General features: G+C 41.0%; 2 protein-coding genes across 2 annotated transcripts; both read right to left on the reverse strand.

Moving 5' to 3' along the window:
• Positions 1–5,468: 5,468 nt before the first annotated feature.
• On the reverse strand, positions 5,469–59,658 carry DRGX (dorsal root ganglia homeobox). The gene is made up of 6 exons (XM_030204930.1): positions 59,625–59,658; positions 58,025–58,122; positions 57,488–57,589; positions 50,999–51,171; positions 50,785–50,897; positions 5,469–5,731 (listed from the first exon to the last, which is right to left on the reverse strand). The coding sequence occupies exons 1-6, from the start codon at positions 59,656–59,658 to the stop codon at positions 5,469–5,471; spliced, it is 783 nt and encodes a 260-aa protein (XP_030060790.1).
• Positions 59,659–109,315: 49,657 nt separating this feature from the next.
• On the reverse strand, positions 109,316–136,192 carry LOC115471272 (bone morphogenetic protein 2-like). The gene is made up of 5 exons (XM_030204974.1): positions 135,949–136,192; positions 133,795–133,934; positions 133,565–133,681; positions 113,311–113,512; positions 109,316–109,806 (listed from the first exon to the last, which is right to left on the reverse strand). The coding sequence occupies exons 1-5, from the start codon at positions 136,190–136,192 to the stop codon at positions 109,358–109,360; spliced, it is 1,152 nt and encodes a 383-aa protein (XP_030060834.1). The 3' UTR covers positions 109,316–109,357.
• Positions 136,193–140,705: the final 4,513 nt, after the last annotated feature.

The raw sequence follows: 140,705 nt of genomic DNA on the forward strand, positions 1-140,705 counted from the left end.
ATCAAACCTATGTCCATTTTGAGCAATAGCATGATCTCCAATATCATTAACACATCTTTATCTTAGACATCAAATATTAAAAACAGAAACAAAGAAGACGATGGCAGATAAGGACCATATGAACTATCAAATCTGCCCATCCATGATAAATAATATGTTTGAGTTTATTATTTTCTCAGTTACCAATTTATGTAATTGCTAACATCTCAAATGTATTTTCTGAAGTTTTTGCTATTACAGCTAACAAATCATGGAGTCAGTTTTATAACAAATCTGCATATTCTAGAATTCTTAATCAGTTTATCACAAAATTAGCCAGTGATCTACACTCTCAATCTTGAAGAATCAACAGGTCAGGTTTTGAGGATATTCCTAATGAATATGCATGAGAGAGATCTGCATACAAAGAGAGTAGTAGACATGCAAATCTCTCATGCATATTTATTAGGAATATCCTGAAAAGTGAAGACTTTGGCAGTAAGCAATTCAGTATAAAATAATCACCATTATAACTGGGATTATTGGAGTTTTCCTGTCTCAACACACACTTCCTAAAAGTATTCCTACTACATCAGTTTGATACTTAATGAAATTGCAGTTATTTTAATCAACACTTCCGAAATTCCTGGGATCTTAGTCACCCCCCCCCCCCCCCCCAATTATTCTGGTACTCACTGTTTTCTGGAATTACTTTCTCTCTGAAATGGCATTTTCTGGAAATGAAATTGTTACCACTTCAAACTGCCTATCTAAACATTCCTATCAGCAATTGCTACCACTGTAGTCCATACTTTTCCAGAATTACTTTCAACTTGAATGGGATTATTACTTCAGTTTATATTAACTGGAATTATTAACCCATCAACCCATATTTCTAGAAAAATGAAAGCCTCACTTCTGTGGTTCTTCAATTAGAATCACTTCCGTTTGTGTTCTATCACGTCTTACCAGGACCACAGGAAAAATTACATGACCTAGTACTTTCTAGAACTGTGTCGCTTAGATGAATTATTTCTCAGATCACTACCGCCCTAATCAGTATTCTTGGAATTTATCTCAATCCTCTCTGTACTTCTTAAATTACTGTGGAATCCTGTTGTAAAGACCAACATGGGCAATATTGACTTTAAGGTCCTGTGTACTCAATCTCCCATTTCCCCTGGATTCAATATATAGCGCCAAGCATTAAGTGCCAGAATATGTGCATGAATCCAAGATCTGCTAGCAACTTAATTGGCCACTGAATTGGTGCCTAATTGAAGTTGCATACAGATCTCCCCTGCATGCCATTCTATTAACTTGGTGCTAACTTTTCTCACGCACAATCCAAAAGGGGATGGGGCCATGGGAGGGGGGGGGGCATGGGTAGGCAATGTGTGGTCCCAAAAATTAGGCACCCAGTTATAGAATTTGATCAATCCCCATCTAACTGTGGGTGCCAGACTTACACCTGTTTCTATCAGGCATAAGTCCAGTGCCCAAAGTTAGGTGTGATATTTGGGCTATTCTGGTATTCTATAAAAGGTTGGGCACACTTTATAGAATACTGGCTTAGCGCCAATCTTTTCAGCACCTAAATTTTGGCACTATTTATAGAATTTTCCACTTAGTGTCTATAGGAAAAAGTGCTTATTAAATAGGACCGTTAATCATAAAAAAAAAAACCAAATAATCATATTACAGGGCTTTATGGGGGTCTTTTACTGAGCCTCAGTAGCATTTTTAGCTCATGGTAGAAATCAGCTGGCGATAAATGCCAAGACACCCATTATATTCCTATGGGCATTTCGGTGTTTACCACCAACTGATTTCTACAGTGAGCTAAAAACACTACTGTGGCTTAGTAAGATACTCCCTATATGTTCTTTTGTGCTAACCTAGAGAGAAAAGCAGACATAATCCATGTACTATATGTTTAGTCACAAAGTTAAAATGGTCCTAAACAAATTTGCACAACAAACAATGGGAAGGTGGAGATGGCTTGAGAAGAACCAGGTACGCAAGAGAATCATAAATAATTAAAACACTTTATTACTGATACTTGCAATAACATGCGACACCCGACATGGCAATGAGTGCCCGCCTCAGGGGTCAAGAGATATTAATGCATTTGAGACAAGGTTTGATTATAGCAATAGGAAAACGTTTCAATTATGCGTTGCTTGATTGAACAAGTGATCGGTCTTTAAAAAAGACCTTTGCAGTTGTGATGCACCAGTGGCAAACTACATTTCCGACAGTATATATCTTGACCCCTGAGACAGGCACTCAGTGCCAAAACATGGTGCCATGTCAGGTGTTGCATGTTATTGCAAGTATAAGCAATAAACTGTTTAAATTATTTCTGATTATCCTGCATACCTGGTTCTTCTCAAGCCATCTCCACCTTCCCACTGTCGTTTGTTGTGCAACATTCTACGTGGGATTCTTTTCAGTTTTCTTCTCTCCTAGTCAAATTTACCAATTTGCTTACAGTAATAACTTTAGGGACCATTACGTTGTTTACTGTATCTGAAATACTATAAAATCCTTTGTCTCCTGATAGATACCTGTCTTTCTGTGCAAAAGTAGTGCCAGCCTAGCATTTATGGTGTGCTGTACTCCTCTTAGTTTTTTTTTTTTTTTTTATTACATCTGTAAGTTACATCTAGGGCCAGATTCTATATATGGCACAAAAAAAATCATTGTTGAAAAAAAAATATGCCAAGAACTATTCTATAAACCTTGCCTAAAGTTAGGCATGGTTCATAGAATACGTGTAATGGCTGTCCCATGACTAACATTTAGACACAGTTTTTTGTGCCAACTAAAACCTGATATAAATGCCACATATTTAGCACAGATTGGGCATATTCTGTAACAGTGCATGTAATTTTCAGGAATGCTCACAACCCCCCTACATGCCCCTCCCATGGCCATGCCCCCTTCTGTGATCTGCGCATTAGAATTTATGCACGGCACTTTACAGGATATGCTTAGAAAGTTGGGCACATAAATCCGAATTAGTGTCAATTAATGCTGATAATTGCTTGTTAGCGGCCAATTCTCAGCACTGATTAACTTGTTAAACAGTTAAGCTGTACGCGCAAATCAGTTACGCGTGCAAATTTGCATGAACAACTCTAGTCACTGCTTATAGAATCTTGGGGTTAGCACAAAATTTGCAATGATCAAAACATTTAAATATCTGTGAATGTATATCAGAGGCAAGATAATGTGTCTTCTGTGTATACTGCTAATAATTGCATTGTGCTCTTGTGTAAATTCTGAGCGTTTGAAATACTTTTCAAAGCAGAATCCAATCAATCATGATCAATGGACATCAAGTCTGTGAAAGAGAAAAAAAAAACATCCTTACCAATCACTGATTAATATGAACAGTGATCTCTAACTCGGAATTCCACTAATAGCACCCGACTTTCCAAATTAATGGTGCTTCTATTGGAGATAATTCGGTGATTAGGCAAAATTAAGGCACTCTCTAAAGATGAGATCTTAATGATACCAAATGCTATTGTTTGTTAGTCTTATATTCTCTACCCAACTATTTAGTTTTCTGTTAATTAACTATGCCTGACAGTGCCTAGCATCTGTTCCAAAATCTGGTAGCTCTGGATAAAGTAAGCGTTTGGGGAATCTTAATGTAGGAATTCTGTATATAGCACCGAATAGGCACTACTTTCATGCTGTATTTTCGGCATGGAAAAGCATTCTAATGGATGTAAGGCACCAAAATACGGTAGAAACTGCAGATTCACATGAAACACAGTTACACTTCCATTTATAGAATAGCAGCTGTGTTTCCAAGTGGATCTGAAAAGGGGCGTAGGAAGGGGGGGCGGGAGGGGCAGTCAGCCCCGGGTGCACACCACTGGTTCCCTGCTCCCTCTGCCCCGGAACAGGTTACTTCCTGTTCCGGGGCAGAGAGAGCAGGGAGCCAGTGGAGCCGACGCAGCTCCTAGCGACGTGCACTCGGGGCAGACCGGCCCTCCCTCCCGTCCTCTTTTCTATGTCACTGGTAAGAATGCACGTCGGGGGGGGGGTGTGCACCGAGGGGGGATGTGCGCCGTGCTGCACCCGGGGGGTGCGCAGTGGTGAACCACCCCGGGTGGCAGCCGCCCTCGCTACAGCACTGGACATGGCCATGAGAGTGGCATGGGCAGATCATGGGTGTTCCCATAAAATGCATGCAGGGTTATAGAATAGTGTGGATGTGCACCCAACTTTTTACACCAGGATTTACACCTGGTTTTAGCTCATGTAACTCCGTGTGCCCAAAGTTGAGCATGGATCCTCTGACACCCATTATAGAATACCATTCAGTGCCAAATTTTGAGCACCATTTAATAAATCCTGCCTAATTAGTCAGAGTAGTCTAATATGCTCAATGTATTCTATGGTTACCTTGATATCTTTGTTTTTTTAGTAACACTAACACGCAGTACTAAGTAGTACTTTCCCCTTGTCTTGTTTCATTTCATATGCAGCAAGTTAATAATCCACACAATAGGATAAGTCTAAGGCTTCTTCAGATGTGGTAGTAACTGCAGTATAGAAGGGAAAAAAATTCTGCATGATTTTGAAATACGACTGTCCTAAGATAATGATACTTGGATAAAGCAGTAAGATATGGATCTTCTGAAATATCTGTTTTCTGTGTCTAATTCTAAGAAGTGGTGGCATTAATCCCAGGCTTTGTGTGTTGTGGCTATGAATGGACCGGTGGCACGTTTCTCAAAACTAGAGGCACTAACCAATGTACCACAGCCTAGAGGAGTGGCCTAGTGGTTAGAGCACTAGACTTGACATCCAGAGGTGGCAAGATTCAAATCCCACTGTTGTTCCTTGTGATCTTGGGCAAGTCACTTAACCCTCCATTGCCTCAGGTACAAAATTAGATTGTGAGCCCTCCAGGGACAGAGAAATACCCAGTGTACCTGAATGTAACTCACCTTGAGCTACTACTGAAAAGGTGTGAGCAAAATCTAAATAAATAATAATAATAATTCCTCTCACCCTTCATTCATGTGCAGTGGGTTAGAATATGAAGAACAGCAACAAATGACAGTCCAAAGTTCCATTTCTGAAGTGCTCTTGGATCCTCATTGGATGAGCAGTACTATCATCAATTCAAATAATTATAAATTGAAGGTCCAGCCTTAGAAAGGCAGTCTTACCATAGTATTTTGGCATTGAAAGGAACGTAATGGCTAAACAATGCACTCACTATTAAATAAATAAATAATTAATAAATATATGAATATTAAATCAAAATAAAATGTCCAGTGCTACCAAGTGTAAACCAAGGACAAAAAAAGTCTTATTTATGTCTGATCTTTGCCCTCTGAAGAGACTTCAGGATGTTTCGCTGGATATATGTAAGTCACAGACGTGGTGGTTTGATATGTGGTGTAGCATTTTCCTCTGTTGGCTGCAGGTTCATTTGAAAGTTTTGCAGATAGCCATTCTCATACACTATTTTCTACTTCAATCTGTTCCTTGCCCTGAGAGGGCTTGTCCTGACCATTCTCCTGAGAAGGTTTTGCCAATGGAGGTGGACTGCTACTAGTAGAAGGGAGAAGGTTAGCAGACTGAAGTACGGCCTCAGAATGTTCCCGTGCTTTCATACGTAGTGCAGCTACACTGGCTGTGCGATTACTTTGACAGCCATATGTGGGTAAAAAAGAGAGCCCCATTGGGTCTGGAACACAGCAGGAACAGAGTGGGCTTCCTAAAAAGGAAAGAAGAGACAAGGTTGCATTAGGAAAAGTAAAGAAAACAAAAAGGTCTAAAGCAGGGTTAGTCATCTCCAGTCCTTGAGAGTCGCAAACAAGCCAGATTGTCAATATAACCAATAGAAGCAAATTTGCTATCCACTTTCAGGTTGTGTCCAGAAAAGTAACAAGTGTAGGACCTAAGGTTAAGCTGAATGTTTCCGATTTTTAAAACAAAACTGTTTAGAATATTTTCAGTGAAATTAATAAATCAAGATTGATGGATAGTTACAACAGTTATAATTAGTTTATTTTTTGAGCATGTCAAGTCAACAATTTTTATCAAAGACACAAAATAGAAGAAAAGCTTTATTTGATCAGGAATTTGTTTATAAGATTTTGTTTTTTGACTCAAAAAGAATTTGTAATTGAAAGTATATTGTTTGCTAAATCTGATAAGCCATCTGCATTAATACTCCCATTTCCTTACTTGTTGTTACTCTGCTCTTGTGGGGTTTTAAAAAAGAAATATTCTAATTTTGTCACTTGGGGACCTATTTATTGAGCTGCATTAAGAGGCCTGTTTATTAAAGTGCAGTGGGATTTTGTACCTACTGCACATTAGGTATAAAAATGAATGCACAATAATTACAAAGGCTGTGCATAACTATTGAGGACATTGCCCCTACATTTCCCCTAGATTCTATATAGCGTAACCTATATTGCTTGTATAAATCCAGTCAGATTCTGGATTTGCACATGCTAACAAGCCAATCAGCACCAATAACTGACAATTAACAAGCAATTATTGACACTAATTGGCATTAACTAGAATTTATACGCACAGCTGTCTAAGCGTATTCTATAACGTGATGTGCATAAATTCTAAGTCACATAGCTGAAAAGGAGGTGGGGCCATGGAATGGACGACTCATGGGCATTTCTAAAATCTATGCGCGCTGTTATAGAATACACCTGGTCCGCGCGTAATTGAGACATCGGCCTTTACACCAAGTTTTTCTTGGCCTAACTGTCTGTGACTAAATTTAGTCATGCAACTGGACAGTTGGCATATTCTATAAACTAACAGAAATTTAGGCTTATTTGATAAAATACACCTAAATTTAGGCATATAGAATATGCCTAAATGTATTTAATTTTGGCGCCAATTTTTTAGACATATATATATATATATATATATATATGTCTAAAAAATTGGCGCCAAAATTAAATACATATACATATACATATATATATATATATATATATATACACACACACACACACAATCTAGTCCTTATTGCATAGACAAGTTTTGCTGTTTATTAATGTCTACAGTGGTTAGCACAGATGTACCTAATGCCATCTTTTGAGATAACATTAAGGGCATCCATGCCAACTGCACATTTCACTGTAAGCCTACGCTAATTACCATGCACTGCAAAATCTCCACCCATGCCCTACCCAGTCACCACCATATCCCATACTAACTGCTTAGAGCACTGGCTGTTTTACCACACAGTAGCCATTTGAACAGGCATGTAATAATGGCTAAAAAAAAAAAACTATGCTATCTTGTTAGTGCTCTTTAAAAAAACATGCCCCTAGGTGGTTCACGTGGCTATCATTTCATTTTATGTCATGAATTTATAGTTTATCTTTGGTACACTGTCAGGATGGTTCCAACAATACATTCATAACATATACAAACATATGACAAATTCAAACAAAACTGATACATTAAAATTAATTACATTCTAAATGAAACAAGTTTGCATCAATTTTTATGAAAAGTTTTAAATTCTTAAATGCTTGTTCAGTGGTGCTGCAAAAACTGTTAGTGCATGCTAACTGACACATTAGACTCCTAACAGAGAATTTCCTATTAAGAGGTATGGTATTGGCTTGGACTGCGTCTTACAGTTGGCACGGATACTACCACATGTTAACTGCATGCTGAATTATTGACTAGTATTGGTCATATATGGTAACAATCATTGTTCTGTGTTAACTGCATAGCTGCCTCCTACAAAGTACTGTATATACTCCCAATAGTTAAAGAATGGGTTCTGTACTTAATGCACCTTAGTTTTGGTATTACAGGATCTGGATGAAAGGGGAAAGGGAAATGGGACTTTATATACCGCCTTTCTGAGGTTTTTGCAACTACATTCAAAGCAGTATATATATATATATATATATATATATATATATATATATATATATATATATATATATATATATATATATATATATATATATATATATATATATATATATATATTCAGGTACTTATTTTGTACCAGGGGCAATGGAGGGTTAAGTGACTTGCCCAGAGTCACAAGGAGCTGCAGTGGGAATTGAAATCAGTTCCCCAGGATCAAAGTCCACTGCACTAACCACAAGGCTACTCCTCCGTCAAGGACCATCAAGGAGGTACTGTGATACCAGAGTACAAATTATATGGAAAGTGCTGAGGATAGCATAGTATCGTAAAGGCTCTAAGTTATTATTATTAGCATTTGTATAGCGCTACCAGATGCATGCAGCGCTGAACACCTGATACAAAGAGACAGTCTCTGCTCAAAAGAGCTTCTGCATGAAACAAAATGCAAAGCAAAATCTTTAAGGATAGAAATTCCATGTGTGATAGGGAGGATCAGAGTGGTGAGGGTATACTATCATCCACCTAGAGAGGATGAAGAGAGTGGAATCAAACATATAAATTGCAAGTGACCGACTCACCTGCAAATGCGCAGTAGAGACTTCCCTCTCTGTCCCACCCTTGCGTCAAGATGTGATGACATCAGAGGGCGGAACAGAGAGGGAAACTGAGTCGGACTGTCAGACGCTGCCGCTGGAGCCGAACATGGCACGCACCAACCTCCACCCTCCCCCGCCCCCCTCCTTATCAGGCCCTCTGCACTGACCTGACAGCGCCTCTCACTCTGAGAGGCACTGTCAGGTCAGTGCAGGGGGCCCGGCACGGAGGGGGGAGGGAGCGGCGGCAAGGAGGGTAGCTGGACATGGGGGGAGGGAAGGGCTGCTGGATATGGGGGGTGGGGATCGGTGGACGGGGTGAGGCCAGGGGAGAGAGGAGGTTTGCTGCACATGGATGGATGGAGGTGAGAATTATTACATTTTGCAAAACACAAATCTCGCCCGTTTTAACGGGCTTAATGGCTAGTACTAACAGAAATGAGGAAAGCTAATAATGGGAGATTTCAATTACCTCTATATTGGCTCGGTATATGCCTCATCAGGACATGCAGGAGAGTGAAGTTTCTAGATGTCATAAATGACTGCATCATGAAACAGTTGTCCTGGAGCCAACTATAGAGGAAACCATTAGATCTGGTCGTGCACACCATTAGATCTGCTCCTTAATGGTATACAGGACCTAGTAGAAGAGGTAATGGTGATAGCAAGGCAGGATTAAAGCATTGGAAAACTAGGCATGTGCCAGAGCCCAGATCTTTAGCTGCAGACCTGTCAGATGAGTAGTCAATGGCTTGCATAGATTTTTGCCCTGCTAAGTCAGCTGTTAACAGACTGAAAAGTGGGAGTGAGTTTAGGGGTATCACTGACTGCAGAGGTCTGTCTATTCTTCCTAACCTTGTGCATTGTCATCCAGTTGGCAGGAGGCCTCAGCAAGCAATTGTTAACTGCTGTTTCCTGATTAGCTGATTTACTTCTGTCATGTGAATCATGTGGGGCTCCATTTGTGGAGTTTTAAAAATGTATTTGTATTATGACGGGACGCCTAGAACTTTTTTGGCCTAGAACTTACCAAAGGGTTGATCCTGCCCTGGGTGATGGGACCATTAGACAATAGTGATTGTAATGTATTCAAGTTTGTCATCACTGTAAGGAAGGCATTAAAAAAAATCTACTGCTATAGCATATAATTTTAAAAAGTGACATTACGATAAAATGAGGAAATTAGTTAGAAAAAAAAGTGTTAAAAGTTGCATATATAGTAACACAATCTCCTCATACCTATGCTTTCCTTCATACAGCTGCCATGGCTGAGGAAGAGGAGAGCAGCTTATCCATGAGTGGAGGAGTGGCCTAGTGGTTAGAGCACCGGTCTTGCAATCCAGAGGTGGCCGATTCAAATCCCACTGCTGCTGCTTGTGATCTTGGGCAAGTCACTTAACCCTCCATTACCTCAGGTACAAACTTAGATTGTGAGCCCTCCTGGGACAGAGAAATATCTAGAGTACCTGAATGTAACTCACCTTGAGCTACTACTGAAAAAGGTGTGAGCAAAATCTAAATAAATAAATCTCAAAAAAGGAGAAAGGGAACATCAATGATGGAAACAGAGAAGGAAGATAGAGTGAAAAAGAGCAGCAGGCATTCTGGATAGGGTAGTAGAGAAAAAAATAGCCAGAGGACAAGGAGAAGGAGGACTAGGAAATCAAAGGGACAGTCAGAGAATCTCCATCAACTACTGGCCACAGAACCTGTGTTGGCAACAGAACTGGTGGACCAGATGGGTCCACATGAGATCCCAGAAGAGTTTCATGGCACTGAAGACCTTCTACAACTGCAGTCTCTGCATAATGATGCATGGCAAGGCTTCAGAGACATGCTGGATGTTTTGGGCTTCATAAAGACCCCACTACAGCAGGGGTTCTCAACCCAGTCCTCAGGACACATCAAGGTACTCTAGTTTTCATGATATCCACAATGAATATTGAGGATATCTGAAAACCTGACTGGCTTGGCATGTCATGAGGACTGGGTTGAGAACCCGTGCTCTAGAGGGACCAAGGGAAAAGCCAGTGCCATCATCTTGGTTCAAATGAAGCAAACATGGTTTAATACTGCTATCCCTGTTATTGACCAATAAGTCTCCCTAAAGGTGAATTTCCTACTTACTGGAAACATTCACTCATCAGACCGATATTGATATTTCTGGTTTTATTTATTTAAAAAATGTATATTCCACACTATCCTACAGCTCTAGGCAGATCACAAACATAAGCAATATATATATATATATATATAAAATAACTCCAATCAGCTCAAAAAACAGTGATAAACTACTGACCAATCTAATTTATGTTACCTGTCTAAACTGACAGAAAAACTGGTTTGTTTTTTCAATAATTACTCCAACTCATGGAGACTAAATACTCTGCACCCTTGTCAGTTGAGGTTCTGCCCACATCATAATACCAAGCAGGGGCATTGTTACCATTGAGAGAGCACAGCAAAATGCCCAGAGCTGCCCAATGGTAGGGACTGCCTGAAGCTGCACATATCTGACACCTCACCCCTGTGCCCCCAGGTCCAGCATCACTTCAGCTCAGCAACCCCCTCCCCATGTCTCCACACACTGCAGTGGACTGAGACAAAGAGCACTGAAAACTGCCACTCTGGCTGGCAGAGCCTTTCATCTGCCATTTCCTGCCTCTCTGATGCAACTTCCAGTGGGCAAGATGCAGCAGAGGAAAGGATCTGCCAGCCAGAGTGGCAGCTTTCAGTGCTCTCTCTGTCTCAATCTGCTACAACATGTAGAGGCCCAAGGAGGGGCCTGGAGTGATACCGGACCAGAGGAGACCTGGAGCTATACTGGTGGAGGGTAAAGGAGGAGAGATGCTAGTCTTAAGGGGAGCAGAGAGAGAGAGAAATAAAGAGAGATTTAGAGCAAAGGGAGGAGGAAGAGAGATCAGATGCTGGACTGGGGGAAGTGGAAAAAGAGAGAAAGGGGGTGACAGATGATGGACCAATAGAAGGAGGGAAAGAGGTGAGATGTCAAGAAGACAGAGGGTCAGGGGTGGGGGTAGAGTGCAGGAGGGAGGAAAAGGGATACAGAATAGATGGTGACTATGGAGGTAATATAGGGAAAGGAACACAGAGGGGCAAAACTGGACACAAAGGGATGGAAAGGGACATAGAGGAGAGATGTTGAACATGGTGACAGGATAGGGACAGAAACAGAAACAGAGTGGAGATGCTGGATAGGACAAATAGAAACATGAAAAGATGAATACTGGTCATGGAGAGAAAAAAATATCAAAAACACAGGAGACACTGGAGAAAGTTAAGATAAAACAGAGAAAAGCAGAAGAGAGATACTAAGACCAAAGCAATGCTCAAAACAAAAAAAGGCAGGAAAAAAAAGTATTTTTTTCTGAGTTTATTAATGGTAATATGTCAGCTTTACGAAATGTGCATCTTTGCCTCCCTCACTGGTACCCACTATCTTGGAAATGATGGTTTTATAGGGGGCCATCGCAATGTTTCTACCTGGGGACCTTTCAGTCCTAGCTACGCCACAGGTACCAAGACTATTTCAGCAGGACTACAAAGTGAGGTGCACCTGGCTTTCAAACAGGGGAAGGTGGAATTAGTATCATTAGCTTTGATTTGATCATTCCATCCCCCTGGAAACCCTAGGTTCTCTCAGATTATCAAAGACTATATTGAAATGGTTCACTTCATATCAGCAAAGACAAACATTTGTCACCTTTTGCCCTTCTTTGACTTCTTCCACTTTTTCTCATATGGTATTTCACAAGATTCAGTCCTCGGACCAGTGTTTAATACTTTCCTTCACCCCCTTATTATTCTTGTACAAGATCATTAAGTGAATGCCTTCCAGTATGCAAATGACATTTTACTGATCAACTATATTGATCCATCTCATATTGAGCTTAGCAAAATCCAAATTCTGTCTTGATGCAATTGTTGACTGGCTATCTGCCAATTATTTAATCTTGAACCCAGAAGTGACTCCATCTCTTGATGGTGTATACATAATCCTATAGATTGATACCCAAAAAGCTTTGCTTTTTAAATTGCCCCATGCCTTAGCTACTGCAACTTTATGCTGGTCTTTCACAATATCTCCTTAGGTGTTTGCAATCAGTGCAATCTTCTAGATTAAAAAAAAAAAAAAAGGACTTAAACAAGCTACAACCTATCCCAAATAAGAGCAAATTATAAATATGGATAGAGTACAAAATATAACAATATACTATTCATCAGGTAACAAACTTTATTCAAAAATGTGCATAAAATAAATCATGCCCTTGCATATGAAACTGGATGCTGGATAGGCATTTACCCACAAGGCCTTAATGTTCAATACTTAAAATTTAAAAAAAATAGTCCATGGGCACTTTAATCTGTTGAATATGCAAATTCTCTACTCTAAGTAGATCCACAGTCACTTATCCATTTAAGATACAAGCATTCCACTCTGATCAATGCAGCCAAAAAGCTCATTCATAGCAAAATACTTAGGGTCCACAGCTGTTCCCAATAAAGTATCCATTCATTAATATATACAAACAGCAGGCAAATCAAGCAGGTCATGTACAGACGAGATCATATCACAACTTTGTTGAAACCACAACTTTGGTTGCCTATTCAGTCTGTTACATGGAGGGGCATTTTCGATATGATCTCTAAGTCAGACTTTGAACGTTTTGCAAAAAACGTCCAAAATCCAAATAGGAAAGAAGGTCATTTTAGAAAGAGAAAAAAAGTCTATCTTTTGTTTTCGAAAATACGGTTCTGAACATTTTGTAATTTGGACGTTTTGTTTTTTGGTCAATTTTCGAAAAAAAAAGGTCCAAGTGCAAAACGCCTCCTGACATCCCATGACAGCAATAGGGCACCCTAGGGGGCACTGCAGTGGACTTCATAAAATGCTCCCAGGTACACATCTCACCATTGCTCCCTTATCTTATCTGCTGAGCCCCCCAAAACCCACTACCCCTAACTATACACCACTGCCATAGCTCTTACAGTGAAGGGGGCACCTATATATTTGTACAGTGGGTTTGTGGTGAGTTTTGGAGGGCTCACAGTTTCCTCCACAAGTGTAACAAGTAGGGGGAGGTAGGAGCTTGGGTCCACCTGTCTACAGTGCACTGCACCCAACACTAGACTACTCCAGGGACCTGCATGCTGTTCTAATAGACCTGAGTATAACATCTGAGGCTGGCAAGTCATGTTTTTCATCACATTTGGGGGGTGGGGGTGGGGGGTGGGAAGGGGTTAGTGACCTCTGGGGGAATAAGGGGAGGTCATCCCTGAATCTCTTCAGTGGTCATCTGGTTATTTAGGGCACCTTTTTGTGCATTATTCGTTTTAAAAACAGGTCTAGCTGAAAATGTCTTACTTTTAGTCCTGGACGTTTTTGTTTTGTTCTATTATGGCTGAAAAAAAGTCTTAGGAATGCCCATGTCCCTGCCTGAGCACACCCCTGATAAGCTCCTTTGAGATTTGGACGTACTTCTGACAGACTTCATAGAAAAATGTCTAGAAATGGGTTTTGAAAATATTGATTTGGACATGTTTGTGAGAAAAACATCCAATTGCTGTTTTATGTCAATTTTTAGACATCTGTTTCGAAAATGAGTCCGATAAACTCACAAATTATTTCATATTGGTTCTCCACTGTACCTAGCTGTTATTTACACAACTCAAAGGTCACTTCAGTCTTTGCATAACTGCTGATTGTATGTCACTGCTGCCCATGTTTTTGTGCAGCTCCCCTTCTGTGGAACTACATGCCATTAACTAAGTATGGAACCTTCATTTTTAAAATTCAAATCAATGTTGAAAACCTACCTTTACCAGAAGGCTTACACTGTTTTGTGAAGTTGGAGAAGGAGGCCTAAAGCAGCTTGATAACTCATTTTCTTTTGTTTTCCTCTTTTCTTTCCAAATTGGCATTATTTTTCTCCTTATTCTTTTTAATTCTTGTAAACTGTTCTCTTATATTATGAACAGCAGTATACCAAATGCAATAAACCATAAAACAATGAATGGGACCCAATCCACATAGCCATAGTCATGACTCGTTGTTTCAGGGAATTCAATCCATTCAGCAAGACATGTACCCATCAATATACCAACAACTCCACCATCACACAACCAGGGAAAGAACAACAGATAGCACCACCATCAACAGCTTCTTCAACATGGCACCCTGTGAGCTCACTACCTACCCAAACACCAGCGTGTACATCCTCAGCTACAATGCACCTATGAGAACAGTAGAGTTGCTTTTGTTTGTTGAATTGGTTACTGATTTTCAGCCAAACAGAACAATGATGAGTTGGGTCACTTTAAAGTGAAGATGAAGCTGAAGCTTTTAGCAATTCTTGATGAACAGACATGTCTCTACAACAGACTGCTGATCATTCCATAGAAAATGTTACATTGGGATGACTGTCCACTGGAATGATAGAGTCTTCAGAGAGAAAGTCTGATTGTCTGGCCTTAAGACTGAAGAGTTCCCACACATTTGACATTCTTCCATCAGTTCTCAAAGATATTCAACAGAGTTTGCCATCAGATGAAAAATTATTAGAACAAGAGACAATGATTCCAACTTTGTGAAAGCCTTCTTTGTAACTGGACAGTATGGCAATGATAACGAAGATGAAGGTGGAGATGCAAGTGATGAATTAGGCAACACTACTTCTAATGCAGATGATAATGACAACAATGATGATAAAGTATTCTTTGCTATATGGAAGTCAAATGTTTCAGAGATGCCCTCTATTAAAACCTGCGGACCAGTTAGAAGACATCAGTAATATTGCAACCTGGCATGATTTGAAAGAACTTTTTTATCTAGCTGAATAATCCACTTTCTACTAGTGCAGTAGTTGAAAACCTTTTCAGCTGTGTTGGATTAATGACTCACAAGTGCACTTGCATGACTGTCAGTTTCAAAAATTTAGTTTTACTGAAAACAAAGTGGATTGAATTGTAGGGCAATAAAGTTGTTGGGATAAAAATGTTAATAGTTGCGGCATTCCTTGTAGTTGCAGTACTTTTACTTTTAAATTTTGCTTAAGTAAATTTTTTTCGTGTGTTCTTCACTGTGCTTTTACTTAAGTATTAAAATATACATTTATTTTTACTTTTACTTGAATACTTTTACCTAGTACTTTGAACAACACTGGCTTCTATGCTGTCAGAATCTTTTGGAAAACAAACATTCTGAGCATCTGATATATGTATGGACAAGTTTGTTGTGAAGGTGGGGGAAACAATGTCCGGTAAATCTCCGAAGAGAAGCACTAACCATGTAAAGGCCATAGAGGTCAAGATGGTGGAGTCCTTACCTGCGATGCCTGCTCCAGCCTTGGCGGCTTTAAAAGATGATATCACAGATGCAGTGGTGTGGGCTCTGGAGCCGTGATTGTTGCTCTTGTCAGAGCAATTGACATCGGTACAGCAACTGCTATCGGAGATTTTGAAGCACATGGGAGAGTTGTAGGTGGGTGTGTCTGACCTGGAAGACAGCACGCACAATTATCAGTATGACTTAGCTGCACTGATGAGCCAGGTCAAAGAGCAAGCGGCCAAAATTGATGATTTAGAAAATCATTCATGGAGAAACAATCTCCACTCATCAGTTTCCCTGAGTCGCTTCTGGAGAGCCACTTGGTGGACAAATTGGAGAAGTGGATGGTGGCCCAAATCATGCACCATCCAGCACGTGGCCTTATCAGCTGGAGACTGCAGACCGGCTGCACGGTTATGCACAAAAATCTGACTTGTTACATCTTTATAAGCAGAACAGAGATGGGGCTAAATTTGATTTGATTCTTTCAGGACTATTCTTCAGCGCTGAGAGCACCGGAAATAGTTTATGCCAGTCTGAACCATGCTATCCGAGTGAAAGCACTGCTTGATGCTGCTTTACCCAGCACAGCTGAAGGTGTTCATGGAGGACCATTGGCAAACCTTCACTACAGCACAAGTAGCACATGATTGGCATAATTTCACCGGCCATCCTGAGAGGTGACTATGCTTCCATTTGTGGGGCTTCTGTTTTAAAGATGTATTTATTGTGTTATGACTGTGCTGTTAAGGGGCTCAGCTCCTGTGATAACATTACACTTTGGGATGATGACCTCCATATTTGTGTGTTTTCACTGCAGCCTAACTGCTCTTGATTTATATCTGCATAACACCTTCCTTTAATAGAGTGGAGATAAGCCCGATAATTCCAATCATGCTTTAATTTGGGTAGATTTGGATATTTCTCAGTTTGGGGCAGGGGGAAGTGGTTGGAGATTCCCTTTAATTTGTATGAGGATGCACATTTTCACCAGTTTCTAGTGGAGCAATGGTCTAATTACATGCATTTCAATCAGCGGCACATGTCTGACCCGTTGTTCTTTTGGGATGCTTCAAAGGCAGTTTTGCGAGGTGCAATGTCTTACACCATAACTTCAGCGTGGCGCATTGTATTGCTCAAAAAGGACTTGTGAGCTAGGAAGCAGGTCAACATAGCACATCCTACCTCTGCACATAAGGAGGCTTATCTAGCTACACAAGTGGCTTTGAATTTGCTTTTTCATGAGCATACTTAATGAGGCCTGCTTTGTCGAAAATACAAGTTTTACCATTTTGGTAATAAGCCGGGTCATTTATTTGCCAAAATAATGAAAACCTGGTCCACCAATAAGATAGATCAGATAGCCCAAGCCTTTTATGATCATTTAAAAACCTTTATGCATCTCCCTCGTTGCCTCAGAAGTCTCTCCTAGTAGACTATCTAGAAGATGTAACTTTTTATCCTGGCTATGATTGCTAAGCTTAATGCCCAATTACAGGCGTTGGAGATTCAGGCCATTAGAGTTTTGACACATTTTACAGCACTGGAGCCTGATGGTTTTGGCCCCAAATATTATTAATTGTTGATTACACATTTACTGGGGCCCTTAAAGATATATTGTTCTGAGGTGGTAGCTGCAGGGACTTTTCCCACCTGGGTAAATATGGCACTCATTATGCTGATACCCAAGTCAAGCAAGTTGAACACTACTTTAGAATCGTATTTCCCAATTTCCCTGTTGAATGTTGGCTCAAAGATTTTTGCTCAAGTATTGGCTGATAGATTGGTATGCTGCCTCCTTGATTTGGTTGGTTCTGAACAGGTGGGTCTTGTGCAGGGCTGACATTCAGTGGTGAATGTTCAAAGGGCACTGTTGGCGATGGTCCATTGCCAATCACAGGATTTTCCAGGGTTGCTAGAGAGCTTAGACGCTGAGAAAGCATTTGATATGGTTGATTAGTCGATGTTTCAGTTGTTGCAATATATGGGCTAGGTTTTGCAGGGAATACAGGTGCTTTACCATCAGCCCCAGGCGTACTTGTTGATCAATGGACTTAAGACAATCCTTCACAATTGCTCAGGGAACTTGGCAGGGTTGCCCAATCTCTCTCACCTATAATTTAATTGCAGGGGTGCAGTGGCCTGCAATGCAGTATAAGTGTTGATGTTTGCTGACAATCTGCTGTTAGTTTTAATGGATCCTCAGAACTCGCTTAGCCACCTGAGTGCAATGGATGAATATGGTTTTTATTCGGGATTCTCACTCAAAAGTCAGTAAGATTGTCCTGTGATAAATCCCTCCGTAATTCCTGGGGGTGGGGGTAGAACTTTCCTTTGAAGTGGGCAGAGGGTTCTCTTAAATATTTGTGGTTCTAACACAAGATCTTTCCCAGCTTTAAGTTAAGAATATCCAACCCTTGATGCAGTCTACAAAAGTGTAGCTTGATGCTGGCAGAGTTACCTCGTATCCCTGATGGTCTCATGCCACTTTGACCCACACATTCTGGATGTGTTTAAAGATTCATCAGCATTGGAAAACCCTTTTCTGCATGTGGGACATACGTGACAGGTTCGCTGACATCTGAACTCCTACAGCTTGTTTGGGATTTTTAATTTATCTCACCCCATTCCTAGAAATTTGAAAGGATTCCTGAAGTGAGTTGCAGCTTTGGGCCTTAAAATTATTCTTGCCATATGGCTCTCGTTGGATCTGCCTACTTTGTCACACTGGCGTTCCGCTATGCTTCACCTCCTGCACATAGAGCAGATCTGTATTGATGACTGGGACTCAGGAACCCTTTTGAACTATACTGTCATACAGCTATATTTTGAAAGGCTAGTTTGGATGCCCTACAACCTGTATATGACATTTCTTGTGAGTGTTTTAGACAACTAGGTGGGAGGGGGAGGGGAGGAGGGATGGCCTATGTGAGTTCTAGTATTCTGTTATGCTCTTGTTCTGTATTTTGTGGTTACTGGTTTCTTGAATAAAGGTATTTTCAAAAAAATAAATCAGAATTTGTTTAGAAATGTAAGAGTGTCAGTATTTCCTGATTTGTATAAAGAAACTCAGAAAAGGATGAAATCATTTCTGTCATTAAAATCTGGATTCTCTAGTTTAGGGCAACTTCCTTTCTGAAATTTCCTGGTAAGTGTATAATTACCTTTCAAGCTACTAAATATGTATTTTGGGATCCAGCTCACCTGACCTCTTTCTTGGCTACTAGAAGACTCTCTGCCCCCCCCCCCCTTAATAGGCTGATGTTATTAAAGAATATTGTTCCTCTCCCTTAGCACGAATAGGCTTATTATGAGTTTTTATTTTTTTAATTTACATTCTTGGATCCTTATAGTGGACTGGAGTAGGCTATAACAATAATATGGATGTTATGTTAATAGTTGAATATCTTACATTTTGATATTTTCCTTTGTTATGACCTGCTTTTCTGTACAAATTTTATTTACTTGAATTGTAATTAATGTAATCCTATAAATAATTTTTTTAATGTAGTATTTTCTTCATGCAGCACATAAAGCTGTGGAATCTGTTGCTGGAAGATGTAGTCAAGGTGACTAATGATGTAGCAGGGTTCAAAAGGATTCCTGGAGGGCACATACATGAAAAGTATTATTCAGGAAGACTGGGGGATCTTTTTTCATCTGTGATGGAGAGCTATGAAAAATAGATCTACTTTTTGGGATCTGCTGGGTATTTGTGATTCAGACTGGTCACTGGCTGAGACAGGATGCTGGGCTTAATGCACCTTGATCTGACTCAGCATTGCTTCTCTTATATTCAGCTTAATACATACACCCCCTGACACATTAACTCAACTATTTTTAACCTACTGCTGAACATACAGAGAATATTGTAAAAGAGTCTTTACAAAATCTGCAGTACAAAGTAACTAAAATGAATGAAGCAAGCATTCTGAAGGTAATTCCATGAACAGCACACCTCCAGTTAGGAGTCCCAAAGGATGTGTGGTAGGAGCCTATTCTATTAAGAAAAGTAGGTACATACTATCCTTTAAAGCAGTATTTCCCCAAGTCCGGTCCTGAAGCATCCCTTGCCAGTCAGGTTTTCAGGATATCTATATTGAATATGCATGAAGTAGATTTGCATATAATGAAGACACTGTATGCAAATCAAATCCATGTATACTCATTGTGGATAACCTGACAACCTGACTGGCAAGGGGTACTCCAGGACTGGACTTGGGAAGCGCTGCTTTGAAGAACACTAGCATAGCTTCATATGGATGCACTTAACATTTAGGCACAAGCAATTCCAGCCATAGAGCTAGTGTAAGTGTGAATAAGTGAAACAAGGATGTGCATAACAAAGTTTTCCTTAAGTTATACACAAAGGTGAGAGCTCTGCCTATTCTTGTGTTAACTGGACAAATTGGGCCACATAAAACTAAGGGCCCTGTTTACTAAGCCATGCTATAGGTGCGCTAACGTTTTTAGCACATGCTAAAATTTAGCACACGCTAATGCTAGAGACACCTATAGGAATGTGTGACTAAAAACACTAGCACACCTTAGTAAACAGGGCCCTAAGTCCTATCTTTATCTGGACTCACTTAGACAGTAATGGCTAAATCTCGCAGTTAACCAGATAAGGGATAGCTGGCTGCAGAAGTTCAGATGGTAAATGCTGGTGCCTGGTGTGGCTAAGCACTGAATAGCCAGGCATAATGTGAGCAGTGACCAAAACTCCTGACTGTCAGTGGCTGAATATTTATCTTGAACTTTTTTGTTTTTTCCTTACAGTGATTATGTCCCTGCTCGTTCCCCACTAGTGATGAGCATTGATTCAAAATGACACATCCTAATTTCATTTCTTTGAAAAACCTGATTTTTCCCCATGCCCTTTTTATTTGCTTTTATGAGATTATACTCCAAAATATCACAAGAAAAGTAATACAATAAACAAAGACTACATCAAAAATGAAGAAATATTAAACTAAAACAACTCAGAACTAGGGAAAGAGAGAAACTTCCTAAGAAATAAAAACTTAGAAAATGAGAATAATTGGTCTTCCAGCAGAAAGACCTATTGACTAAATGAATTGCCCTTCATTAAGATTCAAACCAACATTAATGATCTAAAAAATTACTTTAGTTTTGAAGGTTCATAGAAAATATACTGATGCCCCTGACATGTCACCAGATACTTGTAGGGTAATCGTAGAAAAAAAGTAGTCCCCATTGCAAATATTTGGCTCTTCAGTGCTAGGGAATCTCTCTGTGACAGCTATGTAGCACAAGATTCATTAGGAAAACTTTGAATAGATTTCCCACAAAACATAGCTTTCTTCTCAAAACAAACTTTAAGCATTGCCACTTTGTCTCCTTCGTTTAGAAAGATTACCAGTAAGGTAGCTCTAACAGAGATATCTTTTGAGTCTTCCAGAAAGGCTGACAAGTCTGCACTCTCTGAAGGACTACTGGTGAATTGTAAAGAGGAAATTTTTAAATCAATAGTAACCTTATTATCCAGTTCTTTAAACTTAGATATAGATTCAGAGGTAAACCAACTCATTTTCGAAAGTGATTGCCGGCCATCTTCCGACACAAATCGGGAGATGGCAGGTGATCTCCTGAACCCGGCCAAATCGGTATAATCAAAAGCCCATTTTGGCCGGGTTCAACTGCTTTCCGTCGCGGAGCCGGTGAAACATCAAGGGGGCGTGTCGGTAGGGTAGTGGGGGCCGGACGGGGATGTGCTCACGAGATGGCCAGCTTTGCCTGATAATGAAAAAAAAAGCCAGGCTTGACGAGCATTTCACTGGCTTTACTTGGTTCCTTTTTTTTCACTACCAAGCTTCAAAAAGGAGCCCCAACTGACCAAATGACCACCGGAGGGAATTGGGGATGACCTCCCCTTACTCCCCCAGTGGTCACCAACCCCCTCCCACCCAAAATAAAAACTTTTTTGCCAGCTTTTATGCCAGCCTCAAATGCCATACCCAGCTCCCTGATAGCAGTATGCAAGTCCCTGAAGCAGTTTTTAGTGGGTGCAGTGCACTTCAGACAGGTGGACCCAGGCCCATCCCCCCCTACCTGTTACACTTGTGGTGGTAAATGGGAACCCTCCAAAACCCACTGTACCAACATCTAGGTTCCCCCTTCACCCCTTAGGGCTGTGGTAATGGTGTAGAGTTGTGGGGAGTGGGATTTGGGGGGCTAAACAACCAAGGGAAGGGAGCTATGCACCTGGGAGCTATTTTTTTTTTAATTTTTAGAAGTGCCCCCTAGGGTGCCCGGTTGGTGTCCTGGCATGTGAGGGGGGCCAGTGCACTACAAATGCTGGCTCCTCCCACGACCAAATGCCTTGGAATTTGCCGGGTTTGAGATCGCCGACATTATTTTCCATTATGGCCGAAAACCAATGCCGGCCATCTCAAACCCAGCGAACTCAGACATTTGGCCGGGCCCAACCGTATTAGCGAAGAAAAAGATGCGGCCATATTTTTCGAAAATACGGTTGGCTCTGCTCACTTATGGCGCCAGCCCCAAAGATGGCCGGCCAGCTATTTGGCCAGCGCCGTTCGATTAGGCCTCTCAAAATGACATAGCTGGAAAACCACATTTCTATCTTTCACTACAATAATCCACTGTCCATATGTCTTTAAGAGTAACATCTTGTCCAGAGTTTGAAACCTCAAGTGCGGCTTCTGTAGGAAAAAGTACCTCTTTAAGAAGAAAGGTTTGGGGACTGGAGATCAAAAAGATCCCCTCCTCCCTCTTGAACAGGAGATTCAGTCAACAATGATGGCTGGGGTGGAGGAGTTCCATCAGCTGAGCTTACTGAAACTCCTTCCAATGGTGCACCAGCTGTATGATCTCCCATCAAGCACAGTATCCTGTTTCCAACAGTGGTCAATCCAAGTCACAAGTACCTGACAGGATCATAAAAGACTAAATAGATTCCATGCTGCTTACCCCAGAAATAAGCAGTAGATTTTTCCTATATCACATGCTGAGGCCCCCTTTTACTGTAGCGGGTAAAAGGTAAGTCTTTCTTTCCTGCAGGAAGTGGCTGTGTGGCAAGTAAAGTACTTGCCACGCAGCCATTTTGGGGATGGGAGCCCTCACTGCCACCCACTGAGGTGATGGTAAGGGCTCTTGCGCTAACCCAGCAGTAACCTGGCAGCATACGGCACTCCTGATTACTGCTGGATACACCCCGGCGCTACAAAAATAAATATATTTTTGTAGCACCGGATGTGACTGCGCTCTAGGGGTGGAAAGTACCACTGGACTACTGCTACAGTAGCCCAGCGGTACTTACTGTTTAGTGAGCGGTAATCCTGCATTGGGCTTACCGCCACTTAGTAAAAGGAGTCCTTAATGAGGTCTCACAGCAGACTTGTATAAGGACATTATCACATCTTTTCCTTCTGGGCCATTCCTTTCCCTATGCATCCAAGCATCCTTCTAGCTTTTTCAGTCAACCTTTTCTATCTGTTTGGCCACCTTCAGATCATTAAATAGAATTACCCCCAAGTCCCACCCTTCTTCATGCACAGAAGTACTTTATCCCCTATATTATACCACTGCTTTAGGGGGTTTTGTAGACCAAATGTATGACCCTGCATTTTTTAGTATTAAATCTTAGTTGCTAAATTTTGGACCATTCAGGCTTTTCTAAATCCTTCATGTTGACCACAAAATCAGGGGTGTCTACCTTATTGCAGATTTTGATATCTGCAAAAATGCAAACCTTACTAGACAGCCCCTTCCACAATGTCATGTATAAAAAATATTAAAAAGAACCAGCCCAAAAAATGATCCTTGCAGCACACCACTTATGAAAATGAGAATTCCTATGAACTATACTGGAAACTATACACAATGCAATTTTTTGAGCTGCATAGCCCTACAAGTTGACTTGGTTCTGATGTGCTGTTGAGTTGAGAGTGTATCCCATAACTGAATTGGCTAACTAGATAGCAGAGTGTGAAACTATATAAATGTTTTTTCTTTGATTTTTATACTGTAAAATCTGTAAGGTAGTTAGTGTCTAGCATGGCACCCGTGATTCTAGGGCTTTTGTTTTCTGCTTGTCCAACTCACCATCAAGAAAAACTTATCAAAAGACACTGTCAGGAAGTTGAACCTCAAGAGAGAGAAAATATAGATTCCTAATCAGGTGATGAAAAGCAAACCTAGTCTAGAGTCCCCGACATAAACTACCCAGAGGAAGTTCAAAGAGGAAAAGGGAGACAAAAACAAGGTCATAAATATGTGATTTCTTGGTCTCACAACATTCAGATCCAGAGAAACCAGAAGAGGAACTGTTCAATTTGTTTTCTATCAGCCACCACTCTGCAGGATCAGAAGTCTTAAAATTATTCGGAGGCATGTAAGTTGAGAACAATATTGGAGAGGTTCCTATGACTTTCATGTATGAAATGCAACAGGATTATGACATGTGAAGAATATGAGTCACAACATATGCATACTCAGCAAGAAATGAGTCTTGGAGAAAGTGCCTAGTGGTTAAAGCAGTGGGCTGAAAAACAAGGAAGGGTGTAAATGTCTTGCTCTCCATATAGCTAAACAGAACACTTACAATCAAGGTTCACTTTGCAAGGTTCAAATTTTGATACACCACAAAACCTAATTAAAATCAAAGCAGTTTACAATCCAATGCAGAGTAAGGAACTTATATAAGAAAAACACAAGACACTAAACAAGGAAAAATCATGGAACAAAATATAATATTAAAACTAAAAATAAGAGAAAAAGGTGGTGTACAAAAGCTTGTATCAAGTCCAAGCCAGGCCGCAAAGGAAATAAATTAATTAGTCCATCAAAATACAAAGATTTCAATTGGGTCTTGAATTTACCAAAGGGGAATTCTATTTCCTCCAATTAGTACCAGTATTCTGAATAAGTTGTAATCTACATAACTAGGATACAGAGATTCCATGATAAAGAATTACAGTAGTCCAGGTTGGAAACAACAAGAGACAAAGACAATGATCACAATGATTGAATGTCAAAAATGGAGTGAACAGAACAAATTTGCCTAAGAGTATAGAAACATTTCTTATAGGTAAAGGGTCTCAACAAAAATAACAGCTAAGATCTTTTTTCAGGAAAAGAATAGAACTAGATGAAATGACCAACAAATATCTAGAAACAATACTCATAGATCAAGATTTTGCAGACTTGAGCTTTAAACTATTGTCAGAAAGCCATTTTGAGATACGAATATGCTTAACATAAATATCACCTATACAGGTAACATAGTAGAAGACGGCAGAAAAAGACCTGCACAGTCCATCCAGTCTGCCCAACAAGATAACTCATATGTGCTAATTTTTGTGTATACTCTACTTTGATTTGTACCTGTGTTCAGGGCACAGACCGTATAAGTCTGCCCAGCACTATCCCTGCCTCCCAACCACCGGCTCTGGCACAGACCGTATAAGTCTGCCCAGCACTATCCCCGCCTCCCAACCACCAGCCCCGCCTCCCACCACCGGCTCTGGCACAGACCGTATAAGTCTGCCCAGCACTATCCCCGCCTCCCAACCACCAGTCCCGCCTCCCACCACTGGCTCTGGCAGGGCCGGTCTTAGCAAGTGCGGGGCCCTATGCAGACCAATTTGGTGGGGCCCCATCCTAGCCCCACCCCCGCCATAGCCCCGCCCCACCCTAGCTCCACCCCATTGATAAAATTATTCCATTTTTAGAACATTTTTTTATTTATGAAATTTCAAATAAAGACAAATGAAGCTAAACTTGTACAAAAAACTGATTGAAATAATAAGCACAATGCTATCATGAAACCTCCCCTCCCCAGAAATTATTCAGTTCAAGTCCACTACAATTAGTAGTTCCAATTCTCATAACAAAGGAGAATAAAGGAAAAATATTAAGAAAAGATTCAGTACTTTCAAATTCCCCTATTACTCTGTAACCCATATATGCAATAAAATAAAAATGAAATGAAAAGATATACAATAAAATTAAGTGATATGTAAAATATAATGTACAATATAAAAACATATAGACCACCAAGGTATTAAAATTGTTTTAAAATATATACCACAACTCTCTGACTCAAGAAGACTCTGACTCTGTCATCCATAATTGTCTGACAACACACAGAAAAAATAAGTAAAAAAAAAAAAGTCACAATTAATACCTTATACACCAATATACCAGCCATACGGAAAATGCAGATTATCAACAATATGAAGCTAGCAAGGGATCATAATATCACAATTCTCATGTAGAGCCACAAAACACCCTTTTAGAGAGAGTGTGTCATGATTTAGGCTCTACACCCTTTCCGATGTTTGGTGCCACCTTAGTAAGGCCAACACACAATCTCTCCACTGCAAAACACTATACACAAACGTGTGCAAAAACACACTCATAACCTTAACAAACCATAAACAGCACTAATTCCAAGGACAGGACGAGCTACAACCTTATGCGTGGCATGGAAAGGCAACTGTAATTACACCGGGCTCTAAAACACCAGTGCACAACCTAGTGAAAAAAAACAAACAAAAAGGGCTGCAAACTATACGCTAGCAGAATACTGCACCTTCCTTGATCACACCTGAAAAACACATGAATGCAAAATACTGAACTGGAAAGTTACCTCAAGAAGTCAGACTCAGTATGTAGCAATACTACAAAAATTAAAACTTACATGAAAAATATCACAGATGCACATTTCCAAAAACTAACATATTCCAATTAATAAATCCTGAATAAAATAGTTTTTTCTACCTTTGTTGTCTGGTGACTTTGTTTTTCTGATCATGCTGGCTCAGTATCCGATTGTGCTGCTATCTGTCCTCTTAACTCCGTTTCGAGGGCTTCCTTTCCATTTATTTCTTTACTTTCCGCCTTTCTTCTTCATTTCTTGCCCTACATCCGTAAGTAAAAGCTGGGTCCTCCGCAGACTTGACTGTCCAGTGGATCCAGCTTCTGCCTATTTTCTATATCCATGTGCACTTTTTCTCCTCTCTTCCTTTTCCCTCACCTCATCTCCTTCCTCACTCTTCCCTCGCCTCCATCCATGTCCAGCATTTCTTCTCTCTCCTCCATCCACCCATGTCCAGCGACCCTCCTGTCCCCCCTGCCATCCATCTATGTCCAGCAACCCCCCCTGTCCCCTCTGTCCTCCCCTGCCATCCACCTATGTCCAGAGACCCCCTCCCCTCCATGTCCAGCGACCCTCCTGTGCCCCCTGCCCTCCCCTGCCATCCACCTATGTCCAGAAACCCCCTCCCCTGCCATCCACCCATGTCCAGCGACCCTCCTGTCCCCCTGCCATCCATGTCCAGCAACCCCCAGTCCCCTATGCCCTCCCCTTGCTATCCACCCATGTCCAGCGACCCTCCTGTGCCCCCTGCCCTCCCCTGCCATCCACCTATGTCCAGAAACCCCCTCCCTGCCATCCACCCATGTCCAGCGACCCTCCTGTGCCCCCTGCCCTCCACCTATGTCCAGAACCCCCTCCCCTGCCATCCACCCATGTCCAGCGACCCTCCTGTCCCCCCTGCCATCCATGTCCAGCAACCCCCCCTGTCCCCTATGCCCTCCCCTGCCATCCACCCATGTCCAGTGACCCTCCTGTGCCCCCTGCCCTCCCCTGCCACCCCCCCTATGTCCAGAAGCCCTCCTCCCCTCCATCCACCCCATGTCCAGCGACCCTCCTGCCCCCCTTGCCAACTGCCATCCACCTATGTCCAGTAACCCCCCCCCGTCTCCCCTGCCCTCCACCCATGTCCCGCGACGCGAGTCTCCTCATTCCCCTGCTGCTCACCCTCCCTCCAGCCACCTGAGACATCTCCCGTCTGACCCCCCCTCCCCGACCCGCCAAACGACCCTCTTCTGTCGCCCGCACCTCAACTGACCCGACCCAGCATTTTTAAAAAAAAGCCTCCAAGCGGCAGTACCGGTGCCTCGCGTCTGAGTGCTGGACCACGTGACTAAATTTAGTCACGGGCAGTTACGCCAAGTAAAACCTAGTTAAGTGTGGACCGGGTATATTCTATAACAGTGCACATAGGGCCCCTTTTACTAAGCAAAGGTAAGCCCAGCGTGGGCTTGCCGGTCGCTAAACAGGAAGTACCACCAGATGACTACCGCAGCAGCCCAGCAGTACTTTCCCACCTCTAGCGCACGGTCATATCCGGCGCTACAAAAATATATTTATTTTTGTAATGCCAGAGTGTACCCGGTGGTAATCGGGCAATGCTGCATGCTGCCCGGTTACTGCCGGGTTAGCATGGGAGATCTTACCGCCATCTCAATGGGTGGCGGTAAGAGCTCCCTCACGAAATGGCCAGAAAAGTGACAAAAATGTATGAGAAGAGACTTGATGACCAGAAGATGTATACCCCAAAGGGGAGACAGGGGTGATATGACACATACATTTAAATATTTGAAAGATATTAATATACAAACAAACCTTTTCCTAAGCAGGGAAGGTGGTAGGACTAGAGGACATGAATTTAGGTTGCGGGGGGGGGGGGGGCGACTCAGGAATATCAGGAACTACTTTTTCATGGAAAGGGTGGTAGATTCCTGGAATGCCCTCACGTGGGAGGTGGTGAAAATGAAAATAGTAACAGAACTCAAAAAATTCATAGGATAAACACAAAGGAATCCTATATGGAAGCATGGAACCAAATAAGCTTAGAGTTAATTAGATGACAACACCAGTAATTGAGAAGCAAAGTAAGTGATGGGCAGATTTCTACGGTCTGTGCCCTAATCACGGCTGGCCAGATTCAGCGTCAGTAGTTGGAGAACAAGGCCAGTACCAGGAAGACTTTTATAGTCTGTGCCCTGAAAATGGCAAGGACAAATCAAGATCAAGTTTGCATACAGAGTATCACATCATACCAATGTTATTAATTTATCTTGTTGGGCAGACTGGATGGACTGTACAGGTCTTTATTTGCCATCATTTATTATGTTACTATGTTACGTTACACGTGATATGTTAACATTAATATTGTTTTCATTGCCTGAAAATATGAGATTTTTAAGCTTTTATTATGACCAACTACATTGTGCAATATTTCCACTAGCCTGAGTCTTCTTATTTTATATGTTACAGCCATAAACTGTCTAGAAGTAAATAAAGTAGAGATAGAGTCCAAATGTTGCTAACAGCTTGAGAAACACTTCTGAAATTCAAATGATTGGTACTTCAATGGGAATACTTTTAATCCTTGAAGAATACTATTCACTACATAGCAGATAAGAAATGAAATATTTATCAGGCTTCAATACCAAATTAAGTTTTCAGTTTAATAATTAGATCAGTTAATACCTACTGACTCTCTGCAGTGAAATGATAGTTCAGCTACCAACTGTGACGATTTGGGTACTAGATGAATAATTCAGTCAGGAACTCTTGTCTAATTGTGATTTTGTCATCTGTTGCAGTCCATAAACCATTTGCATTGTAGTTTCATAATACATAAGCTAGTAAGGCAAGTAAACAGTCATTTCAAACAATACGTCCTGATTTATAAAGACTTTTTCCATTCTATGTTGAGGGGAGAGGGAGATTTATTAAATCAGGCCCTAAGTCTATGTATGATTCCATAAAGAAATGGATTCAGATTTTCATAGCACCTTCCATAAATCTCTTTGTCTTTAAATGTTTTGCACATATGAAACAGCCTTACATGTGTTTGGTTTAGTATTTTGTTTGTTTTAACAGTATACATACCTATGAAGTATACCAGAGTTTAATCTCAATGAGTTTCATAAGCATAAAAGTACTGTTCAGCTGGACTGGCCAAGACTGGGATGCTACAGTGTGCTCAATAGTCTTTGGGGCAGAGATAGCCATCCATCAGTGGTGACACCTACTGGTTAAAATGGAATATATATATATATTTTGTTTTGTTACATTTGTACCCTGCGCTTTCCCACTCATGGCAGGCTCAATGCGGCTTACATATTGTATACAGGTACTTATTTGTACCTGGGACAATGGAGGGTTAAGTGACTTGCCCAGAGTCACAAGGAGCTGCCTATGCCTGAAGTGGGAATTGAACTCAGTTCCTCAGGACCAAAGTCCACCACCCTAACCACTAGGCCATTCCTCCACTCATATGTTGTGGTCTATAGTCCTGATTAAGGATAGCAATAACCAGAGAAGGTTATATAAATAAATACTCCAAATCTTTGTGAATGAAGGGCTGAGACAAGCCTAATAGAACCCAGCTCCAACTAAATCGAAGCAAAAAAGAAACTGGAAAATAGCACCAGGTCAAAAATACATTTTTTTAAAGAAACATTCTTCAGCTGCAGGAATATCTAAAGATTTTTGTACTAAATAAAATGGATTCAGAGGTGCATTATATCCTTGTATCCCAAAGCACTTTTAATGGAAATAGAAGTATGCTATCCTAGGTGCCACTGCTGTATCCCAAAGGGTTGGTAGATATGCAGAATATCAATCCATATGACACAAAACATCTTGTAAACACAAAGAAGAGGAAGAAAAAAAGTGCTGTAATTTTATATGCCAACATACCAGACTATAGGACCACTGAGAAAGGAAAGGGGAGGGGCACTAAGGCATGCTTAGAAAAACAGAGAAAGGATTGAGAGGGCAGAGATGAGGAGCAAATAGTAGAGACTGAAGCTGACTCTACATTTTCTATTCTAGCCATTCTAGTTTTCTAACTGTATAGTGCATTGCTGGCCAAATGGCTGATTTAAACATAAAAAACTGTATTGCAAATCACATACCATGCAGGGACAACAAATAGTTTTGGAAAGTAAAGAGTTATTCCACTTCTTTCCTTCAAATGCAGTATGTGGAGCCTGTATTTTAAGAGCACATAGCCTCCTGTGTACTAAATTAAAACTAACAATTAAGTTTCCATTAAGTTACAGCAAATTCTGCTGAATAGCTGTAAACCTCCTTCCATTCACTTATGACATCATGCTCCAGAGCCTCCGCCAGAGCATAAATACTTAATGTAATAAATACAGTCTGAAATATTTGATCTGCCTGGCAGTTTAATTGATCTTCTACAGAGACTGACAGGAAAAATTAAATTATTTCTGTCTTGTCTCTGCCAACAGCAAATTTTAATTGTAAAGGCACTTGAACTACAATTTTGGTTACAACTTGCAAAATTTCATTTCACAGATGTATTGTTTTAAGGTTTGCAGTCAGTACATCAGATCAAGACAAGGAAGGAAAATACATTGATCTATAGGCATCTTAGAAAATGATTTTTAGACTAGAAATATCGCACATTAGGGCAATATTCACTGAAGGGCTACTCCTAGTTCAAGCCTTTGACAAACAGCTAATAAGATTAGTCCCTCAAGATTTAAGAGAACTGAATTCTCCCCTAAAACAAAATAAAATCTCTTTGGTGATTTATGTTTTAAAAACCAAAGATGGGCAGTGAAAGGAGTCAGCAAATAATGTGTTACGAAGCTCTTTATCTGAGAGTACAACACAAGGAGGATAGACTATGCAAAGCTATTTTCAAGATTGAGTCAACAATCCTTTTGTGCCCTTCCATTCCTGACTCTTTCACCAACTCTGTGGGACCTCTGGTAACAGAGTACACTCCCACATGTCTATATTCACCCATAGTTGGTTATAAAAATATTTAAAGGGGGAAGTTATCAACGTGGACTACATGTTCTTTTACTGTTAACCCTAGTTATTTTTTAACTTGTTCTCATTGTATAATATGGAACCTGTGCTAAAACAGTATGAGTTAGTAGTGAAACAACATATCTTATTGGTCCCTCAAGTTGATAACTCCCCTACCCCCTCTTTATACTGAAGTCTCTTTGAAGCAGAAACCTGAATTGATGTATTTAATATGGTGGTATATTCCAGTATTATTCTTAACCTCTGGGAAGTAAGTTGTATTTGTTCCGACATCTAAATGAAAATGTATAAATATTTACACCTTATATATAATCTGAATCAAACACTTGTTTTCTCAAAAGCTTCAAGACTGTATTCAAAAGGCTCTCCAAAGGGAGGACAATTAACATCAATGGATTTTGATGAAAGAAACTTCTGAAAAATCACTGAAAAGAAGTTCCTGCAGTATGTAATACTGTCTGTATGATCGGTCAAACCCCCTCCCCATCCTGGTTTTGGAGGTTGAGTTCTTGTGGGTCCATGCTAGGTAGCCTGGTACACACAATAAGACTGCTGGCCCCCATCAGTTATGGGTGATGAAAAAACTAGTTGCAATTTTGGTCTATTCAATGCTGCAGTACATAAAGCAACACTCAAAGTGCTAAATTGAAGTTATGAACATATTATTGGAAAGTTTATATGGATGCCCTTGTGGAAAGACTTTTTTCACCCTAATGCAGGCATAAGCCAAACATGGCCATGTCGGGTATTAGAATAGATTTTATATTATGATTGTATAATTGTGTTTAATGTACTGTAAGTAAATATATTTTTATTGGACTTTTGGTCTTACTCTGTTGTTTTTTGGTACTTGTAAATACCTGGCCTCTTTTCTCCAGACTTGGAAAAGTGAGAGATTGGTGTGTTAACAGGGGATTGCCCAGCTGGAGCACCTAAGTGAATATATTAACTAAGGGGCCCTTTTACTATACTATGTAAGCATCTACGCACGCCCAACATGTGCCAAAATGGATTTACCGCATGGCTGCCATGTGGTTCTTGTGGTATTTTCATTTTTGGTGCGTGTCCAATACGCGCGTCTGAAAAATAATTTTTATTTTCAGACGCAGATATCGGATGCATGCCAAGTGGCATTTGATGCACGTAGGTCATTACCACCTGGTTACTGCACGAGTCTTTAGCGCTAGGTCAATGGCTGGTGGTAAGGTCTCAGACCCAAAATGGACACGCGACAATTTTGATTTTGCCACATGTCCATTTTTGGCAAAAAATTTTAAAAGGCCTTTTTTACAGGCGCGCTGAAAAATGGATCGGTGCGCGCACATAACCCGTTCCTACACTACCGCAAACCATTTTTCAGTGCGCCTTTATAAAAGCACCCCTAATCATTTTATCATGAAATTGTAAACCACCTAGATGGTGGTTAGTAAGACAAACTTGAAACCCGATTTGATTCCCTTATCAGGTCTTCTAATAAAGTTGCTACCATGTTCAAACTGATATTCAAATCAAATTAGGTGTTTATCAGCAGACAGCAAATGCTATTTTGCTTATCCATAGATTTTGAAAAATTATATAGTTTAGTTCAGTTTACTTTAGTTATTTATATTCTCCATAATTACTATGGTTTGTATTGGGCCATACAAAATGCTAAATGGCCCAATATTCTGTATAACTGTGGACAGGGTTGGAGTAAGGGCATCTTAAAAAATTATCCAGATAACAAGAAAATTTAGCCATTAAACAGATCATTTAATTTAAGCCTACTGAATAGCAGGTGTAAATTAAACAGATAGTGGTGGCACACTCACCAGTCAATATGTACAGTGGGGGAAATAAGTATTTGATCCCTTGCTGATTTTGTAAGTTTGCCCACTGACAAAGACATGAGCAGCCCATAATTGAAGGGTAGGTTATTGGTAACAGTGAGAGATAGCACATCACAAATTAAATCCGGAAAATCACATTGTGGAAAGTATATGAATTTATTTGCATTCTGCAGAGGGAAATAAGTATTTGATCCCCCACCAACCAGTAAGAGATCTGGCCCCTACAGACCAGGTAGATGCTCCAAATCAACTCGTTACCTGCATGACAGACAGCTGTCGGCAATGGTCACCTGTATGAAAGACACCTGTCCACAGACTCAGTGAATCAGTCAGACTCTAACCTCTACAAAATGGCCAAGAGCAAGGAGCTGTCTAAGGATGTCAGGGACAAGATCATACACCTGCACAAGGCTGGAATGGCCTACAAAACCATCAGTAAGACGCTGGGCGAGAAGGAGACAACTGTTGGTGCCATAGTAAGAAAATGGAAGAAGTACAAAATGACTGTCAATCGACAAAGATCTGGGGCTCCACGCAAAATCTCACCTCGTGGGGTATCCTTGATCATGAGGAAGGTTAGAAATCAGCCTACAACTACAAGGGGGGAACTTGTCAATGATCTCAAGGCAGCTGGGACCACTGTCACCACGAAAACCATTGGTAGCACATTACGACATAACGGATTGCAATCCTGCAGTGCCCGCAAGGTCCCCCTGCTCCGGAAGGCACATGTGACGGCCCGTCTGAAGTTTGCCAGTGAACACCTGGAAGATGCCGAGAGTGATTGGGAGAAGGTGCTGTGGTCAGATGAGACAAAAATTGAGCTCTTTGGCATGAACTCAACTCGCCGTGTTTGGAGGAAGAGAAATGCTGCCTATGACCCAAAGAACACCGTCCCCACTGTCAAGCATGGAGGTGGAAATGTTATGTTTTGGGGGTGTTTCTCTGCTAAGGGCACAGGACTACTTCACCGCATCAATGGGAGAATGGATGGGGCCATGTACCGTACAATTCTGAGTGACAACCTCCTTCCCTCCGCCAGGGCCTTAAAAATGGGTCGTGGATGGGTCTTCCAGCACGACAATGACCCAAAACATACAGCCAAGGCAACAAAGGAGTGGCTCAGGAAGAAGCACATTAGGGTCATGGAGTGGCCTAGCCAGTCACCAGACCTTAATCCCATTGAAAACTTATGGAGGGAGCTGAAGCTGCGAGTTGCCAAGCGACAGCCCAGAACTCTTAATGATTTAGAGATGATCTGCAAAGAGGAGTGGACCAAAATTCCTCCTGACATATGTGCAAACCTCATCATCAACTACAGAAGACGTCTGACCGCTGTGCTTGCCAACAAGGGTTTTGCCACCAAGTATTAGGTCTTGTTTGCCAGAGGGATTAAATACTTATTTCCCTCTGCAGAATGCAAATAAATTCATATACTTTCCACAATGTGATTTTCCGGATTTAATTTGTGATGTGCTATCTCTCACTGTTACCAATAACCTACCCTTCAATTATGGGCTGCTCATGTCTTTGTCAGTGGGCAAACTTACAAAATCAGCAAGGGATCAAATACTTATTTCCCCCACTGTATATTTAGTGCATCAATGTATATTTATTTTTTCATTTATTGGAATTTATTAGCCGCCTTTATGAAGAGATTCACCCAAGGCGGTGATAAGATAGCAGTGCCGATACAGATTAAGCTAAACATCAGCACTGGCATTTAACTTAAGTCAGTGACCGCCACCAACTAAAAACTGATCCCCCTACTCAGTACACGAACATCTGTTTGTTAAGGAGTCCTATATGTGTTGCTGATGGGAGGGGCATGATGGCACAATTCCTGTGATAGGTGTTAAATTTTAAGTCACGTTGATTATAACAGTAATAATAAAGATAACTGTGCTTATTTTAGAAGTGCTATTTGCATTTTAGATGACTATAAACCAACATTTAAAGGTTTATATTGCATAAATGCCTACCCTGATTTTACCTCTGATACTGAAAAATGTACATATGGCAAGGGGGCTGGCCTGAGTGTGTTTTGGGAGGAAGACGAAGGTGGGCAAAAAATAAACATGTATTCTCCATTTCAGAAAGGGAATAAATGTTTATGTCCAAAAAGATTAAAATTGGGCTTTATGCCTGCTACCTGGGACATCTAGGTTTCAGAAAAGTGTCATAATGAGCAGAATTCCCTTAATCTCCCAGTGGCTGTCGACCCCCCCCCCCCCCCCCCCCCCCCACACACACACACACACACAGAAACACACCATACCCCAGAATGTGAGATTGGTAAATGATATCGAACTCTGACAGCTTAGGAAAAAATGAATGTTTATATGTCTAAAATGCAATAGAAAAAAAAACAGTACTAGGGGTCTCCAGAAGTGAGATAGCAAGATCTTTATTATGAGACTCGACACGGGCAATGTTTCAGCTATGTCTGCATCAGGGGTCTGGTTAATTTTAAAAAATGTTATCCAAACTTAAAATTCAAGGAAAACCACTGTGCAAAACATCTTTCAAAACAGTGTCAAATGAACGCAGCTCCAAGGTGTCACTCTAATGGCCCGTATCAGGTCTCATAATAAAGATCTTCTTGCTTAACCACTTCTGGAGGCCCCCAGCGCTGTTTTATCTATTGTCTTCTATTTTGTGATTTGGTTTCTCTCTTTTTTCCTGCTGGTTTACAATTCTAAAATGGCCAACAATAAACATTCAAGCTCTGATATAAAAGTGTGTGTTGACATTTCAGAGCATAAATGTTGATGTGCCCGATTTGGCTTTTATATTTTAATGCATTTATGGTTAGAAAATGGATGTTTCTGCTGCACATACCTAGCATATAACCCAGAGGCATTGCCACACCTTGATGTTTGGGGTCCTTGAGCCCAAAGTTGGGTGGGGTACATTTTGCGCCACCTTCTCGCCGCTCTCAATCCCTGCTGCAACCCCACATACCTGGGCTGGTGGGGATCCCAAAGCTCTGCTAGCAGAATCCTTTCTGCAGTGATATTAGATGCTGTTCTGCCTGCCCCGCTTGCCCACCTCAATGTGCATTCTCGGTTTTAGTGAAATCGAGCATGCGCAAAGCTTGTGCATCCTCAATTTCACTAAAATTGAGCATGCGCGCCGGGGAGGGGGAAAGCAGGACATGCAACGTGGTGCCAGATATTACCACTTCTGCTGACAGGGATTGGGGACCCCTGCCAGCTAAATCATCAGACCTTGGGGGCCCAATCCCAAAATTAGGGGGGGCCAGGCCCCCAAGACCCCCCCATATGAACATATCAATTTTTCCATGCTCTAGAATAGTAGCGAAAATTGAGACTCCCCAACCTGAACATCTTAATTCTGATTTGTACAGCCTTTCTATAATCTGCCTCCACATACATACTAAACGGTTTTTGTTCTCTTAACTACATACATTTACAGATACCTAATTTTCCTTTGCCTGTATGATTAAACAAACCATTTTGCATTTGTCCTGCTAACAGATTCAGGTAATCAGTGTGGCCCTTCGATAAATATGATATATGGGACCCAGAAGGGCAAGTGACCAAACACTTGTTTCTAGGCCCCGAGACTCAGGTCTGAGGCTTTCAGAAACAGTTGTCCTTATATCAACAGAAATCAAGATATTAAGCACATTGTGCATCTGATTTATCAAAGGTTATAACTATAGACACAAGAAAGAATTGCTATGTCTAATCCTTGCATTTCTCACTCGGTCTGCTTCTGGGATTGCTGATCTTAGTTTGACAAGTTGTATTTTATGCAATTTATGTACTGCATCCCATTAATACCATTCAGAACACGATCTCTGATTGCAGCAGGTATCATAATATGGAGGAGTAGTGATGGAGATGTAATGGACTAGAAAGCTCTTTCAATCTTTATCATCCTGTCAGAGATATGCGAGACTTCCTTCACCTCTGCTTGATAGCAGAACTCTAATTTAATTGTAGCATATGTTATGTATGCAGTATGATGATCGGGTTTTTTTCACAATATAGGTCATGTGGAGGGTAATTTTAAAACAGGGAGCTTAAAAAAATGTGAATATAGGCACCTATGTGGTTTTATAAAATAATCAACCAGTAGTAGCCCTAATGGGCTAGATTCTATATATCTCACCTAAAAAATTGGTGCCCCAAAAAATATGCCTAGGCATATTCTCGAAAGTACACTTAAATTTAGGTACAGTTTACAGAATATGCCTAGTACCCATCCACTCAACTAAATTTAGTTGTGGGCAGTTACACCAAGTAACTTATTGTAAATGCCTACATCTAAATTAAACATGGACCAGGTGTATTCTATAAAATGCATAGTTTTTAGAAAGCCCATGACCCACCCATTCCACACCTATGGCCATGTCCTTTTTTCAACTATGTGCCTTAGAATTTATGCGCATTCTGCCGGATTCTATATATCATGCCTAGCATTCCGTGCCTAAGTCCAATCATATTCCATAACAGTGTGCAAAACAATCGGCTTAACAAACCAATAACCATTAACAGAACTTAACAAGCAATAATGAGCACTAACTGGCAATAGTTAGAATTTACACACAACTTGCTAAGCGTATGCTGTCATGAACTGAGCCTAAATTCCAAAGTGCACAGTTCAAAAGGGGCATGATATGGGTGGGAAAATAAGTGTTTCATGGGCATTCCCAAATTTACGTTGTGTTACATAATATGACCCAGTCCATGTAAATCTACATGCAGGGATTTACACCATGTTTTTCTTGGTGTAAATGGAGGCGCGTAGTTTTAGGCACTGGGCTATTGTCTAAGCGTATTCAATATACTGCATGTAAACATTATAGAATATGCTTAGATGAAAATGATTTCTGCATGGATTTTCCAGGCGCCATATATAGAATCCCCCCATTACTTTACAGAATACATTTAGACAGTTATGCACATAAATTCTAATTAATGCCAATTAGTGTCAATAATTGCTTGTTAGTTGGCAATTATCAGCGCTGATTTGCTTGTTAGCTAATTAAGTTGCACACGTAAATTCAGAATATGACTGGATTTTCGCGTGCAACTTAGTCACATTCTATAGAATCCAGGGGAATAGGATAAAAACTCTCAAAAGATCACCAAAAGTTAGGCACTGGATGATGTGCGCTAAGCACAAATGCTATAACAGCAGTTATGTGCACAACTACCATTATAGAATCCTAGTATAAGTCTGCATTTATGCACCTAACTTTAGGCGTAAGCACTTTTGCCAGCTCAATGGTTGGCTAAAATGCTCATTCCTAACTGTAGGCCATTAGGCATGTAAATAGTAGTATTCTATAACCTGAACGCATAACTGCCTGACATGCCCCGACCTGCCCAGGCTCACGTCCCTCTTGAAGTTGCTCTAGAATTTGAGCACTCAACTTATAGAATAGAGACTAAAGGCAGTTACGTATGTGCCAATTAGCACCAATTAAGTCCAATTATAATCAATTGGGTAACTCCAATTAACAGCCAATTATTGAATTAAATTACACACTCAGCTGACCGTAGTCCATACCTTGTACATGCAAATTTGTGCACTAGTTGGAAATTTGAACACACAAGTTTATAGAATTAGGGAGAAGTGGACAAATTTACATCAACTCCAAAACATGTGTAAATGTGTACATATGCCTATGCATTCTATAAAATGCATATACACATCACAACATCCAGCTCTTTTCAAACTAACCCACTGGACAGTGTGCATGTAAGTGCATGCATCATTGTGAGGGTGTGTACTGTTATGTGTACATACATACACGATGTGATACCCGCAAGCGAGCCTCCACCCACACTCTGCAATGCACTCCCTGAAAGACTCCGCTTAACACAAGATTATCTCTACTTCCGGAAGCAGGTGAAAGCTTGGCTCTTCAACCAGGCCTTTAATGGAAGTAGTAACTATCTTGTTAGTCTCACACACACAAGGAGTGACAAAGGCTGCACATACCCTACGCTGTCTAGTAAAACATTTTATTATGTATTGTGTTGACACTGTAAGTAGTATACTATGCCATATTTTCTGTTATTTGAATATTTTTACTGCTGTAACTGTCTATTCCATACATTTGGTTTATTCTAACTGTATACCGCTTTGAGTGAATTCCTTCAAAAAGGCAGTAAATAAATCCTAATAAATAAAATAACTACAGGCACACAATTTTACTAAAACTATCTTCTGTGTGTAAAAGAGGTTTTACAAAAATGACCTCCATACTTTTAGTTTGATAACACTGTTAGTGTGTTCATTCAAGACAGGAACTTAACTTTCATTCAATTTCTCTGCAAAGTCAGATTCCCTGCCCACTACTCTTTGCCTACAGGTTTTCCCATTACAAACAGGGGCTTGCTGTACTGCATATATATTTCTGTCTTTTAAAGGACATGGCATTCTTCAATCCACATAGTATGTTAAGAAACTGATAAAATACTAGAAAAGTTAAAATACCTTAATCACAAAGGACCTTTTGCTACACTGTGCTGATGCAAACAATTTTATTGAATAAGGCTTTCAGAAGGGGGGGGGGGATTAAGATGAGGTAAAAGCTGGGCTTTTAGCACACCTTGAATTATAATGGAAGCCGCCAACCTACAGTATCACAGTAATGCATATGGCACTGGCATCAGAAACCTACAGAATGCTGACTGAGCAACTTTGCAAACACTGCAATGCTGAAAAGCTGTGGTCTGATGCTCCTGGGTTGCATCATTAAAAGGCAACTCATAGTATCCTCATGGTGACCTCTGCTTCCCAAGCACAAGTCCCCCTCCTGAGGTTTCTCCCACATACCCTACCTTCCCAATACAAAACCTCTAAACCTGAAACCCTCCCCTGCAAGTCAGATGCTCCCCTTGGAAACTGTACTCTCACTAGAAGAGCTCTCAACTACAGATTCTTTCCTCACTAGGCCCCCCTCCTTTTGAACATCCCACCCCCACAGGTCTACCTATTGGGTTTGGGCAGGAACAATCCCAAGTCATTCTTGCCTTTGCTGGGTTCCAAATGGCATCAGCAACCCTTAGTGGTAGTCTACAAGCAGCCCCTTTATGATCTACTGCAGGAACATCGAGCCACAGCTTTGCAGCCTAGTGCTCCTGGGATGGTAAACTAACCTCAGCTTTTTCCTGGGTTTATTTTTCTGAATATAAACTGTATTTAGAACTTACATAGCAATGTAATCTCCTGGAACCCTGAATGTGGAATACAAGGCTCTCCAATTTTATTTATTTTTATTTTATTTATTCATGACATTTATACCCCACATTTGCTTGGTAACCAATGCAGCTCATATAAAAGAGGAGTGGCTTTGGCAAAGTGAGGAGATGAACATATAAGATGAGCAGCAGTATTTTGAGCTGTTTGTAATTTTTTGAGAAGACCACCTTTAAGTCCAGTATAGATGGAATTGCAATAGTCGAATTTGGTGAGGACAAGGGATTGAACCAAAATACAAAAGATAGATTTAGGGAAAAATGGCCTCAATCTGTTTAGCTTCCAAAGTAAGTGAAAGACAGAAGGTCGACACTTGGTTTTCAAGGGTGAGAAAACAATCTATTTTGGCTCCCAAGATTTTCATTGATGACTCAAGGGAATAGGTTTTTTCTTAATAGTAACGTTACTAAGAGTCATTGGATGGTGAGGGTTAATTATAATTAGAAACTTAAGTTTTATCCATATTAAGTTTTAGTTTGAAATTAGAAGCCCATTATTCCATAAGTTTTATCCCTCGACTAATCATATGAGTTCTGTCACATAATTCCTTAGAGAATGAGATATAAAAAGTAACATCAACATATATGTCTGTCTAAAGACCATGTTTTTCTAAAAGATAACCAAGAGGTATCATCATAATGTTAAACAAGATGAGGGAAAGAGGGGAACCCTGAGAGACCCCACAACCAGGAGACCAAGTGGAAGAAACACCACCTGATTGTTTGACTTGATATGACTTAGATCTTAAGAAACGAGAAAACTATTTCAGTACAACTCCACAAATTCCATAGAGATCACCTATACTATTCAACATCATGTTGGCTCCACTAGGAAAGAAACTGGAAAACATGGGGCTTAAACCAATTATATACTCTGATATGACCATCTATACAACTTTTAATAACAATATCAGAGATATCAAAGATAAAAGAAGGGCTAGATATCATGGAAAACTGGGACAAATTTTTCAAACTGAAATTAAATTGAGAGAAAACCAAATTCCTGATACTAATGAGCCCACACAATACCACTTCTACCAAAACTTCACAACTGACCAAACAACCTACTGAATAGAATCTCAGTTAAGAATACTGGGAATTATTCTTGATCAACATCTATCGCTTGAAAACCAAGTTTCAGCATTCACATCAAAGAGTTTCAAAACCCTATGGAAACTGAGAAGGATCCGAGACTACTTTCCCAGACAAGCATGCCATCTAATAGTACAATCATTAATACTACCCCAACTGGACTACTGCAACGCAGCATATGTAGGATGTAAAGAAAGCACACTGAAAACACAGCAGCAAGACTAATATACAGAAAATCGAAATATGACAGAGTAACCCCACTGTTAGTCATGTTACACTGGCTCCTAGTAAAAACCAGTATTCTTTAAAATTAGAAAGTTAATTTTCAAAATACTGTTCGGAATGTCCCCCGACTACATGCTAGACCTAAATCACTGTCACCAAGAAATGCATGCCCAGGAACCAGAGAATAGCTACTGCTCCATCTACCCAAATGCAGAAACATAACCTACAAATCCATCTACTCAGCAGGATTCAGCTACCTGGGCTCCAAATGGTGAAACTGAATCCCCAATAAGAAGCATCGGTAACTACCGCCAGTTCAGAAAAGAACTAAAGTAGAGGAGTGTGGTAGCCGTGTTAGTCCACTCTTAAGGTTTCCGAGCTGAGGAAGAAGGGCAACCTTCGAAAGCTAATCAAGAAATGTATTAAGTTATGTATACCAATAAAATGTATACCAATAAAAAAGGTATCTTATTTTCTTTTCCATGTTTTATTTTGTTTGATTTCTATTGATAACCAGAAAAAGAACTAAAAATGTGTCTATAGGAGAAATTTCTTGACTACTGATACCACTATTACTTATTACCGATCATAACTGTACAACAATGTAATACTTCCTGACCACTAAATGTAAGACACATTGAACCGAAACTTGTTTTTGGATAACAGTGGGATACAAGAATGAATAAATAAATAGAGATGTTATGATACACTTGCATATGCAAAAAGTTAATGCAGGAGTACTTACCGCCTCCTATTTAAGAGGGGCTAAGGGCTACCGTATTAACTCCATGTTAGCCAGTTAGCACATGCTAATGCACTAGCGGTTAACACTTCCACACCCATTCTCCACCCTCTCCAAAAAATATTTTTAAAGAATAGCTCACATGTAAGCTAACCCATACTGACAGGCAAAATACTTCAAAATGCTTTAACTTGTTTTATGGTGGCCTGTTTTTCATGCACTAAGTATGCTTTTCAGTTTAACACCCTGTAGTAAAAAGGCCTCCTTGTTTAATACAATAAATAGTTGAGGACAATTAAGTTCTCCTGAGAGGGAATGAAACATATATACAGACTGATATCCAAAATGTGAAAAAGTGAGGTTTTAATATTTCTCATCTCAGGGTTTATCTTCTTTTTTTTCTGTTGGTATCTTATCAAAATATGTATTCTCTTTCTGGTCTCTTTCTATTTTCAAATGTATGTTTCTTATTTTTTTATCTCATGCAAACAATATTTCTAAAATTGAATCCCCCTTTCCCTTTCTATTCCAAGTCAATTTTCCAAAGAATGGCACTGATCTCTCTCTCTCTCAGGCACAAAGGCATTAGCCTAATGCTGCCCCTTCAATTAACTCTCCTGCCCCTACGGCTGCCCCTGAGATTTGATAATTAAATTCTACAACCATGATCATTCCAACGCCCCCCTTTCTAAAACAATCCAAGTGCATAATTGGACAGCATGCTTTTAAATATTTGCCTACTTAAAAGCTGCCCCCTGCAGGTAAAGTACGTGCTGACAGCTCTTTGAGTTAGTGTGGTTGTAAACCTCTATTGTTTTGCTTTGACTGCAGATTCTTTTTGTAGCCTGCAGAAGTTGTAGCTCCAGGCAATGACCTAATCTGCCTAATAAATAAGCATGCCCTGAAATGGGCTGCAAAACCCAGTTCTTTCCATGAAATTGCCTGGCTTCCTTGGAATCACCGCGGAGAACTGGGAACTGAGCAGGTTAGACGAGGAGTGCATTTAAACTCTCTCCCCTAATGATCAGCAGCAGAGGATAAGGAGAGCTACTCAGTGCAATGGTGTTCGTAGGGGGGCTGACACCCGGGGCGGATTGCTGATGCGCCCCGCCCCCCGGGTGCAGCGCAACCTCCCCGCTTCGTTCGTTTCCATGCTCCCTCTGCCCCGGAACAGGAAGTAACCTGTTCTGGGGCAGAGGGACCACAGAACGAACGTAGCAAACAGGCGCACAACACCCCCCCCCCAGGGGCGTGCACCCGGGGCGGACCGCCCCCACCGCCCCCCCCCCTTGGTACGCCACTGACTCAGTGCTAAATCACATCCTTCCCTTTTCAGCCTCAAGACCCAACTGCTTTGAACCATATTGACCCAAGATGGCCTGGGAAGGATGCAGCTCAACACAATGCTGCTCTCCTTCTCTTCTTGCTGCCATTGGGCATAAGGGGGCGGGAGGGTGTGGATTTTAAATGGACCCCCATTTACAGCTTCTTGAGGGGAGTTGTATGAGAAAGAAAAACATGGAGGTGAAGGAGGAACAAGAAACTTGAGAAAGATGTGGAAGGAGACAAAATAGTAAATATACCTTAACAAATAGGTGTTCTTTCAACAATTTCTTGAATTTAGCAGAATTTGCCACCATCCCTTCCTCCCTCCCCCCCCCCAAAAAAAAAAAGAAGACCAAATTAAACTGGGTACACAAGAAATGCCAGAAAATGACATTTTAATAAATTTAAAAATAAAAAATGTACATAATTTAATATGCAATTGCACTTAAATTGTTAAAAACCTGCCAAATAATTGCCACACAATGCAATGTTTTGAAAAACAAATCCTGCTGCCTGTGCTATGGCCATTTTTATCACCGGTGTAGAACAACTGGGATTTCCTATTTTTTTGTATTAATGGCCATGCACTAATTTTGCAATTAGCATGTGGCCATTAAAACAGGTTTGCACATGAGGGGGTAAGAGCTCACGTGCTAAGCACGTACTACTCAGTTAGAGCAATGCAAGGTAGCTCCACTATGCAAACTCGTTCGGATCCCCTTCACAGGTCCTAAGAGACTACTCAAAATTCAAACGTGAAGGCTCAACAACACTCTCTGATTAAAGGAGGAAAGGGATCTCATCATACTGTGGCAAGAAAAACAGTACTACTACAACAAATCATTTCTACAGCACTAAAAGTCGTACGCAGCGCTTCACAATTGAACATGAAGAAAAGACAGTCCCTGCTCAAAAGCGCTTACAATCTAAATCAGGACAGACAGGACAAAAAGGGATAAGGGTAGGACAGTCAAATAGGACACATAGGGAAAGGGGATTATAGAAGAGAGGAAGACAAGATAAAGGTTACGAGCAAGTGACAAGTTAGGAATCAAAAGCAGCATCAAACGCCGGGGGTCACGAAGTTCTACTTCTCGTGACTCAGAGGCACACAGTAAAATCACTGTGTGCCTCTGAGTCATGAGTAGTAGAACTTTGTGTTTTTCTTGCCACAGTATGATGAGATCCCTTTCCTCCTTTAATTAGAGAGTGTTGTTGAGCCTTTACGTTTAATGTAGCTCCACTAACCAATTAGTGCAGAATAAGGCCACTCTCCTCCCCCAGGCACATTCCCATGGCAAAAAAATATATTTTCCCCCAGATTCTATATAGTGTGCCTAGAGATCTGCACTGAAATCCAGGAGCATTCTATAACACGCATAACTTAATTGGCTTAGCAAGCTAATCTGTATCGATAACAGCTGTTAACCAGCAATAATGAGTATTCATTGGCACTAATTAGAATTTATGCACACAACTCACTTAGGGGCACTTTTACAGAGAGGCAGAAAGCCCAACACAGGCTTACTGCTTGGTCTTCTGGGACTACCGCCAGCCCAGCATCATCTCCAGTGGTGGGTCACCAGTGGTAGTTCTGTCTCAACTGCACACCATTTCTGGGGGAAAAGGAAACTCCAAGAAATAGCTTGCAAGGCGGTAACCCAGCGGTAATCGGGCATCACCACACATCGCCCAGTTACCGCTGGGTTAACGCAGTAGCCCTGATCACCGCCTCAGTGGGTGATGGTAAGGGCTCCCCGTCACATAGCCATGCAGTAAGAATTCTTTTACCGCATGGCCATGTGTCCCTGCGGTCTTTTTGCCCACTGCATGGGGAAAACACCCCCCCCCCCCCCACACACACACACACATTAGTGCAGGGCCCTTTTTTCTGCAGCTTCATAAAAGAGCCCCTAAGTGCATTCTGAAATGCAGTGTACTTAGCTTCTAATGCTCGCAGGCAAAAAGGGGCAAGGTTATAGGTGGGGAAATGGGTGTTTTTGTGGGTGTTCTGAAAGTTATGCACATAGTTATAGAATAGGGCCCAGTGCACCTAAATCTATGCATCAGGATTTATGCCACATTTGCATTGCTGTAAATGGATGTGTATAATTTTATTATTATTATTATTTATTACATTTGTACCCTGCACTTTCCCATACATGGCAGGCTCAATGCGGCTTACATAGTAACAATATAAAGAATTACAAAGTTGTAAGAAGAATATATAGTTTGTAGTAAACACAAAATTGATGGGGTTAATGGATAAGTACATTGAACATAGGAGGAATTGGGTGCAGAAGGAGTTGAGTGTTGAGAGGTAAGCGTAAGAAGATGGAAGGAATGGATATGGGCTAACAAAAAGGATAAAGGGAAACATGGTCAGTGTAAAACAAATTGTCAATAAGAATCACGTGGGCAAGTTTTGGTTAGGTTGAATCATTAGGGTAGGCTATCTTGAAGAGATGGGTCTTCAGTGCTTTTCTGAAGGGCAAAAGGCTGTTAATGGTACGGATAGGTCTAGGTAGAGCATTCCAAAGCTCGCTACCTGAAAAGGAAAAATTGGATGCGTAGAAGGATTTGTACTTAATACCTTTGCAGTTGGGGAGGTGCAAACTGTTCCTGGTCAAACTGTTCCTGGTTGGGAATTTTAGGCACTAGAATGCCAACTAGACGTATTCTATTTACCACATCTAACTCTAGGCATTACTTATAGAATACGTTTAGTTTGCACTGATTTCTGTGCCAATTCTTTAGGCACCATAAATAGTATCATCCTTTTTTTTTTTACCAGGTAGGTAGCGCACATACCACATGATTCCTCAGCACGCCCTGTGGTATGCCGTTTTGTGTTCTAGTAAGCACATGTTTTTTGCTTATTGCAAAAACATAAAAGATTCCCATAGTAAGGCAAGTTTTTAATGTATTTATCCTCTCTCGTTACTCTTTATACCACAATTACTACTGCATATTCATCCCCACAACTACTGTTAAATGTTATCTATCAGAAAACTCAGCACCATGCAGAAATGCCTCTGGATCTCAGAAATTAAAGACAGAAAATCCCAATCGTTCCTTTATCCCTAGGTAATACTATGTATTGCGATAGTGTTATTTCCAATGCAACTATCATGACTCTAAAAATGATTGGTAATGTTGCTGAAAAATGAATGTATCTTGACCAAAATAGCTTGTGTTAAAGTTAATATGGAAAGTTTATTTTATTTTCAAAATTGAAGATTTGAAAAGGAGAAAAAAAAACCCAAACATTTCTGTCTCCTTAGCATATATCTGTATTTGTACTGCAACGCAATTTCCAAATCAGCTTTGCATGAAAATGTAAAATTTGGGATCAGCATAATCTGTGCAAAAATGGGTAGATGAACGGAACAGCCCCGATCTTATGAACTAGAACACATACTTCAGATGAGATCAGTCACATTCACCTTTTCTGACTCCATGTGTAATTTTTCCTTGAAATTAATCACCTTTATTTTCTAACTCCTTTTATTCTGTCTTACCTGACTAAGGGGCCCTTTTACTAAGCTGCATAAGAATCTATGCGCTCCCAACACAAGCCAAAATGGAGTTACCACCCAGCTACCGCGTGGCTCTTGCAGTAATTTCATTTTTGGTGTGCATCCAATATGCACGGCCAAAAAATAATTTTTATTTTTGGACGCATGTACTGGACGCTTGCCTGGTTACCACGTGAGATTTTACTGCTAGGTCAATGGTTGGCGGTAAGGTCGCAGACCCAAAATGGACACATGGCAATTTGGATTTTGCCACACGTCCATTTTCAGCAAAATTTTAAAGGCCTTTTTTACAGGCGCACTAAAAAAATTGATTGGTGTGCACCCAAAACCCACGCCTAAGCTACCGCAAGCTATTTTTCAGCGCAGCTTAGTAAAAAGGACTCCTATATGTTCCACTTCTTCTTAAACCCTATGCAGTCTATTAAGATATTTTAATGTGTGTTATGTAAGTAGCATACTATGTTCTAAAGTGCACCATTATTTGAATATTGTTATTAATGTTAACTATGTATTGCCTATGGACTAGTTATACATGCTGTATACCACCTTGGGTGAATTTCTTCAAAAAACAATACATTTATTTCTACATTTATAACTAAGCATAATACAACAAAAAAATTCTAACAAATAAAATACCACAAAAATATGCAACGTAGAATGAATTACTGAATAGAAATTGCTTCTACTATTGAAAGTAAAGTTATGATGGGGCCCTCTACACATTACACAAGATAATTTATGATTTATATTTTATATACCACCTAGCTTAAACAGACCAAGGCAGTTTACAAATAAAAATAAACAAATAAAATTATTTTTAAAAACACAAAGGAACTCCAAATAACCACTTGAGACTATAGGTTCATTGAACCCATATTGCAAAAATATCCAGGCCTTACATCAACTAATACAAAGGTGCGCTAGCTTTTTTAGTGGGCAATAAAAATTAGCATGCGCTAACCATGTAGATGCCCTTAATATTCCTGCAGGCATCTACATGGTTAGTGTGTGCTAAAAATACTAGCACACTTTTGTAAAAGGTGCCAACAGTCCATAATTGCAATATTAATGCAAATTCAAGATAATATTTGAAAACTTCTCTCTGTTGCAAGCACTGAAATCAGGAAGTAAATTACCCCAAAAGCAAATTTAAAACAAGAAAACAAGAATGTTAAGAAATGCACATACACATGCCCCCAGAAACAAAAAAATACATATCTTTAGTGAAAAATGCTTTTTTTTCTATTGCCCATAACTTTGTTGATGTAAAATGTCAGGCTGGTTTCTAATCTTCAATACCTTCCACCTGTCATATAGACAAACCACAAATATACAGCTCTCTAATAAGATCACAGAGGTAACAGAGCTCCAGGTGAGGAAAAGCAAATTTCCTGGGCGCATGCAACTTTTTACACAAGAGAACATCACGTTTTATTTAAAAGTTATTCCTTAGTTTGAGAGCACATGATTCTATTTATTTGAGCAGTGTTAGATTATTTCTCTGTTTCTCACACATTTCAAACAGGCTAATCCCACCCCTTTTTGTGTTTGTCACCAAGCAATGGGCTGAGAACCAGGAAAACCAAGGTTCAAATAATGCTTCTACCACTGGCATTCCTTGTAACTTTGTACAAGTCACATTATCTCACATTGCCTCAAGCACCCTCTCAAATTGTAAACTCTTTGGGACAAGGACATATTCCCCCAGATTCTATATATCATGCCTAGTGTCCCACGCCGAAATCCAAGAGTATTCTACAGCAATGTGTATTAATTGGTTTAACAAGCTAATCAGAGATGATAACAGGTCTTAACCAGCAATGAGCACTAATTGGCAATAATTAGAATTTGCATGCACAACTTGCTAAGTGTATTCTATAACGCACTGCACCTAAATTCTAATGTGCGCAGTCAAAAATGGGCATGGCTATAGGCAGAGAACTGGGTGTACCAGAATTTATGTGCACCGTTATAGAATGTGCCCGTGCGCCCAAATCTACACGCCGGCATTTATGCCATGTTTTCCTTAGTGCAAATGGATACGTGTAGCTTTAAGCACTGTGATATCAACTAAGTATATTCTATATACCACAACTAAATATAGGTTACGCTTACAGAATACACTTAAGCGGAAATTTCTTCCACGTGGAGTTTTCAGGCACCATATACAGAATCTGACCCTTTATACATAAACGATTATTACCACTGAAAATTGCTGCACATTTCCAACAGCTCTGTAAAAATAAATAATCCAATATGCACACACATTTCTCTGCATAAACATGAAAAAAGTTGTATTTGAACGTTAAGATTCAAATATGTACTTTGGGGAAAAAAATCATCTCAATTTGCCATCAGCTTTTCAACCATATATTTGCCCCTATCAAACAAATTTCCATTTTTGGGCTCAATGCACAATAAGGACTAGATTCTATATATGCCATGGAAAAAAACACTTAACACTATTCTATAAACCGTGCATAACGTTAGGTGCTGTTTATAAAATACGTGTAGTGCTCAGACCCGTGATTAAATTTAGGTGTGGCCATTTATACCAACTAAAACATGGTGTAAATGCTCATGTCTAAAATTAGGCGTGGATCAGAAGTATTCAATAACAATACAAGTAATATCCAAGAATGCCCATGACCCACCCATGCCCCTCCTATGACCACACCCTCTTGAGATCACACCTTGTATTCTGTAAAGCGAAGCATGGAAATTCTAGGGCTCTGTTTACTAACCTGCGTTATAGGCGCGTTAACATTTTTAACAATCGTTAACCATGTATGCGCATTAACTGTGTACGTGCCTATAATATCCCTATAGGCACCTACATGGTTAGCGTAAGTGCTAACTGTAGACGCGTTAAAAATGCTAATGCGCCTTAGTAAACAGGGCCCTTAGAAAGTTGCACATGTAAATTCTAATTAGTGCCAATTATAAGTGTCAATGGGCTTGTTAAATGATTTAAGTTGTGTGCACAATTTTGCCGCATTGCAAATTTGCATGTACAACTGTAGTCACATATATAGAATCTGGGGATGAATGACTTCTATTATATAGCAATGGCACTTTATAGGAAACAACTGTCAGGATGAGACCCAACAGTAATTTCATTAACAAAATGTCCCTTATACACAATAGTACCAACTAGATTACCCCTGTTTAGTTTTATGTTTTGCTTTAACCTGTAAAAGCAGAAACTTGTATTTATAAAGCAGAAACTTGTATTTATAAAATCACTTTCACATGTATACCCGCCAATAGGTGGGAAAATGTGGGATACAAATGCAATAAATAAATATAAGAACCTTACCTTTTAAAGATGCAACATGGGATAGAGCTTGAGCATAGGTCGCTGTATTAAGGAGTGTCCCGGGTAAGCAAGAGGGAAAGAAGGGACCAGCTGGACCGACTGCTCTACTTAAACTAAAAAAGAGAAATGAAAAGAAAGAATCATTAATATACAGACCAAGCATTATGACTTAGCCAGATGATCACACTGTCTCTGTAGCTGAAGTTAGGCTCACCTATGCTGGATTTCCAAACTCTCCTTTTTGTTCCTAGTGTGGTCAACTGGAGATGGTGAATTTAAATTTCTGGCTGGTGGAGTCACCTCGCTGATTGCTTCTTTGGCACCTTCCTGATCCGAAGTACCTCTTTCGGTCTTCCTCCATTTAGCTCGCCTGTTTTGGAACCACACCTAATGTAGGAAGGCAATGCGCTTAGGAATATTGCCCTGTGAAAGAGTTAGTGCAATGTTCTTCTCCCTGCACCACACTCCCAATGCTATTTCTCTTTCCAGCATTTTTATTGGATTAGGCAAATGAATAAATAGTGGAATTCCTTGGCATCTTAGTTTGCATACATGGGAATATTTACAAACTTGGCTGAACAAGCAGCTAAGTGTGGTACTACTTAGTACTAGTATATCACTAAGCATTAAATTTAGCACCACAGTGGTTCTTCGGAGAGGGATTTAATTAATATGCAGTGCTGTTTTGGCACTAATTACAAGGAACTGTGTCTAATGATTAGTCCTCCAGGTTGGAGACTGGTGAGAAGAGAGATGAAGTTAGGTGGGGGTGGGGGAGGTAGCCAGTGATTTCTGAAAAGAGAAGCTCACAAAATGGTCATAAGTGAATAGTTCGAAGGCAAATCTCAAAGTTTAAGGAAGAAAACCGTTGAACTTTTTAATATACCTTTGCAGACTTTGTCTCTGCTTTTCAGCAGCAGCAATTTGAAATACATGGTAATTCTGATTTTTATAAATGTCGCTATACAACCTGATTCCATGGGCTGCCTTGATTTTAATATTTAAACACTTGCACCAGTAAGACATTATTATGTTGTAAATTGTGACCTCTGTAAATAGTGCTAACAATATTGTAAATTTTGAGTCTTTAGTTCAGCACCAATGAATGAGCATGGGAATCAGGAAATATTTCTTCAGAGAAAAGGTGGTGGTGGGTATATTGAACAGTGTCCCACTGGAAACTGTGGAAGTAAAACCAGTATCAGAATGTAACACAACATGGTATAGCCAGAGAGAATCCTTACTTAAGGGGACGTGCTGATGACACAAAGTTATTCAAAGTCGTTAAATCGCGGGAGGATTGTGAAAAATTACAAGAGGACCTTACGAGACTGGGTGTCTAAATGGCAGATGACGTTTAATGTGAGCAAGTGCAAAGTGATGCATGTGGGAAAGAGGAACCCGCATTATAGCTACATCATGCAAGGTTCCACGTTAGGAGTCACAGACCAAGAAAGGGATCTAGGTGTCATCGTTGATGATATGTTGAAACCTTCTGCTCAGTGTGCTGCTGTGGCTAAGAAAGCAAATAGAATGTTAAGTATTATTAGGAAAGGAATGGAATACAAAAATGAGGATGTTATAATGCCTTTGTATGGCTCCATGGTGCGACCATTGTGTTCAATTCTGGTCGCCGTATCTCAAAAAAAGATATAGTGGAATTAGAAAAGGAGCAGAGTAGCGCATCGAAAATGATAAAGGGCATGGGACGACTTCCCTATGAGGAAAGGCTAAAGTGGCTAGGGCTCTTCAGCTTAGAGAAAAGGCGGCTGAGGGGAGATATGATAGAAGTCTATAAAATAATGAGTGGAGTGGAATGGGTAGATGTGAAGCGTCTGTTTACGCTTTCCAAAAATACTAGGACTAGGGAGCATGCGATGAAGCTACACTGTAGTAAATTTAAAACAAATCGGAGAAAAGGTTTCTTCACGCAACGTGTAATTAAACTCTGGAATTCGTTGCCAGAGAATGTGGTAAAGTGGTTAGCTTAGCGGAGTTTAAAAAAAGGTTTGGATGGCTTCCTAAAGAAAAAGTCCATAGACCATTATTAAATGGACTTGGGGAAAATCCACTATTTCTGGGATAAGCAGTATAGAATGTTTTGTACTTTTTTGGGATCTTGCCAGGTATTTGTGACTTGGATTAGCCACTGTTGGAAACAGGATGCTGGGCTTGATGGACCTTTGGTCTTTCCCGGTATGGCAATACTTATGTACAGGTAAAGCTAGACAAAGTCTGTAATATTTAACCAGAAGGTATGAATAGATTTGATGGGGCTTGCAGACTTATATGCTGTCATGATGTGTATCATAATTTATACTAAACAAGAAAGTCTGGATGTTCTAAATTTGGAATATATTTTACAAATGGCTTGCTGAACTTGGGGTCTTTCGTGAAACATCTATAAAGCCCTGGCCTAGTGGTTAGAGCACTGGTCTTGACATCCAGAGGTGGCCAGTTCAAATCATGCTGTTGCTCCTAGTGATCTTGGGCAAGTCACTTAACCCTCCATTGCCTCAGGTACAAAATTAGATTGTGAGCCCTCCAGGGACAGGGAAATACTGAAAATCACATATAGGGCTAAATTGTATATATGACACAAAAAAATACCTAGGCTTATTCTATAAACTATACCTACAATTAGGCACGGTTTATATAATATGCCTAGGGCCCATCTACACAGCTAAATCTAAGTCGTGGGAATTTACACCAAGTAAAACACTTGCACTAAATGCCAATGACTAAGGGGCCTGTTTACTAAAGGGTTGCTGCGCAGTAACGGGCTTGCCACATGGCAACCCATAACTACCTCTGGCCCAACGCGACTTGCCAGTGGTAGTTCCGCCTCCACTGCATGCCATATCCAGAGCTGCTGGAATTTTTTTTTATTTAATATACTGTATGGGGTTACCCAGCAGTAATTGGGCTGCACCATGTGCCGCCCAGTTACTACTGGAGTAGCACTGGAACCCCTACCACCACCTCAATGCGTAGTGGTAAGTGCTTCCCCTCCCCCCCTAAAAAAAACCATGACCACACGGTAAGTGCAAGCTTACGCATGGCCATGTGTTTTTGGATTTTTTTTTACTTACCTGCTGCAGTAAAAAGGGCCCTGGCACACAGCAAAAACGGCCACTACCGCTACTGCAGGGTCCTTTTCACTGCAGCTTGGTAAAAGGACCCCTCAGTTAGGTGTGGAGCAGGTGTATTCTATAATCCCATGATCCACCAATTCTGCGCCTATAACCATGCCCCCTTTCCAGAAGCACACATTAGAATTTACGTGCATCGCTTTATAGAATATGCTTAGCAAGTTGTGCGCATAAATTCTAATTAAAGTCAACTGTCAATAATTACTTGTTAATTGGCAATTATCAGCACTGATAGGCTTGTTAAGATAATTAAGTTGTGCACATAATGCAGAATATGACCTGAATTGCACACATAACTCAAGTCACACTATACAGAATCAGGGGGATAGTGGGAACCGCCATTTTGCAGAAAGCACATTTAAAGAATGATATCACTAGGGCAGTGGTTCCCAAACCTGGATGCACCCCTGCCAGTTAGGTTTTCAGGATATTCACAATGAATATTCATGAGAGATTTGCATGCAGTGGAGGCAGTGCATGCATATCTTTCTTATGAATATTCATTGTGGATATCATTGGAGCTGACTCTGTGGGTGCTTGAGCACCCCCAATATTGAGAAAATTCCTTGTATGTGTCCAGGGAGGGGTAATTTCCATTGGGCTTAGCACCCCCAATAATTTTGAAAAGTTGACTCCTATGGTGGATATCCTGAAAACCTAACTGGCTGGGGTGCCTCCAGGACCAGGTTTGGAAACCGCTGCACTAGGGTCTTTCTTTATGTAATTAGCGGAACTGGCAGGTGTAAGCTTTGGCTTCTGCTACCTACATATTTAAGTAACACAAAGTTATTCAAAGTCGTTAAATCGCGGGAGGATTGTGAAAAATTACAAGAGGACCTTACGAGACTGGGAGACTGGGCATCTAAATGGCAGATGACGTTTAATGTGAGCAAGTGCAAAGTGATGCATGTGGGGAAAGAGGAACCCGAATTATAGCTACGTCATATAAGGTTCTATGTTAGGAGTCACAGACCAAGAAAGGGATCTAGGTGTCGTCATTGATCATATGTTGAAACCTTCTGCTCAGTGTGCTGCTGTGGCTAAGAAAGCAAATAGAATGTTAAGTATTAGGAAAGGAATGGAAAACAAAAATGAGGATGTTATTATGCCTTTGTATCGCTCCATGGTGCGACCGCACCTCAAATATTGTGTTCAATTTGCTTTACAGCAAATGTTTTTTTAAGGTGATTCTGAACCCCAGAAAGGTAAGCCCAATTTGCCTGTAAACCACTCCTCCAACCCCCAGGTCCAAACAGGTTAAGAGACAGTTATGCATGACTCAAAGCTGAAATAAATGCCCATGGGGACATTTTTTTAAGTGTATGTCCATTACCCTTGCTGAATAGGGAATACCCATATACTTCTAAGATCTACCCAAACCCCGCACAAAACATTCCTCCTTCAAATATTTGAATGCAACCTGCATACATGTATAAATGGCAGCGCTTGTAAAAGTGCCCCTTAGATGTGCGTGCTGAATTACACTACTTTTTAACTATGGAAACCTAAAATCACCTTCTACAGAATTTTTCTTGCTGCATGTAAGCTAGTTTATAATAAATGGTTTGCTAACTACATTTTAAAATACGATCTACAATATATAAACTGGTATTAAGTAGTGGAACAAATCCCTAGGCAAAGCAATATTTAAGTGAAAGCTGACTGAATGCAAAGTTTCATATTGGCACTTTTCCTAAAGACTTTCTATATCTGACAAATCTGTTGGATTTGTCCTGCTTCTAAAAACTGAAAAGGCAAAAAATAAAAATCATATTTAAATTGGGTCAAAGGATAAAATATATTAGTTATGTCATATTTGCTACAGGCTTAGATCAGATATATTTGCTGCAATCAGGAGAAATTCCATTATTACCCTTATGGTGCAATTCAATTCTTATTTACCTAACATTTAATTGCACATATCAGCAAACTCTGAATAATGATATTATCTATATTCTAAATTTAGGGTAGTTGAAAGCAAAGCAAATGCAGACACTTTCTTAGGTCTTAATTGAATGAAGGTCATAGCTATAACAACATTTAATTGAGCTATTTTTCATTATCATATTTTAATGACTTTGCGCTGACAGTTCCTCTGCTTCTGAGGAGAGACCACGATGAAGTCGTTTATTTCCCTATTTAGTTATTGTTTGACAACATCAGCTCCGATTAAGACTCTTCTTCAGAGCACATTAATCATATTTGAATGAGCAGTGGGGTAAATGTAAACATACCTCCCAATCCCTGTGTTTGGGAATCTCCCCAGGACAAGGAGCTGAACAAATTCAATGCATCTATTGTCTTGGCAGGATAATAGTCCACATCAGGCTAAACAAGGCTTATCAGACCGCCGCTGTCACAACGGTATCTCACCCTTGCACCTTTCAGTGAGAAACTATCATCTCTCACTTCTCAATGCTCAATAATTGTCCCATTTATCTCAATTTGTCGTTTAGTCTTTAGGCTGCAAGAGCCAAAAGGCATTTGAAAGGCTACCTCCAGTAGCAGACGGAGAGGGATGGGGATTTTTTTTTTTTATTCCCAAATAATAATAATAATCTAAGTTTAATTTGCCCGCATATGACCAGTGATTCATGTTCAGATTTAATAATCAGGATCACCTAATCCGATTATAGGGATGTAATGTGTTTACAATCCTTCAATTCACTGCAGTGAATTCCATTATCTCTCCTCAGCCATTGGTTTTAAGCGATACTAACATGACCCTGGGGAACAAACGGCAAACTATTATATTTCTTACAAATTAGATTTTTGGTTTTGCATAGCTTTAACCCGCAGGACCCAAATCCACACACTCACATAGAAAATAGGTATTATGGTGACACCACAGAAATAACCTCTCCCCCCCCCCCCCCAGCACACACACACACCCCATTGTTCTGACTGAAAGGCTGACCAGCATTACTCCTGAAACACAGAACTCATTAGTTTTCCCATGTAGTGTTATCTATGCTGCCAATTTACCAAGTTCGCCAAAGCTTTAAAAGAAACTATTAAAAAAAAAAAAAAAGATGATGAAATCGCAAAGATTTATAGTCCCTGGGTCTTCTCCCTTTCATAGTTTTTGTCAATGAGTTCATAGTCCTAAGGGGGGGGAGGGGGCTCAAAGAAAGGTTAGGAGACACGATGTGTGCAAGTTCAGAGAGACAGAACCGTCTTTAAAACTTATTTTTCCATCCCCAGCCTTTCATCTGCCCAATCTCTGCACTGCACGGAAGGGTCAAGGCAGGATGGAACGGCGTGGCTCAGCTCTTACTTCCAAAGCAAGGAAATGGATGTGCATTGATGTAATTTAGTACCTTAGAGACGCGGACAAATTAGTGTAGAACATTATCACTAGTTAATTATGAATGACCGATTAATCAACCTAATCTAATATTCCACATTATGTTGATGTTATTAAAGTGCATCATGAAATTGACAGATAGTCTTCATTTGCGTTCTTTGGCCAAATGTGCACTTTGCAGTCATGATGTCAAAAAAAAGAAGTTTGCCAGTTTCAATGTTAAATAATTCAAAACAATATTTACCTGCACTCTGGCTTCTGTGAGGTTGATTTTCATGGCTAGCTCTTCTCTGGTGAAGACATCTGGGTAGTGAGTCTGGGCAAAAACGGCTTCCAGGGCTTCCAGCTATTAAATGAGTGTGGATACATTTTTTTAAAAGAACACATCAGATACCTATTTCTCTCAATTGAGCTACTTTTGGTTGTCAGGAGATGATCAGATTGTAAGAACGTAAAGTTCCCCAGCCGATGCACATAAGCTTATGGAGATTTGACTTTATGTTTTTAAATTAGCAATTAAAACAGATCAGCATTATATCGCATGTAGCAATTAAAACAAGTTAAAGGCGAGGTTTTTAATAATAAATGTATTGTACATGGAAAAAGTTAGAACAGTTCTAACCCCAGTCAGGTATTCAGCATGCGAAGTTTATATCTAATGCATATCATTAGAGGTAATCTAAAAGACTGACTGGCTGGTTGTGTCCCGAGAAATGGGTTCAGGACCCCCGATTTAAGGGAATTGGTCTACGATACTCCGCAGAGGGTGGAGGACGCATACCTGCTGAAGAGTGAAAGTTGTTCGGTTCCTGCGCTGCTTCCTGCGGAGAAATCCGTCATCGAAATCGCCCGTGGCATGACTGCCAAAGGGGGTCGTGCCTACTGAAAATAAAGTATAAAGAAATGCACAGACCTGATACAAAACCAGAACGTTTTTACCCTCTACTACACTGAAGTAAATTTCTCCAGTCTTCAGAACACTGGAAGAATGCAAGCTTAAGGCCCTGCATCCTAGTGCAATAAGACCAAAAGAAATTTATTACCGTTTACCACAGTCGAGGGCTTTGCAGCCTTTTTACGTATGAAAATAATTTAAGCGCATATGGTCTACACTATCTGCATTATCGGAATTTTTCCTGCAAAGAGGTGCTCTGTTTTAGAGTTTTGGGACGGTCCGGGTCCTTTCAGAGCCATATAAAAATGAATACTGAGGGTGTGTGTGTGTGTGTGTAACAAATACACATCTTTATATTTGTATTAGTGAACTTAAACTTAGTCTAAAGTATCCTCCCCTCTGTTTGGATTCAAGTGACTGTGCAGCCACAACGATTTTTAGCGGCGCCAACAATTCACAAGAATCAACCAAAGTATTAAAAAAAAAAAAAAGAAGAAAGAAAAAGATTGGAAAACTGGTCTGACATGTAAGCGGGAAGGATGAAATGCCACAGAAAGCGACTTCTAGCTAAACGGTGTAATGTTAAAATAAGGCCCTATTTCCTTGCAAATACACAGTTAAAAAACCGAGGCAAGGACCTGAAAATAATGTTCGGTTGGAAATAGTTTTTCTTCCCTCCCACCTCCAGAGGATTTTGGCCATTGTTTTAGATTGCACACTCCATGAATCTGACTTATCTAAATAAATCCGGCATCAGGAATGATATATTATGATCTATGGCCAGAATTCTAACAAATTTTGGGGAAGAAGTTGGCAAGAAATTGTAAGTATTTGTCCGGCTATACTTTTTTTTATTTCTAGGATGTATTTATCTCGCCACCCTGGAAGTCTCTATTCGTAGAACCGCCATGGGATACTTATTTTCCCTTTGACAGAAAACACCATCTGCATCCCCGAGTCCCATCAGGTTTCTGTGGGGAATATTGATGCTGGAAAGTGCTATTTGCCATGGCTAATTCTGTAAAGCTTTTAAAACATCTTTTCATCATTTACAGGATGTTTGTAAAACAACATTAAAGATTGATGCAGACCGTTTGGCTTAAGGGAGGAGCGTGACCACGTTTGAAAGTGTCGATTAGAGGCATGACACCAAACATCTGTGCTGGGAAAAGAGCCTTTTTTTTTCCATCCCTCCAGGCAGAACTGGGAGATCTATCCGCAGAGAAGAGAGAGGCAGGTGGCAAAATGGTACTAGGGTAAAAGATATTCCCAACCAAAATTAAATTAAAACCTGCTCCTTTATAGTCAGGGGGAGGAAACAGTGAAGGAAGAAAGGTCTTCATTACTTATTTTGAAATAAATATGGTTTCTAGAGATACTACACTTAAATCTATATTTTTTTTAATTCAAAGTATTTTTGTGGTTATTAGATTAGCAGCAGATCAGAAGTAGCTAAGCTTACGCAAGCCGGCCTGGTGGCACTCACCCTCTAATTGGGGCGGACAGTGGAAATAGAACATTGCAAACGTCACAATAGCTTCCTGTGTCCCCTTCTGCAAAATAAACAGTTAACAGCACAATTACTTTGGCAATATATGCGTACAAATAGATTAACACATCAAGGCTATTTAAAATAATATACATAGGTAAACAAACAATCGCATTGAAAGAATAACTGTAGTACCTAAATGTTTCAATAGACCTTGTTTTTGACCAGTATGTTTTCCAATATGAATGCATTGCAAACACAACGTTTTTCGTCCTAAATAAACTATTCTCGGGAAATTCTTGAGTTTTAAGGATAAAGTTAGTCAATAAATATGGGAGCGCTGGTTATTGTTTTATACATTCGATGGTTACCGACGGACATTAGCCTAGTGACAAAATTAGAATATATATGCGTTAGATACAATAGAAAGACATCTATAAGCTCTGAACTTTATAGTACAGTATGAACTCAGAACAATGTTTTAGATATAGAATTACAGGGTTGCTTCAGTACTGACATGTTTAAATTTAGTTTATTAGGAGACAAGGATAGACAGATCTTGCCTAATGCTAGAATAGTCTAAATTAGTTTAAACAAGCTAATATGATATTTTATGCTTGTATCTCTCGTTTTATTTTGTATTTTATACAAATACAGAGAGAGAGAGCGATGGCGTGATAGAGACACAGGCGAAATGAACAAGCAGTAACTGATAAACATAGGAGCCCAACACTGATAGAAGTCTACAAACTTCCAACTTCCCTAAAAATGTAAACAACCCATAAGTCAGCTCGAATGAAGTAAATATACTGACAGCAACTCCCATTATTAAATTCGCCAAGTTTCAGCACCCACCTTGACAATAGCTAAATATACATATAAATGACAATACACAGATAGATGGACAGTGAACCGAATCATAGAAAAAAATCATAGGCATAAATGTTTGTTGGTTAAACCACATTCTAAGCTGATTTACCAAAATACCCATACATTATCTAAGACAGTATAGAACATTACAATATTCATAAATCGCTTTTTTTTTTTTCATTGGAGCCTTTTTCCAGTAAATTCCTCGTGTTGGGTTAATATTAAAGAAATAAGGGAAAAGCAATGCATACCCCAAAAGAAACAGAACTGAAGCCACAAATCACAAAGGAGCTTCCGGCTGGAAAGAGCTGCGCTGGATCCCGTAGTTTCCCCTCACTCCCACACAAGGACTCTCAGTTCTGAAGTGGCCAGATGTCTCCGAGACTATCTATATAGCCTGCTCTCCCTCTCAGCACTTGCCTTTATAATCTCACGCATAATTGGCCTTAATCTGATTACTTCCAGCGCTGTCTACAGTGAGTAACTTGGATAGGTCTACTGGGCACTACAAACGACCCACGTGGTTTAAAACGTCATTTCTCAGCAAACATCACGAATTAAAATATAGAGAGATATTTATAAGACTGTGCTCGGCGAGGTCCCCAGATTCTAACTGTATCCATTCCTTGGATAGTCACCTTATTTATGGAAAGGATTGGACAGGGTGTGCTAATGATCACGGCTTCGGGATTGCAAGAGACAATGAGCCTGTTAATTGCCCGTGTCGATGAGGTTTTTGGGGGCCACTTTACACAGGGCTTCACTTTGAAAGCGATGATACAAACAAAGTTTGATTTTCTTCCCAGCAAGGGGTCTCTGGATTTATGCGCTCTTTCGTCGGTAAATAATATGCAGCGGGACCCTTGCAATTACTTTTTAAAATGCATCTGAGACTCAGAGGGAAGAGGAAAGAGGGGAGGAGGAGGAGGGGCGAGAGAGAGAAAGAGAGAGAGATGCCATCCTATGTTCTGCCTTCTGAAAATTAGAATGTTAAAGTGCAACCATGAAAATTTCAATTCAGAGCCAAAGGATTTGATCAAATCACAAAAACTGGAAAGGGGAGGGGAACAAAGAAGGGGTATGTGTGTGTGTGTGTGTGTGTGTGTGTGTGTGTGTGTGTGTGTGTGTGTAAGAGAGAGAGAGAGAGAGAGAGAGAGAGAGAGAGAGTATAATGGTGCATAATTGGTTCTGTAATAGCATTACACAAGGATAATAGCCTGTTATGGCCCCCTGCACTATTAAGTGCTTCCCTGGCGTAAAGCCTTTATGATATTAAAGGGGGAATCTAATGATATTTTGGTTATTAAATGCGTGTAATTAATTTATGCACCACTGAAAATAAAGTTAGTATTATGACCCACTCAAGATGCATCAGAAGATGCAAGTCAGACAACTGTTGCTAAGTTCTGTTGTCTGTGTTTTGTCTAGACTGATCTTTTATTTTGGGGACGATTGCTTCTTGGACAGACTACACAGATTGAATATTTTATAAACATTACAATGTTCTGAACAGAGAGAGGTATGGCATAAAAAAAAACTGGTTTCTTCCTAGAGCGATAGCCTGCATCTCCAAAAACAGCCAGCAGGAAATTATTCGCTCGGAAAAGCAGTATTTTCTTAGTATTTGTTTTCTACTTTTGCCCTGCCCATCAGTGAGAACACTTTCAAAATATCACCTGGGGTATGTGTGCATTCTAATTCAAATCCATATAAAAATGTTTATTCAGTTAAATGGCTAGTACAGAAATTCCCTTCAGTGGATTGGATGCGCTAGCAATAACATATGTCCACAGTTCCAAGTTTGGAAAATCATACTTTATGTTAACATGAAGTTACAAATTATGCAAAGACCTCATGGATTGTGCTTTATGAATCAGAGCTGCTTAGGGTCAGATCGTGCACATTTGTATCTAAATTGAGGTAACTCTTGGAATAGCTGGATCCAAAATGAAAGCTCTCTTTATGCAGTGCTTTCCTTCTTATGAGTTCTCTCAAGACCATTTAACGTGATATACTAAAATTATCTCTAGACGGGAAGCTTTCATTGTCTCACACATCAAAGTGAAGACTAAAAGGCAAAGAAAATAAAAAGAGGCATTTTATCATGAATCATAATGTAATAATAGCTTCCTAGGTTTGTCACGCACGCGCGTGCGCGCGCAGTTTAAAGCAAGCTATAGACGACAGAGTTGTTAAGAATACAAGGAGCAAGGGTAAGTGCTCCGAGTTTGCTGCTGCTGTTGTGGTTTGTTATTACATTTTCATTCTGTGTTTCCTACTAGTGAGTTTTCTCCAAGCAGCGAAAGAATAGTTTACAAAACTGTTACAGAATAAATGACGATATATATATATTTTCTTTCCAAAGTTTAATTGTAAAAGGATAACCTATCTTTGACATAACTGAAAGATGAGCGTAAGGTTTTCGTTTTCTGTCCTAGAAGTCTATATGACTATCTGCTTCAGGACCTTGGCCAGCGCGCTCTATAGCGGCAACTAATACCTTTTATCATAGTTTCATGGCTATCAGAGTACTGAATTCTTGTTTCTATATTCCGATTTATATAACTATGGAAAGACGATATATATAAAGTTCTACATTGTTGCCTAGTACCGCTATTGAGAATTGCTTTTTACAAAAGTATTGTTTTAGCTTAGTATGGCCTAAGAACCTAATAATTTAGCAATGATTTTTTTGATTAGCAACATATTATAAACATCAATAATCATGATATAGATAATCATCATAATAAAAAATATTTGTAAATAATTCAAGTTGGATTTCTCCTCTTTGGAAGATTGCAGTATGGGCAAACTTAACATGTCAAGGTTGATCAATTCTTTGATATCTCAGCTATATGTTTTTGTCAGCAGCTCAGGTATGAAAGACACATTAGTATTGCTTTCTATGTTTCAAGCCAATTTAAAGATTTTTAATGTTTTTTTAATTACTAATGGTAAAAAGGCACCTGCGGAAGACATGTATTTTTGTTAGAAAAGTTGAATGTATTACACGAAGCATCCACTGTACCTCTGGTTCTATTGTGTTTCCCGGCAAGTAAAAGCTAGTAACTAAAAGGTTATTTTGCCTTTACTCATCTGCAATAAAATGTATTTTCCAATTAGCAAAATGTGCCGATTTGTCCCGCTTGGACACTCTTATAATTTATCATGTAAGAAGTGCACTTTCTCTAGCTAAAGACCAAGGTGACTGCGTTTCATTTTCTGTAACCTCTTTACACTTGATGTCCACCAGACTCATAATGTTAATTGGCTTCATCTCTGGATCATCAGTTTAATGAGGGGATAAATCCTTTGTTGCTTTATGTCCCTCTGATTTAACAGTGATTGCTTTAATGAAGAATGTAACGTGAAAAATAATCCAACTGCATGCATGATACATCGGGTTAAATATGATTTAAGTGCTCATTTAAAGTTTTGTTTCTTATTACGAACGGTTTATTGCCACCATTTGAATGAAGAAATGCCATAGAGGTTTCTGAAAATAACTATTTATTTCACTCAACCGTCATAAAGGTATTGCAGTGAATTAATTCCATGGTTCGTTGTTTTTGTTTGGGTTCCTAGTTACATATTTGCTTACTATTTGGAGATTTTTATACGTGAAATTGCAATGATAGGCATCCAGTGGTCCAGATTCACCTATGAACGTTTGCATTTAGAGAGAGTGGCTACCGTTGGATAACTGTGGAGTGGTGTAGACTTAAATCATCAACTTCATAGGGTATCAGTTCTTCCAGGGAAAAGTTCACCCTGAAAGGTGCTACAGGTCAAAAAAGTTAAATATACCCTAGCACCAGCAGATCTATAAATGTGCATTGAATATGTTCTACATGAATCTATACATAAGACAGACTTCTAAATTCAGTGTTGGAGAGAGCTAGATTTTGATCACCAATAAAAGAAAGTCAAGAAAATTATTTGCTACAGCATACTTAATGGCATCACTTTTACTGAAATTGTTTATTAATCAAAACATGACATCCAGAATTAGAAACCTATAGAGCCTGTGGTGAGGTAGTTTACCCTGACAGTTGTGGAAGGGGGGGCGGGACAAACTCAGTAATTGCTCCTCCAACAGAACATCAATTTGTATTTAGTTAGCATCTGATTTAGAACCTCACTATATATGTGGTTTGCAAGGGCATCACTATTTTTGTGGCTGTGTTTTCAGAAGCAACAAGTACAAGGTTGACATTGGTGAAGTAGAACAGCTGTCTCACAACTGAGTAAATTTTAATAAGTGAAATCTGATTTACAAAAGCTCCTGCCATAAAAAATACTACATTCTTAAGAATAGATTTTTAAAATCCCAGTCATTTCACATAAACACATAACATCTTGCTTGTAACTATAGTGTAAAATATTTTGCTTACAGGAAAATTTCTGACTCTGCAAGGATTTTTTAAAAAGAAATTTACAAAATTAATGGGCAGCTTTAAAATGTTTGACTTGGACAACTACATCTTAAATTAGCTTAAAACTTTTAAGCTTCTTAAGGGGTCTCTGGTAGCTATTTAAACTCTCTTAATTTAACTTAACCGTGGCAATTGTTGTTTTAAAAACTGACTAGGAATTACACATGTGAATGGTAATTTCATAACAGATCACCTAAGAATGAAGGCCAAGTGGACACCTTTTTCAAGCCTACTTTATAAAGAGACATAGGTGCCTATATTGCCCCCTGAATTCTATGTAGGTCACCCAAAGTTAGGCATGAGATCCGCACTAACCTAATATCCTGAAAAGGGCACTCTGCATGGAGCAACCTTTACAGAATACTATGTTGGTAAGGATCTTCCTGGTGGCTATATTTGGGCACCGTTTGCTAATGTCTTTAAAAATGACTCCACTAAACCCTCAGAAAATGTGTCTTTAAAAAAAGCCACAGATATTCTTCCTGCACAGAAGCAGATGTAAATATTCATGCATAAATCCTGGGATTCTATGTAGCGTGACTTAAGTTGTGTGCAAACATTCAGTCGTATTCTGAATTTGCGCATTCAACTTAATTAGTTAAGACAATCAGTGCTGATAATTGCCAATTAATAAGCAAGTATTGACACTAATTGACATTAATAAGAATTTATGCGTACAATGTCAGCATATTCTATAATGTGATGAGCATAACTTCTAAGTCGCATAGTTGAAAAGGGGGTGTGGCCATGGGCATGGAATAGGAAGGTCATGGGCATTTCTAAAATCTATACATGTGGTTATAGAATACACCCAGTTAGTGTGTAATTTATGGATTGGCATTTATACAAGTTTTACTTGGCGTAACTGCCCATGACTAAATTTAGTCCGCATGGATGGGTGCTCGGTGTATTCTATAAACTGCACAGAAATTTATGTTTATTCTATAAAGTACTCCTAAAATTAGGCATACTTTATAGAATATGTCTAGGCATATTTTTGTTTCAGCAATGATTTTTTTAGGCATCATAAATAGAATCTAGTCCAAAATGCTTATGTAGGTATATATTTTATAACTTTTCTGTGTGTAACCAGTGAGGCAACTTTAAAAGATGCTTTTATGCACATAAAATGTTTGCACAAAAAACTATTTTATAAAATAACCCTTTTGAAGTATGAAGTGAAATAAAATAGACTCACACATAAAAAATAATTTCAAAAGTTGTAAATATTTAGGTTTTATTTCTAGATAAAGCCAATATACTACTCATAGTCAAATAAGACGGGAAAATGAGGGCAAGATGCACTAACTAAACAAGGCTTTAATGAGCCTTTAACGAACAGTTTTCCTACCCTGGCATGCATTAAAGCCCAATTTCTGACGATGGTAGCAGCAAACGAAAACGGAATGCAGATGAGCAAATTGTGTAGAAACCCTATTGAATGAGATGCACTAAAGTTTTCCGCCTGCCCTAACGCTGGAAAATGACCAGAAAGCTAATGAGAGGTCTGTACCTCTCGTTGGGCTGCCCAGCTAAAACTGAAATGTAAAAACAAAGAAAAATCAGGAAGGGGACAAAAACACACGTCAGGAGCGTCCTTTATTGATGCCCGAGGTCGCCGCTGCTCCCCGCTCCCCCTGCATTAAAAAAAAAGGAAAAAAACGGATCAGGAGGGAGCAAAGGCGCTCGTCAGGAGCATCCTTTATGGATGGCCTTGCCCCCCCCCCCACCCGAGGTCACCGCTGCTCCCCGCTGCCCCCTGCATAAAAATCAAAACTTTAGCAGCCCCAGCCCCGGCCCCCCTCCCTTCCTCTCTTCCTTTCTCTCTTTCTCCCCAGCTCCACCTCTCGCCCCCCCCTCCGCCCCATGCCCCTCCCCCTCTACCAGGCCCCCCTCTGTCTTACCAGGCCTGTGCAGCGCCTCTCACCTCTGTGTGAAGGCGCTGCACGGGCAAGAAGAACAGCTGATTGCCTCTTCGCCAGTCTTCGGGACGTCTCTCCTTTCCTCCTGGCCCGCCCTCATCTGACGTAATGTGTTACTCCAGTAAAAGACAGTTATCTGCCTAACTTCCTTTTCATTTGTACATTAAATATAGATTGCTTTAAGAAACATGTCCATTTGTTTTGACATTAAGACTTCTATCCAGAGAGGTCTGGTTAGGCTCATCGTATCATCTCCATGTAACATTTCTATACTTCATATGCAATAAATCAATCCCTCCCCCTTTCACACATTGCTCATAAGTGAAGAAATGGGGGGGGGGGGGACTGTGGATAGGGGTCCTTTTTCTAAGCTGCAGTAAAATGGGGCCTGCGTTAGCAAAAGCACATGTTTTTGACACGCCGAGGCCCCCTTATACCGCAGCCAGAAAAAGGCTATCTTTTTTGCTGTTAAAAAGAAATGGCTGCATGGTAAGTGAACCAGTTGCCACACAGCCATTTTGGGGGAAGCACCACCACCTATCGAGGTGGTGGTAAGGGCTCCTACACTAACCTGGCAGTAACCAGGCAGTGCACGTTGCAGCCCAATCACTACCAGGTAAGTACCAGAATATTTTTATAGCACAGGAAATGGTGTGCACTGAGGGTGGAAACTACCACTGGGCTCCAGTAGCCCGGTGGTTATTCCAGATTGGTGCACAGCACGCCTGTTGCCTTGCGCCAACTCTTTAGTAAAAGGGCCCCATAGGGAGCGATTTTATAACTGAGTGCGTCAAGTTAGTCCCTAGATGCAGTATGTATTCTATAATGGCATCTTTCACTAGGCAAATCTCTCCTAATTGTACCCTTCTCCTCTATCGCTAACTCCAGACTCCGTTCCTTTTATCTTGCCGCACCTTATGCCTGGAATAGACTCCCTGAGCCATTACGTCAAGCTCCATCCCTGGCCGCCTTCAAATCAGAGCTAAAGGCTTACCTGTTTGATGCTGCTTTTAATTCCCAGCTTATCACCTGCTCGTAACCTTTATCTTATCTTATCTTCCTCTCTTCCAATAGTCCCTTTCCCCATATGTCCTATCATATGTCCTATCTGTCTGTCCTACCCATATCCCTTATTTGTCCTATATGTCTGTCTTGATTTAGATTGTAAGCTCTTTTTGAGCAGGGACTGTCTTTTCTTCATGTTAAATTGTGAAGCGCTGTGTACGACTGGTAGCGCTATAGAAATGATTTATAGTAGTAGTAGTAGTAGTAGTAGTTGGGCCCCTAGATTTTTGAGTGCACCAGCCTGCCTAAGCTAAGTGCTGTACATATTTTGTTGATTACGATCAGATTGTGAGAGTTGGATTGATAAAAGTTATGTTAGTTAACAGTATAGGTTGGTGGAGGTCGAGTCAATGATTAAATTATACACACGAACTATACATTCATTTATTGAGTGAGAAAATAACTCTCTTCGTGTTATACATATGAGACTCTACTCCACTTTACAGAAAAAAATTGCATTCATAGTTGTTTGAATGTTTTGTGATTTTTTTACACTCGACAGAGTGTTGGCTCAGTTTTTGTTATCCTAGAAATAAACAGTGGATTTTCCCCAAGTCCATTTTAATAATGGTCTATGGACTTTTCCTTTAGGAAGTCATCCAAACATTTTTTAAAACCCACTAAGCTAACTGCTTTTACTACATTTTCTGGCAATGAATTCCAGAGTTTAATTACACATTGAATGAAGAAAAATTTTCACCAATTTGTTTTAAACTTACTACTTTGTAGCTTCATTGTGTGCCCCCTAGTCCTTAGAAGTGTCTTGTTGGTTGCACTACTCCCCTGATCTTTTCCCTCATTTGTAGTGTTCCATGTTCCTCCTCCTTGGTGGTTTACTCTTTTGTGCCTAACTGTGGCAATTTAGCAGGTAACTTATAGTATTCTGTAAGTTGTGTGCATAAGTGGAAGCACCGTCTATACCACACCCATGCTCCACCCATATGTACACCCCTTTGCATTTATGCACTAAGTAAGTTGTGTGTGACAATTATAGAATATAAATTAGGTCCCAATAGCAATTATGTTCACACACATTCATTCTAGTATTCTATAATTTTAGCATGCAACTGGCACTTACATTTAAGTGTTAATGTTCTAGAATGGGGGGAGGGGGAGGGACTTCCTTCATTAGGCTACTTTCAACCCAGCCTGTCAGGTTTTCAGCATATCCAAAATGAATATGAAGAAGAAAGATTTGCATTTAATGAAGGCAGAAATCTCTCATGCACATTCATTTTGAATATTCTGAAAACCTGACTGGCTAGATATGACCTGAGGACTGGGTTGACAATCCCTGCTTTAAACTAGTGAGAGTATCATGAATAATGTTTATTCCAGGGTGTTTTCTTGCTGCAAAATAAAAATGGACAATCCTAGGGATGTATCAAATAAGATACCATACATGGAGGGACATTTTCGATATGATGTCTAAGCCCAACTTTGGATGTTTTGCTCAAAATGTCCAAAATTAAGTGGAGAATATAACCATTTTGAAACGATAAAACATCTATCTTTTTAAAAAGCTATTGTCTAGATGTTTTTTGCTCAAATGTATCTTTTTGGTTCATTAAAAAAAAAAAAGTCCAAGTGAAAAAACGCACAAAATCAAGCCATTGGGATGTAGAAGGAACCAGCATTCTTAGTAGACTGCCCCCTCAAACATCCCAGGAGAGTAGTGGAGCACCCTAGCGGGCACTGCAGGACTTCACATAAAAGATCCCAGGTACACATCTCACTGTTGCTCTCTTATATCATCTGTTGAGCCCGCCAAATCCCACCAAAAACCCACTGCCCCCCCCAATTGTACACCACTACAATAGCTCTGATGGGTGAAGGGGGGCACCTATATGTCGATACAGTAGGTTTCCGGTGAGTTTCAAAGGGCTCACAGTTTGTACTACAAGTGTAACAGGTAGGGGGAGGTATGGACCTGGGTCCACCTGTCTAGAGTCCACTGCACCCACCACTAGACTACTTCAGGAGCCTGCATGCTGCTCTAATAGACCTGGCTATAATATCTGAAGCTGTCATAGAAGCTGGTAAAAGTAATATTTCTATTCACATTTTTGGGGAGTGGGAGAGGGTCAATGACTACTTGGGGAGTAAGTGGAGTCATCCCTGATTTCCTCCAGTGGTTATCTGGTCATTTAGGACAGCTTTTTGTGACTTATTCATTCTAAAATCAGGTCTAGATGTGTTTGTTTTGTTCCATTACAGTTGTAAAATGTCTGAGTGTTAGGAACATCCTAATCCCACCACCGAAACACCCCTGACACACACCCCTTGTAATATGTACAAATTGCATAGATAAACATCTGCAAAATAGTTTTTAGAAAATACCGATTTGGACATTTTGAGAAGAAATTCATCCAAATGCTGCTTTATGGCGCTTTTTGAATGTTTTTCTCTTTTGAAAATGAGCCCCAGAGTCACTTCAATGTGATAGAATCATTGGTCAGAACCAAAAAAAAAATACCCCAACGTTTGCAAAAAAGGTTTTGAAAATACTGATTGGATGTTTTTGTGAGAAAAATGTCCAAATGCGCTTTATGCTACTTTTTAGATGTTTTTCTCTTTTGAAAATGAGCCCCAAAGGATGCTACCTGTTCAGTAAATATATAGGGGTATTTTAAAATCATTTTAAGAAAAAAAAACTGCTTTTTCCCTTGCCACTCCCAACTCCGTTCTCATTCATCCCAGCTAAGCATTTTCAGCAAAGTATATAACAGAACTTTAACAGATTCTATTGACCTTTACACAATACTGTCCAACTGCACAGTTTCTTTATGCTTCCCCTTCCCCATCCCACAATTAAGATGTAGTATTAATGTGCTTTTTTATTGTAATAACTCAATGATTAAAAGATTGCAAACTGATTGTGAAGGCCACAGCTTTTATATTATCAGTTACATCATACACCTAACTACCCGATTGTTTGGCATTACTCACTGGCAAGGAGACATAATTTTATTCTTATTTTTATCAACATTTTATTTTATTTTTACTTTTAAATGTGTTTCCATTGCTCCTTTTCCAACCATGCGATATTGGATGTTTCTGGTAAAAGACAATCATGTTATATTGTCCTTCATATTTTTATTTCCTAAGACCAGCCATTTTACATGGACATAACACATATTTCCTCTTGTTTAAAGACCATACTATTCCTCTCTCCCAGTTTGTACTGTTCCTCCTTTTTCCAGATGAGTTCCTATTCAAAGCGATGGAGAGAGGTTGAGGGGGTCTTTTCTGGAGGGCTACTCCTGTTTAGTAAGGAGGGGCCCAGATCAAAGGTCATCACACTCAGCGTTGGTTTTTGGTTTTGGTCAAATTGGGCACCCAGTTTCGGTCAGATTTGGTTTCAGCCAAAACCGAAAAAGGCAGTTTTGGATGGTCTCTAGCCTCTTATTTTCAGTCCTTAGAGCACACCCAGCAAGTCAGGTTTTCAAGATATCATGGAGGCAGTGCATGCAAAATTTATCTCACATACATTTTTTGTGGATATCCTAGACTGGCTGGGTATGCCCTGAGGACTGGATTGAGAAGGACTGCCTTCCTGGCTGTCTCTTTTTCCTTACCTTTTCAGCTTCTACTTTTGAGATTCAAAGCAGCCTCTTTCCTTTCATTTACTTTCCTTACAAAAATGTTTGTTGCTCTTACAATAGCTCCTTTCAGTTTGCCCACTGCTTTTCAACTTCTTCCAGATGTCCCCATCCAGACAACAACTCCTTGAGGTAATCCCCTCATCTGAACAAAGTTAGATTTTTTGAAGTCTAGAACCTTCAGTTTTGAATGAAGCCTCTCCACATCTATCTTAATATACACCTTGTGGTGATCACTGGATGCCAGATGATCACCTGCTATAGCATGAGAAACACTTTCCCCGTTTGTAAGCGCTAAGTCCAGAATGGCCCCATCCCGTGTGGGTTCTATTACTAACTGCTGGAATAGTTTCCCCTGTAGAGAATCCAAGATCTCCCTGCTTCTAAAAGACCCAGCTATAGGGATACCCCAATCAACATCTGGCATTTTAAAATCACCTATTAGTAGTACTTCTCCTTTCACAGCCATATTTTGAATGTCTTCGATTAAATCTGACCTCTTCTCTTGTCTGTGAAAGAGGTCTGTATATCACACCAATGTAAGTACATTTGGTATTCCCTCTTTCCAGATTGACCCAAAGTGCCTCTTCCTTTCCTTATAGGTCCTGCAATTGTGTGGCTATTAATATTATCTTTAACATATAATGCCACTCCCCCTCCTTTTCTTCCTACCTACAGATTATAATCTCGTATAACTACATCCTGGTCATGGTTCTCTTGTGCACGCCTTTCAGCAGGTGGAGACTGAGAAAAAAACTGTGACTCTAGCCAGCCAATAAGAGCCCTTGCCAGTTAGAGAAAGATCCAGTAATAAAGTACCAAAGCAGAAGGGAAGTCATAGAAGAAATACAGAAACTGTGCATCCAAAAATCTGAGCAGCCATCGGCACATTGCCAACAACGGGTGCGTGCCTTCAAACATATCATGGTCCTTCATACCGGACCTTTCAGAAAATTCTCTTTTTTTTTTTTTAACTATATAGATCAAGAAACTAACAACACAGCTCCGAACAAACACCGATATCTGAAGGGAGGGATCTGGGCCGGTCCGGAGGGACTAAAGGAAAGTAAATTAGCAGGTAAGGTCTAATTTACCCTTCCTTAGCATCCCTCCGGACCGGCCCAGAATGTGACTGATGGGAAGTAACAAAGCAGTGAAAATATGGGAGGGACCCTAGAAGCCCCGCCGATAAAACGCGCTCTCTAAACAACTTGATGACGACTGAGAATGTCTAAACGGTAGTGGTTAGAAAAAAGAATGCAGAGACAACCATGACGCCGCCTTACAAAATCTTCTGAAGTCACCAGACAGCTGTCTGCCCAAGAGGGTGACCGATCTCTTGCAGAGCGAGCCTCAACTTGCTCTGGAACAGACATCCCAGAAAAAGAATAAGCTGAAGCAATCATTACTTAGAGCCATCGAGAAATAGAGAGGTTAGAGGCTGCCACTGCAACCAGAACAAAGAAACAATCAGATCACCAGATGTCATCAGTAGACCTAATATTGTGCTACAACACCGCTTGACATCCAAATACTTCAAAAACCACTGCTCTTCTGAACCAGAAAGTGAACTGAAGACAGGCAATAGCACCGGCTCAGAAATATAAAACACCGAGACACTACCTTAGGAAGAAAGAAAGGGACGGTTCGTAACACTGGCCAATCGGACCAGAACTCTAAAAACGGAGAACTACATGACAGCGCCTGCAACTGCGAAACTCGTCTATCCGAAACAACAGCCACCAAAAATACTGTCTTCAGAGACAAGTCCGCCAAAGTAGAGGATAACAAAAACTCCAAGGGGTTCTTCGTAAGAACCTTAAACACAAAAAGTCAGATCCCAACGAGGAACAGAAATTTGTGAGGAAGGGCAAAGGACAATAACCGTCCTCATAAAACGGACCCCATCCGGAAGACTAACTAGAGACCTCCTTCGGATACGACCACGGAACTGTAACAAAACCGGAAACTGCACCTTAAAAGAAACCAAAAGAAGGCCTATATCACAGCCCTGCTGCGAAAAAAAAAACAACAGCACTCAGTGAGAGAGTCAGCTGAAGAGGGGAGCAATGATCAGAGCTCAGTGACAGGGGCCAATTTAGAACCCTGCTGCTGACTAACACAAGACCAGACCCAGTGAGTGAATAAAATACAACAAGGGAAGAGAATTCAGGGCTACGGAACAGAGTTGAATCAGTCACCATATCCAGGAAGTAAGAGAATCTAACCCGGCACGAATGATGTGATCCACTGTGAGAGATTGCTGTAAAATCAATCTGCCCAAAATTCAAAAAAAGGTTTAACCAGCCACAGAGGCTCCTGCCAGGTTAAACCTGGCTGAGCAACTGGGCACACTATATTTAGTGGCAACTAACTAGTTAGTGCTGCTGACTATTGCCGCTAACCAGCCACCTCCTAATTGCTTAGGTTAGGTTAGGTTCGGAACGAGCTGGGGTGGAGCATGGGCAAGTGACTACTTAGCCAGTTAGTGGTGATTTTTAGTTTGCTAAGTAACCACATAAAGTTGGGCCTGTCTCTTCAGGGCTCTTCAGCTCCCACAGTGTCCTGCTGCTCCTCTATGACTGACTGCTAGTGTTTTGGGATTTCCTTTTATCATCTTTTTTTTTCTTTATCTCTCTGATTCTTCTCTAATTCATATGCTTTTCTTTTTTCATATCGGCTTTCTCTTTTCTTCTGTGGTTCTGTCATCAATAGATCCTCTTTACTCCTTCCTGGGAAACCTTTAGTAACCTGGGGGTTATTAGTACATGTTAAAGTGACTAGGCAGCTGCTTAGGGTCAAGGCCATCTTCTGAGCTTTCACCCAGTTCACATTTATTTGCTTATTTAGTGGCATAGGCCAGGACAGGAGTCTGCTTCAGAAGGCCAAAATGGCAAATACTGAACACTGATACTGTAATGTCTCTCTCATTCAATAAATTTGACCATACTGTTGGTAGTGCTCAGACTCAAAAATAACTGTACTTACAGGTTCTTTGTAACTTAGCAATTGGTTATTTGCAGCAGAGGCAGTCTATAAATAGATTTCCACAATATATACCAGGGGCATAGCTAGACCTCGTGGTGGGAGGGGCCAGAGACCAAGATAGGGGGGGCACATTTTGGTCTGCCGCTCTCCCCGCCTTGCCGCGTTTCCCCCCCCCCCCCCCCCCCCCCCACTGCAGCAAATACCTTGGCTGGTAGGGGTCCCCAACCCCCGCCAGCTAAAGTCTTCTCCAGCGTTGGTATCCGGCGCTGCCACATTGCATATCCTGCTTTCTCTTCCCCCTTACGTCCTTCACACTCCTTTTAGTGAAACTGAGCACGCTCAGTTTCACTAAAAGGAGCGTGCAGGACGTGAGGGGGAAGAGAGAGCAGGGCAGGCAACTCAGCAGCGCCGGAGACCGGTGCTGGACAAAACTTTAGCTGGCAGGGGTTGGGAACTCCCACCAGCAAAACCAGGGGCCCATAGGAAATTTGGAGGGGCCCAGGACCCCGTGGTCCCACGTAGCTATGCCACTGGTATATACACTCTTTTAACAAGCTCCAAATTGTATTCCATTATTGTAATTATGAGACCTGTGGTGCTCTTTATTTCTCTGTTCCTTCAGCATACAGTATCTCCAATCTCCATATAATATACTTGCCAGCTGTATCTAATAACAATTTAGAGAAACACTTACAGTTACCTGGTCCCTGACAGTCCACAGGAAATGGGAGGTTATAATGCTGGTTCAAAGCTGACACATGAAAGTTGGTGCTGTGAAATAATTTCTCTCCTAGCCTTAAGGAGTAAAAGAAATTCCATTCAAAGAGGATGGGACTTTTGGATCTGAGACCTTAGCGCCAGCTATTGACTTAGCAGTAAGGTCTCGCGCATTAACTGTGCACTAATTGCCTAAGCTCGTCAAGTTGGCATTACTGCCAAATTTTCGCCACACGCCAGAAAATAAAATATATTTTCTGGTGCTTAGTGGGTGCATGCAAAAAATGAAATTACCTCACGGGCCTTACAGTAGTCAGGTGGTAAATACAAATTGGCACTCGTTGGGCTTGCGTAGGTGCCTACGCAGTTTAGTAAAAGGGCCCCTAAGTTAGCAAAACACTGCTAGAAAAGATGCTATCTAAAAGTTCATGGCATCAGGCTGGAGAACTCTCACTTACACAGTAGTCAGGGTGGGGAGACTAGAGCCAATAGACAAAGTTTAAATCTGGGCTTTCCCATTTATGTTTTTCAACCTTTCCTCCAGATTTAGTTGTCATCTTATTTTTATAGTTTCTACAAATTGGTCACTATGGCCCTTGTTTTAGAAGTTCTTCTAGTCATATTTTGGACATATTGCATGGACGTCCAAATCCCCATTTCATAAAGGCAGGATATGGATGTCTAAAACTGCAGTACATCCATATGGCAAGGCGGTGTGTTTTAGGTGGGACTAGGGAGAGGTCAAAATATGGACATCCAAATCCAATTTCACAAGGGGAAGGGACATCTATGTCCAAAATGATGGACATTGTTATTTAGACCTGGTACCAGGAACACCTAGGTCAAAGAAAGGTGCTCCAATTGAGCAGTCTCCACTAGAGGGATTAGGGGAAGTCACCCCCTTAATCATTCAGTAGTTGTTGTCCCTCCTGCCCCACCCTCCTTAATTTTGAAACTGGCAAGTGATAGGGGACTCTGTGACAGTTTCAGGAAATATAGACATTCATGGAGTTTTTTTTAATTAATCTCCACCTGGAGTGGAGGAGTAGCATAATTGTTACAATAGTGGACTGAGCACCAGTGGACTCTAGTTCAAATCCCACTACAGCAAATTGATTTTCTTTTGAATTATGAGCCCTCCAGGGAGGGAAAAATACCAACTGTACTTGATCATCTACTGCTTCAGTACGCTTTGGGCTTGCAGGTTTCTATTGAAATGGTGTACATTCAGGTACAGTAGATTTTGTTCTGTCCCTGGAGGGCTCACAGTTAAAAAAAAATATCACAGAGTTGTAGTGAAATTTGAATCAAAGTCCCATTAACTAGTCCTCCGCATGGACATCTTTGTTTCAGCATAGGAACATTCATGTCCCTTATTTTTCCCCGTTCATAGTGTGGGTGATTCAATTTGTAAAAATGGATGTTCATCTTATTTTCTTTTCTTTTCTTTTATTTCTATCCATTACCTTTAAATGTAAGGAATGAGGTCTCTGTTTACACCAGTGGCAAGGTTTCCAAAACAATGAAGCAACACAGGAAAATTATTGTTTGCATGTGGAATCTAGCTGGGCGCGGTGACATTTCTCATCTTTTTCGGACCAAGCTATATGTCAGCAGGTCCTATTCTAAAATACAAGCACCTCCAATGATGCACTGACCTGGACTTTAAATCCCTCAGTCTCCCATTAGTGGAACCTGAAGGATGTGTCTATGCATATTGTTTGTGCAAAATGCCACAGGTTCCTATACTTCATCAGCCCCCTTCTGGTCTCTCTTTTAGGAGAACCTTCTGCTCTTCTCTTTCCAACTGGGATTCTCACTGGCTGCCATCTTCTTCCCATGGGACTTAGCTTCTGTCACTCATATGCTGCAGTAACAGGCTGTTCTCGGTGGATAGGATTGGCGCCTCTGATACTGCATAAGTGGTTCATCTTCTCCATGGCTCACTTCTCTCTGTTCCTTTTATGCCTTCTTCTAGGGCTTCCATTCCTACCTGTTGTCTTTTTGCATGCTGCCCCTGCTGTGTTTGTTCCTCCCTCTTCCATGGAACTCTTCATTGAAGCTGTAGCTCACTTCTTCCTTCAAATCCTATCATTAGCACCACAGCTGTGACTTTTGTGCCTGCCTCTGCTGCACTGTTTGATACTGCTTTTGCTTTCATCATGCAACAGGGTAGGTCCCATGGTACTCCTCTGCCTGCCATGGTTCTTTCGGACAGGCTGTGTTTCTTTTGCTGCTCTTACAGGATTCCCTAAATGGGGGAGGTGAATGTAGTAGCAATTAGTTACATAAATACAAGCTGATACATGCCACCACCTTCTCTTATATGAGCACGCAGTTGTGGAATGCACTACCTACAGCCCTGAAAACTATTGACGAAATAACTAACTTTCGCAAATCTCTGAAGACATATCTCTTCAACAAGGCCTACAAAGATAACCCATAGCCTTACAAAACTACCTCACCAACCCAGCCAGTATTATAGTCCACCTTCTATACTATCCTGCATAACATCCTCCTTCTTTCTGCCCTTACTTAAACCTTGTACATTACCAATTGTATCTGATAAAATTGTATCTGATAACCTGGAATGACTATGTCATAACAAAACTCTGTAAGCCACATTGAGCCTGCAAATAGGTGGGAAAATGTGGGATACAAATGCAATAAATAAATAAATAATGCCGGATGGCAACCTTGATAGAATCATAGGGCTCAATATTCAAAATGATTTAAACAGCCAGGAGAGGCTCCTGACTGTTTAAATTGCTTGTCCAGGGCTTTCAGTGGCACTTAATCGGATAGTGCCGCTGAAAATGCGACCAAGCCAAACCCAACTATTTTGAGGGCATTCCAGGGGTGGATTTGGCACTTAACCAGTTAAGTGCTGGTTAAATGCTGATTTTCAACACTTAACTGGCTAAGATAACTGTATAAATTAGGACCACATAAAATGCAGTCCTATCTTTATGTGGTTCTTTATAGCTGGTTTAGAATCAAATATTGCACTTAAACGGCTATGATTCTACCAGCTCCAAATACTCATAAATTAAAAGCCAAAGCTTGGACATAGCCCAGCATTGAATTCCCAGGTATAATGCCGGCAGCAGTCAGAAAAATACTGATCACCGCAGAATGAATATTGGGCCCTTACTAGAAGGTCAGATAGTAATGTTTTGCAGAGAGGAAGAGCTCCAAATACCAGACCTTCTAAGGAATAATGTTCTTCAGCTATACAGATGGCTAGGGCAACACTGCAATGAGTGCAATAGGGTCATCTGGGTCGTGGGCTGCGGTGTTTGACAGATTAAGAGCAATAAGAGGCACAGGAAAGCAGAGCTGGTGCAAAGGTGGTGAGCACCTCAGGTGAACCTTACACCTCTATCAATTATCTTTCAGGCCCCTACCCTGCAACCCCCAAATTTGATAAATTCAACAATCATAATCATCACACAAACATCTTATAAAAATGAAGGTTGCAGTATATGCTGATTTTCAGGGCCTGCTTAACCACAGGACCAGGTGAGGCACTGGCCTAGGGCACCGGCGATTAAAGGTGCCAAAATACCCAGCCTCTGACCTTTTCTTCACCTGCCCCTCCCCCCATATAGTTTCTCCCTTTTTCTCCCCCCCCCCCCCCCCCCCCCCCGGTTCTGTCTCTCTGTCCCCCATCACTGCTCTCTCTCCTCTCTCACTCTCCCACAGTCCTGTAAAGTTTGCATCAGTTGCCGGCGCCAGCAACAGCAGCATGACAGGCATCCTTCAACTAGCCCCTGAGTCTTCTTTCTGCCATATCCCATTCATGGGAAATTGCTTCAGAGGAGGCAGGATGCAGCAGAAGGAAGACCCAGGGGCTAGCTGAAGTCAGCTTGTCATACTATTGCTGCCAGCAGCCAAAATAAACTTTACAGGACTGTGAGAGAGCAAAAGGGAGCAGTGCTAGACCTGTGGGGAGTAGGGACTTAGAAGGAAGAAAGAGAGATCGGACCAGAGGAGGTGAGGAGAGATGCTGGCCCAAAAGGAGGGAGAAACACAGGGCACTGGAAGTGATTCAATGGTGGGGCACCAAAGCAAGGTGACTCAGGGTGCCGCTTTCCCTTGAGCCAGCCCTGCTTATACTTCTCTGAGTTTGTGTGGCTGTCAGCAGCTATTTTGTTTTTACTGCAGCTGCTTCTTGCTGTCCCCAAGAAGCTGCTGCCCTAGGCGACTGCCTATTCATGTATAATATTTGATCCAGCCTTGCAGGGAAACCCACAGACAAGTGAAGCTGCTTTTAAAGATGTGCCAGTGAATGAAGCAACCAAGGTGGACAGCAAATACCTGGGACCTACCATGCAACTCGGAGCAAAGCTAGATACAAAACCCTGATCGTACCCATGACTGGGACATAATAAGCAGAGGGTAAGTGTCTCATATAAAAAATGAACCATTTTATAAATTATAGTGCAGGAAAACATTATCATGTGATTGCCTGCTACAGATGTGGACGGGAAAAACTGTTTGGTTCAATTCATTTTCAGGTCACCCATTCGGTTCCTTTCTGGATGTTAAGGGAATATCTTGCCATGTTTCCTGGGCATATGGAATGAGCAGGATGAGTGACTAGAAATGAGATCCAGCTATGACCCCCATTTATAGTTTATCAGAGTAAAATGTAATAAAAAACCATTAATACAATGGACACAGATTTGAAAATGCTGAGATACAAATTTATCAAAAAAGCTTGACAAGAGAATCCAGAATAGAAATACTGAAGGTCAGACTGACTAACCACAAGCATGCAAAAGAAGAATGAGGAACAACATTATCCCTTTTTTATCTTCAGGAATCCATCTAATCATTTTTAATGTTATTTTTTTTTCATTGGTTTCTGTAATTTATCCCCTGCTACAGTGGGTCCATGAAAGTTCACTATGGTCTATTGGGATGTTATGTTCTTCTGAAAGCTTTGCTTTATCACTACCACCATCTTCAGCCCTAGTGCATAAGCTATAGGTTTATCCGGGTGACATGCAGCCAGTGAAATTTTAACTTTTTTCTTCCTACCATATTACCATTGTATTGTCACCTTACTGAGATGTGGTATAGATTATATTCAAGGGGTAGAAATGTGAAAATACTCCAGACTTTCAAGATTAATATAGTCTCTTCCCCTTAAAGTGCAAAGCAATTCACCAGTTTTGCTGCTGAATTTTATGTTATGTTCTCTTTCTTACTCTTATATGTGGCTTCTCCTACTGTGCCTTCTTTTCTAGCAAGCATACCAGCCTTTAAAGCTGTACCACCCCCCCCCCCCCCTTCCCTGTGTGAAGGCTTTTGTTTCAGAGCCGTCAGATTGTGGTCTGTCCATCAGGGGTGCCAACATTCTGGAAGCCTGAGTCTTCTGCTTTAAGACCCTTCTATGGGAGAGGAAAAGATAGCAGAGATTAGTAGATGGTATGGATGAGCAGACTGTATAAACCATGTGATCTTTATCTGACATCATTTTCTATGTTTCTATTTTTCTGTGACAGCAAGAATGTTGTAGTACCCATTAGCTTCTAGCCTACTCCTGATGGAAAATATGGCTGATGGAAGTTCAGCCCCCAGGAACTTTGGGAACAACCTGAACTGAAGTCAAAGGAAGTGCACTGTAATCAGGGCTGATTAGTGCAGTCCTGTGCTTCTGCTCTGAGGTTCTTTTGTAAGGCAATGCTCTGTGTGACTCCTATGTACATGTCTCAGCTACTATGTATCCTTCAGTATTTCCTACCTGCCCGCAATGAGAAGACCAGGCTGGTGGAGGCATCATGCTCAAGTGGACATCCACAAGAGACAGAGTTTAACTGGACTGCCATGTGCAAGAGCCAGAAACCAGCCCATATGAATGACATATCCTCTGTAACCAAGGAAAGTTCATCATAACCAATGGTATCCATAAGATAGGAGGTGGAGGAATAAGAGGAGTATGTGGTGGTGGTGGTGGTGGTGGTGGTGGTGGTGGTGCGGGGACAAGTTATAGAGGAAGCTGCTCCATTGACTATTGAAGACATCCCGGGGTACAGCTGTGCCTCAGTGGTGTCCCTTGAAGAGCAGAGAGATGCTTGGAAAGAGACCCCTGGCTTAGAAAGATGGCGGCCCACTATGGAGATATGCATAGAAACTGATGCAGCAAAATGTAGTTGCACAGGCCTGAGGACTGACTTTCAGGGCTTGACTGAAAATATATTCTATTCTCTCTCCTTCTGCTCACTCTTCTACTCTTTCTATTCTCCCTCCTGTTACATTAGCACCTGGCCCAATAGCTTTTCCCAACGTTGACACAATTGCAAGGAATGTCTTTGGAGTGCCATAGATGCTGGGGGTCCAGTCAGGAGTCGGTGTTGTCTCCAGTGCTACCCCACTGCTCCAGCAACCTTCCCCAGCTGTGACAGCTCATGGCTGGAGCAGCAAATACTAGTGTTTGTTGGTTCTTACTGTAAATGAAAGCTCAATTACCTATCAAGCTATCCCTTACTGCCACTACCTGAGTGGGTGCTAGAGTTCCATGTTTTCCTCAACTTTTGCCTTGCTCTAGCTAAGCCCCTTTAGGAAGGAGCTGTCAGTTGTGGTCAAACTGAGTTGCATGCAACAGTCTAAAAAGTCGCAGGTGTTGGTGGGATGGTAAAGGTGCTCTTCTCCAGGTGTATCTAGACACCTGAAGTGAGTTTTTAAGAGCCCAAAGGCTCTTTCTCTAACTCCCCTTGTCTGGTAGAGGACCAGGATATAGTTCTCCTCAGCTGGGTGGTGATAGGGGTTATGAGCCAGGTTTTCTGAGGATAGCTGCTATCACATGTAGGGGAGAGAGCAAAAGAGTGATTGGGCAATGACAGGCTGGCAGGCATTTGAGGGATTCTCTTAGTGCGTCTTATCAGTAAAATGAGTAAGAGGCTTGTGTAGAAAGAAAAAGGAAGTAGTAAGAGTAAGAATATGTGTGAGATGTGGTAGTTTGCCACTCCAGTGTTTTGGACACTTTCAAAGCAGGTTTTAAAAAAGGTTTGTATAATTTCCTAAACAAACAGTCCATAAGCCATTATTAAGATGGACTTGGGAAAATCCACTGCTTGCTTCCAGGATAAGCAGCATAAAATCTGCTTTACTCTTTTGTGATCTGCCAGGTACTTGTGACCTGGATTGGCCATTGTTGGAAATTAGGGCTATACCGAATATTCGTATTTGATTCAATTCGGCCACGAATAGTGCCCCAAATACATTATTCATATTCAGCTGAATAGCGATTTAAATTCGAATGTGAATAATCCGGTGCTCTACTATGATAAATCCTACTGAAATAAGAACTTGTTCTCTGATTTCATGTTGCTTCTTTTATTATTTGTTATGTTAAAGCTTGTCTATTGTTCATATTCGAAATTCGTATTTAGCCAAATAATATTTTTCATTATTCGTATTTGGCCGAATAGTAAAATATGCTATTTGGTATAGCTCTATTGGAAACAGAATACTAAATTTGATGGACATTTTGATCTGTTCCAGTATGGCAACACTTATGTTCTTATATATATGATGTATATGTGATGACAGGAGTCTGGGAAGCATGGGAAAATATCAGTAATAAGACATCTGATAGAAAAGGTGTCTGAGGGGAGATTTGATGGAGGTCTATAAAATAATGAGTGAAGTTGAATGGGTAGATGTGAAGTGTCTGTTTACGCTTTCCAAAAATACTAGGACTAGGGGGCATGCGATGAAGCTACAATGCAGTAAATTTAAAACGAATCGTAGAAAATGTTTCTTCACTCAACGTGTAATTAAACTCTGGAATTCTTTGCCAGAGAATGTGGTAAAGGCAGTTAGCTTAGCGGAGTTTAAAAAAGGTTTGGCCAGCTTCCTAAAGGAAAAGTCCATAGACCATTATTAAATGGATTTGGGGAAAATCCACTATTTCTGGGATAAGCAGTATAGAATGTTTGGTACTTTTTTGGGATCTTGCCAGGTATTTGTGACCTGGATTGGCCACTATTGGAAACAGGATGCTGGGCTTGATAGACCTTTGGTCTTTCCCAGTATAGCAATACTTATGTACTTATAAACTTATGGTATTGCAGACCACCTGCATGTGAAATGCTTTGCGAGTCTTATAGCTGCAGCCACTCCCTGCAGATAAACTGATTGCAATGTATGTGCAATTTATTTCTCCATAATTGATGGAAATTGAGCAACCTCATAGAAATCTATCATGGCTTGCTGTTTCTATTGTTCCTCCTCAGCGAAAGCACATTAACCTGAGAAAATGAACAATGCAGAGTGAGGTAACTAACTGGTTTAACTCTGCTATGTCCACCAGAGTGGTCTGGAAGGGTCCAGTTCAGGGCCAGTTTTAGACATGGTGGGGCCCAGAGCAGAAATTAAGGAGGGGCCCCTGATCCCCTCTCTCCCCCCCCCCCCCATCTCCCCACCTGCATTGCTACTATGTGGTCCAGGCATCTCTTACACTTCTCCCCACTATGGTCCATCTCCCTCCCTTCCCCTCACCTTGCAGTCTTCTTTAAAAATGTATTTCCCTTCTGAGAGTGGCCCCAGCATAGCAGCCATCCTCTGAAGCTGCTCCAAAGCTTTCCCTCTCTGCCGCGATCCACCCAGGCGGAAACAGGAAATTGCATCAGAGTGGGGTGAATATCGGCGGATGGCCAGTTAAGTGCTATTTAACCAGTTAGCAGCCATTCTGGCTGGTTAAATAGCACTGAATATCAGAGGTATCTATATATTTAAACTTTACATAGATAATAGGCTGAAATTACTAATGAACATTCTGATACTAATTATTTATTTATTTAAAACACTTCTCATCTGCTATATCAAAATTTTGCAGCAGCTTACAAATTTACATACGTAATGCCTTATCCATGACAAATACAAAACATATTATGGGTCTCATTTTCAAAAGAGAAAAATATGTAAAAAGTGGCATAAAGCAGTATTTGGACATTTTGTTTGCCAAAAATGTTCAAATCGCTATTTTGAAAACCAATTTTTTAAATGTTTGTCTATGCTGATCATCCACGGTGCGTTCAAATCACAAGGAGGCATGTCTAGGGCATGTTAGGAGTAGGATTTGAGCATTCCTATCACTTAGAGGCCCTTTTACAAAGGCATGCTGAAAAATGGCCTGCGGTAGTGTAGACGTCTGTTTTGGGCGCACGCAGAATCATTTTTCAGTGCACTTGTAAAAAATGCCTTTTTAAAATTTTTGCCGAAAATGGATGTGCATCAAAATGAAAATTGCCACACGTCCATTTTGGGTCAGAGACCTTACCACCAGCCATTGACCTAGTGGTAAGGTCTCACGCGGTAACTGGGTGGTAATGGTCTATGCGTGTAAAATGCCGATTACCGCCCACACACCAGAAAATAAAAATATTTTCTGGGGCACATAGCAGACATGCATCAAAAATGACATTACTACAAGGGCCACATGGTAGCCGGGCGGGAAATCAAAATTGACGCATGTTGGGTGCCCATAGGTGCCTATCCTGATTATTTTCGAACGAGAAGGCCGGCCATCTTCCGACACAAATTGGGAGATGGTCGGCCATCTCCTGAAGCTGGTGAAATCGGTATAATCGAAAGCTGATTTTCGCCGGCTTCAACTGCTTTCTGTCGCAGGGCCAGCCAAAGTTCAAGGGGGCGTTTCGGCAGGGTATGGAAGGCGGTACGGGGGCATGGTTACGAGATGGATGGCTTCAGCCCATAATGGAAAAAAGAAGGCCGGCTCTGAGGAGCATTTCGCCAGCTTCACATGGTCCATTTATTTTTAGAACCTAGCCTCAAAAAAGTGCCCAAACTGAGCAGATGACCACCGGAGGGAATCAGGGATGACCTCCCCTTACTCCCCCAGTGGTCACTAACCCCCTCCCACCCAAAAAAAAAATTAAAAATCATTTTTTCCAGCCTCTATGCCAGCCTCAAATGTCATACCCTGCTCCATCACAGCAGTATGCAGGTCCCTGGAGCAGTTTTTAGTGGGTGCAGTGCACTTCAGGCAGGTGGACCCAGGCCCATCCCCTCCTACCTGTTACACTTGTGGTGGTAAATGTGAGCCCTCCAAACCCCCCCCCCAAAACCCACTGTACCCACATGTAGGTGCCCCCCTTCACCCCTTAGGGCTGTGGTAGTGTTGTACAGTTGTGGGTAGTGGGTTTTGGGGGGATTTGGGGGGCTCAGCACACAAGGTAAGGGAGATATGCACTTGGGAGCAATTTGTGAAGTCCACTGCAGTGGCCCCTAGGGTGCCCAGTTGGTGTCCTGGCATGTGAGGGGGACCAGTGCACTACAAATGCTGGCTCCTCCCACGACCAAATGCCTTGGATTTGGCCGGGTTTGAGATGGCCACCATTAGTTTCCATTATCGGCAAAAACCAATAGTGGCGATCTCTAACGCCGGCCATCTCTAACGCCGGCCCAAATGTTGAGATTTGGCCTGCCCCGACCGTATTATCGAAACAAAAGATGGCCGGCCATCTTGTTTTGATTATACGGTCAGGTATGCCGCTTTCTGGGGCTCACCTTAGAGATGGCCGCCCATATAGATGGCCGGCCCCGTTCGATTATGCCCCTCCACATGGCTTAGTAAAAGGGCCCCTTAGTCTAATTTTTTCCCGAAAATGGTCCAAAAAGATAGATGCACTGAGTACAGCAAGGCCTAGCAATGGCCATTTTCAAAACAAAAAGATAACTGTTTTGCTGTTTCAAAAATCGCTATATTCACCATTTGAATTTTGAACAATTTGAGCAAAACATCCAATGCAGGATTTAAACATCATATTGAAAATTCCCCTATATATATATATTTGCAAACTTTTAGGACGGCAATTCAAACTATGGTAATGCCCTCCTTTGATTACCGTAGTAGTCTGTTTCTAGAACTACCAAAGAAAAGTTTAAAATCTCTTTGGATAGCACAAAATTCTGTAACCTGGCCTATTTTTGGATTATCTAGATTTGATCGTATCTTACTTGTACTGATGCAAACTTTTAGGACGGCAATTCAAACTATGGTAATGCCCTCCTTTGATTACCGTAGTAGTCTGTTTCTAGAACTACCAAAGAAAAGTTTAAAATCTCTTTGGATAGCACAAAATTCTGTAACCTGGCCTATTTTTGGATTATCTAGATTTGATCGTATCTTACTTGTATTGATGCATTTGCATTGGTTACCAGTGAAATATAGAATTTGATATAAAATTCTGTTTTTGGTATTTAAAGTGCTAACACATACCATTTCTCTGTCAATCTCTGTGACTTTGCATCTACGTCAGCCCCTATGGACTTTACACTCATCCACAGTGTTATTGTTGGATGCACCATCATTTCATTTGATTTGGCACAATGAATGCAGATTGTGGATTTTCTACGTAGCAGGGGCCAAAATTATGGAATGAATTACCATTTCAGATCTGTTCATTGCAATCTATGCCTGTTTTTAAAAATGTTCTGTTTCAACAAGCTTTTCGTGTGGAGCTCACAGATGTATAATATAATGGACACTTACTCAAACATGTGACCTAGGTGTTGCGATATGTGTTAGACAGAATACTGAAGACATATTATTGGGCTACTATACTGAGATAGTATAGTGTAGTTTTATGTTCTTTTTATTGTTTTGTTTTTATTGTTAGATTGATGTTTATAATTATGTATGCATGTAAACTTTGTTATCCTCTTAGAATCTATAAGATAATGCAGAACATAAATTTTTTTACAATAAACAATATACTGTCACAGCCTTCTCTTTTAATTGAAAGGAAGGTCTGGAATGAGGGGGGCAGATGCAGAAGTAATTTGAGAAAATAATTTTTCATGGAAAGGGTGATCAATTCAAGGACTGACTTCCCAATGGAGGTAGTGAAGATGGAAACTGTATCTGAATTCAAGAAAGCTTGGGACAAGTACAAGTGGAAGGGCATATCTGGTAAAACGACTTAAGTCCAATTTTGGACATTTTGCTAAAAGCATCTAAAAATTGAGAGGCAAACATAGCCATTTTAAACCTAAATAATATCTCTCTTTTTCATTCAAAAATCGCCTTTTTCTAGATGTTTTGTGTTTTGTGCATTTTTGTTTTTAATTTTTGGCATCATTTTGGAAAAAAAAGTCCAAGAGAAAAATGCCCAAAACCTAGCCATTAGGATATCTGGGAGCCATTATTCCTAGTAGACTGGCCACACAGACATCCCACCGAGCGAAATCAATCATGTTGCCTTAAAATTGGTGGTTTTTTTCTGAGGGTACTCTCTTAACAAAAATATTTAAAGTATTGCTAAGAATTATTGTGAACATCGGAGCATAAGCATTTGTTAAGTGCTTCACTTGGGTGTGCTGTTAGCCTATCACACATTGCGTGGATCTTTGGTTGTTGTATTTAGCACACAGACATCCCAGCAGAGTAGTGGGGCAGTCTAAGGGGGCACTGCAGTGCATCTCACCATAACCCCTCATATTGTATAGTGAGCCCTTCAGGAATAGAGAAAAGCCTACTGTACACCATTATAATCTTCAAGCTTGCAGTGTCACCTCTTTGTAGGTACAGTAGATATTTAGTGTATTTTGGAGGGCTCACACCTTCCATCACAAGTGTACCAGTCAGAGTGGGACATGGGCCTTGGTTCCATTCTCTACAGTCCACTACACTAACCACTAGTCTACTCCTGGGACCTGCCTGCTGCTCTAACAAGATTGATGATCATATCTGAAGCTTTCATAGAACCTGGTATATACTGTCAATGTCACACCTTAGGGGTTTGGGAGTAGATCTGTGACCACTGGGGAAGTAAGGGGGGGTTATGCCTTAATCCCTCCAGTGTTCATTTGGTCAGTTAGGGCACCTTTTGCTTACATTCATGATTGAAACAGATCTAGCCAAAAAGTCTCAATTTTGTTCCTAGACATTTTCATTTTGTTTCATTATTGCAAAAGAACGTCTATCTTTTGGAGTTGCCCATGTCCCGCTCAGGTCCTACTCCAAACACACACCCTTGAAATTTGGAGAAACAGTGGAGAAAAATGTCTAAAACTGGAGTGTCAAAAATTGCAACTTGGACGTTGTTGAGAGAAAACCGTCCATCTACCACCTTATGATGTTTTTTGGACATTTTTTTTCATTTTGAAAAGGAGCCCCAGGATCCCTAAGGGAGAGGAAGGGATGGTAGATGTAATGGATAAAGACCATCCTATCTGCCTTTATTTTTCTTGTTGGAATGTAATTGTATTTTACATGCATTGACTGTCACCTATTATTTCTCTGTGATTACTCTGTGACCTCTGATGTGAATTACTTAGAGAGGTCACATAGCTATGCAACTTCCTGTGGGGGTCAGACACAGCAGATGCAGCACATGGAGCACATGGAGCTCATGATCTCTCCTAACCTGAGAGGATCTATGGTGGTGTGAGCATCCATTACCATCTAAGCACATGGAAGGAGCTGATAAGACAAATGTATAGTAATATGTATATATAAGCCTGTCTGATTATAATCTAACTACAAACTGTGAGTAAACAGATGTTTTGTTACTTCAACTTTAAAGTGACTCAGCAGTGAATTATTCAGGGGTGAATGAGAGAGAGATGAAGAAAGAAATTAACATTTCTAAAGCTGAAGCTGTGTGTACTAAAATCTGCTAATTATTTACTACAAATAATCCAACAAAAGGGTTATGGGCCCAGGGCCAGGAATTGAAAAAGAAGAGAAATATTACCAGGCAGAAAAAAAGGCCACATTTTTCTCTTAAGTTTTAAAGGAAAGATTCAGTCTGTCTCTCTCTCCCCCCACACAGCAGACAGAAGGCTAAGAAAATGGCTGAGGGAAGAAATTCACCATTGTTCTATTCTCTCAAGGTGCCTAAATTAACTGAGTTTAATTATCAGCAGTGGGAACTAAGATTCATATGTCTCCTTCGAGCAAAAAGATTAGATATATGCTTAGACCAAGACAGAACAGCTGAAAATATGGCTGAATGGGACAATGCAAACTATTATGTGAAGTGCATGCTTTTGGAAGCTCTCTCAGAGAAACAAGCCATATTAGTGGAGGGAAAAGATACACCAAAGGACATTTTATATAAACTGAGAACTATGTATGCAACTACATATGCAAAGCAGCAACCAGTTTGGCTGGCAGAGTTGAATGAAACCAAATTAAGGGATAAAAGTAAATGTAATGATCACATTATGCATCTTATGTCTTCATTTCAAAAGCTAGAACTTTCTGGAATTCCCATGTGTGATGCATTGAAAAGAGCATTTCTTTTTACCTCACTATCAAAGAAGTTTGATGTTTTTAGGTCTGTAAATGAGGCCATTGAAGGGCAATCTTTTGAACAGGCAACATCAAAACTAAGGCAGGAATGCATAATAAATGATTCTGAGGAGATGTGTTCTCAAAGCAAGTCAGAGAGAAATGAAACAAATTTCTTGGCAAAGAACAGAGGAAGGCGGAGCTATGGGAAAACTCCACCCAAGGGCAAGCTGATTTGCTACTCATGTGGAAAGGAGGGACATGTATCTAAATGGTGTAAGGAAACACAAAACACTCCCTCTAGCTCACCTAAGCCAATGGAACTAAAGAATTTTCAAACCAGGAAATGTATGAAGGACAAAGATAAACACAAGGGCTTTCTAATGGCAGAAAAATCTTTGACTATGGTAAATAATAATTCAAATGAAAGTACTTGGATTTTGGATTCAGGGAGCACATGCCATTTAACCAATTGTAAAGATTTCTTTCAGGAAATGTGTCCAGAGGAAGGTATTCTTAAAACTGCAAACGCAGGGACTGCTAAGATCCAAGCAAAAGGTATTGGATTCTTAAAATGCAAAGTGTCTAATGAAGTTAAAGAAATTCCTGTAAGTGATGTCTTGTATATTCCCCAAGCAGTTTGCAATATGCTTAGTGTATCTACATTAGATAAGAAGGGATTTGTGATTCATTTTGAAAACAGTAAGTGCACAATCTCTAAAAATGATGAAGTGTATGCTGAAGCTTTTATGCATAATGATGTTTATAAGCTGAGCATTTCAGGTGAAGCCTCACATATGGCGCAAGTAAGGAAGAATGCTGGTAAAATGGAGAAATGCATAGACTGTGTTACTCAAAAAGGTGTGAGACCCTCATTTCCTGCATACACAGGAAATAGGAGTAATAAAGTGCTGGACTTAATACACAGTGACTTATGTGGACCGTTTAATATCCCATCATTGGGAAATAACAGATTTGTGCTAATATTCTTGGATGATTTCTCTAGATATTGTGTGGCCTATTTGCTGAAAGAGAAAAGTCAAGTCACAGACATGCTGAAGAAATACGTAGCCATGGTGAGCAATAAATTTGAAAGAAAACCAAAGGTTCTTCAGACCGACAATGGTGGTGAGTTCATTTCACAAAGCATGCGCACATTTCTAGAACAAGAAGGCATTCAACATATCACAACAGTAGCTTACACACCAGAGCAAAATTCTGTTGCAGAGAGAAAATTTAGGTCACTTGTGGAAATGACCAGATGTATGCTGTCAGATAGCAATCTCCCTAAAAGACAATGGGGGGAAGCCATTCTCACAGCAGTGTACCTACAAAACAGAATGCCAACTAAAGGCGCTGAGCGCACACCACATGAGACATGGCATGGTAGGAAGCCAAACCTGTCACACATAAGAACATTTGGAAGTACAGCATATGCTCATGTACCAAAGCAAAGAAGGCATAAGCTGGATTCCACAACAGAAAGGGGCATTTTAGTTGGCTATGCTCCAGGACACAAAGGATATAGAATTTTGAATCTGAAAACTGGCATTGTTGGCATAAGACATGTTACATATTTTGATGAAAACAAAAGGGTTGATAAAGGCTGGATTATCCCAGATGAGCCTTATCATCCAGAATATGAAACTAGAACCATAATAGACATGCCAGTGTATATAAATGCCATACCAAGGCAGATGTCTGAAAGCAACTCACCTGTATCTAACGAGGAACAGGCAGAGGAAGCAGACACAGAAAGGATCATTGAAGAAGACAGTACAGTTGGAGAAGGGGAATCAATTGGAGAAGGACTCTCAGATTTTGAGGATGCGGAAAGGTCAGACCAACCTGTTGTCAGACGCTCATCCAGGGAAAACAAAGGTGTTCCACCCCTAAGACTGTCTTACCTAACAAAGTCAGCAGAAGCTCAAGAGCCCTTAACATGGGATGAGATTGAGAAAATGCCAGCAGAAGAAGCTGCTGAATGGCATAAAGCTGCACAAGAAGAAATTGATGCATTGGATAAAAATAATACTTGGATTCTTACAAAATTACCTCCTGGCAAGAAAGCTATAGGATGCAAATGGGTATTCAAGTTAAAAAGGAATGCACAAGGAAAAGTGGAAAGGTATAAAGCCAGATTAGTGGCAAAGGGATATCTTCAAAAATATGGAGAAGATTTTGATGAAGTGTTTGCACCTGTAGTGAAACACACGACAATTAGAACACTTCTGAGCATTGCAGTCTCAAAAGGCATGCAAGTCAAACACATTGATGTGAAAACAGCGTTTCTTCACGGAGATATAACTGAAGACTTGTACATGGAACAACCAACAGGTTTCATAAATACAAAACAAAGACAGCTAGTGTGTAAATTAAACAAAGGTCTTTATGGATTAAAGCAAAGTGCGAAATGTTGGAATGACAAATTGCATGAAATATTGACAAATTTAGAATTTAAGCAAGGTGAAGCAGATAAATGCTTGTACACTAGGTGCACAAATGGACAATATGCATACATTTTAGCTTTTGTTGATGATCTGCTCATTGCAAGCAAAAGTGAGCAAGAGTACAAGGACATTGTAAAGTGTTTAAACCACAATGTTGAGATAAAAGAACTTGGAAATGTGTCATACTATCTTGGTATAGAAATTGAGAAACAAAATGATGGTTCTTATCTTCTAAGCCAGAAGCAGAAAATAAATGAGCTTATTGAAAGTTTAGGTATGCAAGATGCCCAAGTTGTAAGCACTCCCATGATCACTGATTTTCTGAAGGATGAAACAGTAAGAGAACCTTTACCAGATAACATCCAATATAGATCAGCCATAGGTAAGCTTTTATATCTAGCTACCACATACAGGGCTGATATAGCAAATGCAGTAGGAATTTTGAGCAGAAGGGTCAGCTCACCTACCAAATCAGATTGGACTGCAGTTAAAAGGATGGTAAGGTATTTAAAGGGTACCATTGATTGTAAATTAAAGATTTCAGCCAATAGTAATCCAAAACTCATATGTTACTGTGATTCAGATTGGGCAGGGGATCATTCTAATTATAAATCCACAAGTGGATATGTGTTTATGTATGGAAATGTACAAATTTCATGGGCCAGTCATAAACAAAGTATTGTGAGTTTGTCTTCTACAGAAGCTGAATATGTGGCAGTATCGGAAGCGTGCAGAGAACTGATGTGGATTGAAAAACTTTTGCTGGATTTCGGAATAGCTGAAAAGAGACCAATCCAGATAATGGAAGATAATCAGAGCTGCATCCGACTGTCACAGAATGACAAGGTTCAGTCACGCACCAAGCACATCGCAACGAAATACCACAACGTGCGAGAGTTGGCGAAAGAAGGGGTCATCAGTCTACACTATTGTCACACCAGTGAGATGACAGCTGACATCATGACCAAACCGTTACCCAGAGAACATTTTGTGAATCTGCGTATAAAGCTTGGACTTTGTATGAATAAATAATTGCATGACAGTTATGCATGAGAAGGGGTTTGTTGGAATGTAATTGTATTTTACATGCATTGACTGTCACCTATTATTTCTCTGTGATTACTCTGTGACCTCTGATGTGAATTACTTAGAGAGGTCACATAGCTATGCAACTTCCTGTGGGGGTCAGACACAGCAGATGCAGCACATGGAGCACATGGAGCTCATGATCTCTCCTAACCTGAGAGGATCTATGGTGGTGTGAGCATCCATTACCATCTAAGCACATGGAAGGAGCTGATAAGACAAATGTATAGTAATATGTATATATAAGCCTGTCTGATTATAATCTAACTACAAACTGTGAGTAAACAGATGTTTTGTTACTTCAACTTTAAAGTGACTCAGCAGTGAATTATTCAGGGGTGAATGAGAGAGAGATGAAGAAAGAAATTAACATTTCTAAAGCTGAAGCTGTGTGTACTAAAATCTGCTAATTATTTACTACAAATAATCCAACATTTCTCTTTTTCTATGCTTTTCTGTTTCTGTGTATACACATAAAATTAAGATATGTATCAATCTTGTTTTTTCCTGGAGTTGCCAACTGGATCCAGATTCACCTGACAGGGTTGATCCAGTCCAATGCATGCAAAGACTTGTAGCTTTGCTTTTCTTAGGGAATCCAATGGGAAAATCAGAACCACAAGTCCCTTCATGCAATGGTGTAATCCCAAGATTGAATCAATCCTGTCAGGTGAATCTAGATCTAGTTGGCAATCCTAATTTTTCCCCAAACTTGTTATCACATTTCAAAACAAGGTAGAAGAAAACAGCAGAAGAAAGGGCATCAACTGATCTGTCACCAACTGGGCATTAGGACTGAGGAAGAACAGCCTCAGACTGACTAGCTATATATATATATATATATATATATATATATATATATATATATATATATATATATATATATAAGCTGCCATATGAATGAAGGACTTAAAAAGGATTTTTGTTTTTAAGTTTTGCGAGGTTGTTTATTTCTCATGTTTATGGACATGCAGAATAAAGTTGCTCCCATTTCTTACTGGGCTTGCTGGTTTATTATTATTGCTGTTGGGAGTGTTCTGCTGGTATTGGACCTAGGGGCCCTTTTACTAAACCGCGTAGGCGTGTATGCGCATCCTACTTGCGTCAGTTTTGATCTGCCGCCCGGCTACTGCGTGGCCTGGGTGGTAATTTCATTTTTTAAGTGTGTCCACTAAGCGTGCCGGAAATTTTCCGGTATGTGGCACTAACCAGGTGGTAATTGGCATTGTACACACATAGACCATTACCGCCCAGTTAATGAGTGAGACCTTACCACTAGATCAATGGGTAGCAGTAAGGTCTCAGGCCCAAAATGGACGTGTGCCAATTTTTATTTTGCCGCACGTCCATTTTCGGAAAAAAATACCTTTTTTGCAGGTACACTGAAAATGGACCTGTGTGCGTCCAATACACGCATCTACACCAGAGCAGACCATTTTTCGGTGCACCTTAGTAAAAGGACCCCCTAGTTCCCTAGGGACCAGGAATCCTAAGCAGTACTGGTAATAGACCAATACCTTTCTTCAAGTTTTCTTCTATTCAAGCCTCCATCTATTTTCTTTCCACCTCCTTCTAGTCAACCTTTTTCCCTTTTTCAACCAGCTACCAGTTTCTTTACTTCCCCCAAACTGACATTCTGCCTCTCTTCTTATCTCCCTCCAGTCAACCTACCTTCTCAAAACCTACCTCCAACTAGGGAACTGACTAACGTCCAAACATGCCTTCCTATCCCCTGTTTGCCCATCCTTTTATTTTGAAAATTGGATGCAACCCTAGGCCAAGATGGTTTCCCTCAATCTGGTGCTAATTTATGTAGCTGCTGCTTTCCTATGGATTTAAGCTGGTCCTGAACAGCACCTAAATTTCAGTCTTCTCAGATCACCTTTACTTACTTCTTCTGTAATTGCAATGCTTTTATGTTGATTTGAGAATTGAGAGTAGTACTTGGCTATATCTGCTAGCAAGTTCACCAACATTATAATTATGAAGTAGCTTACAAAACAATTATGATCAGTCTTGTATTGAGAGTCACTGTGCCTTTGGGATCTGCAAATCTCAGAGCATGCAAATTGACTGCTTTTCTTTTATTATAAAAGTACCAGGACTGCTCAGCATATCAGATTGCAAAAATGAGGAAGCCTGTGTCTTACAGCATTGCACCCGGGAACGGCAATTAACATTGTCCCAGTAGATGAAATGGCTGTTTGTTTCATTAAACATTTTAAATAACATAAACAAGATTAAACATGAAATTTGTAGGAATTTCTGTACATTAATGAAAAGAGTATCTTACACACTGTATTAGGTGGTTAGAAGGGTTTGTGCTGTGCTAATGCCTTGTTCGCCTTATAAAAAATGGTACACGTAGTTTGAGTTATTTGAAAAATATTTTATCTCAAGTTCATAATTGAGACTGTATGGATGAATGTGGTATATATCATCATTTGTCCATGTAGTGGAGGAGTGGCCTAGTGGTTAGGGTGGTGGACTTTGGTCCTGAGGAACTGAGTTTGATTCCCACTTCAGGCACAGGCAGCTCCTTGTGACTCTGGGCAAGTCACTTAACCCTCCATTGCCCCACGTAAGCCGCATTGAGCCTGCCATGAGTGGGAAAGCGCAGGGTACAAATGTAACAAAAAAAATATGCTGTATATAAGAAAGACCAAGCGTCAACTCAAAACCAGAATTACAGAGCATCGCAGTTGCGCAATAAGGAAAGTTGTTACAGCACCCCTTGTAGAACACTGGCTTCAACATCAACATACATTAAGTTTGTTGCTATCAAAAAGATCACACCACAATGGTGGGGTGAAGATCTGGACCTCCATTTACTGAGGTTGGAACAGCGGACGATTTACGAACTTAATACAATTCATCTATTGTCTCAATCATGAACTTGAGATGTTGGTATTTCTGTAGGATGTTCATCATGTATAGATTTATGATTTAATTAGTATTTATTCATTTTATTGTTCCCGCCTTTCTGCTATTTTTTTATGTATTTTTCCTATATGTATTTAAAACATTTTCACATGAATTTTTTTTCAAAAAGATCAAACTAGATGTACCACATCTAATACAGTACATTTTTAATTAACAGACAGACAAACAAAGACACAGACAAACACACACACACACACACATATCTATCTATCTATCTATCTATCTCTCTCTCTATATATATATATATATATATATATATATATATATATATTGATTCATATTTTGCCCATTTAGATTTGGTCTTTCTTAAAACCAGCATATCACATGAACAAATGATGGTATACACCACATTCATCCATACAGTCTCAATCATGAACTGCTCAGGGGGTCTTTTACTAAAGATTAGCTTGAGTTATATGCAGCAGGGCCCATTTTATTCCTATGGGCCCTGCTGCAGCTACCTTGAGCTAATCTTTAGTAAAAGACCCCCTCAAACTACATGTACCTTTTTTTATAAGGTGAACAAGGCATTAGTATATATCATTAAATGACAAAAGGATATATCATCTCCTATGCGTTTACATTAAATTCCATTTTGTTCATAGAGGTTTAGTCATAAGAACACATTATCATATTTTATTGATTCCAGTTCGCAAACATTTTAGACACAATCTCCCATAAATTTAGTTCATCTTTTCATTATCTGGCTTCTGTCATTATTTTTTATACTTTTCAACCATTGCGGTGAGCCCATATAGTTTTTTTTAGAATGTTTGTTTTTTCTTCAGCATCTCCCACAATCGGCAGTATAATGTATTCAAATGTTAGCAGTGACTGCTATCACAACGTCATAAATTTATTCTGATGTCCATTCTTTACGTTGATGATCCTATAGCATTTAAAACAAAGGACCACAGAATAGCAGTTTCAGTTGGTGGGAAGCCCACAGTTCAAATCCTTGGAGCGTCACTGGTTAAGCTTTTAGTACAGTTTCATTTATCTTAGCTATGCCCCTTTAGGGGCCCTTTTACAGAGCGGCAGTAAGCTCAACGTGGGCTTACCACACACACTTTTTAGGGGCTACTGCCAGCCCAACGCAGCCGCCAGCAGTAGTCCCACCCCAAGCACACGCCATTTCTGGGGGAAAAAGGAAACCCCCGGAAATGACTTGCGTGGTGGTAACACAGTGGTAATCATGCATCACTGCGTGTTGCTCAGTTACCGCCAGGTTAGTGCAGGAGCCCTTATTGCCACCTCAATGGGTGGCAGTAAGGGCTCCCCATCACATGGCCATATGTGCTGGGAGAGTTTTTATCCGCTGTGGTAAAAAGGGCCCTGATGCGCAAGAAAAACAGCCCCGCTGCCAGTGAAGGGTCCTTTTTCCCTCAGCATTGTAGAAGGGTCCCTTAATTTGACAATGCCTCAATATTTTCATGGGTGCTTTGTGTTTGATAAAAATCAGAATTTTTATTATTAGTATATATTCTTCAAGTGGTATAGATGATCTTATGCTTACAATTTTTGTATGTCATTTTTTGTTACAGCCTGCATTAGTTACCTTTTCTGATTGTGAAGATTTTATCTCTATAAAGCAGACTCAGCAGGTACTTTCCACATGAGGGGATAATAGTGGTGGTTATTATAAAGCACATGCCATTTAGCAGTATATTTTCTATTACCCATGGTGGTTTTCAAAAATTATTTCACCAGGTTTTTTTTCCCCATCTTTCTTCTCTTTATATGTATTTTTATTTTTATAATATTGGTTTTATAATTTTATTATTGTTTTATTATCATGTTTTTAAAAATGCTGATAGTATTTTTTTTCTGTATATCTGTGGTTCTGTTTAAGTGTTCTCCTGTTGAAGGCTGGTATGCTGAAACATGGTCAGTGTTGAGGACACCTAGCTGGGACTTGTACCCCTTTGGAAGATGAATAAACTACCTCATTTTACATTATCCTGGTACCTAGTGTTCTTCCACTCTTCTGTATTTCCTCTGGACCTATCTGTGGAATTCTTTTATACAGATATATATATACATTTAGATAGATAGATTCGATTTATATGGTACATTGTTTGATTCCAGACCTCTGATGCAGGCACTTGGCAGAAACACAGTGCCATGTTGGATCCTTTCAAGAATAAAATATTTTACCCTCTAATTGTCCCCCAGTTGTTTTTGGAAGAGTCCTGCTGGCTACACTAGTCCTGTGAGCACTTTTATACATGGGGCCCCTTTTACCAAGCTGCTGCAAAAGGGGGCCTGCACTGGTGTCAGCGTGTGTTTTTCACACGCGCTGAGGCCCCCTTTTACCACAGCTGGTAAAAGGGAAGTCTCGCTTTCCTACAGGAAATGGCCATGTGGCAAGTAAAGCACTTGCCGCACGGCCATTTCGGGGGGAGCCATTACCGTCACCCATTAAAGTGATGGTATAGGCTCCCACGCTAACCCAGCAGTAACCGGGCAGCACGCAGCACCGAAAATGATGGTGTGCTAAGGGTGGGAAGTACCACTGGGCTGCTACGGTAGGTTGGTGGTACTTCCTGTATAGTGAGCGGTAAGCCCGCATTGGTCTTACCGCTGCTTAGTAAAAGGAGCCCATAGTGAGCTATAGTCTTCTGCAGTTGTTTTCCCTTGCTTTCTTTTGTGAACCTAGTCCTCGGCATACATCTAACCAGTCAGGTTTTCAGGATATCAACAATGAATATGCATAAGATAGATTTGCACAAAGTGCAGGTAGGGCATGCAAATTTATTTCATGTATATTCATTGTGGATTTCCTGAAATCCTGACTGGCTAGGTACTATGTGCCGAGGACTGGGTTGAGAACCCCTGCAAAACTCAATCAACACTGAGGTCAGGAGAAGCCCGAGCTGGAAATGTGAGCACGCCTACTCTCTGCCCATGGCAATGCCTCCCGCGCTGGAAAATAAAAAAACATTTTCCAGTGTGGAATTAGTGCACGCTGATTCAAAAACTACTCAGCGGGCCCCACGGTAGAATGCTTTTAGCGAACAGTAGGCCTACATTAGGCCTACCACACCTATTTTAAAAGAGCCCCCAAATTAGGAAACAACTATCTTCTCAAGTCCACAATAATTGGAGAGAGACAAGGGCTTTTTTTACTAAGTCACACTAGCGATTCCTCCGTGGCAAATGAGAAGAAGCTGATAGGAATTGAATGGACTTCCTCTCAGTTGCCATGTGGAAATCGCTAGTTCAGCTTTGTAAAAGAAGACTCAAATTATTTAGGAGACAAATAAAGGAAATATAATTAAAGCAAAAGCTAGCAAAACCAGGATATATATTCTACCAGGAGATATATTCTACATTTTATCATCTACTTCTAATGGTATAGGCAAAGAGGTCCTATCTCCACCCTCCATAATATCTCTTGATGCAGTCAACTGAGAAACATTTTTTTTAAACATATTTATGGGATCTAAATCTTACTATACACTTGCAAGGGAACTTCAAGAAAAATACCACCCCCAGCTGTAAAACTGCCGGGCAATATAAAATAAACGTTCTTTTCCTCTGTTAAAATGACTGGGTACATGTGTATCTTTTTTTTTTTTCCAAATATTTTATTAATTTCCAAGAATACAAATAACAGGAAAACAATGATGGAAAAACATAGGAAGCAAGAAACACAACAGGTGGGAAAGGAAAAAAGAGAAAGGGAAGAAGAGAAAAAAGGAGGGGAAAGCATCCAGGTGTTTAACAAATAAGTCCTTTGTACTGGTTTAAGGTGTGACCTGAATAGTTTGGAGGTAGTTGTCCAAAATAGACCAAATTATTTTCTTAGATACTATCATCCGACTTTTTGCAGCCATGGCGAGCTCAAACTTCTGATGCTGCAGGACTGTATTCCACCAGAAATGAATATTCAGCAACTGTGCGTTTTTCCAGTTTTGCAAAATATGGCATTGAGCAATAGTGAGGAGAATGTCCAATAGTTTTGATTGCGGGGAGGTCAAATCAAAAGTTGCATGAACAGACTTAAAAATTACAATTGAATAAGTCAGGTCGTCAGTTATGGGCAAAAGTTTTTGTATAATATTTACATGTGTATCTTACAATTTAGAAAAGTGGGTAATATACATTTGTATTCATAAAATATAAATGTAGGAGCCACTCTTTATCCAAACTTAAATCAAATGTAACCAAATGAGTCACAGGCTGTGCCATCTCCGAAGCAGAAATTTCAAGTAGCGTCACAACATCTGAAGGCTCTACAACTTGTACTGGTTCCAAATTAGAAGTTCCATTCACTCTAGTCTGAGCAGGTACATAATATATCTTGGTAACTGGTGGAACTTTATCCTCAGGCACCTTCAGAATGTCTGTAAGGTATCATAGAAAAAGTTCCTTAGCTGATATTGAAGTTAAATCGGGAAAACTGAAAATACTCAGTTTACAACCTTTAGCTAGACTTTCCAAAGCCTCCATTTTCCTTTTCTTTAAGAATAGCATTTTCTTTTATAAGTGGAGATTCCAAAACTCTTCATATTAGATATTGCCGCTTCAGATTTACCATCTTGTTCTCAATTGAGGAAAACCTTGAATAATGGGCAAAAACGTTATCTTCCAATACTTTAATAGCTTTACCCATTGTAACAATTTGTAAGAAAAGAGTCTTACCCAAGTTGTTAATAGCCTGCCCAATCATTTTCAAAGTAAATACATCAGGACATGGCAATTGAAATGGTGAAACTGTCAACTGTCTTTAGAGTCGCTGCCATTGATAAATACGGCTTTGCCAATGTCTACAGACAGATAGAAGGGAGAGCTTCAGGCCTTACCTCCGCCAGTGATAGAGCCACACCATTGCCCTTGCAAGATCGAGCTTGGCAGGCTCCTCTGTTCTTCAGAAGCACTCCTGAGTTATCTCCTTTGCCTGCATTGGTTTCAACCTCATGGGTTGTAACTGCTGCAGTGAAGCTCTGATCTTGACCCACAGGAAGCAGTTGCAGTGGAAGTAGCCTGAATTCTGGGATTAAAGAATGATCAGCCCCAAGAGATTCAGCTGGATCTTCTTTCTCAGCAGGGCACACACACCGGAGTCAATTCCTCCCGGTTCTAGATGCTTAACATATGAGTCCATTGTTGCTCCAGGTGGCAAAATAGGGGGCTCAGAGGGAAAAACCCTCACCTTGCCCTTCCTTTTGACCATTGTAGGAAAGTAATGTAGAAGAAAAGTTCAGTGTCTCAACAGGCTTCATGTTGTAGTGGCCATCATGGATCTCCCCTATGATCTTGTTTATACTGTTTTTATATACTAGTTTTATTGCCTATATTATGTTTTTACTAATAATGATTTTATTTATATTATTTTTGTTTAGCTATGGCCCCTGAGGCAGCCCTAGGTGGGCGAAATTTGGCCAAGGTGGGCATTTGTTTGAATCCCTTATGTGTTTTTACTATAATAAACCTTCAAATGGAACTTTTCTTTGTTTTGGTTTGCTCTTTTTCCTGCCAGTTTAAAGAAGCATTGACATGGTCAGACTGAAGCTATCAGAACATTCCTAAGTTCTCTTAATACCCTCAGAGGATTCCCATCTAGCCCAAATTACTTTATCTAACTTTAGCTTAAAGTCTTCAGAATGGATGGTCTTTTCCCACTGAATGAGCCACCAGGGTCTGCCTTCATATGCCAGTTCAAGAAGCAGCTCCAATATTGTCTTAATCTGCCTCTGTGATTGTACTTACATTGCAAAAAACATAACAGAAAACATGCTATTGAGTAATTGTAGGCAAATAGAGCAATTGCTGTAATGGAAATGCCCTATTTACTCTGGAAAGAAAACGGCACCTAGGTCCATACTAGATAACAAAGACTTCCTTAGATAGTCTTTGACGTTAGGGAACCTCTCAAAGGCAAAATAGGTGGATCTTGAAAAAGAGCATGCAGTCATGATGCTTCTCGTTAACATTATAAGATATCTTTGATTATTTGAATGCTTGAAGATAATGGTCCTGTTCTGTTGTGCCCTTGGTGCTGGCTCAAGTAGATGATCTTTGTTTGAATATGTATATTTTCTGTCTGTTAAAGAATAACCTCATTGACTAAACCTGAATAGTGGATACCACAATACCTGGCTGAAATTTATCTTCTGACACTGTGAAGCAAGGTTACCATTAATGGAAAAATTAACTAATAGACAAATTACATCTTTAAGCTTTGGAGGAGGCATTTTTCAAACCTAAGCAGTGTATTACGTTCAGCTGCCATCTTGAATAGCAACACATTCTATGTATTTTATGTGTATTCATAAGTAAAATGAACAGGATTAGCAGAAGTCATGACTGCATGCAACATATATGATGAGCAAACTATGAATCTGAGTCACAACTTCTAAGTGTAACCATAAAACTATGTAAATCAGTCTTCAGACCTCTCTAAAGCCTAAAAAGATCAGAGTAAACATTCAGCTAACAGCAGTCGGTGTTATTTTGGCTGTTGCTAGTGTTATGCCCAAATATTCAATGCTGGGCCCTGTCCAGGCACTACCATTGAATTTCTGTGTTTGTGTGGCCAGCTATCCCTTATACCCTTCTCCTCCACTGCTAACTCCAGACTCTGTTCCTTTTATCTTGCTGCACCATATGCCTGGAATAGACTTCCTGAGCCGGTACGTCAAGCTCCATCTCTGGCCGTCTTCAAATCTAAGCTAAAAGCCCACCTTTTGATGCTGCTTTTAACTCCTAACCCTTATTCACTTGTTCAGAACCCTTATTTTATCATCCTCACTTTAATATTCCCTTATCTATTGTTTGTCCTGTTTGTCTGTCCTAATTAGATTGTAAGCTCTGTCGAGCAGGGACTGTCTCTTCATGTTCAAGTGTACAGCGCTGCGTATGTCTAGTAGCGCTATAGAAATGATAAGTAGTAGTAATAAGTGCTGATCAGCCCTCGGACCATAAAATCGCCAGCTATGGCTTCAGATATTAGTGCTGAATATCGACCCTTTCATCTATAGAGCCTTGTGAAAGCTTCACATGAGTAAAAGTTGCCCAGTAGCACTATCAGGAGCTGTACTCTCTCTATTGTCATTCCTTTATTGTGCTGAGAAAAAAAAAGTAAAAGTAAATAACATTTTCTTAAGAACAAAAATTGAGTAACGATAGCATATGAAGCAAAGGACCCTTACACTGCTTTCCATCCTGAGGTATATCAGCAATACAGGTGTCCCTGGTTTAATACGGGGGGGGGGAGGGGGGCATTTAACAGCAACTGAGACAATTGGATTAGGACAGAAAAAGGACACAAGATGATGATGGAGGTAGTAGTGGTGGACACAGTTTAGGACATTGTGTGAAGTAAGGGGTGGTAGGGGAGTTTGGGATGGCAACAGGGAATAATAGCAACAGAGGCAGGGAAAGGAAAGGCACTGGTTAGATGGGCATACATGACTCAGCTGATTGGCCAGAGGGAAATGAAGAGAGGAACTGGTGGGCTTAAGGGACATTCTTTGGTGAAATAGCAGTGGTGAGGGAGTAGTGTGTCAGGCGGATTTGGGTTTTGAACTCAGATGTGGCCTAGGAAACAGAAAAAGGGAAAAAAAAAGAATTGATAATTGAAACAAAATATATTGGAATTATCTACAGCTTTGTAAGGAAATGAGGTTTATAGTATTGTCTGTTACACACGGATCCTTCTAATTAGAATAATTCAGTACAAGTAGCTCTTTTAAAGAAAAAGGCATTTCTTGTTTGTTAATTAACTTTGCAATGATTGAAAAAAAGTAAGAAGTTCAGCCTTAATGCATTGGAAATAACATTTGAATTGGACATACCTTGATGGATTGCATTTGTATAGAAAGCGGCTAAGAAGCAATGAAACCATTTCAAACTCATGGATATCTAATCTCTTAACATTGGCATTCACCTTAATCTTTATATTCCCTAAACCAAACCGTACCTCCCAAAATAAAGACACAATCACTCCTTATTTGTTATTCCAGAGGCAAAGCATTGGCCGTAGCTTTATTAAGCTAATTAACAAGTTAACATATGTCAAATAAACTACACCACATTCCGTTGCTCAATGCAGCCTATCACATCCAAAATGGAGCTATTTGGTGATGAATTAGTTCCTCATTATCAGTATACCAAACACATCATTAAGACCTCCACCCCCAGCGGGACCCTGCAGTACCACAGGATCCTGCCTCCACCCATGGCAGTGTCACACACAAGCATAGCCATGGGTGGAGGAAGGTTCCTGTGGTACTGCTGGTCCCGCTGCGGGTGGAGATCTTAATAATGTGTTTTGTATACTGATATTGAGGAGCTAATTCATCACCAAACAGCTCCATTATGGATTTGATAGGCTGCATTGAGCAAGGGAATGTGGTATATAGTTTACATTTGTCATTATGTTAATATTAACTTGTTAATTAGCTTAATAAAGCTGCACCCGATGTTTTGCTTCTGAAATAACAAGTGATTGTGTCTTTATTTTGGGAGGTACGGTTTGGTTTAGGGACTATGAAGATTAAGGCAAATGCCAATGTTAAGAGATTATATATCCATGAGTTTGAAATGGTTTCATTGCTTCTTGACCGCTGTCCATATAAATGCAATCCATCAAGGTATGTCCAATTGAAATGTTATTTCCAATGCATTAAGGCTGAACTTGTTATTTTTTTTTTTTAATCATTGCAAAGTTAATTAACAAACAAGAAATGCCTTTTTCTATAAAAAGGGCTACTTGTACTGAATTATTCTAATTAGAAGTTCTCAAGGATTCGTGTGTAACAGACAATACTGTAAACCTCATTTCCTTACAAAGCTGGAGATAAACAATTCCAATATATTTTGTTTTAATTATCAATGTTTAATGGTCCATTGTGAAACTGGGTTGAGTAGAGGAAGAAAGAAAATAATTTAAAATGGGTGTACAGCACTGCACGCTACACAACAGTCTAACTTTAATCTTCATATTTCACATATACGATGTTATCTAATACTCTGGGAGGCCATATTTTATTCAGTAATGAATCCACACATTCATTAATGAGAAAACTTCTTAATATCTTTTATTTGTATTAGCAGGGTACTGACAGCATGGCATAGAATAAGGGCAGAGTAAGGACACTTACAACAGTTATTTAGGCCCTGCTTAACCAACAGTGCCTCATTGTAACCAAACAACTTATTGCTATAGACAAATTGTCTGCTCCTGCAAATTAAAATATTTAATATTCTCCTGCATGACTGCAGGTTTTCTTTTGATAATTAGAGTTGATTTCATATCCTGCTCTTCTGTGTACTGCAGTCCAAGAAACCCATTTTTTGAGTCTCCTGTCTGCTGGAGATGAGAGGCTTGTGACTGGAAATAGGTATTTTTCAGGGAGAATTGTAGCTGCATGAGGAGCAAAGCTAAAGGTCTCTGAGGAAACTTCCTTCTTGCCCTCTGACATCATGACAGAGCAAAGCAGAGGGAGTGGCTAGGAGGAAGACTGAAATAAATCAACCCACAACCATTTCATCATCTTGCGATAACATTATAATTGTGACACCGCCTTTTAAGGTATGTGGGAGTATAAATTTATGTTCTGGAGATTTGGTAGGTGAATGACAAGAAACAATGGACCAAATTCAGTAAATGGCACTCCAATTTGGGCGCTGAAAAAAATGTGCACTGAGCGCTATTTTATAAACAGCGCTCTGAGCCATTTATAGAATAGTATCCACATCCAACTGTGGGCACGAGAATTTACACCAACTGAAACCTGGTATAAATCCTCATATGTAAATTAGATGTGGATTCCCTGAATTCTATAATACCAGGCACATCTTTAGTGATTGCCACTGACCTACCCGTGCCCCTCTCATGGTTACACCCACTTTTTAATTGTGTGCTGCAAGGTTTACGTGCGCATCTTTATAGATGTGCCCACAAATCCAAATTGCTGCCATTTACTGCCAATAATTGCTTGTAGTACCCAATTAACACTAATTGGCCTGTTAATTAAATTGCATGAGAAAATTTGCACCTGCAATTTTCAGCGCCATATATAGAAGCTGGGGGATTACGTACATTCAGATTGTGATTGCAGTCTGACAAGATTTATGCACTTAGGGCCTGATTATATATAAGGTGCCAAAAAATCCGCATGATAAACATTTCCGGCTAAGCATATTGTATAAACAGTATCTACATTTAGGCATGGTATTTAGAATACGTTTAGGTGATACCACAGCACCTAAAACTACGTGTCTCCATTTACACTAACAAAAACATGATGTAAATTCCTGTGTGTAGATTTACACGCGTGTCGGCACCATAGCGAAGGCGGGACTGGGGCATGATTAAGAGATGGGCATCCTCGGCTGATAATGGAAAAAAGAAGGGCGTCCCTGATGAGCACTTGGCCAACTTTACTTGGTCCATTTTTTTTTAGGACCAAGCCTCAAAAAAGTGCCCGAACTAACCAGGTGACCACCGGAGGGAATCGAGGATGACCTCCCTTGACTCCCCCAGTGGCCACCAACCCCCTGCCACCCTCAAAAAAACAACTTTAAAAACCTTTTTTGCCAGCTTCTATGCCAGCCTCAAATGTCATACTCAGGTCCATTGCAGCAGTATGCAGGTCCCTGGAGCAGTTTTACTGGGTGCAGTGCACCTCAGGCAGGCAGACCCAGGCCCATCCCCCACCTACCTGTTACACTTGTGGTGGTAAATGTTGAGCCCTCCAAAACCCACCACATACCCACTGTACCCAAGGTAAGGGAGCTATGCACTTGGGAGCAATTTGTGAAGTCCACTGCAGTGCCCCCTAGGGTGCCCGGTTGGTGTCCTGGCATGTCAGGGGGACGAGTGCACTACAAATGCTGGCTCCTCCCATGACCAAATGGATTGCATTTGGTCGTTTCTGAAATGGGCATCCTCGGTTTCCTTTATGGGTGAAAAACGAGGACGACCATCTCTAAGTTTGCCCATCTCGATATTTAGGTCAACCATCTCTAAAGTCGACCTAAATGTGGAGATTTGGGCGGCCCCGACCGTATTATCGAAACGAAAGATGGACACCCATCTGGTTTCGATAATATGGGTTTCCCCGCCCCTTCGCAGCGCCGTCCTTACAGATGGGCGCCCTTAGAAATGGTCGTCCCCATTCGATTATTCCCCTCTAGGTGCGCTATATAGAACAACTAGTTAGAGGCTCTTCTTCAAAGCTGTGGCAAAAAGTGGTCTTAGCGTGCTCTTATGTGGATTCTTTCCCACACAGAAATGCCACTTTTTGCCATGGCTGGAAAATGGCCACCTTCCATTTTCTGATTTAATGGCCATGCGATGTTGCCATTAGTGCACAGCCATTAACAAAAATTAGCACATGAGTCTTTACGCCACCTATTTTGTAGGCAGTAAGGGCTCACGCACTAATCTTGTGCTTATCAGATAGCATGCGGTAATGTAGCTGGGCTGATTAGCACAGACATACCCACTCTCTGCCCCCAGACATGCCCCTTGGCAAAAACAATAATTTTATTTTTTAGCGCTCTGGTAGTGTGCACACATGTCAAAATTACTGCAGGATGCTTCAGTGCGCCCCGGGGTATGTAATTTTAAGCTGCGGTAAGCATGTGTTGGTGCTTACCACAACCTGGTAAAAGGGCCCCTTAAATAATTAAATTAAATTAACTCAACTTTATGCTCATAAATCCTCTAAATTAACATGTGAAAATCACTGTTCCCTCTAAGCTGAGCAGGAGTCCTCCAAGTGCACTGTTACCAGTAGGGGGCGGTGCTTCAAAATTGTTTTCAATCTCTAGGGACAGGAAGGTTCCCTAGAGTCCTGCAGAGCTTGCCTGCCCCTCACTATTGAAAATGTAATAGTGAAACAGCACCCCCCACTGGCAGGACTGTAGATGGAGGACACCTGCTCAGCTTAGAGGGAACAGTGGTGAAAAGTTGCTTTAAGAATGTTAAATGTTATATAATATAATCAAATTTTACATGCTTTAATCTCTGAAATAAATTTTAAAAAAATGTCTGAAAATTGGCAAAAAAAAACCAACAACCACCAAATATGAACCAAAACATTTTAAATGCATGACTCTAATATACTCCAAGGAGTATGGTACATCAGGTAAAGAAAAAAAATAGGCCTTGATATTCAGTGGCATTTATCTGGATAGAAACGTCTGCAACCCAGATAAGTACTACTACTACTACTACTATTTAGCATTTCTATAGCGCTACAAGGCGTACGCAGCGCTGCACAAACATAGAAGAAAGACAGTCCCTGCTCAAAGAGCTTACAATCTAATAGACAAAAAATAAATAAAGTAAGCAAATCAAATCAATTAATGTGAACGGGAAGGAAGAGAGGAGGGTAGGTGGAGGCGAGTGGTTACAAGTGGTTACGAGTCAAAAGCAATGTTAAAGAGGTGGGCTTTCAGTCTAGATTTAAAGGTGGCCAAGGATGGGGCAAGACGTAGGGGCTCAGGAAGTTTATTCCAGGCGTAGGGTGCAGCGAGACAGAAGGCGCGAAGTCTGGAGTTGGCAGTAGTGGAGAAGGGAACAGATAAGAAGGATTTATCCATGGAGCGGAGTGCACGGGAAGGGGTGTAGGGAAGGACGAGTGTGGAGAGATACTGGGGAGCAGCAGAGTGAGTACATTTATAGGTTAGTAGAAGAAGTTTGAACATCACTCACCAGGGCCAAATCCGGATTATGCCATTGAAAATCTTTTCTGAATGCCTCAGTACTACCTGGGTATTTCCAAGGTGGTTTAGAGCTGAGCCAGAAGTTATCCAAGTGCCACCAATATTCCATGCTTGTACCTAGATCTGAGTAACTTAAGGCAACAAAATAAAAATCTATAGGTATGCACTACCTCCTACTGTAAAAATGCACATTGGCAAACAAACTGAAGCTTATATCTTTTTACAGGACAACCTTTATAGCTGTAACCATCTTCATCAGCTGAGTGAAGCAAGCAATTCTCATGTTACTTATATATCACAGTTAGCTCACTGCGACAGCATGTAATCTATGTATCATAAAATATGCCAGCCCACTCTCCTCGTCTCACCTTCAGATTTTCTAGTATCTATATACTGATATGTAATACAGAAAATTTGTAAGTTTCTGCTTCTACTATGCCCAGTGACAGAGGTCAAGTTCACTTCTATTTTGCATTATAAAAAATGATGTCTTTTAAACAAGGAAGATTCTAAAGCTCCAATTGTTGAAAAATGTCTGAATCTTTATTTTACAAAGACAGGTAATTGTGAGCTACTGCATTTGCTTTCTTGGTAAGAGCAAAGCTTAGGCAGATATATATAAGATATTGATTTCAGAATCTAAAAGCGGATTCAACAAAACTAAGCAATATCAAAAGCAGAGAGTTGGAGTGTTCTCAGTGACAGCCACAGCTCACAGCAACCATATCATCATATTGTTTGAGAACCACATTCTCCTCCTCATCAAAGTACAGAAGGTTGATTGAATGCAGTTTATTTGGCACACAGCAGGGTGTGCTTATATCTCTGGATAGCTTTAATGCATGAACAATAGATTGGACAGTAGCATGGTTAGTGGCTCCTAGACCCTGCCCCAAAGGAAAGAGACAAGCACCTTTGCAGTAGTAGGCATTGTATCCTTTAGGAGAAATTATCCACCCGGTCCAACCAATCTCCTTAAAATCAACATAAAGTGGACTCCTTTTACATGGCATCAATTGACCTTGAACATAGACTGGTACACCACGAATTGTCCTGCTTTTGTTGATTCCTATGACTGAAGGAATAGTGTTTTCATCCAGCAATAGGAAAGAAGAAGGATTTTCATCAGAAGATGCCAGAATCTCTAAAAATTAAATACAGAAAGTCAAGTTGGTTTCAAGGTCAATGAATTTCTAAACTTCTGAGGATAAGAAATAGCATAATGTTGACATAAATAAGGACAATTGGTCAATAGTCATGACTTGCTGTTGAACTGCAGAAGCTTTGATACTCAGGCCACTGTTTACATTTTCTCTCTTTTCCCGTCAACATTCCTTTGTTCTTCTACTACATTCTCTATATTGGAAGGTTCTGAAGAAAGTTGTGAATGGAATCTGAAGGAAAGCTGTTTAGCTTAAAAAGTTTTTGCTTAAAAAAAAAAAAGCACTTTACAGAGCAAAAATAATGTTAATGACTCATAGAAAGAATTTTGGCGAATGCCTTCACGGTACTTTGTAAGCCACATTGAGCCTGCAAATAGGTGGGAAAATGTGGGATACAAATGTAACAAATAAATAAAAATTTGTTTTCAAAAATCTATCAGCTCAATATTCAAAGAAGTTAAGCTCCTAACCTTGGGGTCCTTTTTCAAAGTTGCAGTAAGCATTAATGCGTGCTTAGCGCAGCAAAAAACGGCATACTGTGGGGGGCACTGATGCACAGTGGCATACCTAGGTTGGCTGCCACCCGGGGCGGGTCACCACTATGTGTCCCTCTCTTCGGTGCATCACCCCCTGAAGTGCATCACCCACCTCCTCCTCCTCCTCCTCTGAAGCTCATCATCCTCACCATCTTGGGATGAACGGAGCAGTCACATGGCTGTCAGCTCCGACGGTCCCCTGCACCGGAACAGGAAGTAATGTCTGAGGGGGCAGGGAACCGGCTGAGCTGACAGTCATGTGACTGCTCCATGTACCCCCTTGCTGTCTGCACCAGGGGCAGACCACCCCCACCGTCCCGTCCTTGGTACAATACTGCTGAGGCATGTCACGGTAATTTTGCTATGTATTTACGCTACTCATGCATTAAAGGAATAAAATTTATTATTGAGCATATCTGGCAGTAGAGTGAGCATGTCTATGCAAATTGGTTAGCATATTGGCATTGCTACATGCTAACTAATTAATACAGGTTTGGCGCGTCTCTACCACCTATAAAATCGATGGAGGTAGGGGCTCACGCGCTAATGGGAAAATTAGCATGTGGCCATAAATGGAAAATCAACCATTCTATCCCTGCGTAAGGGCATGCTAAGGCCACTTTTTGCTGCAGCTTTGTAAAAGGGCCCCTGTGAGTGATATGCTCTTAAAATGTCATTTTTGAAAATTTAGTAGGGCTGATGCCTTATTGTATGCTCTAAACTTCAATAAACTAAGTTTAAAAGCAAACAGTGGATGGTAAAAAGAGTGGATTTAAGGTGGGGGGAAAATTAGGAACTCAGCACTGCTTTTCAGCACCAAGCTCATAAACTAGGCTTATAAATCTAGGCAAATGAATGGCAGGCCTAAATTTATAGTGACATAAATTCTTGAATTTTTATTTTTTACCTCAGCAATTTAACTCGATGATCTCATCTTTCAACATTGAGCATTACGCATTATATCTTCACTAGTCAATTTTTAATTTTATATTTGCATTTATATTTTAAAAGATTTTCAAAATGATATACTCATCTGAAAATGTTTTTAAATACAAATGCAAATATAAAATTGACTAGTGAAGATATAATGCATAATGCTCAATGTTGAAAGATGAGATCATTGAGTTGCATTGCTGAGGTAAAAAAAACATTCAAGCATTATTGTATAGCTTTTTGCACATATATTGATTTTTGGTTTATATACAGGCCTAAATTTATAAGCATAACTGTAAGCTCCTAAATTAAAATGAATTTTCAGCTAAAAACTCAAGCTCATAATTATGGCTGAAAATAGGGCACACATTTGCTGTTTAGCATTCAACCAGTACTTGCACATGTGAATGTAACATTTGCATGTGTAAGCGCTAATATTCTATAATCTGAGTAGGCAAATGGTGCTTAAATTTACATTTACTATACCACAGGGGAAATATCATAAACCTGGAGTACCACTAACTTTACAATATCAGTCTTCAAAGCACTCCTTACACAGATATACTGTTACATATCTTGTTTTATTTTATATTATTTGTGTGTGCTCTATGTGAAACAATTACAGTGCAATACTAAACATTTTATCGCAGCACTCCTTACATCTGCCCCACACACGCTCGCATTCAATTCATTTACCACCTTCACTATAATTCATTCAATCCCATCATCTTATCATAGAACCCTGCTAGCACCAATCTGATCAACTATACGGGATCCAAAATCTTCACAGCTGTGGTCTCTCCACTACAAACTCCATGCCACAGCGTGTAACCACCACATTTGTGATGCGGCAGTGTCCAAAAAGTCAATGTAAAGTAGATGGCAATGCAACTATGTGTGAGAATGCGAACTCTTCCTCTCACCAATACAAGGGTTATCAATTGGCGACTTTGCTGTTTCTGGTTGGATTATGGCTACTGCGATAACCATAAATTTTCATTCACCAACACATCCTTAACCACCGCTGGTCTGGGAAGGGCATCGGGGGGCTTTCTGGGCAAACAATAGTTATGTAGGTCTCAGATGATATTCAATGCTGGGACCCCATAGCTAAGTTGGTTAGTTTAAGGCAGCTTTTGAGCTGTCCTAAATTAACCTGCTTAGTTATAAGGTGCTGGCACTGAATATTGCCAACACCCATATAACTCCAGGATCCTCCCTAATGCTGCCCCTGAGTTGTCACTTTTTTTGGTGGTGGTCACAGTGGATATTCAGTGGCACTGTCCGCTTTGGTGCCACTGAATATTGGGGGTATGCAGTGACAAGCAATTTAAGTTTGTAGGAGCCTCTCCTGCCCGCTTAAATCAGTTTGAATATTGACCGGAATAGATATAGATATATACATAACATTGTGTTTCACAGAATATATTACAATAATGTGAGTTATATTAATTTATTGAAATAGAGCAGAATTTTAAGTGAGGAACTGTGTTGGGTGGTCAGCCAAAAATATTATGGGCCCTATATTCAGCTGGCAGTGATCAGCATTTTGCTGACCGCCACTGGTGCTAAACCTGAAAATGCAATGCCGGGTCACATCCAGGCACCAGCATTGAATTTCTGGGTTTGCAAAGCAGGTTAAGTGAGATATTCAGCACTTAACTAGCTATGGGGTACTGCATAAAAATAGGCCTGAATTTTATATGGTTCTGTATATGCAGTTAATCTGGCCGGTTAAGCTCTGAATATCAGCACTTAACCAACCAAGTACTGATTCCACTCCCGGAATGCCCCCAAAATAGCTGGGTTTGAGTTCAGCGCTGACCGATTATTTTCAGTGAGTTAAGTGCCACTGAAAAAGACTGGTTAGCCCCAAATAGGCAATTTAAGTGGCCAGGAGCCATTTCTGGCCAGTTAAACCACGTTGAATATTGATCCCTATACTTCTGGTTGGAACAGAAGGAATCATAATATGTTGCGAAAGCATCATTAGAGAAGCTCAAAAAGTTGCGGTACCTGCAGAAGAAGCCAGAACATTCTTGAATGAACCTCGCCTGCCATCATCGGTGAAGAGAACCAGAAAAGATTTCTTATTGTCCTGTTTATCTCGACTTTTAGCAAAACTCATGAAATTGAACTCCAATGAGTATCCAGATGGTAGAGTTGTAATGATTAGAAAACCATGGTTCGAACCGTTATCCTGAGCCCACCTGGAAACCTGTGCACAAATTACTTGCATAAGAATTTAATTAAAATACAGTGAGAGAACATTGTGATTATCTTTCTTTTTCAATTATTTTGTCATTCAAGTACTCATGCTCCCCATCACCTAAACCAAATCAGTCATGACCCTACTATCTCTCCCCAAAGATTTGTGATGCATTCCTTTTCAGTTCTTCAGAACATGAAAGCTATTAAAGAGTGGTTTTTCCACAGTTTGGACAAACAGTTGAAAAAGATACTCTACCATTTAACTAATCTCAGTAACATAGTAAATGATGGCAGAGAAAAACCCACACAGTCCATCCAGTCTGTCCAACAAAGGTAAAGCTGCACCTTTGTTCAAAACCTACTTCGCTGGCAAGCGCGTCTTTTTAAAGACCATTATTTCAATCCATTCTAATAGATTTGATAATTACTATATAAAGATGGATAATCCTGCACCTTATAACATTAGCATATCAGAAGTTTCTGTTCATACAGACTCCTGATGCAGGCCTAGTGTCCGAAACACAACGTTTGTGTTGAGTCTTTTTACCAAATAAACATTTGATTTCAAGTATACATCTCTTCAGTCTTTGGCATCCATGGTCAACCTCCCACTTTTTTTGTCTTATCTTCAGTAAGCACATACAAATAACTAACTAGCCAATTAAAAGTCATTTATCCAGTTAGCAAGTGCTGCTAACCAAGAGTATCACTGATTATTTCCTCTGACCATTTTGCTAAACAATGAGTCAGGATGCAAAACATGTGCTCATCTTAATTAGCTAATTGTTAGGCTTCTCACGGAAACACTGGGTTTGTAAGCCCTTGGACCACTGCCGTGGACCGGCAGTGGCAGGCAAAACCACCCCCAAACCAGAGACAAGGCAGAACAGGACTGGAATCCCGGACTGGAGTTGCAGCTGAGGCAAACAAGCTGGAACAGGCAGAGCAGGAACAACTAGACTTCACCTGCGCTTCACCGCCATTCCCCAGGCGTTGAGCCCCTGGGTGCAGGCGGCCGGCAGGACTTACAGGACAGGGCAGGAATTGGATACCAACAGGATACACACAGGGTCTAGAAAACACAAGGGAGGATAGGCAGAATACTAGACTAGGACTCTCAGACAAACAATACCACACTAAGTAGAAAGCAGACAGGCTCAAGAACAATGACTGAAAGGTGCCAAGCAGCCACTAAGAAAGAAACACAGACAATCAAGAACTAGACAAGGAATACAGACCAGAAACAAGACTAGGAACTAAGCAAATAAAACCAAAGCTAAACTACACATAGACTAACTAGAACCAGACAAGGAACTCAGACTAGAAACTGGACTAGGCAGAAGTGCACAGAGCACACCAACATACCAGGGACCATAGACGATGCAAAGGCAGACACAGAAGTTTCCCGGTGGTTAATAAAGCCCATCAGCAGCTGAAGTTCACTGCAGGAATCACAAGGCAGCTACGGGTGCTGTTCAGGCACAAACAAGAAAAGCAAGTCTGGCAGCCCGGAAGATCTGGACCGGACTGGGCTGAAGTCTGGAACGTGTGACAGTCCATAGCAGCGACCAGTTCTGGCCACCAGAGGGCAAGGTGAGCACAGACAAGGAAACAGTCACCATCGTGACACTAATGAGGCATTAACTATCAGTTAATTGATGGTAAACATCAATTATTGCACTTGATTGGCAATGACTGGGATTTGCATGTACATCTGCCTGCATGCTATTCTATAACTCTACACAGAAGCGGAGCCAGGATGAGGCAAGTTGACAGCGCGGGGGAGTGAGAGCAGACTTCCGCTGGCGCCAGCACACATTTTCACTGCAACAGGATGAAAAAAAACTCCATTTGAGGGAGCAGCTGCTCCCCTGGTGCCCCACCTAGCTACGCCACTGACTCTACATACATAAATACCTTAGCATGCAACTAAAATAGTCCCATTTTCCACGCCAAAATGCCAGGAGTTAGGCACCGGCATTTAGTCCAATGAAATGGTATCATCTTATTTTCCATTTTTTTTTATTTGTATTTGTTAATTTGTAATGTAGTGATTAGAATATGTCAGCTTTTAAAATTTATATTTGCTGTCTTTACATTTCACACAGTATGGGGGACATGCATCACTGTTTCTCTTTCTCTGGTGATGCTCTGTATACAGAGACTAGCTTCTTGGGGTTTCAGTTTAATTTTTATCTACATATTTCTATTTTTAATTTGTGGTTGCTTATTCCATACTGGGTAAGGGCAGGGATGATCCAAGGCAAGATGCTGTCTGAGGCATTCCCTTGGGCCGAGGTGCTGTCCCCCCCCCCCCCCCCCCCCCCCCGAGCTGAGATGCTGCCCCCTTCTTTTCTCCACCTCGTTCACCTTGTTGTTTTGTCACATTCTAAAATCCGACGGCGGCAGCAATTCCCATATGCTGCCCTGCCACTGTCACCTTCCTCTTCCCTTTGCTGTGGTCACCTGAGCCTCTGATGAAACAGAGAGGCAGCCGCAGTAAAGGGAAGAGGTGGGTGGCAGCAGCACAGCAGCATATGGGAATTACTGCTTCCGCCGGCTTTTAAAACATGACAAAACAACAGGTAAACACCAAAAACTGGGTGGAGGAAGGAAGGAGAAGATGCCACTCCCCAAAGAGTGCCATCTGAGGCCCCTGCCTCAGGTGGCCTAATGGTTGGGCCGCCCCTGGGTGTGGGTCTATCTGTGTTCTGCATGGGTGACAGGACTCAAAGAGAATGGGGAATGGTGGGAGAAAGAAACCCAGGGACTGAATGGAAGAGCAGGAACAAGGAGAGTAAGAGGAGGAGGAGGAGATAGAGATTAGAAAAGGGAAGAAATATGGGGGAGAATGATACCTGGAGAAGGAAAAGCATAGATTTAGACTTGATATAGCGAGTGTGAGTGAGTGAGGATTGTGACAATGAGAACTCAGAGGGGAGAGTGGAGACTGTGGGATTGAGTGGGAGGCAATATAGAGCCTCTGGGTGGGGAGGAAAAAGCAAGATCAGGTGGGTAAGTAGGGTGACCATCGACAGAGGGACTGAGTTGAGGAGGAAATGCCAACAAGAGGATTGAGACAAAAGAGGAGAACAATGAGATATGAGAAATAAAATGTATGCATCCTCAATGAAAGCAGAATGCTAAAACATGGCCTTGTTAGTTTGATAGGCTCATTAAATTGATGCTGGAAGGGAAAGGAAAGTCAAGGAGAGAGAAGAGTAGATGGGGAGTACTTGGAAACAGGGAAGGTAGGGAGAGAGTGCAAGACGAAGAGAGGAAGGTAGTGAATGAGAGGGAGTAGCAGGAAAAGTATAGTGCAAGGTTGGAAGGTTCCACCCCCTAGCAACAGCAGGTGGTTGAGAATTACCTTTGGCCTTTTACCTTCTCATCAAGCCTCAACTCCAGCTTCAGCAGGAGCAGCAACGCCACCCAAGGATTCAGAGAATGGATCCAGCAGTTCCATAAAGAATCAGCATTTTGCAAATGCTTTCAGAGGGTAATTTTATAAGAAGGTGCCTAGATTAAAAGAACAGGAAGGCACCTATTTTTAGCCTATTTTATAACGTCACATAGACACTTATGTGTCATTATAAAATACGAACACAAATCTTGCAGAAATCATGCTTAGACTGAAGGCACCGACATGTTGGTTTCAAGTTGTGAGTAGTTGTAGCCCCTCTCCTTGAAAACTGCAAAAGAATATGCATATTTAATGAACCCGCCCCGCACCGCTGCCTATTGAATTCCATTTCTCTTTCCATTTCCATTTCCCTGCTGCCTTTAAACATGCTGTGGTCACACCTCTCCTTAAGAAGCCTTCACTTGACCCTACTTGTCCCTCTAATTACCGACCCATCTCCCTCCTTCCTTTTCTCTCCAAATTACTTGAGCGTGCTGTTCACCGCCGCTGCCTTGATTTTCTCTCCTCACATGCTATTCTTGACCCATTACAATCTGGTTTTCGCCCTCTCCACTCAATCGAAACTGCGCTTACTAAAGTCTCCAATGACCTATTACTGGCTAAATCCAGAGGTCAATATTCCATCCTCATTCTTCTTGATCTTTCCGCTGCTTTTGACACTGTCGATCACAGCATACTTCTCGATACCCTGTCCTCACTTGGATTCCAGGGCTCTGTCCTTTCCTGGTTCTCTTCCTACCTCTCCCTCCGCACCTTTAGTGTTCACTCTGGTGGATCCTCTTCTACTTCTATCCCTCTGCCTGTCGGCGTACCTCAGGGTTCTGTTCTTGGTCCCCTCCTCTTTTCTATCTACACTTCTTCCCTTGGTTCATTAATCTCATCCCATGGCTTTTCCTACCATCTCTATGCTGATGACTCCCAAATCTACCTTTCTACCCCTGATATCTCACCTTGCATCCAAACCAAAGTTTCAGCGTGCTTGTCTGACATTGCTGTCTGGATGTCTCAACGCCACCTGAAATTAAATATGACCAAAACTGAACTTCTCATTTTCCCCCCCAAACCCACCTCCCCGCTCCCCCCGTTTTCTATTTCTGTTGATGGCTCTCTCATTCTCCCTGTCTCCTCAGCTCGAAACCTTGGGGTCATCTTTGACTCTTCTCTCTCCTTCTCTGCTCATATCCAGCAGACCGCCAAGACCTGTCGTTTCTTTCTTTACAACATCCGTAAAATCCGCCCCTTTCTTTCCAAGCACTCTACCAAAACCCTCATCCACACCCTTGTCACCTCTCGTTTAGACTACTGCAATCTGCTTCTTGCTGGCCTCCCACTTAGTCACCTCTCCCCTCTCCAGTCGGTTCAAAACTCTGCTGCCCGTCTCATCTTCCGCCAGGGTCGCTTTACTCATACTACCCCTCTCCTCAAGACCCTTCACTGGCTCCCTATCCGTTTTCGCATCCTGTTCATTCTTCTACTAACCTATAAATGTATTCACTCTGCTGCTCCCCAGTATCTCTCCACACTCGTCCTTCCCTACACCCCTTCCCGTGCACTCCGCTCCATGGATAAATCCTTCTTATCTGTTCCCTTCTCCACTACTGCCAACTCCAGACTTCGCGCCTTCTGTCTCGCTGCACCCTACGCCTGGAATAAACTTCCTGAGCCCCTACGTCTTGCCCCATCCTTGGCCACCTTTAAATCTAGACTGAAAGCCCACCTCTTTAACATTGCTTTTGACTCGTAACCACTCGCCTCCACCTACCCTCCTCTCTTCCTTCCCGTTCACATTAATTGATTTGATTTGCTTACTTTATTTATTTTTGTCTATTAGATTGTAAGCTCTTTGAGCAGGGACTGTCTTTCTGCTATGTTTGTGCAGCGCTGCGTATACCTTGTAGCGCTATAGAAATGCTAAATAGTAGTAGTAGTAGTAGTTTCCACATTTCCCTACCTCTGCTATTACTTACTAGCCTCTTTCACTACAATGCCATTGACTGTTTGTTGTACACTTGATGTATGCTTTCTGTAAATTCCTGTAAGCCACATTGGGCCTGCCCTTGGGTGGGAATATGTGGGATATAAACGCTATAAATAAATAAATAAATAAACTATGAGGTCCTTTTACTAAGCCGTGGTAAAAAGTGGCCTGCAGTAATATGGGTGTGTGTTTTGAGCACTCACTGAGCCATTTTTTACCGCAGCTGGGAAAAAGGACTTTTTTTTAATGGGACAGGAAATAGGCGTGCACTGAAATTAAAACTAGTATGCGCCTATTTATGGCCTAAGCCCTTACCGCCACCCACTGACTTAGCGGTAAGGGCTCATGCGCTACCTGTGCGGTAACCATACAGTATGTGCCAACTGCTGATTACCGCAGGGAATACCCCCCACGGTAGAAAATAGAAAATTATTTTCTACCATGGGATTTGGCGCGTGCCAAACTGAGAATTACCACTCGGCACCCTCCCATGCCTTAGTAAAAGGGCCCCTCTGAGCATAAGTTACAACTCCACCTTTATCCCCTAATTCCATAATGAGCTAATTAGCAATGATAATTAGCTTTTTGACAAGCAAATTACTGACATTAGATTTAATTCAAAATAACCGTGCCTACATTTTATGTGCAGATCGAAAAAAGGGTGTGTGGAAATGACAGGGTCATGGGCAAGTCATGGGCGGATTGGGGGCATTCCTTTAAGTTATGCGCATAGTTAGAAAATAAGGGCATCCATGCCTAAATTTACATGCGGTATTTGCACCACATTTTAGTTGATGCAAATGGCCACGCCTAAGTTAGGCGTGATTCCCAGGTATAAGTGCTATTCTATAAATCATTCCTACCTTTAAATGCATTTTGCAGAATAGCGTTTTTTTGGCGCCATGTATAGAATTTACTCCCTATTGTACAAGTCTGTACCGGCTTGCACTGTGCATAATTTTAGGTGTGACCTAATTTTATAAGAGCTCATTTATGTGCCTAATTAAGCATTTTCTGCATGACAACGGTTTATAAAATTATCCAATAGCAAAGAAGTGAGGCAAAGAAAACAAGGATATCCAAAGCTCAGTTATATAGTTACAAAATTAACACATCAAAGACCCAACACGGCCGTGTATGATCCTTGATGCGAAAGCCAGTTTTAATCTACCCAGATTCATCTTTATTGGTGAGGTATCTATGCTGGTACATACTGAGCTCCATTGCCTACTTGTGACCATCTGTGCAAGACTATTTATCCTTATTCAAATTATTATTTTTTTTAAGTTGTGATTGTTACATAAATTAAAGTATTTTTGAAGCCTACTGATTTTGGCTTGTGGCGTAAGCAATGGCTGGACTACAGTATCAGGTAGGCTTTCTTGATGTGGCTGAGAACCTTGCAGCTATCAAAAAATGCTGCTGCACCTGTAATGATTGGCCGCAAAATACTTAAACATATTACTCTGATCTTACATTGGATACTTGTTAGATATCACTTGCAAATTAAATGCTTTCAAGGGGCTCTTTCACTAAAAGGCTTAGCATGGGGAAAACAGGCTACAGCAAAACACACTAAATAAAGCATTTTGCGGTATTTTGCCTGTCTGCATTCGTTAACCCTCAAATTCTATAAAAGTCACTAAAAATTGCACATACAAAATATAGAACTCTCTACCTATTCCCATCAGAACAGAAAACAGCTACCTCAACTTCAAGAAGAGGCTAAAAATCTTTCTCTTCCCAAAGACTGCTTCACAACAATCCATCATGACTTCTACTTCCTCGTATCATCAATTACCCTTTCCTTTAATGTTTTTAGTCTCATGCATTACACCAATGGTCTCTAATGTTTCGCATACCTCAAACTAACACCATCTGCTTTTGTCTCACCTAGAATGTAAACCACACTGAACCCCGGAAAGGCGATATTAGCGGTATACAAGAAATTAACTGAATTGAATAATGAGCCAATTAGCACCGATAATTGGCATGCTAATATAGCAATTATTGGCACTAATTAGATTTAATTAAAATATACACACCTAAATTTTATGAGCAATTTTAAAAAGGGGCGTGGAAATGGGAAGGTTATGAACAGAACAGGGGTGTTCCTAAAATTTATATGGGTAGCTATAGAATAATGGGTATATGGCTCCTAATTTAGATGTAAAGATTTGCACCACATTTAACTTAGTGCAAATGGCTGAGCTTAAAGTTAGGTATGATTCCCGGGCATAAGCGCTATTCTATTAAACAATGCCAAATTTAAGCACGGTTTATAGAATAGTACTTTTTAGGCACCAATTTTTTGGGCATCTGTGACAAGACAGTGGGTTTCTGAGCCTCAAAACTGTATTATTTCATGAAGTGTATTTCTCCTAATTGGCCAGCAGATGGCACTTGTTTTGAATTTTAAAGCTGTTGCAAAAAAAAAAAAAAAAAGACTTTCTCTCTTCCAGTTTCAGCTTATGGAAAGGGAACCTGCAGTACCATTGGGCAGCTACTTTCAAAATTGATGCCCTGGGCTCTGATTGGCCCTGGATTTCAAATCTAGCCTGAAGGTACTGAATTTTCCCCAGTCTCAGCCAGCGAGCAGAGAGAGAAAGATCTCTTTACTGAGGCCCTGTGAGCAGCTACATTGCCTCAACTCCCCAGGTGCTACCCAGGTAGTAACAAGTGTTAGATAGTTTTAATGTTAATCCTTGTTTTGGTTATTGTTATTGCTTGCTGTACTTTTTCCACCTGGTATTTTCAAACGTTCACGGTTTTGTTTTAACAATAAACTGATTCATTTGTTGGCTCTACTGTCCTGGACTAAGATTCCTGGTTTGTGTTTTGGGTCTGTGGGTGCTTTCTAGAAACTGTGGGACCCCTGAAGTGTGACCCCAGTGTCCTAGAAATCACCAGGGCATAACCGGAATGGGAGATTAGCTCAGAGGGGAGTGGGACCCAGCCGGTGGGAAGAGAGTGCTGGTATTGAGCATGAGCCCAGGTGCAGGTGAGCCTAAGCAGTGCTGGGGCAGACCCTCCAGATGGTCACAGGGTAACCCCAGGTGGGTGCTAGGCATTTTGTGACAGCATCAAATATAGAATTCACCCCTAAGTGTACATTAACAATTATTTAAAAATATTTTTAGAGGGATTGTGTCATGGAAGGAGAGTATGCATTCCCACATTATCCAGTTAGCACATTTGCATTAGCGCGTGTTAACTGGATAAAGCAGGGTTAATGTGGTAAGTGCTCCTTTTTTTTTTAGGTGCTTCATGCTACTAGGAGCATTAGCACATGACCTGAAAAAAAAGAAAAGAAAAAAGGAAATGCCTGACTTTAAGGCTATGGTAAATATGGGCTTAGTAATAGGAAAGTCCTGTATTAGAATGTGCTAAGCCCAGATTTCACTGAACCTTAGTAAAAGGGCCCATAATTTTGATTTTGCATTGAAATAACCCATTATATACATTATATTCAAGTCAGCAGGAGTGGTTAAAAGTTTGTCTTCTGTGTCTTTAGCAGTGGTGTTCCTACCATTAGGACAACTGAGGCGAGGGTCTCCATTTATAGAATCGGCAGCATATCTCCTCACATTGTCTGCAGTCTGTCTTTCCTTCTCCCACTTCCTTCTTCAGTCCCCTTCTACAAGTATACTTTTGTTTACTAAAAGGCGGCGGCGACGGCAGCGATTCCCATAGGCTGTCCTGCTCCTGGCACTGACCTCTTCTCTCTACTGTGGCCCACCTCTCTGATGTAACTTCCTGTTTCTTCAGAGGTGGGTCGCAGTAGAGAGAAGAGGCCAGTGTTGGTGGCAGGGCAGCCTATGGGAATAGTTGCCACCATCGCCCTTTAGGAAACAAAGGTAGGCTCGGGGAAAGGGTTTGAAGAAGACCATGGCAGGAGGAGGTGGAGCCACATCTCAGCCCTCACCTCAGGGGCAGATTGCTTTGGGCCACCCCTGGTCTTTAGTGTACAAGATCACTATGCAAGCTCTCATTTTTTCTGCGGCAGGGACCCAGTTTTGGAATACACTACCAACTGTTGATGCGTTTTTGTATCTTTTTAGATTGGTGTTTTGAACAGTGTAGGGGATGGAATCAATTTTAGCATGTCTACTAGAACATTCTGTAGGACTTTTGTCAATACTGTGGAAATTCTATAACAGGAGCCTAAAGTTAGGCTCATTCCATGCCCAAATTTCAGCATGGAAATGTGTTCCAACAGATGCAAAGTGCTGAAACAGCAGATTAATGTGGAAATACACTTATGCATCCATTTACAGGATAGCACCTTAGTGTATCTGCATGCAACTGCAAAAGGGGCGCTCCCATGGAAGGACATGGGCAAGTCGGGAAAATTGAACACAGTATTATAGAATACCGTTTATGTGCTCCCAACTTGTGCACCAGGATTTACACCTGGTTTAGTTGGTGTAAGTCCTGGAGTATCCTTTAAAGAATAGTGCTGGATGCAGATTTTTTTTCAGCCCCCCATATTTGGGTGCCATTTACTGAATCTAGTTCTAAATGTTTTGGTCATTTATTAGGTTGTGGATATTTATTGTTACTCACCTAGAAGTATAAACATAGGTGAGATGGATATTAACTTTAAGTCACAGGAATGTGAAACTTAGAAATACCTCCAGACCCCCAGTAAGCACTAATCCTCCTTCACCCCTTCCTCTCCATATCCCAGTAAGTACTCTGCCAGCAAGCCCTGATTGGCTATTCACTGTTTCCTGTGCCTTTGGGTGCTGCCAGTTTGCTTAAGGGATGGACGGCTCTAGCAGGCTGACAGAGGCATAAATACATAAGAGGAGTGTCCCATGCATGCAAATGGCTAATGATGCTACCAAATGGCCCCAGCTTGCCCTGCATGAAGCTGACTGATGACACCATTCCTTGTCCTGTATGGGCTAAAGCAGCAACAGTGACTGATATTACGTTTCCTATAGTGGGCCTAGGCAGAGCCCCCCCCCCCCCCAAAAAAAAAAAACCTATCCAGCTGTAGGCACATGCTTAATTTGCATGTGTCTTATTCCTGCCCTTCCTTTGCTGCGTTGGTCTGTTTATGTCACGGCTTGTTCTGCTTTGCCTCTCTCTTGATGCTGTTTTGCTCCTTTCTTAACCACTTTGCTCCTCTTGCTGCACTATGGGATATTCTTACCACTATTAAGACACTTTGCCCCTCTTTTTGTGCCACAGGAGTTCATGCCACTCTTCGTGCCACTTTGATCCACTCTTGGTGCTTCAGGATACATTTGGATGAAAAATCCCAATGTTAGAGCCAAAAAGAATAATTTCTTTCCCCTTTCAATTTAATAGAAAACTCAATAAATGTGGAAAAAACTGGGCAAATGAAGTAAACAACAAATGAAAAGTCTTTTCATGCACATCCCTAGTGCTCACAGTGGCAAACGTGGTGGTGGAAAAGGAAAGCAGAGGCACTAGCGTGATACACTGAGGTGGTACGTCAAGGGTAGGAAAATGTTGTAGAGGAAGTTAGGATACAGCAAGGTTACAGTAATCTAGGGATAAACATATGGGAATCCTGTTCAGAAGGAATGGATCCTCAGAAGTTTAGCGGAGATTGGATGGCAGCACCGATGGTGGGAGGTAGGGCTAGTGCTGGACAGACTTCTATGGTCTGTGCCCTGAAAATGGCAGATACGAATCAAGGTCAGGTATACATATAAAGTAGCACATATGGGTTTATCTTGTTGGGCAGACTGGATGGACCGTACAGATCTTTCTCTGCCGTCATCTACTATACTGCTATGTAAAGTATGCTACAGGCATTTTGCCATAATTCTGCAATAAGGGGATGTTTTTGCTGCCCTTTCCACAGCAGTAGAATTGTACAATGGATGTGGAATCAAATTATCGGTGTGTGATTTGTAACTGAATAAATGTGAGAGAGGGGAGTTTAGCTGCAAATGAGACTATCTGTAGATCAATAGGATTAGATTAGGATAAGTGAGATAATGTTTATATTGCAGAACAATTAGAGTTGATTACTGCCATCATTTGTGGGGAAAGCAATGACTTTTTAAAAGCAACTTTTACATAGTCAACTTTAGTTAGTTATTTAAAATAGGAGAACAACATTAAAACATTTTATGGTTGTTAATTGCTAATAGAGTGAAAGAACAGGGTGTTCTCAAACTGGCTTTTTCCAAAAGAAAAAAAATCTGTTTCAAAATAACAACAGAGGAAGACACAATCAAGAAATTTCATCAACTATTTTCCTAAAACAATTGTTTTGAATCTGGAATGGTTCTAGCAGACTAGGGCTGAGCAGACATTTTTCCTCATCATAAAAGCTGCAAAGAGTCACTATTTAAAGATTTTGGAGCAGTTCATATTCAGCAAATTATAGGATATGAAGTGGCAGGGCCGTGCCTAGGGTCTCTGGTGCCCCCCTGCAGACTATCAGTTGGCGCCCCCAACCCCCCGTGTGGCACAAGATGGCAAGGCTTACAAGCCTTTCTTGCAAAAATACTTGATCGCAAATAATTTTTTATGATTTTTAACCGTGAAAATGATCGCTCACCACTTGCCACACTGACAGGAATTGTCAGCAATATTCTTAGAAAACAAATTATTATACATTGCAAAATAAGATGGCAGATGTAAATTCTCAAAGTCAGTCTCTGATTCTGCTGCTCTCTGTTCTCTTCACTCCGTTTCCAGGGCTTCATTTCCATTTATTTCTTTACTTTCCTCCTTTCTTCTTCATTTCTTGCCCTACATCCATAAGTAAAAGCTGTGTCCTCTTCTGTGGAATTGACTGGAGGAGGTATAACGTGGATCCAGCTTTTGCCTATTTTCTCCATCCATGTGCAGTTTTTCTCCTCTCTTCCCTTTCCCTCATCTCCATCCATGTGCATCTTCTTCTTTTTTCTTTCCTCACCTCCATCCATGTCCAGCACTTCTCCTCTCTCATCCCCTCCATCCATGTTCAGCATTTCTCCTCTCTCATCCCTCCCCTGTATCCATATAAAGCAATAATTCTCTCTCCCCTCTCCTCCATCCAAGACCAGCATTTCTCCTCTCTCCCCGCCAACTCCTCCATCCATCCAAGGCCAGAGAATCTCTCTTCCCTGCCCTCCCCTCTCATCCATGTCCAGCAATTCTCCTCTCTTCCCTGCCCTCACCTCCCATCCATATCCAATGATTCTCCTCTCTCCCCTGCCCTTCATGTCCAGCGAATCTTTCTTCACTGACCTCCCCTCCCCTCCATGTCCAGTATGTCTCCTCTGCCCCCTGCCCTCCCTTCTCATCCATGTCCAGCAATTCTCTCTTCCCTGCCCTCCTCTCCCCTCCCCTCCATGTCCAGCATGGAGAGGAGAGGGGAGGGCAGGGGAGAGAGGCGACATGCTGGACATGGAGGGGAGGACAGGGGAGGGGAGGGGAGAGAGAATTGCTGGACATGGAGGGGAGGGCAGGGGAGAGAGGAGAATCGCGACTTCAGGTATAAGATTTTGGATCGTGAGAACAGGAACAGAAGGGAGCGGGCAAGTGAGCCGGATCTCAGGAAAAAGGTGCTGGTACAAAAAAAAGCACTGTATGTATCCCTCATTGATAAGTCTCTGACTTTAAAGTTTAGCAATTTCATTAAAGCAAAATGTATTTTCACATATCACAAACTCTTCCTATCCAAGCAGAATGTTTTATATTTATTTATTTATTGCATTTGTATCCCACATTTTCCCACCTCTTTGTAGGCTCAATGTAACATAGTAAATTACAGCAGATGAAGACCTGTACGGTCCATCCAGTCTGCCCAACAAGATAAACTCATTTTACACGGTATGTGATACTTTATATGTATACCTGAGTTTGATTTGTCCTTGCCATTCTGAGGGCATAGACTGTAGAAGTCTGCCCAGCACTCTTCTTATGCTAAGTTCTGATACTAACGATGAAGTCCCTTAAAATATACACTCAAGTCCATCCATATCTATTCAGTCACAATCAGGGCAGAGACTGTAGAAGTCTGCCCAGCAATGTTCATATACTAAAAGTTAAAAGTTTTGAAGATTCTGGTGGCTTACAATACATCGTGAATGGTGGAGATATATAAGAAATAAACATTTAGTAATTACACACAAAACATTTAGTAATTACACACAAAAAAAGCAATCAGATTTTCACTTACCAGCTCTCAGCTAAACTTCCTCTTTGAACCTACTATTTGAAGCATCAGCCAATGAAATGGCTTTTAGCTGTAGATGCCTCGGGTTACCTGATAATTATGCACACATCATTGCAATCATGCCCTCCTCTCAGTGTACATGCTCAGAAAAAAACCCCAAAAACTTTGAACCACTTACAGATTTTAACAAACAATTACACTATTTATTTTTTATTTCTCCCCAGTCTCACTTGCACACCTCCCTCCAAACCTGTTCTCTTTAATTTGAATGTTGTTCAAGCTCACCCTGAATGAGGAGTTCTTCCCACACCAAAGACATATATAGCACTGGTTGTACTCTTTGAAGCAACTTTAGCAGAGCGTGTCTGCCTCAGCACTGCTGGGCTGCCTTTACTTCCTGATGCGGAGAGGGAAGGGCAGGGGAGAGAGGAGAATCACAACTTCAGGTAAAAGATTTTGCAAGTGAGCGGACCTGGGTGGTGCCCTCCAGAGGTCGGCGCCCCCCCTTTGGTGCTTACCCCGCTTACCGTGTTGGCACGGCCCTGTGAGATGGCATAGTTTTTACCAGATAATTATCATATTTAACAAATCTTACCAATTTCTCTTGTTCAATGACCAATAAGTAGAATAATATAGGAAAACCAGGATGTGGAATACTTAACACTTTCATATAAAATGCCATAATAAATATCAGTGATATGTCATTTGTAAAATGAAACACAACATAGAAACATTTTTGTTTTGTTTGTTTGTTTGTTCATTCTACTGCTTACTATTTGCAAATTAGAGGCACTAAAATACATTTCACTGGTATTTAATAAAGCCCTCTGTTGTGTTGCTCCTCCACAGCTTTCAACTTCTTAGCCTTTACTTTATTTATTGAAGGATCTAGGCAAGAGTGACCCCCAGTTCCTCTTATTCTGCCAGCTCTATAATTTAAATAGCTGTTTTGGTCTGTGCCGGCGTGTTGCTTGCTGAATGATCATCTGTTGAAGTTTCTGTGTGTGCGTCTGATGTCAGACGCATGCACAGAAACTTGAACAGCTGATCATTCATGAAGCAACGCCCCGGCGCAGCCGAGAAGAGAACTTCGGCTGCGGGGGTTGGGGTTCCCCGTCAGCACAGTTACGCGATGGCGGCAGGGGAGTGTTTTCGTCTGAAAGGGGGGGTCAAGGGGGTCGCGGCAGGGGGGTCCAGGGGTCCGTAACGCAGGGGGGATGTTGAAATCGGAGGGAGGGCGGAGTCTGGAACTCAGTGGGAGGGGCCTGAGGGGCACACGTCATGATGGTGCCTAGCAGACCACAGGAGCCACGGTCCCAGGCAGGATAGAACGTTGGAGGTGAATATTATATATATATATAATTTGGGCACATGAAAAGATTCTAATGCTCATTTTTGTATTGTTATACAATTTAAATTAATACAAATTTATAAATGCAAAAAAAAAAGAGATTTATTATAACAAATGTCTGAAATGGACTAAAATGCCCCAAAACTAGGAAAAGTCTGATAAATTTATTTATTTATTGCACTTATATCCCACATTTTCCCATCTATTTGCAGGCTCAATGTGGCTTATATAGACCTGTTATGGCATTGCCATTCCAGGGAAGAGTTACAACTGGTGTTACAAATTCTCAAGGATAGCAAAAGAAGTAATCAAACAATTATAGAAAGAGTAATTTCAGGGAAGGTTGGAGTGGTGAAGTGTTATAATTAAGCTATGGATTCTCGAGGTAGGCTTTGTTGAAGAGATGTGTTTTCAGAGATTTGCAAAAGTTGGTTATTTCGTTAATTGTTTTCAAGCTAGTTGGAAGGTCATTCCACAGTCGCATGCTCGTGTAAGAAAAGCTGGTCGCATGTGTTAGTTTGTATTTTACTCCTTTGCAGCTGGGGAAGTGTAGATTAAGAAATGTGCGGGCAGATTTTTTAGCATTTCTGGGAGGGAAGTCTACCAGGTCTAGCATGTATGACGGGGCCTCTCCGTGAATAATTTTATGAACAATTGTACAGATCTTGAACGTGGTACGTTCTTTAAGTGGGAGCCAGTGTAGTTTTTTTTCTTAGGGGTTTTGCACTTTCATATTTTGTCTTTCCAAATATGAGTCTGGCTGCAGTATTCTGGGCAGTTTGGAGTTTCTTGACAGTCTGTTCTCTGCAGCCGGCAAACAGAGCGTTGCAGTAGTCTAGGTGACTTAGTACCATTGACTGTACTAAGTTGCAAATCAAAAGACAAATCAAAATATTTTTTGTCTGTGCAGATGCCTATTGGACTAGACTCTATAAATGGCACCTATAAAATTGCGCAAAAAAATAGTGCTTAGCATTATTCTATAAATCACGCTTACAGTTAGGCACAGTTTATAGAATAGCGCTTATCACCAGGAACCATGAGTACATTTACATCAATGAAAACCTGGTGTAAATCCCCACGTGTAAATTAGGCACAGATCCCGCTAATTATATAACACATAAATTTTAGGAATGCCCTCAACCTGCCCATGCCCCTACCATGGCCATGCACCCTTTTAGGATCCACGCACTAGAATTTACGCACACCTTTTTATAGACTACGCCTAAAATGATGTATGCATAAATTCTATTTTTTGCCAATTAGTACTGATAATTACTTATTGCCCAATTATTGGCGCTGATTGGCTCGTTAATCAATTAAGTTGCACATGCATACGCAACTCAAAGCACTATATATAGAATCTGGGGGATTGTTTAGAATATATGTTTCAGGGCAGAGAGGTTGGAAGGGAAATAAGCCTGAATACCTGCCCCCAGGTGCAGAAAAAACTGATCCCACACTGCCTTCTGCCTCCTCATTTTTCAGTCTTGGAAAGGGGGTCCCAATCCAATTGATATACCCTCATCCAGTGGCCATTTCTGGCTGTCAGAGATATGAGCTGTATTTGAGTGATAGGTATTTATGGGTGTTCTATGGACAGAATGGAGGATATTAATCAAATATCTAGGATAGCTCTTCCTGATACCATCAAACCTGGGGGGGGGGGGGGGGTGTTGGGATAAATAAATATCCATTTTATTCAGCAGAATATCTCCCAAGTATTAACTTTGACAATAACTGTTATTCAACAGTTAGCTTGGCAGAGTTTAAAAAGGGGTTAGACGGTTTCCTAAAGGACAAGTCCATAAACTGCTACTAAATGGACTTGGGAAAAATCCACAATTCCAGGAATAACACGTATAGAATGTTTGTACGTTTGGGAAGCTTGCCAGGTGCCCTTGGCCTGGATTGGCCGCTGTCGTGGACAGGATGCTGGGCTCGATGGACCCTTGGTCTTTTCCCAGTGTGGCATTACTTATGTATTTATGTACTTCTGCTGTTCAGCCTGTACAGGCGAAACAGAATTTGGGTGAACTGAGATGCAAGAAACCTACTTATCAACAGAAACGTTCTGTAACACCAGTACCAGAGAGAAGACTTCTGTAAAAACAGGCAGCCTGGCCTGAATTAAAAGGTGCATAACTTAAGCCATTATTGTATTTTTATATAGCACTGGGAATAAAGACAGTATTGTGCAAGGTAATCATCATGAGGGGTGACATTATTAATACTATAGCGAATCATACTGCTAGCATATGAAAGAGACATAACTGGAAAGAAAAAAATCTGAATGCACTGTCAGTTGTTCCAAACACAGGTAAAAATGTATCGGTCAATATTCAACCTGTGGCGGTCAGTGTTTTTTGCAATGCTGACTGTCATCAGCTATATTGGTCCTGGATATTCAGTGCCAAGCCTTGTACAGGCAACAACACTGGATATCTGGGCATGACCTTGGTTGCTGAACTTATGTGGGTCCAGGCTGATATTCAGCCAAGACCTGCATAAGATACTGGCTGAATATCGCCTGGGACCTGATAAGTGGGTCCAGGGCTGTGCCAACACGGTAAGCACCGCAGGGGGGCGCCTGCCTTCAAGGGCGCCGCTGCGGTGCTGCTCCGCCTCCCACCTACCTTTAAAAAAAATATTGTGAAGCCGAGTTGCAGGCAGCGCCTCGCGTCTGCCCGGCTGCTTGTAAAACAAGTAAATCTCTTCTCCTTGTCATCGTCGGGCCTCACTGTGCCCCGCCCTCCTTTGAGGTCACTTCCTATTTCCGCGAGGGCGGGGGACACAGTGAGACCCAACGACGATGAGAAGAGATTTACTTGTTTTACAAGCAGGGCAGACGCGAGGCGTTGCCTGCAACTCGGCTTCACAACATTTTTTTTTTAAAGGTAGGTGTCACACTGTACTCCTCCTTCTCCGTCTTCCTTTTCTGAGCCGGCCCAGACCTATTGCTGCCGCTTAGTGCTCAATGGGCTCCCGAGGAGGGCTAACTCTCGGGTCCCCTAACTCTCATTGTTAAAGTAGATTTAGCTGCAAATTGCTCCACATTTCAGGAAGATTTCAGCTGTTGTCTTTTCCTCTCTCTCATTTTGTTTCTCTTCTTGACTGATTTGGGAAATAGCCCTAGGCGGTTGCTTTTTGTTTGTGTGTGAGCTCAGTCACTTAATTGCTTTATCTAAACAGGAAGCTTTCTCTTACAGAGCTGTAGGGCCAGAGATCCAATTGCGGAGATAAGCACCTCAGATTTATCCTGGACAAGTGCAAATAGTGTTCGTAGAGTCTGATTTTTTTAAAAATTAGAACAGGAATACATTACACAAATTAAGTGAAATGAAAGCAAAATAACTTTTTATGCTGAGGGTTTCGGTGATGGGCTGCAAATTACCCTTGTCCGCTGCAAATCTGAGCTGGGAGTTGCAGAGCTGAGGCCCACAGTGGCTTTATCACTGAAGGAAAGCTCTCTGACCCCATACTGAAACCTGAGCTTTCTAGTAGTGATTAATAACAAAGACCTGCTGTGGGGTACAGGAAAGCCACTGAAGAAAGCCATGGGGTAGAGTAGAGATACAAAAGTACAGGCACATCATCATTGAAAAGGCTGGAACTGTACATAGGGACAGAGCACTGTTGAGACTGCTGTACCTGTCAGCACCAAGTTAACATTCTTCTGTGGGGGAGAGGGCAGGGACTTCTGGAAAGGTCTGGCACACCCAGGGACCTTAGAACTAGGTTAGTGTGCAAACATCTGGAGACTTACAGCCCATGGATTGTCTATTATAAGCAGGGGATGTCTGGTGTTACTTACTCTCAATCTCCTATAAAGGGGGTGCCTGATAGGGCTGTTTATTTATTTACTAGTAAAACAGGCCCGTTTCTGACACAAATGAAACAGGCGCAAGCAAGGTTTTCCTCGGAGTGTGTATGTTTGAGAGAGTGTGTGTGAGAGAGTGAATGTGCGAGTGTGTGTTTATGACAGAGAGAGAGTGAGGCTGCTGGGTGCGAGAAGAGAGAAAGGAGATGCCACGGGGGGGGGGGGGGGGGGGGGGGGGGCACCAACTGATAGTCTGCAGGGGGCACCAGAGACCCTAGGCACGGCCCTGAGTGGGTCCACATATCCTTGAGCTCATTGCCTCCCTCCAGTTCCCTAACCAATCTCCCTGATACCTTCTCCTGCCCCCCCCCCCCCCAGAAGCAGCTCTGAATCCTTTCCTGCCCCCCCCTGAAAGCAGCTCCATCTACAAGTGCCACAAGACTACCGCTAGACATTGTGGTGGTCATTTTTGATTAGGCACTGTGAGGGGTAGAAGCAAGTGGGATTTGCTCCTGCCCCAAGAACCACTAGACCATGAAGGCCAGTAAGTAAGCCTGAGGGGGCCCTTCTGGGGCTTGAAGGGGTAGGGAGCCGGAGCTGCTTTGGGGTGGGAGGGAGAAGGGGTCAGAGTTACTTTGGGGAGGGGAGAGGGGATCGTAGCTGCTTCAGAGGCAGAACTGCTGTGGGGGGGGGGGCAGGAGGGGGGATCGTAGCTGGTTTGGGAGGCGTGAGGATCGAAAGTACTCGGGAGGGGGGAGTGATGAGCTTTTGACGAACTGACAGCTATGCAGATGCCAGCCAATACTTAGTGCTGGCACTCACATAGCTAAGTGACCAGAATTGGGACTGCTGTTCATGCGGTCGCTAAGCTATGCGGGCATCCATCACTGAATATTGTTGGCACCTGCATAGCGACCACCTCCTCCCCAACTCCTTCCTTGGAACACCGCTCTCTGGCCTACTTAAAAATGGCCAGTTAGAGTCAATATTCAGCAGCACCGCCTGGTTAACTGCCACTGAATAGCATCAGCTAGTCCACTGAGCGCAATTTAAGCAGGAGGAGCCTCTCCTGCCCACTTAAATCTCTTTGAATATCGATAGGATAACTTTTAAAATTGGGGACAAAAAAAGTTAGAAATAAGTGTATGTAATAAAGTATATATTAAAAAAAATTCGAAGAACTGAAGAGCACACGTACCACTATGACTACAATACAATTCTGTGATCTACACAATCTTATCAGTCCCTAGTCCCTTTCAGTGCAACCCTTGCCTATCTGTTTCACTGTAAACATGAAGAAACTACATTAGATATCCAAAAACCTTGTGACTCACTGTCTGTGTGACGTTAAACACTTCCCATCCTTGCAGGTGCAGGGGTAACAGCCTTGAGGTGATCAAATTTCCTCGCCAGGGCTTTGCTCCACTGTCCAGAATCTCATATACATCCACCTTGAACAGAAACAGTAAGAAATTGGTAGTGGATATGCCCAGAGAGCATGTTAACTAAATAATCCTTAAAGATCAGATTTCCTAGGCAGGTGTCCAGAGAGAATCACACTTACTCTGCAAATGTGATATCTGGATGACTTTCCTGATCCAGAATTCTGTTTCAGTTTGAAAATTCGCAGCTCTGCTTTCAGTATTTTTTCATGTTTTCCAACTGAAGATATGTTGAAATAAAAATAAGATTGATCCAAATGGACTGGGAGGGAAGGAAAGAGAAGGTTATTTTCGATACTCGGAAACTACATTCAAGGAACTCATAAAAACATGATTAGATCATCAATGAATAAACTAATCTGACTTAGGTAATACTCATAAATCACTAAGTAATGCCAATGCTAAACCCCCAAATAAATATTAAAATAAGATAGCTTATCTGCTTGATTAGCAAACTAAAAATGGAAGATTGTTTAGCACAATTAGAAACAGCAGCATCTATTCAAAACAATCACAATAATAATATTCCTGTGCATGAAATAATTTCACCCAAAATATCAAATAACTAGTAAAAAAAGGCCCGTTTCTGACACAAATGAAACGGGCGCTAGCAAGATTTTCCTCAGAGTGTGTATGTTTGAGAGTGTGTGAGGATGACTGTGTGTGAGAGAGAGTGAATGTGCATGTGTGTGTGACAGAGAGAGTGAGACTGAGTGCAAATGTGTCTGTGAGAGAGAGAGAGTGTGTGTGTGTGAGAATGAGTGTGTGCCAGGGGCCCCCCTCCCTCCCTCCCTCCCTCCCAGATCCAGGGTCCCCCTCCCTCCCTCCGAATTCTAGGGTCGTCCCCCCTCCCTCCCTCCGAGTTCCAGGGTCATCCCCCCTCCCTCCCTCCTTCCCTCCCTCCGAGTTCCAGAGTCGCCCCCCCTCCCTCCCTCCCTCCGAGTTCCAGGGTTGTCCCCTCCCTCCCACTTCCAGGGTCATCCCCTCCCTCCAGTGACGTATTGATACAGTATGTGTGAGACAGAGTGTGTATATGTGAGAGGGAGAGTATGTGTGACAGAGATAGTGAGTATGTGTGTTCGTGAGAGATTCAGAGTCTGAGTCATGGGCAGAGAGAGACAGTCTGTGTGGGAGGGGGGAGGGAGAGAACAGCAGGTCCAGCGGCGACTCGGGAGCGAGCGGGGGGAGAGGGTGGGTTCCTCCAGGTCCAGCGGCGAGGCAAGTCGGGACGGGATGGGGGAGAGGATGGGGGGTCCAACGGCAACTCGGGAGTCGGTCAGGGAGTCGGGGAGGGCGGGGGTCCGAACTGGGAGAGGGAGGTCGGCGGTACGGCTTGCATGCGGCTGCAGTGAGTGTCCATCGGGGAGGAGGGGGGCTCTGGGGGGGCGGGTTGAGGAGAGGGAGGTTGGCGTGTGGCTGTGGGTAGTGTCCATCGGGGAGGAAGGTGAGTGCGGCTCTGGGCGGGGGACGGGTTCCAGCAGCGGTGAGGGAGGGGCGAGGAAGAGAGCAACGGGTCCAGCGGCAACTTGGGATTGAGAGGGGAGACGGTGGGTTCCAGGTCCACAGTCATGGGCCGTGTCAGCCAGGTCGTGCACTTATGATTTTGCTTTGTATTGCAATTTTTTTGTTGATGGCGGATCTTCCTCGCTTCTGCTGCAGCTTCTGTGATGTGAACATATTTGTGGGATTGTGGGTCCGGGCACGCGACTTACTTGATTGTTTGAGGCAGTTGGTTTGTGCCTTGTGCTGCTGGCGTTTAGTTCTTCTGTCTGTGATAGGTCCCTCATGTTTGTGACATTGCGTTGCTTTGCCTGGCAACTATGCTGCGTCCCCTTCCCTCTCAGTGTTCAGCCCTCGATGTCATAACATTATGACGCGAGGGCGGGACAGTGAGACAGATGGTTACAGGCAGCATAAACCCTATGAACCGCATGGACCCAATGAACCCTTCAGTGCCATGGGGAGTCAGCTTCAGAACGTTGGAGTTGGAAATTATTATATAGGATAGTCATCATTAAACAATTCATGAATCTTGTGAACTCTCTTACTGAATCTGCTACTCTGTGCATAAGTGTTTTACTTCAGAAAAATATACAATTTCCAAAGGTATTACAGGTGCCCAGAAATGTACATTTTTTTTTTCTGGAGGGAGAGGTGGCCAGTAGTTTTTACAGCAAATAATATCAGTAAAAGGCACTAGCAGATTGTTTTTCAAAATAGTTGTAGAACTTAAATGAGAAATGCAGAATAACTTTCAGACTCTGGCAGCGCCTTACCTTTGTCTTCAAAGCTGCGTACGACGTTGCCCTGCAGGAGTCCGGGTGCCTTGGTGATCCCATTCGGATCTGCCACTGAATTGAAAAGATCCACCATGAACTGGGGGGGCTTCCTGTGGGGCAGGACATTCTGAGGAAGCTCCCCAATAGCAAACACTTCATGAAGCCTGTAGATTGCCTCAGAAATCATGGACGAAGATGAGGAATCCTTAAAGATTCCTGTCCCTAGCTTGTCCAGGTGCATCCTGAAGGAGCCAGTATGGATGCAAAGAATAAGGAGTATCCAAGTCAGATAGACGACTCTCAGCATATTACGTGTCGCAGGGCTGCAACTTTGAAGCTGGAAAATACAGTAACAGGCATGGGCAGTCAGCAGCTTCTAGGGTCAACTATGGAGAAGCCCATCCATGCTGTCTATATAAAGCCTTGCAAATCCAATTATTTGCTTAATGTTATGGTGACTGACAGAGAGAACAAAACGTTAATAAATGAGTAAGGCTGAATAAACAGTATCAGCTGATTGCATTATTACAGGCTAAGTAAGAAGACTGCTGTTATTTCTTCTTTCTGCCTACAGGGCTCCATGCTTGACACAGTGAAATGAACAGGGGCCAGAACTAAGTTTCATGGGGAGAAAGGATAGAGGAAAACATCACTAGCTCTCTTTAAAGGATCATTCCGATCATCATAACTTATCTCGCAAAAGATTTCTTTTGAAGGCAAAGAACTAGAAAAAGGGAAACCTTTGGCAGTTAGCATTCCAAAATAGTCTATAAACCCATAGTGAAAATAACAACACTCTGTTAGTAATACAGGATGTACATCTGAGAAAGTTGCCTTTACTGATGACAACTTATGACTTCTGAGCACTAAACCAGTTTCTTGCTTAGCCTGTCAGGTTCACAGAATTGCCACTGTACATGGAGCTGTCAACTTATTTGCTCTGGCTTTTGGGGTTTTTTTTTTTAAGGAAGCATATAGTATTTTACTCATTAATTTTTTAAAAATTAAACACTGCCTCCTATTTTGCAATAACATACAACAAAAGAGCAAAATGTCTCAAAAGTAAGTTTTAAAATATACAGTTTTGCAGGCACCCATAGCTTTCTGCAGAAGCAACCTGTCTCTTATCTTGGGTTTCCAGTCCAATCCCTCAATTAAAAGCAAACTCAGAATGCAGATTTGTGACGCAAATGAAAATTGGAGGCTTGTTTGCTCTTTCTTCCACCTCTCCAAAATCCATGGTAATGACCAGATAAAAATTTTAAAACAAGGTCTTCATATTTAAATCACAAAGATGCTATTCATAGAACTGAATCACACCCTTTCTTCTGTTGTTATTCTCCTATCACCTTCCTTTGAAGATGAGTCAGGGCCTGCACAAAGAGGAGCCTGCTAGTTATATGTTCCTGGATCAGTGACTATAGGAGGCTAATCCAATTTTGATGGAAAATCTTCTTAATTTGGAATCTCTGTATGACAACTCAAGAATAGTGTCAGATTCCAGACCACTCTATCTCTCCCCTAAAGTAAATTAACCTTTTCTTTCCCCACCTGGGCCTGGTAACAGATGACCAGAATTGGAACCTCTTGGAAATATGTATTTAGTGGACAGTTTAGGACTTTCCTCTCTGGCCTGTTCCTTTTCCTTTAGCTACAGCTATCCTTTAGGAAAAGATGTTTTAATGAAATGTTTGCAGTCCCCATTACTTTCAGTGGCCAGGATTCTTCTATATTTTTAGATTAACCTCTTATCTCCCTACAATGATCATCTTATTAAGAAATACATTCTATTCTAAAGATTAAAACAAATATTTTCCTTATAGTATTAATTTGAATTGTGTTCCTCTAGATAGATTTGGACAAAATAAAAAGAATACATGTTATACTTCCTCATTTGCAAATATTTTAGAATAAGGATTTTGAAACAAATAGTTTAAGGTATGATATAATAATATCATCCCTTTCATTTGTACACACTATGTGAACCTGAAGTCACTGTTTCCCATTCCTGAATTTCTTTAGGTATTTTCCTTTACAAGCTTAAGTTAATTTACAGTGGACAACTGAAATACAGAACTATTAATGTGGTTATAGCAGCAGTTCCCATATCTTGTGCTATACAACCACTTACAAATCTGATTTCTAGGATATCCTCAATAAGTAAGTTGTTATCTGCATATGTTTTTCCTAACAAAAAGAGGTGGCTTTGCATATTCTGGTTATTTAAAAACATTTTTATCCCACTTATCATATAAAATCTGAAGTGGGAAACAACAAGTTCATGAAATAGAATACAAAAACATTACACAGCTGAACAACTAAACAAAATCCTAAATAAAAACAGAACATAAAAGCAACATATAAAAAGAAAATGAATACAATTAAGAATAAGAAAAAACATTAAACAAAAAAAAAATTAAAAATGTATTTTCAAAATACCAAACCTGTTGGAAATGCTGGAAAACAGATTTAGGAACACCTGTGCTTGGACAAAGTTGGTTTATGTTCTTCACAGATGTAAGGAATATACACACATTTGACCTAATTTCAAATTTTCTATTGATTTTGAAACATTCTTCTTTCTCTTCCTCTATGTCAGAGATAATAACTGGGGATGCATAGACTGAAAAGTTTCACTTTGTATCACTTGAGAAAAGAGGGGGCATGTCTGGGGGAGAAGAGTTGGTGTCATCAATGCTGATGTACTGATTAGCGTGTGAGCCCTTATCGCCTATAGAACAGATGGTGGGAAGAGCTCAAAAACTAACGACAATATTAACCCATCATTGTAGAATACACTTTGATTTCTGCGTGGAAATTAAGGCGCAATATATATAAAATTTGGGGGATAGTACTTGTGTTTGATTGCAAACTGAAAATAAACTAAATGAACGAAAGCATCATAAAAATACATATGTACAAATCTATAATAAAACTATAGTCTAAATAGATCACTCAAGAACCACAATGATTAAGGGTAAACCAAAAACATGCACAGAAATCTGTACAGAAAAATGCCAAATAAGAAGAAACATAATGAGTCATACTGATCATAAGGTGCCATAATAACTTTTATAAAATCAATAAGGGTAAAACATAAAAAGTGCCATGGTGTCATCAGTATGATACAAAATGCCCTAGTGTAGTATAAATCACTCCTCTTTTGTGTAATGCAGTGGAGTGAATGGTGAACTAACACAGGCAAGGGAAATTAAAACAAACAAACAAACAAACACCAAAGGGCTCACTGAAAAACAATAATGTAATTTCAAAATGGAGATTACAAAAGCACCTAAAGAACTAAACATGTGGTGTGGAAGCTCTATAATATCCAAAACAATCAAACAATCCACAATCTCTTTGAAGAAAAACTTTACCAGCAGACTTTAGGGGTTGCGATGAGAGCCACGATGGCCCCCTCGGTAGCAAATCTTTTCATGTAGGCTTTTGAAGAGAAGTTTGAATACCCATCAGTGTATTACAAGAATATTTGCATGTGGGCAAGGTTCATTGATGACATTTTTCTATTATGGGCAGTGCCTTGGAACTGGATCAGTTCACAATGGCTTTAAACAAGTGCCATCCACGGATTAAGTTTACATTACATATGCACACATCAGAAATTACGTTTTTAGACGTACTGATCAGGAAGGGTGGTGATGGTTTCACCACTACGGTGTTTCATAAAATCACAGATAAAAATACTTTCCTTAACTATGGGAGTTGTCATTCTACAGCCTTGAAGAACAGCCTACCATTCTCACAATTTTTGAGACATCGCCGAATTTGCTCGAATGACCAAGAGTTCAAGCGACAGTCCACCACTTTATCTAATAAGTTGGTAGCGCGAGGGTACCCGAGACAAGTGATACGAAAGGCGTATCGAAGAGCACAATTTAATCACTGTGATCTCCTTCTGAATCCGAAAACTTCAGCTACGGTTGAAGATGACCTAACTTTTACTTACATCATGCAGTTCAACTCATCTTCACCACGGGTGGCGGCAATTGTGAGGAAACATTGGATGTGGATACAAACTCACCCGCTCTTCAAAGATGCACAGCTGAGATCATCCTATAGTAGACATAGGAATTTAAAAGAACTTCTAAGCGCTGCAGTATTACCTAAGTCTACAGAGGACTTTGGGAGAATGAGGGACTGGACTGGCCACAGGAAATGTGATGGTTGTTCCTTCTGTCCTGTGATGTTGGAGACGTCTACCTTTGTGAATCCTATTGATCAGAAAAGACATGTTCTTCGTACTAACACTACGTGCAAGTCTAGCTCTGTCATTTACTGCCTGCGCTGTCCCTGTGAGAAAATCTACGTGGGGCAGACCTCAAGAATTTTGGCCACTAGTTTGACAGAGCACAGAAGTGCAATTAACACCCTCAAGACAGGTTTACCTTTGGTAGTGCACTGCATTAGTCTAGCGCACACTTTTGAAGATCTGAAGTGTTTAGTTTTGCAAGAAGTTTTGAAGTCCCCGTGAGGAGGGGACCATCGGAGACGTCTACTACAACATGAACAAAAATGGATTTTTAAACTCTATTTTTTAGAACCATCGGGTTTGAATGCCCGCCTAGAATGGTGTCATTTTTTCTAGGCATTCTATTGGCTACATATGTAGTGGCATCTGACGTCACAACCACTACATTATAGCACACATCGGCGGTTGTTCAGACGTGGTACGCTGCCGTGGAGAGCTGTGCAAGTGTCCTATGTACTGTGCTGTTCTGAGTTTTTTGCTTTTT

The sequence above is a fragment of the Microcaecilia unicolor genome, chromosome 5, assembly GCF_901765095.1.
Source record: "Microcaecilia unicolor chromosome 5, aMicUni1.1, whole genome shotgun sequence".
Lineage (NCBI taxonomy): Eukaryota > Metazoa > Chordata > Amphibia > Gymnophiona > Siphonopidae > Microcaecilia > Microcaecilia unicolor.

Coding starts and splice junctions, on each gene's coding strand:
- DRGX (XM_030204930.1), bottom strand. CDS start 59,658: ATGTTCTATTTCCACTGTCCGCCCCAATTAGAGG. Junction 58,123..59,624: donor CTGTCCGCCCCAATTAGAGG/GTGAGTGCCACC, acceptor TATTTTCAGTAG/GCACGACCCCCTTTGGCAGT. Junction 50,898..50,998: donor AGTTTGGAAATCCAGCATAG/GTGAGCCTAACT, acceptor TCTCTTTTTTAG/TTTAAGTAGAGCAGTCGGTC.
- LOC115471272 (XM_030204974.1), bottom strand. CDS start 136,192: ATGCACCTGGACAAGCTAGGGACAGGAATCTTTAAGGATTCCTCATCT. Junction 113,513..133,564: donor TGTTTAACGTCACACAGACA/GTGAGTCACAAG, acceptor ATTTGTGCACAG/GTTTCCAGGTGGGCTCAGGA. Junction 109,807..113,310: donor TGTTCTGGCTTCTTCTGCAG/GTACCGCAACTT, acceptor TTTAATTTTTAG/AGATTCTGGCATCTTCTGAT.